At 36.0% G+C, this 144,179-nt stretch overlaps 1 protein-coding gene and 1 long non-coding RNA gene across 2 annotated transcripts; both read left to right on the top strand.

Annotated features, from left to right (window-relative positions):
• Positions 1-15,442: 15,442 nt before the first annotated feature.
• Positions 15,443-19,111, top strand: LOC131508410 (uncharacterized). The gene is made up of 3 exons (XR_009260003.1): positions 15,443-15,535; positions 16,192-16,262; positions 18,925-19,111. It is a non-coding gene; the product is annotated as an uncharacterized LOC131508410 (long non-coding RNA).
• A 17,660-nt stretch (positions 19,112-36,771) lies between these two features.
• ITGB8 (integrin subunit beta 8) lies at positions 36,772-121,063 on the top strand. The gene is made up of 14 exons (XM_058724867.1): positions 36,772-37,795; positions 62,493-62,578; positions 68,402-68,573; positions 83,264-83,510; positions 84,844-85,009; positions 85,604-85,762; positions 96,248-96,343; positions 99,601-99,690; positions 103,833-103,967; positions 106,524-106,929; positions 109,373-109,598; positions 112,274-112,380; positions 115,330-115,493; positions 115,590-121,063. Exons 1-14 carry the CDS (start codon positions 37,669-37,671, stop codon positions 115,710-115,712), a joined length of 2,304 nt encoding a protein of 767 aa, XP_058580850.1. The 5' UTR covers positions 36,772-37,668; the 3' UTR covers positions 115,713-121,063.
• Positions 121,064-144,179: the final 23,116 nt, after the last annotated feature.

Genomic DNA, 144,179 nt, shown 5'->3' with positions numbered 1-144,179 from the left:
CATGTCAGGCTCTGTGTTGACAGTGTGGAGACTTCTTGGTATTCTCTCTCTCTCTCTCTCTCTCTCTCTCTCTCTCTCTCTCTCCCTCTGCCCCCTCCTTTGTCATGCATGCACTCTCTAAAAAATAAATAAATAAACTTTTAAAAAAATATTAAAAATTTAAGAGGAGAGTATCTCCTTTTAAACTGAGAATAAGGGGTACCTGGGTGGCTCAGTCGGTTGAGTGCTTGAGAGCTTGATTTCAGCTCAGGTCATGATCCAAGCATCGTGGGATTGAGCCCTGCATTGGGCTCCATGTCCAGCTCCATGCTGAGTATGGAGCCTGCTTGAGATTCTTTCTTTCCCTTTGCCCCTCTTCCCTGCTAGTGCACTTTCTCTCTCTCTCTAAAATAAAAATAAAAAATAAAAATAAAATAAATAATGGAAAAGATTGTCTTTAAAAAAATAAAAATAAAAAAATAAACTGAGAATTAATTTCAGTACTGCTCTTATTGGTTAACAAAAACCACATTTATGCTTGTGACACAAGCTCCTTACATTATTCTAGTCTAAAAAGAAAACATCTCAGAAAATTTCATCAGAATATCATTTTAGAAATGATGAGAACATTAGTATCACTTAAGAAAAACAAACTCAAGAATGTTATTATATCGCTCCATCTGACCCAACTGGAATTCTAACAATAAAAAAGGCATTTCCAAAATAATGGTCAAGTCTATAAGTGAGTAGGTGGTATATGCAGAATGTCTTCCACTTTCCCCTTCCCATCCCTTATCCATTCTCTCTGTTCTTTGAGAAGCTCTTTGGCCAAAAGAGGGAGAGAGGAAAGCAAAAGAAGTTGAACTACCTTTCCATAGAAATAACCTGTGTGATGGTTAATTTTATGTGTCAACTTGGCTGGGCCACAGTGCCCAAATATATGATTAAACATTATCTGGATATTTCTGTGAGATGATTTTTATTTTTATTTATTTATTTAATTATTATTTTTTTAAATATAATTCATTGTCAAGGTGGCTAACATACAGTGTATACAGTGTGCTCTTGGTTTTGGGGGTGGATTCCTGTGACTCATCACTTACATACAATACCCAGTGCTCTGTGAGATGATGTTTAGATGAGATTAACATTTAAATTGGCGAACTTTGAGTAAAGCAGATTGCTCTCCAAAATGTCAATCAATTGAAGGCCTTTACAGAACAAAAACATTGCCCTCCCCAAATAAAAGGTAGTTCTGTCAGTGGACAGCCTTCAGACTTGAAATGCAACATAGGCTTTTTCTGGGTCTCCAGCTTGCAGACCCATCCTGCAGAATTTGGACTTACTGGCCTCCACAATCCTATGAGCCAATCTTTTAAAATAAATGTCTTTCTGTATATATTTACAGAGAGCAAGAAAGATAAATATGTCTGAGTATATATACACCCTGACAAATACACCCTGCTCCAGCACTGAGTGTTTGGAAATAGCTGCGGCCCTGGTAAAATGACCCCTTTCTCCACTTGTCCAGCTCCCACTGGGTCAACCTATTATCTCTTTTGTTACTTGGCTATAAGTGTAGTAATAGTTCTCCCTGTTACTAGTCTCCAATATCTTACCGTCTTTTATTTCTTAACACTGCCCACACTTTTGAAAGCAGTCCTTTCATTAAAGCAGTGGTTCCCACCTCAGGCTGCATCTTAAAAATCAGCTTTGGGAAGCTTTGAAAAATCCCAATGGCCAGGCCACAAACCAGACCAACCAAAACAGAACCTCTGAGAGCAGGATACAGGCATCAGTATTTTTTAAAGCTCCCCAAGTGTTTCCAATGTATAGCCAAGGTTAAGAACTATGGCATCAATGTCTCTTTATCTGAATCATTTGAGATGAATTTAGCTTCCAGCCACAGCACCAACCAGTATGCTGTCATCATCTAATATCCCCTTCAATGAATTCCTCTCAAAGCCTAAAGAAAAAAAATGTTTCTTAAAATCCTATGAGCATTTATTACTTGTATTTTTCATATAATTATTTCCTATGTTGTCAAGAATTATTTCATTTTTAAGACTATTTATTTCTCTCAAAATGTGCCAGTTCATTCATTTGTGCCTACTCAAAAACTTGTCTCCCAGCTACCATTGTCACCCTTTTTAACCTCAACTTCTGGCAAAATAATCTTTCAAAAATGTGCCTGATCATGTTGTCTCATGATGCAAGTTTAAAATTGCAATCAGTCAAAGTCTATGACCTATAAAAGTTGAAGCTTCTTGGTTAGGCATTAAAACTCTTCACACTCATCAGACTGGCGTTAATTCTCAACAGTCTCCCCCATTCTTTGCCCTACCATTCTACATTCTACTTATCACTTGCTGCTTCGGCTCCCCTTGTCCCTTTGTGCCTCCTCTTTGTATTAATTGGGATTATTTCTCCTGCCTGTAATCTCCTTCTGTTCTTCAGAACCTGATCTTTCAGTCCCTCAACACTCAACTCAGATGTTACCTCCCCAATGAAGATAACTCCAGCCCCTCTATAATGCTTAATAATGAGTAGCTATTATTAACTAACTCTCTTGAGGGCTTGGAGAGATTTCCCAAAAGAAGGGAATTGTATACTGCGACTGGAAAAAAAAAAAAAAAAAGAGCAAAGAAGCAAGTGACAGGGAGACAGGGAAAAAGGTTCAGATGGCTTACACAAAACCCAAAGATGTGATAGCATCCAAAGCACACATGATGAACTGCAAATATGTCTGTACGGATAAACAAAGGAGACTGATGCACAATAAACCTTGTAAGGAGGTTTTTTAATGTTTATTTATTTATTTTGAGAGAGAGAGAGAGAGTGAGAGAGAGAGAGAGTAGGGGAAGGGCAGAGAGACAGGGAGACAGAGAATCCCAAGCAGGCTTCGTGCTGTCAGTGCAGAGCACTGAGCAGGGCTTAATCCCACGAACCATGAGATTATGACCTAACCTGAAATCAAGAGTCAGACACTTAACCAACTGAGCCACCCAGGTGCTCTAAGGAGTTTTTGTTATAATCTTAATAGCAAAGGAGTGTAAACTTTACAGACATCATTCACAAAGTCACAGAGAATATATTAGAGAACAGAAATATTTGAGACAGAGAGGCCACCAGGAGACTGTAACAGAAACCCAGAAGTTCCTCACTGAAGCTAGGTCAGTGGCAGTGAAAAAGAAAGAACATGCCATTTTCTGCATTATCTTTATGTATAAAAATTGTGTGGCTTTTGCCAAATAGGTCTGTTAAAATTCAGAAAAAGAATTCAACACTTCACACATTCTTTTGGCTGATTTAAATATTATATGAAAATGTACATTCCTTTGGGGCACCTGGGTGGCTCAGTTGTTAAGCGTCTGACTTCGGCTCAGGTCACGATCTCACAGTTCATGAGTTCGAGCCCCGTGTCGGGCTCTGTGATGATAACTCAGAGCCTGAAATCTGCTTCAGGTTCTGTCTCCCTCTCTCTCTGCCCCTCCCCCGCTTACATTCTGTCTCTCACTCTCTCAAAAATAAATAAACATTAAAAAATATTTTAGAAAATGTACATTCCTTTAAAAATTTAAAGAGTCCAGTATCTTTAATGACATGTATATAAACAAATCAACTACAATTGGCTATGACATTGAAAGTTAATCATTCTTTCATCCAAAAGTCACCCTTTGCAACAACTTTTTCTCATTCCACTACTATTTTTTTTCTTTCCATTTGATAGCTTTTTTGGTCATTTCAATATGTGTGTCTTTACAGGTATATAAGTAGGTCTTAAAAAATGTTTTGTCAGTGTATAGAAGACTTTTCATGAATAAAGCAAAAAAATAAACATTAGTAAAATGTTGGTAACAGGAACAAGTATGGGAAGTCCATTACTAGGTCTGTTTGTTGTCATGTAGGAGAATATAATTTCAATGAACAGTGTAACTTCGAGTTAGAACTCTATCAGAGAGTTTTGCTTTATATCTGGAAAATACATTTATTACAAAAAAAACTAAGAACTTCACATTTCTAGTTCAAATTGAGTGATGATATTACATCACAGAATGTCATACATGCAGTAACATAAACCATAATATTCTATGTATTCATTGCTGAAATGTCATGTGTTCACGTATAAAGCAAAGGTCACCAGAGTTTCTCACACAGACACCCAAATGACTCTCATTCACACCATTAGTTTGAATTCAATGCTTCAAATTCTCCATGTAACAGTTATTATTATTCTGTAAATTTCTTAGGGTCTACATTTTTTACTTTTCTGGTATCTGCAAAAACCCACTCATAGCAAGCATTTTGTTAGTCTAGTAACTTCAGTGTTCATGAGAAAAGTAATGTTATTCATAGAAAAGCTTTATTCCATCTCCTATTGCCTCTGCTTTGTTCCTATTCATATCCCTCCTATCTCTTAATTCTGTCCTCTGCTCCATTGTATAGAATCTTATCTTTATATCACACACATGATCCATGAACCTTTAGTAAGGCCAACATCATACCTGCAAAAACTTACCTCATCCAAAAACTTACCAAGAGCTTTGCAAATAAATTGTGTTCTCCATCTACTAAGCAGTTAAAAATTGCTCCATCTTATCATGTGTATAATACATTGTGAATGCAGAAGACATCTTGCCTAATGGGGTCTGATATTTTACCCAGATCATAATCTGTTTAGTATTTGCCATTATCCAGCATTTTCTCTTACTACCTACCACTCATCTTAGATTTTATCACATTATCTTCCATCAAGAAATGGATGACATGGAGGAGAAAATATTTTCTGTTTCTTCCACGGAAGGAAAGGGGGATGAAATAGAGAGTTTGGGGTAAAACAAAAACCCAACTATACACTAGGTGACATCTGAGGCATTTTATAAATATTACCACATTCAATAAACTTCTTAATTGAATCTTCACAATAAATAAAGAAGGTATTATAATTCCTCTTTGTTCAGATGGGAATCCTAAGGCTGAGTAACTTTCTCAAGGTCTCAATAGCTAGTAAGTAGAATGGGTGAAGTCCACATTTATTCTGCTAAAATGCTGAATTACAGATTGGAATAGATGTGTAAGTTTTCTTTAACATCCTTTTTGTTATAGCTATATCACTCTTCCACTGAAATTCTTATCCTATTGACCAAAAATGACCAAAAATTACACAAAGAAGATGGGCCTTAGGAAAAATTTAGGTTCATTACAGTCCCGTGGAAAAGAATTTCAGAAACTCAAGGTGTGGGATATCAACTGTTTCTACTAGAGATAGTAACAGGAGAAAAAGTTAAATTTTTACCTACTAAATCAGTCATTCCTTCATTGCTTTATCTGAATAAGCTCCTCACCTGATTTCAAAGTCAAGTTGAAATTTGAAACTGAACTTGGATCCTGTACTCTAACAAATGTGTGAGGCCTTAACATATTTTCCCAGATTTTTACCACTCACAGTCATGCCCCAGACAGAGGAAATGACTCATCTTTTTTAAAAACTGGAAGTGTAAAAGTTAACATAAAATATGCCAAGACAAATTTTTAAAAATATATGTTATAGGAAGTAAGTATTTGTGTTTTTATAAGTCTAATCCATTTGCATACCTTTGGTTCTTGGGTATCTATGTAAAATTCAGTCAAAGGAAACCCATAATTGAAAACTGGAATAATAGAAGAAATGGGTCCCTATTCTTGAGTTTAATTATATTTAATTATACCTATAAATTTCATATGAAATTTTAAAATTGTACTTATTTAAAAACATGCATGTATTACTATACCTCCAAATGTAACAAAATTTCCAAAAATGTTGAAAAATCATGAGAAACCATGAAGTACTTTATTTGACTACAAATAATGCATGATGAATTGAAAATATGATGGTGCTAATTTTTCACTTAAAGACAAGTTTATTTAAGACTCAGTTTGAAAAGTCCATTGATTAAAAGGCAGACTGTCTTCACAATGGACATTCAGCAGGGACAATCCATCAAGGACGTGTACCTAGCACATGGTATATATTTTTGATATGATAAAGCACAGCATCTCAGAAGATAAAGAGAACAGCTTGAGGCGCATGCCTCAAAGAGAAACTCAAAAGGAAAAGAAATCCATTTCAAAAGGAAGAAACAAAAATTTGACATCTTGTTCCAAAAGAGAGATTTTGCTTTAAACTATTCCAAAAAAAAAAAAAAAAAAAAAAAAAAAAAGGAAAATGGCTGCCTGATATCTGAAGGTGAAGAAAACTTTGTCATTCTTGACCTTGGAAACCTTAATGCACGATACACATATATCACAAAGTCCCAATTCTAAGCCCCCATTCAAGAGGGAGGGATCATCCTGTGAAGGAGATGGTACATACATAAGACAACCTTTTACTGGAGGGGTGTTGGTACCAGCATCTGAGACACAGGGGTCCAAAGTTCGGCTAGATAGAATATTCCAGAAGTGCTCACAGGTTAAAGCAGTTATATAAAGACCAAAGAAAATCCTGATGTTATGGCTAAGACCAAAGTATAGTAGGAACCAAAGGCATAACCTAGAATTAATGCCTGGCAGAACGAAGAGTAACCTAAGCACACTGTAGATGAAGCAAAGCAGTGAGAAGGCAAGCTTTGCAAATGAGGTTGTTTTTATGGCTTGCTTTTATTGGCTGTACAGTAGAGAATGTGAAGGTGTGTTGGGTACGACCTCAAAGTAAAGGGATATTGGAAGACAATAGGGTCTAAATAAACTTTGCTGGGCATTCAATAATAACAGACAAGGCACTTATTCTTGGTTTTTATTTTCCTTTGCTTTGCTCTGGCTATTTTCCTGTAACTCCTGTTTTGGTTAATAACACCCCACTCCCCTCTTTGAGCAACCCAAAAGCAAGGGAATCATCTTGATTCTTCTTCCTGATACTATACTTATGATTTGTCTTTAAATAGACTCAGCATTCATTTAACTTAAATGTATTTAAAAGGAAATCACATTATTAATTAAAAACTGCTAGTTACTAAAAGTTACTAAAACCATTGATTTCTAAAAAAGAAATATATTTTTGAAAATTCGATGAAAAATTTTAAATGTCATTGAATTTTAGCAGAAATCTACTCCTTCTTTGTTAAAAGGACTGATTAGCAAATACCATTTAACACACAGATTGGTATGAATGTAAGACTTTCTCCTTAAATTAAAGAGATTAAAATATAACTGAAAATAAAAGTATTTTTTATTGTGTGATTTAATTATGATTTATGCTGCATCCTTGTACCAACAAAATGTCATCTATAGGCAAATCCCACACTTTGGGAAGCAATGAACTATGGGATAGAATCCAAACTCAATAGCCTGGTATGATCTCACTCCTGAATACCTTTCAAGCTCATTTCCTGCCACTGCACAAGCTACATATCCTGACTATATTTGGCTTCATTAACTTCCCCATTGTATCTGCTTGAAATACTCTTACGCCTCCTTCAAGAGTTTCAATTGTGAACTCTTGAGAGACTTCCCAGGTCCATTTCTCCTTAGCACTGACAAGGATTCTTCCTTGACCAAACTCTAGTGGGTTCTTCTAAGTCCTCTTCTTAGCTATGCTTCCACCTATGAAGACTTAAATAAGCACTAATATAGTTTCTAACAGCTCAAGGCTGCATCTCTAGGATAACCCTAGCCTCCTTAAAGTCTGCATAAGAAAACTCGTGGCAGCCAAAAGAATTCACTGTTTGTTCCAGTCAACTTGAAAACATAGGGCTCCTGTCTCCCAGTCTCTTTGGGAGAGAAGGAGTCTAACTTTGATAAGTGCCAGTTAGCAAACTCAGATGGATTTTACATGGACTAAATCCTTCCTTCCCACTTTTTGTAATTTTTACTTCCCTGAAAAACTGTATTGAGCCCTTGCTTGCTTTCTCTACTGCCTCATTGTCTCTTTAAACACCCATCACCCATGTGGAAATCAAAGTTGAATTCCACTCATGCTGGACTCATTTCCCTATTGCAATAGTTTTTACTGATTAAAATCCATCTCCACCCTTTTAACTAGTGTCTGCCTTTATTTTTATTTATTTATTTTTTTTTTAATTTTTTTTGTTTAACGTTCATTTTTGGGGCAGAAAGAGACAGAGCATGAATGGGGGAGGGGCAGAGAGAGGGAGACACAGAACGGGAAGCAGGCTCCAGGTTCTGAGCCATCAGCCCAGAGCCTGACGCGGGGCTCGAACTCACAGACCGTGGGATCATGACCTGAGCTGAAGTCGGACGCTTAACCGACTGAGCCACCCAGGTGCCCCGTGTCTGCCTTTATTTTTGACAGCACTTCGTATCTGCCTCTAATTCTCTGTTATTAGTACTGAACTATCCCTCTTTCTTACTATGTTGTACTCATGTGTGTACTCCAAGTGCCCAAATCAGTACTGTACAGCGTCTCCCACATTAGACATGGCAAACCTTTTTTTACACAAGGTTAGTCAAGTAAAATGGTTAAACAACGTTTTGTCAGAGTTTTGCATTGTATGTGTATTACATATGAAACAACTAAATGATATCTTGTCACATAGATACTCAACCACCACTGTGGTGGTAATTTCGTGAGAGCAATCTTTAGACTTTAATAATTGTGTATACAGAACAAGGGTACCAAGTTATCCAACTAGTGTGAACAGGACCACGTGGAGATCTAATATATTGCTTTAGTTTTTGTTCCAACTTATAAACCATAAGAGGGACATCAACACTGCATTCAGTTTAGTTTAAAAATAGTTTAGGGCCCCTGGGTGGCTCACTTGGTAAGTGTAAAACTCTTGATTGCAGCTCATGGTCATGGGATCAAGCCCCGAGTTGGGCTCCATGCTAAGGGTGGAGCCTGCTTGGGATTCTTTCTCTCCCTCCCTCTCAGCCCCTCCCCCGCTCATGCTCTTTATCTTTCTCTCTCAAAATAAATAAATAAACATTTAAAAATAATTTAAAAATCTTTTTCAGCTTATTTTCCTTCTTTCTCAGCTTTGTCAGTACCATTTTGTATTCCATCATTTTCTATAACCTCCCATCTTTCTCTTTTGGATGTCTGAAAGGGCGGACCTATGCCGGCCAACTCCATCTTGTTCTGTGTCCTCCACCTTGACCACGCCTCCTCCCCTTGAGTAACCTCCCGCTCACCTGTTCAAACTTCCCGATCAAAACATGCCCGGTGACCTGCGTAACAGGACTCCAACCCTTCCCCAGCCAATCGGCCGGGCCACGACCTTTCCCCAGCCAATCGGCTGAGGCCACAGCCATTACCTCACCAACTGCCCCTAGACCCCAATAAAATCTTTGTGCTTTTGAAACTCGGTCTTTCTCCCCGGCATCTCACTGCTGCGTCGGTGCAGGTAGGGGACTGAGCTCGAGCTAGCTCGAATAAAGGCTCTTTGCTTTCTCATCGGACTCGGCTCCCTGGTGGTCTTTGGGGATCACGAATTCTGGGCATAACATGTCCACTTCCCTCTTAAAATATCAATTGCCTATTATCACTCCTATCTTTTGTTTTATATTAGTAATAGCACTTCTATAGCTATAGCACTGGGAATTTACATGCAAGCTACAGCAGACACTGGGCTTTTACTTCAAAATTAGTTTTGTTTTATTTGCTTCTTACAGGTGAAAATGCTACTTTACAAAGAAGCCTATTTTATTTCATAAAATTAAATGAACCAAAACCCCAAAGTGCAATGAGACATACACACCATGACCACACTATTTCAGAAAGCTGAAGGGTTGCCAGTCCATTGATCTCAGACTTCATGAACCACAGTGCAGCTCAAATTGGTTCTCTGCAGAAGCTTTGAGTTTCTGCCAAAACAGCCAGTGCAGAACTCTGAAAACCACAAGGTACGGAGATGGCATCTAGGCACATTTTTTAAAACTGTTAACTCTTTCATTGAAGTTTACTTTGTTACTTTACTAAAGGGGCTAGTGTCACATCAGACATTTTTCTTGCTTAAAGGCAATATGCAGTAATTGTTAGGATAACATATTACTGAAAACATGAAACTATATGTGGGGCCTGTGTAAGCTTCCTTCTTTTGCCAATGGATTACAAATGCTTCTTCCTGTATACAATAGTGCCAACATTAAACAATAAATGTAGAATTCCTATTGTGGGTTGATTTGGGGCATATCAAGTCTCTTTTTTTGTTTCCAATTGCTACCTGTAGCAGCATCACCCAGTAGCCTAAAACCATTCAGTCAACGCCCCACCCAGCCTCAGAGTCAATCCTAATGTAACCAGGCAATTTATGAAGAGCTCCATCCACAATCATTAAATGGAACCTGAAATTAACTGCACATTCCTGGGTCCAGAATCCAGAACGAAGTGTCCTATGCATTCATACACGCAGTCAACTGCAGCCCCTCTCCCATCCAACAATTCTGTTGCCCAATCTTCACTGCTGGATGTCTGTCCTTAAAGACAGCCTCCACTCCTGGGTTGTAACTGATATCCTAAGCTAAACTACCACTGGTTTAACAGGGGCTCTGCCCCCTCACTAAAATCTGGGCTGACACCTCTCATCCTGTTCCTAGAACTGGTTGGAGCTTTGCTTCTAACTCAATGAGCTCTTTCCTTCCCTTATCTGGAGTGAAAACACTAGCACTGCCAGAAATGCCTTTTGCCATATCCTCCCCTAACTTGATTCTAACTCCTTGTAAATCATTCCTGGCTCAGGAGTTCACACCCCTTACTCTCAATAATGCGACTGGAAACACTGGTCACTCACTTACTTTAGAACCTTGGTCCCAGCTCCGTTTTTCTTGCTTCCTTCTCTTTTCTTAACCTGAGGCCCAGAACATCTCATAGTAGGTGTATTACATGGAATAAGACAGTGTCAGTGTGTAAAAAGTACTTATTATATAAAGGATATCTTGAAGGCATCTTTTTTATTCAATGCAAATAACCACCACAATCATTCTTTTTGGTGGTTTCTGATTTTTTTTTAATGAAAAATAAACCTTTACATTTTCCTAAACGAGAAAACAGTACAGTTGCCTTATATTCCAAAATCTGATAAAACACGGGATCAAGTTATTCTTTTTGAGATGCTGTTAATGTTAGGTGTTGGAGAGCCCAACTAGTACCTGCATTAAGTAGTTAACTTTGTGTTTGAGCTTGATTCTTTCTATAAAGGTTTCCGTACTATCTACATTTTGTGCTACCCAGTTTCCATGGCAACATGTTTGTTCCCATGGAGAAACAAAAGTGAACACCTTAACAGAGTTGAAGATATAAAACCTCACTCAGTGGATAGTTTGCTCAGAGGTTATTCCAGAACAAAACAAAAAGATAGAAAAGCAGAAAATATATCCAGGTTTCAAATTCCAGCTCAAAACTAAGAAAATACTTCTGATTTTTTTTGACCTGCCAAGTAACAAATCATTTTGGTGTCCTTAACAGCAACTTCTTTTTTTAATATAATTTATTGTCAAGTTAGCTAACATACATTGCATACATTGTGCTCTTGGTTTCGGGGGTAGTGTCCCGTGATTCATCACTTACATACAACACTTAGAGCTCATCCCAACAAATGCCCTCAAGGCGCATCACCCATTTTTCTCCTCTCCTCCACCCCCTCCATCAACCTTCAGCTTGTTCTCTGTATTTGAGTCTCTTATAGGTTTGTCTCCTTCTCTGTTTGAAACTATTTTTTCCCCTTCCCTTCCCCCATGGTCTTCTGTTAAGTTTCTCAAGTTCCACATGAGTGAAAACATATAATACCTGTCTTTCTCTGACTGACTTACTTCACTTAGCATAATACCCTCCAGTTCCATCCATTTTATTGCAAATGGCAGGATTTCATTCTTTCTCATTGCCAAGTAGTATTCCATTGTATGTATGGCTTAATAGCAACTTTAAACTGATTGTTTTTTCCCCAAAAGCACTTTTTAAAACTCACTACTTAGACAAAGAGCCTTTTTAATGGTGATTTGATGGTTTGTTTTATTTTGGCAATTTGGTTCTCATAGTAGCAATTTGCATTTACATATTTCAAGAATTTTTGAATTTTCATGAAACTCCCTAAATTTAAACCAACCTGATTGAAACAAAACAAAACAAAACAAAACAAAACAAAACAAAACAACTATACACTAAGGCAATGACATTCTGAGCAAATGATTACAAGGTTACTTTTTAATAAAAACAAATTCTTTTTGTTTTTTCTTTAATGTCCGTAACTTTCCTAGTGTATCTATTTGTCTGTATATGTCATTTCAATAGAGCCCGCAGACTGCAATGGGTGGGAATTTGGCTGCTTTGATTGAATATGAAGGGAAGTTGGTAGCCTTAGTTAGGCTGCTACTATTATGCCAAATTCCTAACACCCTTACAGCAGGACTTTGGATGATACTAGTAAAATAATTCACACCCATTTGCAAGCTCCATTCAAGTGGCATAAACTTTACTTGTAAAAGACAAAGCAAAATTACTTGGCTCCAGTGGCTCTTTGCTGTGTCACCTCCCTGTCTCCTGCCTGCCTACTTTCCCTCCCACTTATAATCCAGACACTGCTCCCTTTCCATTTCTATCCCACGTCTTTGTCTGCTGTTCCCCCTTTGTGCTTTTTTTTTTTTTTAATCTTTAAGCCTTGACCTCCTTTTCCCCTCTGTTCTGCTATTTCTACCCTACAATGTCATCACTTTTTCTGGCTTCACTCTTGTTTCTTATACCTTGCCCTCTTCAATCTTTAACTTTTTTGGGGGGGGGGGGGATTATCCTTATTTGCAGTCTTCTCTCCTGCTTTTAGTTTACTTTTCATTCTTGACACCTTTTCTTACTCTTTGTACTCCCTCTTCTAGAAGTTTGCACAAGTTGCTCTTTTAAAATTTTTAGGGATTGTACCCTGGCGATTTTTTTTCTCCCCTTCCATGTATTTTTTTTTTTCCTGATTACTTGAATCCCAGTCCCACGGACTTTGTGCAAAATATTACAACTGAAACAATTAAAATATTTCTTTCACATAATAAAAGTTAGAAGACAATCCTTAGAAATTAGCATCTTAAACAGTAGACTGCTTTTGTTTTTTCTCTTTGTCCCCTCTGTAAATTCACAGTGAATAGAATCAATGAGACTTGTCATCTACTAGATTTGTCTAGATCAGGCATTATTCACTTGAATCAAGTAGGAAAGAGCAGGACTCTGAAATCAGCTAGTCCAGCATGCTGAATTGTTGCCACTCAAGATAAAATAACTTTTGTACATTATGTGGTCGACTGACAAGGAGCAGAAAAAAGACGTGGCTCAGGATTAATTATAGTTTTTACGGCAATAGTTATAAGAAACAAGAACCAAAGGTTTTTCTCCTACTTATTTTCATATGGTATGGGGGTAAATGCACTTGGGCACTTCCATCATTTTATACTGTTTATTCCATATGGCAGATAAAATAATAAAAATTTCTTGAGTATAGAGATTTCTTCTGCTTCCCTATCATCAAATGAGCATACAGTTTGAGTTATTTTTTTGTTTGTTTTGGGAATTGGATGTTCATCTTTCTTTTATAGACTTTCACCTAATTTCCAAAAGTATGCAATAGTGTATTGCATGTAAAGATAAGTGGTCCATTCAGGTTTAAATGCATTGCTTTATTTATTTTATTTTTTAATTTTTTTTTAACGTTTATTTATTTTTGAGACAGAGAGAGACAGAGCATGAATGGGGGAGGGTCAGAGAGAGAGGGAGACACAGAATCTGAAACAGGCTCCAGGCTCTGAGCTGTCAGCACAGAGCCCGACGCGGGGCTCGAACTCACTGACCGCGAGATCATGACCTGAGCCGAAGTCGGCCGCTTAACAGACTGAGCCACCCAGGCACCCCTAAATGCATTGCTTTAAACTAAGGAGATATATATCTTAATATCTGAATTATTCATGACCATATAGTTACATAAATTATATGAGATATACATATATAACTAAATCCATTAGCATAGTGGCAGATTCTTTATGCTTTCGCAAACTTGTAATTAAAAATTATATAAAAATTTTATTACAGAGGAATTTTCCACATCTTCTTTTCTTCACTATTGATATAATTATAGCACCAACACATAGTCATGCATGTTGAGCATTGCACAATGTTAGGGGGCCATTCTTGACCTACGTGTGGGGTCCTATATACAGTGGATTCATTTTGCAATCCTCACTGAAACTATGCTGTGCTTTTACTTGTTAGATGAACAAAATTTTCTATATCAATAATGTTGAATTATATTTGGTTTTACTCTCTAAAAATCCTGAAAAAAAATGTAACATTTTATAGCTAAGAGGAAATGTACAGACCATTCACTTTTTCTCTTTCATGTTCTAAAGAAGAAAAATGTTTCCAGAGAAGTGATGTATCCTGACTATAATTTTATTACCATATATACCATCAGAATCATGTTAGAGCCAGCTCTCCTAATTCCTATCCTCAGGAATATCATTTTGAATATTCATGGTGACAAGAAAAATATATGTTTACCACATTAATCCCATAGGTCCAACTTTCTAGATTTTTAGCCTAACTTTACTCATAGACAATTTTACATTGTAAACTGCTAGAGGAATGAAGTTTGCTACGTAATCAAACAACATACGAAATGTTTTTTTGAGAGGGGATGTCACCTTGCCATTGACTAACATAGTTGAGAATATTTAGAATAAGAACAATTCAATGCTACTGTTACATCTATATTACTACACTACAGTTTTGGAATATGAACATTCAGTAATTGAAATAGAGTTTCTTTGGGATTAAAATGATTCCCTTCCCAATAATGCACTGGGAAATCACCAATTTACTTATCTTCTCTATAGAGCTTTTCTTTATTAATATCAACCCACACTTTTCCTTCTTTTTTTTATTGCTCAACAGTAACGTGTGGTTTTTGCTATAGTATTTTAATTTGTTTCTGCACTCTTATTGCATCTTGAAACCTGTCAACTCCATGTGTTCTAAGTTTGTCTTTTACTTGTTCTCCCTCCTCCATGATCTTGAGTGTGCATATATTGATGTTAAATGTGCTATTTAAGGGGACAAGAATTGAACTAGAGATACGTCATCACAGAAGTCCTGATTAATTGGAAACAAATATCCAAATTTAGTCTATCTTGCCAAAAGTGTTGTTGTCAACGTGTACATCATGAATCTAAATGCTAACAGATGAATCATTAATAATAACTTTAAGTGAAAATTACTACCAAGAAATTTCTAATAATGATGCTTAAATTTGTTTCCTCTGGTAGATTAAAGCATATTGATAAAAAGAACAAACAGAGAGGAAAACCTAGTGCATACCATCAAAAAATCATAACACTTTAAAATTATTTTTATTTCCCCCCTTTTTTCCTAGAATTCAAAGAGGTATATGATGGATTTGATCATCAACTTTCATTTGAGAGAGTAATGCAAGAGAAAAAGAACACAGTACTCCAAGAAGCCATAGCTTCTGGCAGATGTTGCAAGAATGAGTTAGATCATTGACCTTTTTTTCTGGGGCATTGTGTCAATTTTGAGTGGAGTTTCCAATTGCACAATAGCATCTGGACAGTTTTGACATCTTTATTACACTCTGTGAGTTCTTAAAATGCTACCATTTTGTTTTAAAGATGATTTGTTTCAAAATTAAAATAATTATTTAACTGCCAAGAGTAATTAATCCCATGACTGAATTCCAATAAAATTCTCTTCCCAGATCTGGCTTCTTAACGAATATTCATAATCAGAATACCCATTGTTTAATCAAAATCAGGATTTGATTAATGATATTAACACTCAAATCCATTTCTTTGAAGACCTAATTTTGTTTCTTGTATTTGCTTTGCACTCAATTACTGTGGTTTAAATAGTCTGTTTAACATGACCACTTTCAAACAAGATCATAAATTCTCATAAAAGCAGCCTAAGGAATTCATAATCATAGCTCTTGGCCGCCACCTAAAGGTTTCTTTTTTATTATTTTACATAAGACCTACTGTGCATTCCTTTAATAATAAAATTGTTGCCTGTATCATCACATATTTCTACATAAGTGTAAAGAGATCTATTTCAGCATGTTTGTTCACTTTTGCGTATTTGCATTAGAAGCCTACATTATTATATCTGCTTCTCAATCTATTTGGTACACAAAAGTAATTTAAACTAGATCCCCTAGGTGGTCTGAAATATTTCCATTCCTTCAAAAAATATAATTTATTTCTGTTTTTATTGTGTACCACCTCCATTCCTAGGCCCATCTTGAAAATGGAAAAAAAATTAAGTCATGGTATCCGGCTTCAAGAAGCATGCACCACTTTTGAATGTAAGAAACCAACATCTTTTTTGTCATAATCTATATTAAAATTATCATTAATTGGATGCCATGGAGTAAATCTAGAAGCCTGAACAAAGATAAATGTATCTCATTTCCAACTTTACAAGGTAAATTCAATTAAACTCATGTTTATTGAACCATTACTGAATATAATGTATATGCTAAACTCTGCAAATTCCATAGAGAACATTCATGACAGGTGTAATCTCTTAATTGTGCTTGAGGGTAAATGGGATACAGAATTAATAATTCCCAGCTTTGTATCTCCATATCCATAACCTCACTCCTTTTATTCTCCTCTGAAGAAACACTTGATTGAATCAGGCCAAACATTTCTAACACCCTACTTGTATTATGAAAAAGTCATGTTTGGAGAAGGGAATCAATACAATCTATAATATCACAGTGAGAAATTAGTTATGAACTCTACAAACTTCTCATCTCAAAATCCATATTGATAGAACATCTATGAATCACCTCAATTTTTCTTAAAGATGCAGAAAAGTTTATTAGCATACTCACCTGCCATTATAAATTCCAAGCATTTAGCTCTTGATTTATTTATAGGCCACTATTCACTTATTTATTATTTCAAAAAATATTTATTACACACCTACTATGTGCCAGGTATTCGCCATTATCAATGTTTAATAAAACAGACTGGTATTTGCCATCATGAGGCTTGTGAGGGAAACAAAATAAATACGTAAACAAAATGCATTATGATACAAACTACAAAAGAACTTAAACACACTGTACTGTAATAAAGAATAACGGTGAGGAAAGACAGACCTGCATTAGGTAGCATAATCAAGAAAGGCCTCTTGGAGGGGGCAATACTCAAACTGACACCTGAGGAATAAGGAGCCAGCTCTGCCAAGAATATAGAGAAAAGGCATAAGGAATTGTCTATACAAAGGCCAAAACACTTAGTGAGGGCCAAAGGATCTAGAGCAGAGTGAGCAAAGGGGACTTTCGTGAGATGTGGAGAAGTAAGACGAAAGTCCATCATTCAGGATGGTGAAGGAGAAGCTAAGGGCTTTAGTTTTATTTGAAATAGAATGGAAACTCACAGTAATAGACTGGAAAAGGAACTGATTTGATCTGATGGCTGCATGGAGAAGGGATTGGGGGCAGCCAAGAGAAATGGGAGAAAGAAGCCTATTGAGGAAACGTAGGTGGGAGAAATGATGTGACATGGACAAGGCTGGTGGCAGTGGAGTCAGAGAAGTGAATATATCTGAAAGGAATTCTGGAACAAAATTCAATAGGACTTGGTGGTAGATTAGATGACTCCTTTGGTTCTTGTGTTGCTTCCCAGCTTATTAGCATTTGCTGATATGAATATAACTCTGAAATGTTGATACAGTTTATTAGATTTAGAGTGCCATATTACATTTTATGTCACACCTAAGCTTTTATTTTTGTAAAAAAAATTAAGAAAAATCTTAATAGAATGAATTATTTGCATGTCAATAAGGAAACACTTATTATCTAGCACCTTCTACAAATGAGGCAATCTACAAAAAATAATTTTATACATAATGGAAGTTCATCTACTAAATCACCAAAGCTTATTTAATTTTAATCACTTAGAAGAAATTTTTTTCTCAAATTGTTAAATATTTTCCTGATCTCTTAAACAGAATATATTTAATATCAGTTAAGCTTTTCAAAAAATCGGACTTACTATGATGAAAAAATAGTTGCTGGACCTCTGTACTAGAATGGTGCCCTTAAAAAGAGTGAGATATAAAAGTGGGTTTCTTTTTTTTTTTTTTTTTTTTTAATTTTTTCAACGTTTTTTATTTATTTTTGGGACAGAGAGAGACAGAGCATGAACGGGGGAGGGGCAGAGAGAGAGGGAGACACAGAATCGGAAACAGGCTCCAGGCTCCGAGCCATCAGCCCAGAGCCTGACGCGGGGCTCGAACTCACGGACCGCGAGATCGTGACCTGGCTGAAGTCGGACGCTTAACCGACTGCGCCACCCAGGCGCCCCAAAAGTGGGTTTCCTATACTCTGAAAAACTACTCTGCTTTGAAATAATTAAATTTTTGTTGTTGCCTCAGTTCTACTTCTCATTGTGCCAGATTGTAGTCATTCACTTCTGACGCATTCTAACGTGATGTTTTTCCTTTGCTGTAAGGTGGGAACCTTGCTATCAGACTTTCATGCAAGTTAATAGCATGTAAACCAAGTAAAGTATAAACTTTTGTATTCTATTTTGATTGCACAGAGGCTTTTTTTACATGCTGCTTTCTCAAGTATATTTTAGGTCATTGAAGTTGCTTGATCAGCAAAGTTCAGGGAAATGTCTTCTACTAGCATTTATTTCCCACATATTTCATGAGGTTCCTTGAAAATGGAATTCCCATCACCATATACATTATCATGTCAAGTTTCTACAAAGAATCCTTCCTTATGACACAAGTTCAACTACATCATTATAAATGTTGCTTTTTCTTTTGATGCCTAACATAAAAGCATATAAAATTTGATCATAAAACTAGACTTAAAAAAAAAACAGATTTCTTGATTGTGACTATAATGTAATCTCTTTCCTTTTTTTTTTTTTTTCCATTTTGACATGTGTGGAAACTAAAATCAAATGTCCACAAAACTCCAATCAACAACACTACTTTCAAAGTGTCTCTTGACAAGTAACATGTGCATATTACAAACCCAAAGGCATGTCTGAAGTGATTCTTCTGGAGACTTACATTCCTCAAAGCTCTCTCTCTCCTCAAAGCATCACCACTTTGTTTCAGAGAAGAAAATGTGTAAATGTGTAATGGAAATGTGTAAATGATTAAAGCATCTGTATAAACAAAGAACATTCTTAACACGCATAAGAATTATTTTGAGGACTTCTCGAAAAACCAGACACCAGATGCCTAAATCTGATCTGCCAAATGAGAATCCTTGAGAGAGAGGTCCAGATATTGGCATTTAAAACAATTAGTAACCAGCTTATTGATATATGTGGTCCTTAGGAAAATCCTTAGATAACAGTGTCATAGACTCCAGATAACCAATTCTAAATGATTTGCCATTTCAAATTTGTGGCAGTTTGTATTTTCCAAAGATGACTATGGCAATACATACCGTCTTATGTGCTCTTCCTATAAAGTGACATGGACATCTCTTCGCCAAAAAATGGGGTTTATGTTTCCTCTTCTTGAATCTGGGCAGACTTTTGACCACAATGGAAGTGATGTTATGTGACTTCCAAGACCAACTCATAAAATGCAAAACAGCTTCTGCGTGGTTCTCTCGAGACACTTGCCCTTGGAATCCAGCCACCATGCTGTGAGAAAGCCAAGCAGCCACATGAAAAGGCCACGTGTAGGTCTTTCAGCCATAGCTCCTGCTGAAGGCCCTGTTGACAGCCAGCCATCAGCCAGCAGAGTTGTGAGTGAGTTTTCAGATGATTCTAGCCCCCAGTTTTTGTGCCACCCCAGTAGAGCAAAAACCACCTCTCTCCTTTAGCCCTGGCAAAATTGCAGATTTATGAATAAAATTAATGTTGTCACTATTCTAAGCCACTATTCTTTACATTTTTTTTTTTAATGCAGCAACAGATAACCAGAAAAAATCCCAAATAGTTCTGTGACTTCTTTGGATAAGAAGTAAAGCCCCAGATAAGCCTTTATGCATTCCAGTTTGCATTTAAGGATATCTAATTCTATCCAGCTAGATCCATCCCTGAATCATTGCTAGGTCCTGCTTTAGTTTATTGCCTAGATCTGTGGTTCTCAGCCAGAAGTGATTTTGCCCGCTAGGGGACACTTGGCAATGTCTGGAGACATTTAATGGTAGGCCCAGTTTGTGAGGGGGGTGGGGGGGAGGAGGTTGGAAAGAAATGCAATTGGCTTCTAGTGGGTAGAAGCTAGGGATGATAGTCAACAGCCTACAATGTACATCACCGCCCCACTCCCCAACAATAGTTACCAAACCTAAATAGTGCAAAGGTTGAGAAACTCAGACCTAGATCTGCTTCAGCAGTGGGGTATTCCATTCTTACCCATGATTCTCTTCATCATCATATAAATCTGATGTTCTCAATCATGAGAAAATGGTGCATGTGTTGAGGGCAGGAGGAGTGCAATGAGTTAGAATATCAGGATTTTCAACCTATACAAGTGAGCCTGTGATGTTCAACTCTGGAAACAAATTAGAATAATTTGCCAAATTTTTACTTTTTGTTTTGAAATACTAACTCTGTTTAAATACCAGCTCAATCCCCAACTTTAAGGATTCTAGTTCAAAAAATACTCAATGCCAGTAGTTTTTAAAAGTATTTTAGGTGATTCTAATGTGCAGCTAAGCATGAGAACCAGAGACACTGGCCCTTTTACCTGGAGACTGTGACTCTTAACTTGGAGAGAAATGTTTGTAGAGTCTAGAGAGTAAAATTAGAAAATTTCAGTAGGTGAATTCTGTTGGTACCCCTCTGCCCCTTCCTCCACTGAAAACCTTTGGCCACCATGCATACCTGAACTTAGCCTGCCAGGTTCAGCAAGAAAAAGGACCTATGCCAGACTCTCATTTCATTCTTCTGCACTTATCTGGAAGGGAAGCAAACCCTAAGGCTTCATTAATTCTTGTTAAGCCAGTAAACAGCACCATTTAGTAAATGCTGAACAGCCAATTCAGATTGAATGGGCTCGGTCTGCTATGTACCCCTCCACTGATAAAATCAGTTCTATTTACTGGATTTTCCATTAATTCCCTAAGGTGTATATAAAGACATCAGTCAATATTCTTAGAATTTTACTACTGGAGTGTCAAGCTAAATCAAATAATTTATATCAAATCAAAAATAATATGTATGATTTACATAGTTCAAGATAACTAAAGTTCTTGATAAGTTTTGAACTTGCCTTGCTACCCCACCCCCCAAAAAACAACCAGTTACGCAAATACATTGCCATCTGCCTCAGATGCTAAGCAGATGAAAGTCTGCTTATTAAAAAAAAAATGACTTGGGTGGAGGAGGGAAAAATGTGAAATAGCCTATTATTATAATAATTACCTTGGAAAAAATGTGTTATTTCATCATGGACAATAAGCTTTTCCAAACATGTTATTATTACATTACATTTGTGGTAAAAAGAAAAAATCAAAATTATGTTTTTCTTTTCAAAATCTATTTGTTGAAGGAAAACACCAATTTATTAATTCAATTTCTCAATTATTGCATTGTAACTTTTCTGTTTTTAACTCTTTCCTCATTAAAGCCAAAACCAGAGTCTTTAATGCCATACGTATGATCCTTATCTATAAAACAAAAAGCTGAATGTCTCTAACAGTTTCAAGTAATAATTATACAGTGTGCCTACATCTGGTAGAAGATGGTCATGATTAAAAGCATTTCCCTCTTAGTTAGATCACCTAGGTTTAAATGCTAACTCCACCATTTACAAAGTGATCTTGGACATTATTTTAGCTCTTGTGACTAAGTTTCCTCTTCTCCAAAATGTAATAATAAAAGTATTGAGGTAATAACTGCCTTTGAAGATTAAAAGATAAAATGAATAGAAAGTGTTTAGCATAGTCCCTGGCACATAAGATGCACTAAATGAATGAGAATCAAATTTAGCTGTGAAATATAACTAATGCTGGTTTATGTTACTTATTCATTGAGCAATTTTGATTAAATCACATTACCCTTCTACTACCCAATTTTTCATTCATATTACAAAAGGCTTAATTCCTAAAATTCAATTCAACAATTACCCAGTGTGCCAGGTTCCTTCTAGCTCTTTATGTCTAAGAATCTGGCCTCTAAAGCAGATCTTTACCTATTTTCCCTATATCAGAGTGTCAAACTTACACAAATATGTTTTATTTTGTCTGTTATTTTAATGATTGTACTGCAAATTCTGTTTCTATAGCTTCCATTTCTTATATCAAGTATGTCTTGAAATACAGGGGTGTTTGAATTTCCCTATCAAGTGTTATATATATTACTTATTTCCTCTTAGACTGAAATCTGAAATGTCAATTCCTACCCCCAGGAAGGCTGACAACAGATAAACTGTTCTACAGACATGGCTTATGTTGTGATACAAAACAAAAGTTTCCATATTGATTTTATAAAAATATGAATATGGCAGCATATGTAAAGATTCTTTGAGAAATGCAGAAGTTCCTGTCAGGTTATTCTGTTCTCTTTCATCCTCTTCTCATGTCAGTATCTCAAAAGATGTCTCCAACTTGCTCATGTAGTACAGTTTGGCTTCTAACTCACCCTTCACAGAGGATGCTCTCCCTGACAACAGTAGTGATCTCCTGGGTTCCAATCAAGTAGGGCATTTGAAGCCCTTATGAGAATTGACTTTTCTATAGCATTTGGCCTTCTAATCACTGCTTCCTTTTAGAAATGTTGCAGCTTTTCTTGGTTTCTATCAATGAATCTCTACTATCTTTGTTTTCCTGCCTCACTGACCACCTTGTCTCAGCCTTCAAGTGCTATTTCCGACTCCTCTTCTTGGCCATAAACTGTAATCCTTCTAAATATTTCCCCAAAGAATGTCCATGACTTCATATATCACCTAGAATATTTTTACTTTCAAATCTATAATAACAGTATATACTTCTCTTTTAAGCTTCAAACCTATATTCCCAACTTCCTCCTGGATATCTCCATCTGAAATTCCTACAGGCCATTTCTAAATTATCTTCCCCAGTATATCTTAGTTTTCCTCTTATATTCCTTAACTAATCACAAAATTTATCATAAATATCTCTTTTTTTAACCTCCTAAATATCTCTCAAATCTATTACCTCCTCTCCATCACCAAATATCACTTTCTTGGTCCAGGTCCTTTGCACATGTCACCTAATCCTGCTCCATTCTCATCCTCTGAAATTCACTCCCCACACTAACCAGAGTGATAAATCCAAAATGCCAGTCTGACCAAACCATCTGCCTGCTTAGAACTTTGCAATGATTCCCCATCATCTTAGGAGAAAGCCTAAGCTCCTTGGCCAATGGGGTGTTCCATGGTCTATTTCTACACACCTCTCTAGTCTCATTATTGGCTACTTCCTCCCACCATCAAACTGGAACCCACTACAAAACTTAATAGCTCTGGGCCCTTGCACATTCTGTTCCATCCACTTCATTACTCCAGTATCCATTCCTCATTCTTCAAAACCCTTCCCAGACTTCTCTCATGTAAAGCCATTCCCAATTCTCCGATGGAGTAAACTTTTCACTTCCCTATACTACTCTATATATTCCAAACATATTGCTTTTATAATCAATATAGGATTATATTGTAGTTATATTTTAATTTTTTAAGTTTATCTATTTACTTTGAGAGAGACGGTGGACAGGAGGGGCAGAGAGAGAGAGAGAGACAGACAGGGAGAATCCCAAGCTGATGGCACAGAGCTCAATGTGGGGCTCAAACTCACAACCCTGAGGTCATGATATGAGCTGAAATCAAGAGTTGGAGGCTTATCTGACTGAGCCACCCAGGTGCCCCTGTAGTTATATTTTAAATGACTATCACCCTCAGTGTACCATGAAGTCCTAGGACATAAATACTATGTCTTATTCATTATTGTATCCTAGAATTTAGAAGAAAGATAGATGTACACCAGAGCTCTATAATGTTTCTTGATTTAGTAATAGAATAAAGATATAAATTGGTTCACTAATGATTTACTCGGTATAAAATAATTTACTCGGTATAATAATAAAAACCTAAGGTAAATATTGTATTAAGGTTAAAATCTTACTTGCGAAAAAAATTTCAGCTTCACTGAGTTAATTGGCATACAAAATTATAACATATTTAAAGTGTACATCATGGTGATCTGATGTAGGTATACATTGTGAAAGAATTCCCCCCATCTAGGTAATTAACACATCAATCACCTCACATATTCATCTTTTTGTATGAGAATATTTTTCTACCCTCTTAGCAAATTTCAGTTATACAATACAGTGTTATCAATTACAGTTACCATGTTTTACATTAGACTCTCAGACCTTATCCATTTTCCCAAAGCTCTTACTTTTAATTTGTCCTTAAACTTTTCATGCATACCTGGCTTTTTATCTCTTACCTGCACTGAGGTACCACCTCTAATCTTCCTGACCCTGTTCACTCAACTGCTCTAGGTTCTTTTCCATCTCAGGATGACTGAGCCTTGAGAGAACTTCTTATGTTATGCTGAAAGGGCTTTAGTCACTTACTTAATCTAATATGTCCTACCAAGAAGTTTATCTCTTTGAATCCTTCTTAGTCTTAAGAATCTGGTTCCCTGTCAGCAAAAATTATTTTCCACCTTCCTCAAAACATAAAGATATATGTTTTCCAACATGTCTCTGAATCTTCTGTACTGGGGTCTAAAATAGATAAGAGAAAATGAAGACAGAGTAAGGTTGTTGGACTGATTTTTCAAGCTCTGTTGATCTTCTCAAGTAAAGTCATGTGGCCGTTGTGCCTCCAGTTGTTATTTCTCTTCCTTCTTTAGACACAGATTGTTTGCTATTAGGGTAAAATATTTAAAATAAATCTTTAAGTTCTTCAAACTCTTGTTATCTTTTAACCTTCCTAATGATCTAAGGAGCGTTGACAAATAGTTCTAGGGCTAAAGTCCTACTAAATATTTTATGCAAATAACAAAACATGATACTGTTCAGTTGTATGTATACCTCTGCTTGAGCATCGCTCCAATAGCATCTTCAGTGTCCATAATGAAGAGTCATACTATTATTTAGTTTCAGGACTTAAAACCATCTGAGAAGTGTCTAATTTCACAAAAATAAATCTGTTTTAATGAGAGAAAAGCTATTATAATTCCATCCAACTTCCTGCAGGTCAGGTAAAACTCAGAGAGAAGAAGCATAATGGAAAGTGGTGAGGTCGAGGACACACAGCAGGTAACAGGCAATCACTATTTGGTAAAAGGAATTGTGGAAACATTGCCAGTAATTTTACTTATGCCACATTCCACTGGTGATAATGTAGTTCCTGCTGCATTGAGATTAAATGGACATTTGATCCTAAGAAAATAAAGAACCGGAGGCTGAAATGGTCATTTGATCCTAAGAAAATAAAGAAATAGGAGGCTGGGTACTGCCTCCTTTGTCCATGAGTCACTAGTGCAGGGACCGCAAACTCCAATGACTATACGACTTGGGCATGGAACATATACGAACAAACCCAGCCCAGGTATATGAGAAGCAGTAACATGATCACGTTGCAAAATGATAACTGACTATCATAAACAGAGCAGGAGTGGTGAGGACTGTGGCAAAGTGAAGCGCCTGGCAGCTCCTTCTTAGGTGGTAGCAGATATACAGCTCCAGCTCAGTGCCTTGGAGAAATGTAGGTCCAGTTGTGTTCAATAGTCTGACTGGTCAAGAGAAGCTAAAAGTAGGATTTTTTGAGATCTCCTGGCTTTATAGCATCGGCAAAAAAAAATTTTAAACAATTAAATCACTCTATAGGCAGATAGTATGAGGGCCAAACAAAACATGTGTTCACATTTGATTCTGAAACTGTGTTTCACAGTGAATCAAGAAGATCCAGTGAACTCAAACAAATAATTAGGGGTATATCTAAGAGGAAATTGACTTTTTCTAGCAGCCATAAAAACACTTAATAATTAGGCAGAGATGTGAAATGTAAAGGGCAATTCTCATGTTTGTTTTGCTAATCTTGCCAAGATAGTTTATGGCAATCTTAATAAAGCCAATCTCCTTTCCTTTGGCCATTTGATTGCCTTTGAATTAAACACATTGGATATTTTCCATTTACCTATCCAGTTCCCTCTCTACCCTCTTTGTCTCCCAGGAAACTGGCCAGTGTAGATTGCATTAAAGGGCTACTTTAATTCTGGTTTTCATTGGGTTTGGTCCCTCTGAGGCACGGTCAGGAGTTTGGACAGTAGGAATTGATATCAAGGTCTTTATTTGCCCTTCTTTTGCCCTGCTGGTTTACTAACTGGTTGGTTCCTTTCTTCCAGTCTGGAGGCTTTCTTTATACAGTTCCTTCATGCCCTTTGTGTGTGTTCCTTGAAATAACACCTCTTCTTAACCCTACAAGCCAAAGGTGCTAAAAATTCCTCACTGCTATCAGCCCCAGAAGACCACACTATTACTTGTTCCCTTCCATAAAACCTGCCTTTAGGCTTCAATTATCCAGCTTAACTGTGCTTTCCATTTCCTGCTGGGAGCCTCCCTTAAGATGCCATTTCCAAAGACACAATGATTTCCCAGGGTTGGGCTCTTCACTGGGCAAAACTTCTCAAGTCCTTTCATTCTTATTCTTCTGGGTCCTTTGGAAAAGCAAAGCTATTCGGCAGGAAGTATCAAGAGCCTCAAGAATGTATCTAATCTTTGACGCAGTAACCTTCACCTTGAATTTTCCTAAGAAAAGAATCTTTAAATATTTAATAATTTAAATAAATATTTATGCAAGTATGTTTATTATTAAAATGGTCAAAAACCATAAACGACCTACATCCCATCCTAAGGGTATGCCAGGTATCTTTTGCTTGCCCCACCAGCTTTCCACTCCACTATGTTGTCTGCCATAAGGGGCCAGCCTGCCTGGACTCTGGCTATGGCTCCACTATCCTCTTCTATCCTTCTATCCTAAGGGATAGGCTTCGCCCATGGTATGTCTTATAGGACACCGGAGAAGAGAAAAAGAATGAAGTGGGGGCAATTATTCTTCCTGTCCCTTCTATGGAGATGACCTCAGGCTGGCTGTGACTCTTGAATGAAGGTGCCAGAACTTATCACGTGATATCCAGACACTCAATACCTCTGGGGTTTAGTAATTCACCCTTCTTTTACTCTTTGAATCCTAAGGATAGTGATGCATCTCCTCACTGTTTCTAACTCAAGAATACAGCATTGTCACTGACCCTCTATCCCCATGTTTATAAATAGTCCCTTTATTAACAAATTCTCCTCAAATTATCCAGTTTGAGTAAGCTATCTGTTTCCCTGCCAAGAATCTGGTAGAATCAAGGAGCATATTTAAGTAAACTGAATAACAAACTCACTAGGGAATAATATATAACATAGAAAGATATTCATGAAGAATGCATATTAAAAACAAAAATGGTAGATCCAGTATGAACAAAGCCACATAAAAAAAAGCAAATAAAATTCACCATGAAAATGCAATATATTCTTCAAATTTTCTAAAATAAAAACATGCTACTTTTTTAATGAAAATTTTTTTACAGATTACTAAAAACGAAAGATATTGTAGATTATGCCAAGAGAAATTCTGAAAGATTTTGTAGAAGTGGCATTAGAAATGATTCTCAACAATTAAGTTAAGGTCTCTTTCATGTCTTAGAGAAAGGATGGGGAATAGCATAAGATGAACCATAGAAAGGTTTAAGAAAATAATAACAAGTTTAGATTCGTATTTCAGAAGGAAAACTCCTATGGCATTGTGGGGATGAGAAGGCTGGGTGTTCAAGAGAAGGATTAGGAAAGCCTGAGCTGAGGCAGCAGTAAAAGCATTAAATAGGAAGGAAAAGATTATGGACATTTCACTAAAGTGAGATTAATATAATTTGTTAACTAATGAAAGACAGGTGTTATGTAGCATACATCTCTGAGAGAGAACAATAATACCTAGGGCACACTGAAAAACTTGATAATCTTCTCATTAATTTAGCTTGAAAAGGGTTCACATGGCCAAAAATATCATTTGCATTTTTTGTTGTTATTGTAGATTATACTGAAATGTGCATCTTTATAAACAATTTTCCTATATTTCTGCATATTTGCAGGACTAACTTCCCAGACATGAAATTAGTGTTGCACATATATCTATAGTAAACTAAATATTTTCTTATTGATTTGTATGAACACATGCTATGGTGTATGTTTTTTACCCTTTTATAAAGTAAGTATAAACACTTAGGTTTTAAAGAAATCATCATCAAATTTGTTGATTTGCTCTTTCGAAATTAGATAAACAATCTTTACAGTTTAGAAAGAAATTTTATTGTCAATATCAGAAAAAAAAGAAATATATAGTCTTGTAGTTTTACACTAAGCCCTTTAATCCATCCTGAATTTATTCTGGTATAAAGTAAGTTTCTAAATTAATATTGTTTTTTCCCAAATAGCAAAAATGATCCTGATACCATTTATTAAATTATTTATTCCTTCTCCATCAATTTTCAAAGGATATTTTGCGTTGTATTAAGTTTTTATTGATGTTAAGGTCTACTTCTGACCTATCCTATTTACCAACTCAGTCACCTTTTTTTATTATTACATATTATTTCCAAATCAGATTAAATAATATCTTTGAGAAAATGATAGGATCTATCACTTTACACATAGCAAATGTTCAATAAATATTTACATATTTATGAAATGAATGTTGAAATTGAATATCCTGTGCCTAATTTACAAAGAATTTCCTTACTATGTGAAAAGGTCACATTCTTCAAGGTGAAGCATGAAGTAATTCTGAAATTGGAGAAGGGGGACAAGAATGGAAGCATTCCAAGTATAAAAATGCCATGTGAATCTGATTAGAATAATTTAAATTTTGTAGTGACTTCATTCTCCAGAGGCTATGTGATCATGAGAAAACACTGAGAGAGAAAATGTTAGTAGTGGGCTTACTCTGAGTTATTGAAGTTCAGAAAGGCCTTTAGCTGTGTAATGATGTGCAGATCAGTCCACATACCATCAAGGCTCAACAGATGAACAATGTCAGGGGTGACATGTTGTCTTTTTAATATCTGCTGATACCTTTATTTGGGAAAACCAGCTGTGGATCCTTAACATTGCTATACATTTAGAGTACTGAGCAATAAAGCAATAACATTTAAAATATACTACATATACATATTACCCTCCTGACCACATATAAGTTTAAACATGTTGGATTTTAAATAAAAGGCCGTATTAAGTATATTGCCCCTGTCATGTACAAATGAATGAAGCTTTCATATAGTCTTATGTCAAACTGCACAAGGATGACTTCAGGCTGAAAGACTGCAGAACAATTTTGTTTGATTAAGGAGACTTAAAATGAGACCATCATATGGGGCGCCTGGGTGGCTCAGTCGGTTAAACGTCCAACTTCGGCTCAGGTCATGATCTCGTGGTTTGTGAGTTCGAGCCCCGCATCGGGCTCTGTGCTGACAGCTTGGAGCCTGGAGCCTGCTTCAGATTCTGTGTCTCTCTCTCTGGCCCTTCCCCTCTCGAGCTCTGTCTCTCTCTCTCTCTATCTCTCTCTCTCTCTCAAAAATAAATAAACATTAAAAAAATTAAAAAAAAAAAACTAGACCATCGTAAAGAATGCTAGGAATACAGGTGTCTGTATAAAAACATGCTCACTACATCCACTGATGTACATAAAGAATTGTATAGTTACCAGAAAAGAGTTATGTATTCAGCAAAATCAAAATTTTGGGTGATATTTTTATGATAAGATCCAAGTCTTGAGTATGTATGTATTTTCAATGTTGTTTATATTGTGAAGTTTAAATAATCTAAATTGCTACTGCAAAAACCCTTGAGATAATATATGGTGAATTCTAACATGTTTCATTCGTGACCTCTCCTTTGATTCTCATAATAATCTTATTTGGCAGGTGTGTGTGTGTGTGTGCGCGCGCGCGCTATATAAACTTGAGTATTTTTAGTTTCACTGCAAAAATGAATGGAAAATACAGAGGGTTCCCATATGCCTCTTAGCTTCCTGATACACACAGCCTTCCCCACTGTCAAAATCCCGTATCACAGCGGTACACTTGAAACGATGGCTGAACTATACTGACACATCATTATCACCCAAAGTCCATAGTTAACATTAGGATTCACTCTTGATGTTGTATATGCTACAGGTTTTGACAAACGTACTATGACATATATCCACCATTGTAGTATTATATGGAATAGGTCCACTGCCATAAAAATACCCTGTGTGCGATCGATTTATCCTTCCCTTCCCCCTTACCCTAGCAACCATCTTTCTACTATTTCTACACTTTTGCCTTTCCAGAATGTCATATAGTTAAAAGTCAGACATTATGTAGACTTTTCACATTGGCTTACTTCATTTAGCAATATGCATTTAAGGTTCCTTCATATCTATTCATGGCTTGATAGCTCATTTCTTTTTAGCACTGAATAATATTCTGTTGTTTGGATATAACCAGTTTATTTACCCATTCATCTATGGAAGAGCATCTTGATTGCTTGCAAGTTTTGGCTATTATGAATAGAACTGCAATATACATCCATGTGCAGGTTTTTGTGTAGACATAAATTTTCAACTTCTTTGGGTAAATACCAAGGAGTGCAATTGCTGAATTATATGGTAAGAGGTGTCTTAGTTTTGTAAGAAATCATGAAACTCTCTCAAAGTGGCTCTACCATTTTGCATGTCATGCCAACAACGAATGAGGGTTCCTATTGCCCCATATCTTTGCCAGTTGTCAGTGTTCTGGATTTTAGACATTCCACTAGAAGTACAGTGGGGTCTCATTGTTTTAATTTGATATTCTTGTAGTTATCTTAATTTCGTTGTGCATAAGTGAATAAATCAAGGCTCAGAGAAGGTAAATTAATTAATTAATTGCTCATGATTCCACAGCTACTAAGTAACAGATTCAAATTTAGATTTTTCAGACCTCAAAGCTCCTGTACTTTTTCTTCTGTGGGTCGCCTTATAGCTAGACAAGAATAAAATTCAAATTCATACATGGAGGAGTCCAGAGAGTGGTTTTTCAGGCTCATTTATTATTTTTCTTAGTTTAGGTTCCTCCAGAAGAGGACCCTGAGACAAGGAAATACTAGGGAACAGTGGAGAAATGAGGGAGGAAAAAGTGGCCAATGAAGAATTTGTCTGAATACAGTTATCTCTGTGGACATCAGTGGCTTACTTCTATAGGGGAACCTGGGAAAATGGTGCTCAATATTGCTCAGAATGTGGTGTGTGATGGTACCAATGTCTGCACCTTCCCAGACTGCTTCAGGATAAAACACGTATAAAAAATAAAAGTTTGTATTGAGGAACTTTTATAAAAATTTGACATTTGGGTGGCATCCATTTTTCTAGTAATTCATTATGTTTTATTGTTTAAAGTACTAATCAATAATGGATTGAAAATTTCAAAACTGGTCCAAAACTAGTGTGAGAAGCACTAGTATAGAACACAAGTCCCAAAGTGATTCCATACAAAGAGCAAGGAAGCTAGAGTATTTATTTCTCTATTCCTATTAGGTCAGTCCTTGGTTGAGACAGGGGCCATGAGTGTTCAGTCCCCAGCACTTCTGGCCATGTGGAATGAAGTAGTGTGGCTGGAAGGACACAGAAAGGTCAACAATAGGATCTGCTATAGACTTGACCAATAAAGAATTTCACACAGCTCAAAAATTAATTCAAACATCATCATATCTCTATAACGATTCTGAGGAGTTAAAGGCTGAATAAGCATTAGTTTGCTGCATATGCTAAAGAAAGATAACAGAAAGCTAGGATTAGACTGTGCACATATAAAATGTTTCATTCACAAGTACTCATGAAGGTAACTAATACCACTAACCAAAGCATTAGTTAGTAGGCAAGGTAGTTAAATTAAAGCTGCATCATTACCCAAAATCCATCTGTAATGCAAAGCAGTTGCCTGTGGAAGCCAGGATATGTGAGTGATGAGCGTTTGTCACTTTACAGGGCTCCCTTCATCAACCTAAGGCGGCTTCATGTCATTTTGATGGGAAATGGTATTATATTTTCCACTGAGGAAGCCAAAGGCCAAATATCCTCCCCACTGCCCTCTACCCCCAGAAGGCCAGGGGACTGGCATGTGACTAAAATTCTGAAAATTAGACATTCCCAACCAGGATTCTGAATGTGCAAGTTGTATAAAGATGAAGGACTGCTTAGAAAAGCATTCTTGTTTGCTGGACCCTTACTGCCATTGCTTATGCCTCCCTTGGTTTTTGACCTTGTTCAGTCCTGGTCACTCAGCCTCCTGCTGATTCTGTGAGCTCTCAAATTCCTTCCAATAACTTCCCTTTTCACTTATGGCAGTCACAGTCTGAGTCTGTTACTTGAAACAAAAAGTAATCACTGATATGAGGTGGTGGACAAGACCCAGGGCTCTGATTATGTCTGCTCAATAATTCTCTTCAAGAAGGTCGGTCTCCTCACCAATATGGTTCTTAGTTTCCACATTTATAAGATAGGATTCATTCAGCAGTGTGCTTTATGGAAAATTAGTCTGTGAAATGTTCTCTGAATAAAGTGTTCTTCTTTTGAATAATCCAGTTGCATTTTAGCCTGTATAAGTTCCCGGAAAATCCTCCCATAAAGGATTTAACTTTAACTCAGCATTTCCCAAACGTAGTCATGTAAGTCTGTTTCTGAAAACACTAACATCTCATAGAGTTAATCATCCATAGGATACCTTGAGAAGAGTCATTGGCGCCAGAAATTCTTGTGTCTTTGGCTTTGCCTCTGACACTGGAGTTTGTCTATAAGCACACGTGAGACCTTTGAGGAGTTTCTGTATTAATGCATTATGGCAGAGGTTCTTAAACCTCATTGCATGAAAAATCATTTGAGGATCTTATAATAATAAATACTGCTGGATACCACACCAGATCTGTGAATTCAGAATCTCCTGGAATAGAACTAAAGAATCACTTGGTAGGTAATCATGTTGTAGGCAGTCTTCAGTTCTCAGTATGAGTAACACTACCTTATGGAATATTTCAGTGAAAACTATCTTGCAGTAGCTTATGTTCTTTATCATTGGAAGACGCTAGAAGACATGGTTACAACAATACATCCCACTTACTGGATCATTCATCATCTCCTAAGAGCTGTAGATGAAGCAAGCTCATAGATAATTTGTGAACTTCTGCTTAGAACATACTGAACATCTGATCCTAACTTCAGAAAGATATAATATTAAAATATGTATATGGTTTAACTGTAACCATGAGGTCAATAACTTGGACAAAATCTAGTCAAAGGTGGAACACATGACAAAAGAATCAGTCTCTCTTAGGTCTCTCGCTGTTGCTATCCATCCATAGCCTATTCGTTGCTAGAAATCAAAGGAGCAGGAAAAAAACTGAATTCATCTAATTTTATGATTTTTAGCAACTAAAAGAATCTGATGATAGGAAGACTGGAGTGAATAGCTAAAATGATATTTTTAGACTATCTGTGAATTTCATTTGCTCTCATTACCACAAATGATGAAAAATTAGCCGTCATAAATTTCAAAGCAGGACAGCAGAACATGCTAGAAACAGGAATTAATCAACTATCTTCTGGAACTTTTTTTCCTCTGTTAGAAGCCTTCAGGTAACATGATAAAGATAACAATACTCTACTTCTTCACAGTATCTTGTATATTTTATTATAGAAAAAAAAAGGATTAAGTTGTGGTTGACCAATGGTACTTATTGGAAATAAGCAAAATTTGCGCCTGGGTCCTAATTATTCTTATTGAAAGAAAACCCTACAGATGATTTGCAGGACTCAGGAGAATTCACTTATATATGTATAGCCCAGAATGTACATTTAACTTGTTTGTAAATAACCTGCTAGGATCCCCGTCTCAGCTGGGATACTGTTTTATTTTATTTTGATAACCAGAATTATAACCTCTTTACAAATAGGAAGTGTTGATAAATGGCACTGATATTACTCTTCAACAACTCCATAAAACTGGCATCCTGATATATATTTGCATGGGTTTCATATAACAAAACATGGAAGTCTTTCTTTTTAAATGACTTCAAAATCTCCTGCAACAAACTTACAAACTTTATTTTGTTCCTCTTGCTACACAGTTCTTTTGGCCTAGCATATAAAATATCTAGACATCTAACAATACCGGCAGTCCCTGACTTAACGATGGTTTGACTTAAAATTTTCTGGCCTTACAACAGTGCAAAAGTGATATGAGTTCAGTAGAAACCATATTCAGATCTTTTCCCAGGCTAGTGACATGTGGTAGGATACCTACCTCTCATGCTGGCAGCACCAGCGGGCTGCTGTTCCCAGTCAGCCACACAACCACAACGGTAAACAGCCAATATACCTACCACCATTCTGTACCCATACGACCATTCTTCTCACTCTCAATACAGTATTCAATAGATTGGATGAGATGTTCCATACTTTATTATAAAACAGGCTTTGTGTAACATGGTATCACACAACTGCAGGCGAATGTACAAGTTCTGAGCATGTTTAATTAAGGTAGGCTAGGCCAAGCTGTGACATTCAGGTTAGGTGTATTGATGCATTTCCAACTCACAGTAGTTTCAACTTATTATGGATTTATGAACATGTAACCCCACCATACATTAAAGAAGATACAGAGAGAAAGTTAAAACTTAGTGCATACCTCTTTAATGTCACAAAACTATACCCATTATTTACATACATTTATATTTCATTTAATATTCTAATTTCCATTTACATTTCCAACACGAAGAATTAGATTATTAAATATGTCATATAACGCTGATGTGATAGTCACTTTACAATGTAGAGTGCACCTATACACACTTCCTTACAGGGGTTACGAACTGACTTTTTCTCGTCATTGTAGCACTACACGGTCTCAATGGTGGCTACATTCCTTGGGACTGTGAAATACTCTCTGGAAAATATACATGCTCCCCCACTGAAGAATTATTAACGGGAGTTAGAATATGCTCCTTTTAGGTTCAAATTTAACGTCTTCACACCATCCCAGCCAGTTTCCAGGCCTTTCCTTTAAGATCACCTAAAGCAAAACTAGAGCTGTTCAAACTTGTAACTAAAGAAAGAAAATAAGTTATGAAGCTGGGCTAGATTTAACTCTATCTATTTAGAGTACATTGCCTATGGTGAATTGTGTTTATAAGGATCATTTTTTCAGGTTCAGATCATTCATTCATTTGGTCTCTCAAAAGGACCCTCTTTGTAGATCTAGGGCAATTTTAATTTTCCAGCTGGGTTCTGGGTTTGCTTAGCTAATTCTGTGGGTCCCAATGTGCAGTCCACACCTGAAAAGGGGGAGTTTTCAATGCTGTGGCTTATTAACCAGGTACTTTCCATTCACTGGGTTAACAATTAGAAAACAGAAAAAAAAAAAAAAAGAGAGAAAGAGAGAAAGCCTCCTACTTGTTTTTTTACTCCAAATATGGAGATGGAAACTATTAAACAAATAAGAAGGAGGGGAAACTCCCACATATTTCACCTTGACCTGGCTAGACTGGTCTGATGTCTGTACGAGGTGGGTGCTCTATGAAAGACGTCGCGCAGGCTGCTAGTGGAAAAATGAGAGGTCAGACTTTACCACAGGGAACCACTCCTGCCCCTAGAGGAAAAAGAAAACCATCACTCTGTGTCTCAGAATACGAACAGTGCCTTGTTTTCAATCCGGGGGGACTGGGTTCCCTCCCTCGGTCTAGAGTGGTAGTGACAAGATCCGAGGAGGCGCGCGGCTTCTCTGACAGTTGCCCAGCTTAATACCCGCTCCCTTTTTGCACCTAAATTTCTGAACTTCAAGCAGGCAGAAATGCCCTCTCTCACCATCTCCTTAGCTTCTCTCTCCTGCTTCGTTCGCCGCACTTCATAACTTCTTTGTTCCGTTTATTTGAAAGGTGACGCTTAAGGTCAAAAGACTCACTGTAACTAGCAAAAACCCAGAGCCACCACCAGACCCTGGGAAGAGCAAGGCTGGACAGCTAAGGACTGAGGCTCCGCGAGAAGGAGCGAGAAATTTCAGCTAGCAGCTCCGGGTACAGCCTCTGCGGACTGGCCCAATTCGAAGTGTTGGGAAGATGCCGGATGGTCTTGGGGTGGGGTGAATAGTGAGCTCCTAAATCTGCAAGCGAAGTTGGCAGTGCGCACCCGCGGAACAGAGGGTGTTGGGGGCGGGGAGAGGCCCCTGTGTTCCACTTGGTACGCTGCAGCTGCCGGGCAGTGAGTATTTCGGAACAAAGAAGCGCAGAGTGCCCGGGAGAGACGCTGGGATCTGCGCGCAGCTGCCATTAGTACTTATCAAGTCTCCACGCCGGCTAGGGGAGCGTTGGGGTGTAGGCATTCGGCGAGGAGGGGGAGAGGAAACAGGGCCAGCGATTCCCGTTGCGCAGCTACGCATCAGGAGCTCTGGTGAACGATGGGAATGGCAACTATCAGAGCCAAGGGGGAGAAAAAGAGCTGGAGTGAGCAAAACAAAGAGCGAGTGTGGGCCGCGGTGACTTCATGCCTCACCAATGTCCCGCCCACGCTGCTCGGAGCTGTTGCTGCTGCTGCCGCCGGAGCCGCCGCTGCGCCTGCAGGCGGCCGGGGCGAGGCGCCGGGTAGCGTGGGGCGGTTTCCTAGCAACTCGCGGCCCCGAGCGCGCCCAGCTATCAGCACTTCGGGAGCCCCCCCAACCCGGGGGCCGGAGCGGGACCACTGCTCCCCCGCCCCTCGCCAGCCTCGCTTCCCTCGCCTGCTCGCGGGGTGTACCCCGGAGTGCGCCAGCTGCCCGGGTTCTGGACGGTGGGACGCCTGAACCGCACACCGGGGCCAGAAGGACGAGGGTACGAAGCTCCCGCCCCGCAAGGCTAGGCTACTGCACCCTCGCGGAACCTCCTCTCCTGTGCTAGAGGCCGTGCGCTCCACTCCCGGCGAAGCGGGGAGCTGCTATGCCTCGCTCTGTGTCCGCGGGCGCCGGCGGGGGCTTCTAGGGTGCTGCCGGAGCCGGCTCCCCCAGCTACCGGCACCCCGAGCTTCCTCCCTCGCCAGCCCGGACGCTGCCGTTCTGACTTTGCCCGCCGCTCAGCTGACGAGGCTGCAAAGCTGTAACTAAGTGGAGTTGGCCTCCCTGCCCACCTGTGGAAGAAGCTCGCGCTGATTGATGCGCCATCGACTTTTTTCCCCCTCGGCCTCGCCGGCGTCCCCTCCCACAGATGCAGCATCACCCAGTGATAGTACTTTAGGCTGGTTTTTCCCCCCAGGCTTCGGGCTTTGTTTGGGTTTGATTCTGTTTGGCTGTTCACTAAGCTGATTTATGCAGCAGAAGCCCCATCGGCTGGAGAGAAACAAAAGCTCTTTTCTTTGTCCCAGAGCGGGCTGCGGAGCCTTCGCTCGCGTCGCCGCCCCGGGCCACTGACCGTCAGAGGAGGTGCTTCTCGCGGAGATCGCGGGACCGCGGAGCAGAGCTGGCAGGGCCGGGGGGGCCCTGAGATGCCAAGCGGTGCCGGGGCCAGCATACCTGCACCGCTTGCTACGAGCCGCGGGGTCCGCCTGCTGGGCCTTCGGGAAACGTCTTAGCGACACTTGGCCGGCGGGCCCCGAGGTGCGCCCGTGAGTCGCCAGCGCGCATCCGGATAGCAGCCGGGCGGCGGGCGCTGTGCGGACTGCTTTGCATTATGTGCCGCTCCGCCCTGGCTTTCTTTACTGCCGCATTTGTCTGCCTGCAAAACTGCCGGCCAGGTCCTGCCCCATTCCTTCGGGCGGCCTGGGTGTTTTTAGTTGTTCTTGGACTGGGCCAGAGTGGTAAGTTGTTTTGTTTTCTTTTGTTTTCTTCTCTTTCCCAAAGGTCTTGGGCTGTGACGAAGCATATCCCGGCCAGGTAAGTGGCCCAGTGTCAGCCTCCTTGCCCTAAGAACTTCAGAAGGGCGGGTGCGTGGCAGCGTCCTCCCTTCAGGCGGCCTGAGGGAGGCCAGGTGTGAAGTGTTTCCGCCCCGGAGTGACAGCAATAGTAACTAATTACACGAGGAGACTCTGTGTGTTGCTCCCAGTTTGGGGCAAGCAGTAATAGAATGTAAGTTTGGACGAGTGGAAGGCCATATTTACATAAGTCACTTTAGGGGTTCTGCTCCATCCTTGAAGGCATTCTTCTTTAAGTCATCTTTGAAGATGCCCCCCATATTTCTGCATGTGGATCCACTAACCACTAACTTGCATTTGATTCAAGGCTGAGGATACATTGGTATAATGGGAGTGAGTTTTCTGGCTTTGAGTCCATGAGAAGATGGCTGCATACAAGTTGCTTCTATCATAGTGCTCAGCCTGAATGAATTAAATACACTACCAATATTCTTTAAGTCACCATTTTTTTTTCAGCTTAAACAACAACAACAACAAAAAAGTCCTAGCTGATTGATCCCTCAGTGAGATCAGCCCCTGAGACTGAAACACAGAGACAGAAATTTAAACCAGGATTGACACCATTTAATCCAGGCAAGCCACCTCTATCAGAATTGTCTTGATTTGGAAAGGATACTTCTTTATAAAGTATATTGTCCTTATTTTACAAGTGAGGACAGTACCTCCCTCCCTAAATCACAAGGAATGCTCAAGTCGAATAGTGTATGAAAAGGTGTGGCACTTTTGAATTACATGCAAATTTAAGGTGGCTGTACTGGATTGTTGGCAAACAGTAAAACATACAGTAAGTAATAGTACTAATCAATTTGGGATGAGTTCTTCTTGGTTTTAAATATAGGCCAAACACTTTTGGTCATCAAGCCTTTAAATTCTGTTAGAGCCTTTCTCTGACCTCTGCTGTTAAAGTAGGGTTGTAATTGTTTTGTAGACTAAAATTTTCTTTTATACTTTGAATTGATGTGCCATGTTTCCACCTGAAGCTTATAAAAACGATCAAGTCATAACCTTATACGTTAGAGTTTATAATGGAAACATACAGCTAGTTTCACTCATTTGTTGCACATATCATTGTCCAATATTTGTTTCAAAAAGAGATTTACCCAGTTATGTGAATGAGAGTAATTAGAGTAAATTTTTATCTTGTAGTTATATTTTGGTTAATATGTTTATTTCAAAATAAGTGAAATTTAAAGCAAAGGAAATAGTAACATTGTCAATTATCTCTTCAGTGGAACATCCATTAACTGCAACAGATTTTCCACCAAGTATAATTCCATCTTCTGTTAATAAGTGACAAAGTATTTTTCTAGATTTAGTAAACACACACACACACACACACACACACACTCAATAGTAAAATGACCAAGACTGTGTCAACAGAGTATATTTTGTCCCAAATACACTGACAAAGAAAAAAGTGCTACTTGCCTCTAGAATTTACTACTAATAACAATACTTTAAAAATATTCATGGGCGCCTGGGTAGCTCGGTCGGCTAAGTGTCCACCTTCAACTCAGGTCATGATCTCATGGTTCCTGGGTTCGAGCCTCGCATCTGCCTCTGTGCTGACAGCTCAAAGCCTGGAGTTTTCTTCAGATTCTTTGTCCCTCTCTCTCTCTGCTCTTCCCCCGCTTGCACTCTGTCTCTCAAAAATGAATAAACATTAACTTTTTTTTCATGTGCTTGTAAAGATCAGTCAAGTTCTCATGTAATAGCATTGTATTTTCATCCAGTGCCTATAACTGGTTTGAAGCAAATGCTATGAATGGGCTCCCTTGCACCTGCAGTTGTGAAAAGGGAATGCTTATCTGAAATCAGAACAAGACATCCTTTTCCCAGTCTCTGTCAATATACAAAGGTTTCTGATGTATACTGGTTGGCATTGCAGTTAAAATCATGCAAAAAATTTAAATTATAGCCAGTACAACTCAGAAAATTAGAGATCAGCGTAAACTATTGTACTCCCATGATAGAGATACAAGTCTCAAATTATATGTCTTCACAGTGCAAATTAGATGCTTAAAGCAGAATAGAAATTTAGGTATCAGTTACAAAAGAAATCTTGTTCCCTTGTTCAGTAGTTTACACCAAGGAAATGTTTAGGGCAATAAAGGCATACACTAGGAACCATAAACTGCACAACAACATAACTCTGGGTTTAATTTTTGAAGTAGGGCTTATAGGTCCCATATACATAGTGGACTTTTAATAATGACTATATGGTGAGCAAGGGGATGTTGTTATAAAACCTGACCATTTTTCTAATCTACAAAAATGTTTTTCAACTTTCCCTGGTGGAAATCACCGACAATTGGAGAAACAATAACAGAATAAAATGGTTAATGAGTAACTGGAAAACACTAAAGAATACTTAGTAGTTAATATTTGAAGAGTTAATGTAGCAACACTGTTGTTTCTACATTTGCTCACTTTGCAAGGTTAAAAATCTATTTTGCCTAAATTTTTATACGGCAATATGAGTGACAAATTTCAGAAAGTATTTTCTTTTAAAAAAAAAAAGGAGTTAACTATTTTTGCAATGAAATTTTACCTTCGGTGCATAATCAACTATTCTTTTAAATAGCAATCAACTGGATTAGCATTATTTTGTAACTGTAATATTATTTTACCTTAGAACATATTTCATATCACAGGTGTTCTTAAATTTCTTTATACTTACCTAAAGTAAGAGGATATTTAAGATTGTTGCACTATATGCTAATTTGGATGTAAATTTAACAAAACACAAAAAATAAAATTAAAATAAATAAATAAAATAAAATAGAAACAAAAAGAGAGAATCAAGGCTTCATTTTTAAAAGTCTAGTCTTCCAAATTATTTGCACAATAAACATCCAAATTAATTCTATCTTAATGCAACTAAGACACTTCCTGAGAAAAAAAAAAGCTTGTGCTGTCTATGAAAAGTTTTTATGCTGTATAAGAAACAAACAAACAAAAAAGCCTGATTATGACTTGGGAAAATTCCTGTGCCCCCAAATGGCTCCATCACCTGTTAACGAATGATCTAAAATTTCACCATTGTAATGGATTTCTTTGGATTAAGTGCAGTACTGACAGTAGGTTTCTTTTCACATTTCATATTTGGAAATTTTCAAACACATACAGAAGCAGAGAGAATGGTATAAGGAATGCCCATATGCCTATCACCAGGCTTCATCAACTATCAATGCAGGGCCAGCTTCCTTCTTTCATCTCTTCTCCTACTCAGTTCATCTCCTTCCCCCAATAAGATTATTTTGAAGCAAACTTCATATCATTTTATCCCAAAATATTTCAGTAAATCAAAGTACTACTGGAGCAGAAACACTATCATTTGTTTCACAGCATGATTTTTTTAGCTGAAATTTCGGGCTATGGAAATGTTTACTATGTTTAAGGGAAGAAATGCAGAAGTGAGGGAAGAAGCAAAGATAAAGAGAGTTTGAACCATTTACTTTTCAGTGAGTCTGTTATGGCTGCATTAAAAATAGTTCTCTTAAAACTATGCCTATGTAACAGCTTTTTGGTATGCATGTATATGAAAAAGAAAAAAAAAAAAACAGCATGAGTACACCTACTTCCCCAGACAAACATCAATTATTTTATCACAGTGGAATCACAAGTGAGGAGTATTGCAGACAGAAAGAATGGACAACTCTTACAGGGATTTTTGCTATAAAGGAGAATGAGAAATAGAAGACAAGAGGTATTACAACATGTATGGATATGCACATGCAATGGTCCAGTAGAGAGGAGAAAAACTCTCAGTTGAAGAGACAGGAGGAACAACCCTTAAAACTGAAACTCAAAACAAGTTATACCTGAACTTTCTTTTCTATATATATATACTGGACTAATGCAGTCTTGGGTCTTAAATACCACTTGTATGCTAACAATTGCAGTCCTGACCTCTTCCCTGATCTCCGGAGAACATAGCAAACTGCCTCTTTGGCGTATCCACTGTATGTTTAAAGGCAAAACCCTAATGTATTCAAAACCAAATGTCCACTTTTGTCCCTCAAACTTGCTTCTTTAATACTCTTCCTCATCTCACTTTGTGATCAGCCATACTTCCAGTAGTCCAGGGTCACACTTTGGTGGCATCCTTGATTTCTGTTTCTCTCACATTCCACAAGTCAGTTTACCACCTCCACTGCCATGGAGTGGTCCATGCCATTTTTTGCTTGAACACTTGAATGGCTCTTAAACTGGCTTCTCTACCTCAAAGTGTAGCCAGGCTCACTTTTTAAAAATGTGCCTCGGGTTCTATCACTCCTCCCCTCAGAACTCTACATGTTTTTCATCTATCTCAAATTGAAGGCCACATCTTTACTTTACATGGCTTCCAAGATTCTGATGACTTCCTGACTTTACCTCCTAATCCTCTTTTCCTCTCTCACTTTGTTACAATAACGCTTGCTTGCTTCTTGCTATAGCTTGGATGTACCAAACATGATCCTACCTCCAATCCTGAACTCATTGTCCTGTGCCTGGAATGTGCTTCCATGAGATATATTTCTGATTCCCTCTCTCTCAGTTCTTTCAGATGTCTATTCAAATATCATCTTAAAAAGACCTTCCCTGCCCTCCTTATCAACACCATTTGGTTCCTTACCCTGCATCTTTTTTCTTTTATATATTTTAGCACCCTGATATATTATGTCTTTGTTTGTTTTACTGTCTTTTAAAGCTTATGAGGAAGGTACTTTGTTCTTATTTTACTTATGGAAATGCCAGCTACGTACAGGGGGCTAGGTACATATTTGTTGAGTGAATGAAAGAATGAATAAGTAAATTCTTCTTAATTTTTTCATCAGATTGATTATCTTGTTCACTCTAAGACAAGGCTTCATTTTTTTCCTATCAATCTCTAATCTTTGCAAAAAACAGATGAACTGAATAATCAAGTTCTACCACATTTACAAGACAATAACAGAATCTTCTTCCAGAAGAAAAATAAAGGTACTTCTATGTTTAGTATAAACATGAAAAAATTGCCCAATGAGCCAATTTGGCTGTGATTTTTTTGTGTGTCCATTCACATTTGATAAAGTTGACTTAATATTGTAACCTCTTTTTGTTTGTTTGTTTGAAGTATACCATATCTTCAAGTAGAACCATTTATATAGGACTCTAAAAAATAGGACTGACCATGTATAAAAAAATTATCTCAGAATAATTCTGCCAGCTGATAATTTTTCCCAATGTATGTTTAAGGTTTAAAGGTAAATTATTTATTCATGAACATATACAACTGGTAAGCTAATTAAGCCTTGATTAGACTGAAAAAATTAGTTAATAATTTTAATGAATTCTTAAGGGGAGTCAGGAGATATTTTAATGAATTATTTGGGAATTATTTTAATTTTAATAAAGTATTAAGGGGAATCAGGAGATATTATTTAGGCAAGTAAGGGATATATTTGAATAGGTTTTAATATAGGTAATAACAAGATAAATATGATAATCAGTTTTCATTCCACTTTGATTTTTTTATGAGGCATGAGAAATATCATGATATAGCAACACCATATTGCCTTTTCAATTTTCCTGTTCACCATTTTGAAAGAACCTTCCTCAAAGCAAATAAAGTATTTGAGATAACCCAGTCTTTGTTGTTCAACAGTTTAGAGCCTTTTCTGCCCACCTGTGAAATAGCTGGGTGTTAAATTCCTCATTTTGTTCATCAGCACCAGCTCCCCGCAGTCATTTTACTGTTCACCAGCTGGGTGTCAGAGGGTATTGTTTTGATCTCAGCTTCTTTAGATGTTAATAAATAGGAGCCAATCCTTGGACTATCAGTTTTTTTTTTAAAAGTAATAAACTGTTTGCCTTGTTATGTAGTCTTTCGCTTGTTTGTATTTAATAAGTTCAGATGCTCAAAGTATCCCCCCTTGATAATACCTATTGTATAGCATTCTGTCATTTAAATGATGTCTTTGTGCTGGTTTCGTAAGTCTCATTGAGTAACTGGTATAAAAATGGTATTACTTATGATATTATTGAATCTTACCTTATCTGACCTAAGGAAATAGTCTGTTTACATGTTCCTCAAATAACCTAACAACATCCATAACCAACTGTGTACTGTATATGATTAGTCCTTCTTGGTCCTCAATATTGGTCCCTGTTGCAGCCCAAGTCTATAAATTTAGAGTTTTGCCAGCATGAAAATGCTGAGCTCTATGTATCTTCTCTAATTATAGATGAAATATATTCTGTAAGCTGTATATTGATTATAAAAGAAGCCATAGGAAAAAATATTTTCTGATGATTCATTTTGCATTTTATTAAATTGAACAATTAAATACTGAGCTTAAGTAGGTGACCTAATCGTTAATCTCTAAAAATGTCACTTTCCCAATTATATCCTAAAGAATTCATGTAAGTGTGGCTTCTATATGTAGTGGAAAGAACTCACATAATTTAACAAACTGTTGGGTAGCTCTTACTCTATATCATGCACTCATCTAAATGATTCACCATATTATTTTAATCTTCATACTAATACTATGAGAGAGGTAGAATTATTATCCTTGTTTTAGAAATGAGGAAACTGAAGCACAATGGAGATAAATAATTTGCTCCAAATCACTTAGCTAGTAAGTAGAAGAGATGAGATTTGAACTCTGTTATGTCGCTTCATACCTTCTTCAAAAGCTTCTGGATGTTGCTCTAAGTTATACATTCAGTGTGACTATCACATGAAAGAGGACTTTCACATACTCCTTCTATGGGGATTCCTGGGTCCTGCCCTGTAACAATGTTCTAGCACAGAGTAACTACAGATGAGAGGATACTGATTTGCGAACTGGGGCAGGGTCAAAGCATACCTCCTGTGGAAGCCCCCAAACACTCTCAAGGCATCTTAAATATACCTTACAATGGTTAGTTTCTTATCATAGTGAGAATGAAGAGAAGAATGTGGCTTTATGAGAGTAACCTGGAATGTAACTCTGCCTTCTACAGGATCTCCAATGTGTTACAGATGTGTATGACTTGTGGTTATGAGAGAGAACGAAAAAGAGACTAATCTACTAAATAGCTGGTTACCTGTTCAGCCAAAAGTGTTCAAAGGGACAAAATCATGGTATATGAGTCAGACTGTTGATTATCATAGGGCTTTGACATTCCTAGCTGCTTGGAGCTACTCTATTATAGCTTGATGCTCTATATTGTTTAATATATTCATATGACTTTTTCCCCATGAATTTTTACTGAAGTAAGTAGGCCTTCAGCTGTTAAATATCTGCGATGATTAGCCATGTCTAGCAGTATTGGTTAATGAGAGGATTTCCAATATATACTAGGCTAAAGGTATATAATAATATGCTTTCTTCAGGCAGAAGTTTTTGCTGTTGTTTTGTTTTGTTTTGTTTTGTTTATTGCAGTTTTATGACTTTGACAATCAGCAGTTAGTTTTCATCCATATTTACTGTCTATAGATTTTTGAAAGCTGTGACAGGTATATAGATGTACTAGAGCGCTTGCTTAGTGAATCTTCATCCTCATGTGTTCTGGACAACCAAATACAGATACTCTGTAGGACATTCCTTATTCCTTTGACCGAGAAAGCTCTGTTGAACCTGGTGTCGTTGCACACATCTGGAGTTCCCTTCTCCTTGATGGCAAATTTCCAGGCACTCTTTTGAGTGCCTGAGGGGCATGGTTCTTAAAGCCCACTCCATGGATGCACTTGTGAATGCCCTTGGCAAATCTTTAGCAAAGATCAAAATAGAGACTTGGTATTTTTTAATCTACTTTTTACAAAGTTGTTTTCCTTTTGAATTTCTGTGATAATTATTTTCACTGCTGATAATTAAGTCTAAAAAGTAATCCTGATCCTTTATCCTCAGTGTGTATTTTAAAACTGATTTCTATTTAGATTATACAAACTGGAATTTATAATCATTTAACCAAATACCAAAAAAGATTTGAAGGGGGACTGTTCTAGTCCATTTAATCATTATTCATTCAGATTTTCTTAAGGCATCTACAACTTTGTGTCAGGTACGGTTCTGGGTTCTAAAGTTAAAATAATAACAACAGTTAACATTTGTGAAGTATTTTCTGTATGCCAGATACCCTTCTGTACATACAGAATAAAAATATGTCCTTGGGGCACCTGGGTGACTCAGTTGGTTAAGTGTCCAACTCTTGATTTCGGCCTAAGTAATGATCCCATGGTTTGTGGGATCAAGCCCTGCTTTGGGCTCTGCACTGACAATGCAGAGCCTGCTTAGATTCTCTGGCTCCCCCTCTCTCTGCCTCCCCTCCCTCCTCTCAAAAATAAATAAACATAAAAAAAACCCACAACATATCCTTTAATGTTCACAGTCCTCTGAGGTATGTACACTGATCATTCCCATTTTATACTTAAACAAATTAAAGAGATATTGAATAACTTCTTCAAGATCTCTTAACTAATAAATAAGTAATGGAACCAGAATTCACACCTGAGTGGACTGACTCTATACTCTGGATCATCATTACAGACTATCTTCCAGGAGGTGAGAAGAGTCCCTCTTCTGGCCCTCCCCAAAGGCAAGTTATCCAGGCTATATGACTATTCAGTCTTCAATCCCCTTTTAGATCATCTCCAGAATTCTCTGCCCAAACAGCCCCAAATTACTTTCAGGGCCATCCTGTGGGTAGACTGTATTCCAAACTCCAGGAGAGGGGGAGCAAACAGAGCTTGGAAATGTATGTTGGGAGTGTCCATGTTGGTAAGTGATAGGCTACTTGGCAATGTAGAATAAAACTAGGAGTAAGAGAGAAGAGGAGCAGATCAAGGGCTGGAGGGGACAACACTTTACACACTGCCAGTTCCCAAACAGAAATCTAAAGAGTCAGAATTTCTAAATTCAGATCCAGCCTTGTAGAGCATTATCAATGCATATTTATCAAGATAGGAAAATAGAATTTAACTTTACTTGATGATTTCTTAGTCTGGGTTGTAACTGTTATTTGGTCATGTTATGCCCACCACTATTTTTCACTCTTGCTTTTCACGCTAATGAAGTTAAGGACAGACTTGTCTAGTAATTTATATATTACTATAGGAAAAGTAACAAACAAACAAACAATGAAAACACCAGTGATTACTGCATAAGGAAAACTAACTCATGACAAGGTGCTTTTCTTTGTTAGTAACTAAATGCCTTTTGGTAAACTCAAAGATGTGAAGAGATTACACTGAATTCTATTTTCTTGCCAAGAGCATTATAGTAAGAGTCAAGTGTATGCATGTTTTTAGTTTTACTTTTTATTTCCCCTTATTAATTTAAAATATGTCACAGAAAAGAACATTTTACTGACACGAATTAGCCAAACTTTGTTGAATTAGTCAGCTGGCATATATTTAATATCTGTAAGTGAATGAATAGGTAAAATAAACATTTCCATACTACTTTCATGGACTAAAAGAACTATTTTTCATTTTAAAAATAAGTCTTGGGGCACCTGGGTGGCTCGGTCAGTTAAGTGTCTGACTTCGGCTCAGGTCATGATCTCGCGGTCTGTGAGTTTGAGCCCCGCGTAGGGCTCTGTGCTGACAGCTCAGAGCCTGGAGCCTGTTTCGGATTCTCTGTCTCCCTCTCTCTCTGCCCCTCCCCTGTTCACGCTCTGTCTCTCTCTGTCTCAAAAATAAATAAACGTTAAAAAAAAAAATTAAAAAAAAAATAAGTCTTAATGTGACCTCCTTTCTGTTTTCAGAGTAAGTTAGCTTAATTTACATATCAGAGAAAAATGTAATGAAAGTCAAAATGGTTTCCATTGGGATTTTATAATTGAATTAACAAAAGTACTGGGATCAATTCTTGCTCCAAAACTACTAATATTAAACAGATTTATCAGAATTGCCTTCCCTAACTTCTTTTTAAAAGCTCCCAATTAAAAATTAGTTTAGGAGATAAGAATATGATCATTAAGTTAGAATTGTAGTGTTAAATTATAAGTGACATTACTGGATATATACTCAAGATGATTTTTAAAAATGTTTTTGAGTGCAGTTATTCAAAGTAATAAATGTTCATATTTTAAAACAGCTTATGCGGTCTTAAAAAGTGTCCTTTTCATGATAACCTTACCCATGAGCCAACCATCATTATCATAATGGTTTGGAGATATGTTCTCTCTCATTCCTAGGTATTTTTGTTATTTTGTTTTACTTTGTTTTGTTTTAATCAGCAAACACTGGTACATTTGTCCCAGACAGAGTCTGTTGCCATTCCAGATCAGCACTGGTGCAGTTTCATTTAGAGAACTGCCCCCACCCCCCCAAATCACAGTCCCCAGGTTGTATGGAGTAAGGAATCAGAGTAGCTGCCAAGGACTAGTTCAAATCAAAGTTGATGGGAGAAACCAAGTTTAGAAATGGAGGGAAAGTCTAGTAATGAAGACAGGAGGATAAAAGACAAGAAATGTCAGCTCTAAAGAAATGGACCAAAGATGTCTTATTAGGTGTGTGATATGGGCAGTGGCTTTTGGCCCAAGATATTTTGATGTTTTGCATGGTTTAGGGTCCACTTCCTTTTACAATGGAAAAAGTTGGTATTTCAAGATATGCCAGTGGTAAAATGCAGCTACAGTTGAGATACTGTTTGTTCCACATATACATATGGTACCAGGGTCCTATCCTAGGAATTGAACACAAACATTTTCCCAGATACAAGCCCTTTTCCTGCTCCCCAGGAGCATATATTTAGTACAATTCCCTAGTAACTGTTATAGATACTGAGTAGAGCAAGAAACTGGGTGGAAAGCTTCATCCTTATGGAATGAGGGATTATTGCTATGCTCCAAAACAGATTTAGAATATTTTGAGGCTGAACAAAGAAAAAAAATTAAAAGAAAATTTCAAAATTCTACAAGATTAGGCTGACAGAAGGTGCCTTAGGTAATGCCAAACTAGGAAATGTCTTTCCTTATTGCCAGCTTGCTAGGAGGCTGGACTGGCTATGTGGAGTGGTTGGTGTAAGGTATTATTTGACTGCAGTAGAACAAAGAATGCAAGCAAGTTTTGAGATGTGTAGGGATTGCTGTAGAACTGGCTGTTCTAGTTGGAAACAAAGAACTCATTATAGCAGAACTGTATTATTGGCCAAAAAAAAAAAAAAAAAAAAGGAAAAAATGACCTAGCTGGTCTCTTTTTTAGTATAAGGCATACCTCCCAAGGTGTTGCTGTATTGTCTTTTTGTGCATTTTGGTTTGAACTTTTATTGAATTTATTGAGTTGAAGAAGAGTGGATTGTAATTGGCAAAAGAAACTCTCTAGAAATGATAGATGGGGCTCAAGTTCCAAGGGAATTCATTTGGAAGATAGTAACACGGATAAAAACACTCAAGAAGAGAGAAAGTTTCAGGCATTCTGAATTTTGATTAAAAAGATCCCTTTTGGTGAGTGTTTCAACCAAAACTATCTAGAACCAGAGCCTTAATGTGAGGGCCAATGTAATATAACCACATTGCCTAACCTCTGAGGTTGGTAATGGAAACACAAGGACTAAATGATTATTAGTACCAGTTTCTAGTTTAGAGGATGTAGTTTGTTTGATGCCTCTTGAAGAATCCAAAGGCGCACAATGCGTGATGACATTTCATGGGACTATGATAGGATGAGAGAGGGGAGTGGGTTCCTCAGCATGTCCTGTGCCCTGCTGAAGGAAGCATGGCCCAGCTGGAGAATGAGGCCTAGTGTTCTCTGTCAGGGTGCACATGGTATTGGTCCAGGACCAATGGTTGGCTACTCTCGGAGGTCAGCAGAGCATTGATGCCAGAGTTCAATGCTTTCTGAGAACAGGGCCACAGACTAGATTATCTGGTGATAGACATGTGGGGCAGAAATTGACTTCCAGGTGTTATGAAAAGTCAGATATTACTTTCATGATTTCATGATCCAATGGCCTCTCATGAGAATATACCTCATGAGAATTCCTTGCCACGGTCCCTGGCCCCAGGGATCACTAATGGTTCTGCCCAAAGTAGAGGTAGTGAGATATGTGGGTGATTTGGGTGATTACATGGGATCAGATGAGGCCAAAACCCAAAAGCAAGGGGTTGAATACATTGTAAAATTTAGGAAAGCATCTGGTAATAACAAAGATGAGGAGAGTCATATTGAATAAGAGCTCTGGACTTCGAAAGAATAGAGGTTGATATTTTTGGGAGATGAGGAGGTAGGGAGTTAGGGGAGAGCCCTATAAGCAGGCAGTGAAAATGAGAACGTTAAAGCATTGGTTGAAGATTTACCCAAAGAAAGATGAACTCTGATAAAGCAGAGTTTTGATGAGGGAGAAGTAATAGCTGGGCCATTTGGGTACATATGGAGAATATGGAACAAGAATTTCATAGGACAATACAGACAATAAATTAGTTAGTTATATAGTATCACTATTAAATGTCCTGAATTCACCACCCTATGGTGGTTTTTATGGGGTGCCTGGGTGGTTCAGTTGATTAAGCATCCAGCTCTTGATTTTGGCTCAGGTCATGATCTCATAGTTTGTGGCTTTGAGCCCGGCATCGGGCTCTGCGGTGATGGTACAGAGCCTGTGTGGGATTCTCTCTCTCTTTCTCTCTCTGCCCCTCCCCTGCTTGTGGTGTCTCTCTCCCAAAATAAATAAGCAAACTTAAAAAAAAGAAGTATACACAAAAACTATGAGGTAAAGCCTTGTCATTTGACATACATGTATAAAGATGTACTTAGTCAACTTCCAGGAAATGAAGTTAAACTAGGCAATTATTAATTGAAATAGTTTAAGGTAATTGAAGTATTATAGAAGATTAAATTTCTATTCTATAGGGCAGGTGAAAATTTTCTCATTATAATTCAGAATTTTCTTTATGTGAGCCCAAAAGTAAGATGAATTTTATAAAAGACACTCAAGTATTGAGGATCATCTTTGGCACTGAGCACAGAAGAAACTTTACTGTAGAGAACAGAATATAAAATATATTATTAGGGGTGTCTGGGTGGCCCTGGGTGAAATTAACTCTTGATTTCAGTTCAGGTCATGATCTCAAGGTTTGTGAGTTCGAGCCCCACAGTGGGCGCTGTGCTGACAGTGTGGAGCCTGCTTGGGATCCTGTCTCTCTCCCTCTCTCTCTGCCCCTCCTCTGCTCTATCAAAAATAAATAAATAAACTTAAAAAAAAATATATTAATGTGTACTTCATGCTGTATTAGTATTATTAGCGATAATAGTATGAATTACTAAGATACTTAATTTTACATTTGGTATTAATACATACTCGTTTCAGTTTTTCATACTGATGAGGACTTATAAGAAGTTCCCAGTAGAATATAAAAACTCATTTTTGAATTGGAAAAATAATTTTGTCATCCGACAACTGGGATCAGTCCATTTGAAAGAATATTAAAATAATATACCCCTTGATCTGAATAAAAATCATGCAAATCAGATAAGTACAGTAGGGATAAATGACTTTAGTTACCCACTAATGGACCTGTAAGTATCTGTAAGTCAAAGGATTTATGTAATATGTCATTGGCTTACTTTTTAAAAACCACATAATTTCCTATTTTTGTATATACTATCAGGAAAGGAATATATTTCCTCACTGTGCACTGGTTGTCCTTTAGCTAACAAAAAATACTCTGTCAAAGTTAATTTACAGTGCTAATTTTAAATACGATGTATTGGCATAATTTACATCAATAAGCTGCATTTCTTTAAAGTGTCAGTGAGTTTTGACAGATGTATAGGCCTGTGGAACTACTGCTACAATCTGCATAAGGAACATTTCTATCCTTCAAGAAGTTTGCATGTGCCTGTGTTCAAAGTGGTGAATGATTCTCTATTACCAGATTACTGATGGGCAACTGGATATACCTAACATACAGGGTTTGGGTGGCTTTTTTAAAATAAATCTTCCAGGAGTACCTGGGTGGCTCAGGTGGTTGAGCATCTGACTTCAGCTCAGGTCATGATCTCGTGGTCCATGAGTTCGAGCCCTGCGTCGGGCTCTGTGCTGACAGCTCAGAGCCTGGAGCCTGCTTCAGATCCTGTGTCTCCCTCTCTCTCTGCCCCTCCCCCACTCACACTATGTCTCTCAAAAATGAGTAAATGTTAAAAAATTTTTAAATAAGTCTTCCCATATTATAAATTGTATCTTAAAATATTCCCATAAATTAACAGGACTGTGCATGTTATAAAGCAAATGTCCTCTATCCAATCATGTCATTTTAACCCAGACTCTACATTTTGAAGTGTTTTTAGAGCACATAAAAAGGAGGAGGATTTTTTCTACTTCATCAGCAAGGAAGCAAAACCCCAGCAAAGTTAAATTATCAAGCCAAGGTCAGAGAATAGGCAGTTAGGACAAGAACAAGTTGCCGGCTTCCCTGTTCCAGATTTGGCTTCCAGGGCAGAACTGGAAATTCACAAATGGAAATAGCAACTGCAAACACCATCTCAAGTGCTTCTGCCTAATTAGCATGCAGCCCAGAGCTGTCCCCTGGCAAGAGGTTGGGGAAACACGGTTGTAAAAGAAGTTCTCCCTTGTGCTGAAAAAGTGCCAACCAATCTAATTTAGGCACTCAGCACTCAGTGAGATGTTCAGGCTGGAGCTTTGGTATTAAAACTCAAAGTCTCCTTGTGCGTGGAAATAAAATGAACTTTGAAAAGAGCACTGTAGTATTTAGGGAGGTCTTTGGTACTGAGGACAGAAAATAATCCTGCTGGGGGAATCTAACATCCTCATCCTGAGAGTGGGAATAATAATAGGAAAAATAATGACATACTACTTCTATGAAAGAACCATCTTGAGGTACATAGGAATTATTACTGAGTCATCACTTAAGGACTAATAATAGTTCAATTAGTGAGAGTTTTAAGTCATACTTTGGTATAACTGTCTTTATGTTATTCTCTATTCCATATACGACATTATTTAAGAGAAAAGCCTCTATAATCAGAACAGGGTTCAAACTTGGTCTGTGTACTCACTAACTGTGTGACTTTAGGATGAGATTTTTCCCTAAGTTATAGTTCCCCATCTGTAAAATAGGCATATTAATGATTTCCTCATAGGATTTTTCTAAAGTTTCAATGAAATCATACACCTATTTTTGGTATTGTTACGTACAAGAACACCAACTGGTAGAGGACCTAAAACAGTAATCACTTAATAAATATTTATTCTTTTTTTTATTTTCCCTAATTTATACAGTTGCATATATAGGTTTGCCTTTTTAAGTGACAGAGTAAAATATAAATACCTTTTTGGTCTTTGAAATGTAATTGCAGGAAAACCAAATGCTAAATGAACTAAATTTCACTTTGGGCTTTATTTATTTTTTTTTATTTAGAACAAAATTGTTCATGATATGAAGTGTTTCTTTGCTGTTCTAATCAAGTGCATACCTGCAATGTGACTTCAGGTTAAAAAAAATAAGGTATAAAATGCATTCCTACTATCCTTGGGCATTCCTTTTACACACTTGAGTATGGCATTTGAGGTTTTGATGTGAATAGCAGTGTGATTTTTTTTTTTAAGTGGGAGAAAGGAAATTCATACCTTGGAGAGGAAAATAGGAAGAGCCCCTGGAACTCTAGTGTGTTAGATTAAAAACATTATTTAGAGGAACAGAGTGGGAAACCGGTGAATATTTTGGCTTTTATAAAAAGGGAGTGTGCCTCATAAACAGGACAGTTGGAATGTATGGAAAAGTTCCAGTTAAAACAAGGCACAAAGCACATGACTAATATTGCTTTTCCAAGTTAGACAAATGCAGCTTTAACCAGAATATGCCTCAGAGGGGCCTCTGGAGCCCTCCCTGAATCTTGAGATTTTTGATCCTTGCTCAAGTTCCAAGTCTGAAGAAGGAAAACTATACTGAGAGATGCTGTGCCCTGACCCCTATCTTTCTTGTTGACTGAGTGTCTCTTACTTCCTTGCAAATTTCCCCCAGATGAATAAGTGTCAGAAGACAAACTGATGTACTCAGGTAAGAGAGCGATTGCAAAAGTGAATTTGATCCTCTTCAGGAAAAATTCTTGTTACACATTGAAAACCTGCTTGGACCACCAAGAGAAACTTCCTGTCAAGAAAATAATATGAACTGCAAAGTCATTTTCAAGTGCAAACAAGTATTCTTCATATTCTTTCATCTCTTTCCCACATCTAAGAATATGTCAAAATACATGAAATATAAAATATAAACATATATGTTTATATACACATAAGCATATAAACGTGTGTATGTGTACACACAATCTAAAAACAATCACAAATTTCAACAAGATTGCTGCATTGCACCTGTCTGGTCCTCCTTAATGTGAAGAGATTACTTCATCACTAACTCATGGCATTCTCTTTCTCCTGACATTTTCTGTCACCTTAGCATGGATTTCCTTGTATATTGTTTTTATTTCTTGTTCTGCACCACCAAACTCAAGTACATTTAGGATGACCTTAGACTTCAGCTTACCTGAGAAGTTCCAATTTATACCCGTTGCACCAGTGTACTTAATAGTGGCCTATTTTGTGTTAAAAAGTGTTCTGATGTAGAGCATAATTTATACAATCACCCACTGTAAGCTGCAATAATTTTTTCAAAGCTAAGTTGACTGAAGTGTGTGTATATGAATCACAATGAAACATCAGTGATATGACCTCACCAGACCACCCTTCTTGTGATGGCCCATTTCAACACAAATGAGTGTCATCAGTGGCTTCATGATGGTTCTTCTTGTAAATTCCATCATGAACTAGCATTTTCATTTATGCCATCCCAGCCCACTTTAAATTCTGACTCATGATGGGATTGCCCCAAACAGGGCAGGGCAGACAAATGGAATGTGTAGTATTGCCCTAACATTTCTTAACCTGCCTGGCATTGAACATGGCTTTCTCCCCACTTTTGTTCTCCAAAAGTCTTTATGCTAGCATAAAACCCTATTGAGGTCACATGAATTTTTCCTGTGTAATGAGGGAGGTTGAAACTTGTCCTTGAAACATAAAGATTACAATAAAAACCTAATAAACCTGGTTAACAAGAAGAAAAGATTAGTGCTATTTCATAACATTGGCATTACAAGGAAATTCTGCTCAGTAAAAAAAATACTCAACTTTACAGGGGCAAAGAACATTTGCCTAATTGAAACTTGATTTAGATCTGAGCCATAATGAAACATCAAGCGAATCTGGTGGTTTTGCATCTGATAATGGTAGCAATAAAAATGTGACTTCAATTCAGTATCATTCCCTTGACATATTCAGAATTCTTTTAGAAACTACCCTTGCTTTAACATAAATTAGCAGAACTGTACATTATCAGAAAATTAGATGTAAAAAATTTGCCCCTATATGTAGGTTCATTTTTTTTCACATTTGAAAACATCAAGATGAGTTCATCCAGATATGTATCATTAAGTATAATTATATTGCCTTTTATAATAAATAGGTTTTAGAATGAAGATTTCTTTAATGTAAATAATCAAGAGCTATAAAAGCCTCAGAAATTAAACTACCAGATCAACCTCCACTTAGACTAGCATTTATTCATCACACATTTACTGAGTGTGTATCAGATGCTATACTTGGATTTTGGGGATAGAAAGAAAATATATATAAGCACCTGCCCTCTACAGTCTAGTGGTCTTACTTTTCCAAGGGAAAACAAAATGTATCTCTTCAGAGTGGATGGTCTATGTCATGTAAAGTAATGTTATGCCTAATATTTCTAAAAAAGCATTTACATTAATCCTGCTCAAGTCTTTCTTCTATTATCTTTCAAACCCAGGCGAATTTTCCTCTTACTTCAGAAACAGCTCTGAGAGACAACCCAGAATGGGGGCAGCAACTCCATGGTGCTGTGAGGGGCTGGACCCTTTTTACCTTTGCGATTTAAAAAAATTTTTTAAATTATTTTAATGTTTTTTTTAAATTTATTTTTGAGAGAGACAGAGCACGAGTCGGGGAGGGGCAGAGAAAGAGGGAGAGACAGAATCTGAAGCAGGCTCCAGGTTTCGAGCTGCCAGCACAGAGCCTGACACAGGGCTCAAACTCATGAATCATGAGATCACTACCTGAGCCAAAGTGACTGAGCCACCCAGACGCCCCTACCTTTGCCTTTCTTACCCTTGGCTTCCATTAGAAGGGTTCCCTCAAGGCTCAAGATGGCTGCTGCTAGTCTAGACATCCTTTTATAAGACTGGGGCACCATGCCCAGCTGCTCTGAGTTCTGGCCTGTTAACAGTTCACAGTTGCCACGTTGGTGGAAAATTGGCTTCCCTCCATCAAAGAGAGCCACATCCCAGCAATGTGTAAAGGTTAAGCCACCCCAAGTCTCAGCCCTCTCTGGACTGACATCAGTCAATGACTGACTTATGGGAGGGTATAAAAGCCAGACCCACTCCTTACCTCAAAGTGGGACAACTTTGGGGTATCATTTGTGCTCCAAGTTCTGGGTGGAATCAGGCTAAGACCAGAATTTGACTGCAGCAATATCTTTGTGCCTGGCCTTCCTGACCTGACCTTACTTCCCTTCTCAATAAATCACTTTCCAAGAATCTCTAGCTCAGGTTCTTTCTTTGGGGAGCTAAGACAATTATTTTTCTCTTATAATGTCCTCATTTCCTCACCTTTTCTCTTGAGTCACAACATACATATTGAACATTATGGAACATATTGAACATACCACGACCTTTTCCTCCAAATATATTTTGAGACTATCAAACCTAATCACTGGAACAGCTAACAGTGAAGTCAAGAAAGAAAGGAATCCAAGCTGATTTTCACCAAATAAAAATATGGGTATATTTTTTAATTGCAAGTAGAAGCAAAATTATTTAGACAAAATGGTTTTTCCCATAAAGATACTCATTTTCATTTCCATGGCTTGAATGCTTGTTTGCTACAAGTTTGAAACAAACAATATGGTAAAGGCAAAGGGGAGAGAAAAATGCTCTAGGTTGGGTATTATTGCTGCTAGACATTAGTAGTATTTTCTGAATATATAATTTAGTACCAAATTACAAAGGTTAAAGTGAATTTTTCTACCAATTGTATATGAGTACAGAACTATGAACTATGCATTTGTTGCATAAAAATTATTGTAGTAAGCTGAAGTTCTGGCACAGATGCATTATTTTAATTTTTAATTATATCTGGTTCTTTGTCTATTCAACAGTAAAGTTATGTTTCATATAGCCTAAATGCTAAGTTAAAGAACAAATGCAAAATGTTAATAAATAATGTGGTTTTGTATTATGTTTATATGAAATCCAAGGGAAAAAAAACAAAAAGAAAAATACAAGTACTTGTACTATTTCCTTGCTCCCTCTGTTTTGCAATACTCCCTTAGTCACTAGCTTCCTCATGATACATCTCTAGCTCTTCAGAGCTTCCTTACTCAGATCTACCAAGAGCTTCCCATGCTTCTGCCTTTTCTTCCATGCCCCTTTACCTAATCCTTAAAATTAAACTGACTTTGGTTTTGTTTCCTGTGCCTGATTTTCAAAAAGTAGTCTTAACCACCTCTTCCCTCCCTATATTTTTGTAGGGTCATTTAAGAAACAGCACCTCAGTCAAAACTTGGAATAACTAGGTAACAGCAAGTGATTCAAACACTCATCTATTGCTTCATTTTTATTTTTACATCAAATGATAGCGTGCTAAATTTCTGTGCAAAAGAGAACTTTCAATAATCGGGTAATATATTTTGAAGACATCTGTAACAATTACATGGCCATGATATATATCTAGAATAAGCAAACTCCAAAGTTCTATTCCAAACTTTATTCTATGTGTGCTCAATTTGTCTGGTTTTGACTGCTATCAAAGTAGAGTATGTATTCATTGTAACAGTGTTTATTTTTTTTAAGGAAGTAGCTTTAAATAATTATCCAAGTTTAATTTAATTTGTATAGTAAATGCAATTAAGAAAAGGATACTGCCTGGAAAAAAATGCATTTCTACATTCTTCACAAATCATTCTGTCTATTCCTAATAGGAAAATCTAGAATAATTGATTCTGAATTTAAAATACTAAAATCTGTATCAGTTTTAATTGTTGGTTCTTCCAGATAACTTTGGGCATCCTTTAAATTTTGTTGAAATTTTGTGGTGTAGACTGTAGAGCAGAAAAACATTAGAAATGTTTCCTAAAACTTTCACTTTCTCTGATCACTTGACTTACGGAAAGATCCCAATGTAAACATTGAACCTTATGTTCTTTTTTAGTTACTTTTTTGGTCCATTTCCCTTCTCTTCTTACTTCTATAGATTAAACATTCTCAAAATAATATGAATAAACGTATCATCCAAAACAAAGAATACTTAAGTGACAGTCACAAATATGTAGTTTCCTGATTTTTGTGTACTTTATCCTGTTGTTGATGGATATTTATTACACTTTATGACAGACTGTTATAAAGGTCATTTCACATGCGTCAGAAACATTTAATTCTGGGAAATAATTAGAAAAATATTCAGATTAAGTCAAGGTACCCTTTGAAGAATGTGAACAAAATGAAGGTGTTGTAAGAGATTTTCAGTAACCCAGTATAGTTATGCCAAAATTGTATTTGTAACAGATTGGATTGATGTGTGTATATTTGACTAAATTGTCTTTTAAGAATCATCTTAAATAACTAAAATAAAAGCAGTAGCTTTTTAATTTTATATATTAGCTATATTTTTAAAACTGTTAAAGGGGCACCTGGGTGACTCAGTCAGATAAGCATCTGCCTTCGGCTCAGGTCATGATCTCATGGTTTGTGGGTTTGAGCCCCACATTGGGTTCTGTGCTGACAGCTCAGAGTCTGGAGCCTGCTTCGGATTCTGTGTTTCACTCTCTTTCTCTCTATGCCCCTCCCCTGCTCATGCTCTGTCTCTCTCTCTCTCTCGAAAATAAACACTAAGAAAAATTTAAAAATAAGTAAATAAAAATGTGTTCATGACCCAAAGGACTTTCATTTGAAAGATGATTAATTACATTTATGACAAATTTAAAGACATATAACACCTCCCTTTTCTTTGAAGCTGGATCTAAATATGCATACAATATATGTATACACATATAATAACTTACACATGTAAGTTATTATAACACTAATTATAATAACATTGCAATAAGCCCTTTGCTGAGTGTCTATTATATCCTACACACTATGTGTGGCATGCTTATGCTTGCTCATTTCATCTCATATCAGTATTTTGATATAGGTATAATTAGCTCTACATTACAGTGGAGGAAATGGAAACCTCAGAATTTAGGTAACTAGCCTAAGAACACATCGCTGTTGAGTCACAGTGCTATGGAAATTGGGAACTTTATTTCTAGTGACTATTTAGCAATGGTACCTCATCACATCTGTTACCTCTAGTTGTAACATGAGTAAAAGTAAGACTCTCAGCCTATGCTCAGAGATCAAGGAATAGAAATTTTCAGAATGTACACACTTACATGACATTAAATTCTTTACTAATTTCTGTTTTGGTAGCACACTTTTTAATTACACGGGGTTTGTGAGGCAGTTAGGAATAAAGCAAATGAGCACAAAAGAGGGTTCTGAAGATACATGGTATAAAATATGATTCTGCTTCTATTGTCTTTCCTAATTTCCATTAGGATCCACAAAAAAAGTGTCTTTAATAAAAACACAATGCTAAAGAATACAGTGCTATGCCACATCACTGGATGGGCAGCTACCACTCTCATAGAGTGGGAAGAAGAACCACTCAAGCACACCCTCTAATAAGGTGTCAGTGCTGAGGACTGCTAGGAAACCTCCACTGGAAAGCAGCCTCCTGTGATGTTGCATCTGTAATGGGGCAGCGAATGGACTGAGTAGACCTAGAGGCTGATGACAAACTGCTTATGTCTGTAAACAGCACTCATGCATTGATGTGTGTTCAGTGTAATATTTCTACTTACATGAAAGTGCCTGGCAGACACGCAGACACACACACACACACACACACACACACATCCCTTTAGCACACATTGACTAACTGCCTCCCTAGTAGCATGTCCATTCAGTGTAAAGAACTGCTTTAACTGGTGTGATATTTGCATGTTAGGTATTCCCTTAATGTGTATTTAAAATTAAAAGGAAAAATCCTTAAGATTCTGCTTAGCAGAGTGTGTCTGGTTTGTCTTCTCTAAAGTCTCACCATGACACTTTCCGGCAGTTAACATTTGACATTATTCCCATGGAGTTCGATTTATGGCCTTCCTCCAGTTCTGCAGAATCATAAGGCCTATGCCATACATATCCATTTATGGGATCATTTTACCTATAATTATGTAGACTGAGAAATGTCAGCCCTGGAACCTGAGAAGTATTGACAGGACCAAAGTTTGTAGCCCTGTTGGTCATCATTCTTAGGTATCTGAAGTTTGAGAACAGAAGTTGGCACTAGAACTTTTTTAAACAAATGGTCAGAAGGCAGACTGTAAAGAAAACAGATTTTTGCTTGTAAACTCGTTATTTACAACTTGTGTCTTGGAAGTAGGAGACTGACCTGACCTTGAATCTGGGTTAACTTAGGACACAGTCTAACAACTATTAGAAACAAAGACTATAGTCATAGAAGCTTCAGCTTCCCTTCCAACAGAGTGCAATCTTAACTGCCAACGTCCTACCTATTGAGTGAAAGAGCTAGTCAAGTCTGAACTGAAATAGACTTAATTCCACATTCCAGTCAGGTCAAGTTTAAGAGTTAGTGAAGGCTAAGTTAGGTCTGCAAATGTGCTTGATTTCTTTCTGAGAACAAAACTAAGAAGGTTACTTTCTCCTCTGAATACTTCAGAAATAAGCACCTTTTATAGGTTGGCAGGCTAAGCCAGATGGAAGGATTTTAGGCTATGGAGTTTTCATAGTTAGGTGGCCACCCTAGTAGTAAAGGCAGCCCAAACATCAGTTATTTTAGCTAGGCCAGGCTGGGACAGATCAGTAAAGAAGTTCTAGATAATGTTTATTAAAAGCTGGTATAAAGCCAAGGACAAAGGCTGCAAGGGGACACAGAGAGGAGATAATGGAACTGCCGTTAAGTGTTCAGGAAGGACAGTTTGGCTTAACCTGTTGGTTGTCTGGGGAAATACAGAGGAAGGGTGCTCGCTATTACCCCATTTAGTACCTCTCTGCTATATTTACTCTCTTGGAGTTTCTCTTTTTATCTTCCCACTGCCAAAGCCCACCACATGCCACCTCTAGGTCACAGCAGCTTTAATCCTGTATTGTAGAATGTTGGGGCAAGTTGAGAGAGAAGAAAAAGAAAAACTGATTGGATGGGGACAACCAGAAATTTTGTGGGTTCCATCCCTTTTCAAACTACCACATCCCTGTGTGATTGTATATACACACACAAACACACATGGCCCTCTTTCGTTACATTTTTTAAAAAGATAAACACAGATTAGAAGAAAAAAAGTGAAATGTCAAAGAGACATACTAGATATCACTGCCTTTATGGAGTCATCCTTAAACATACCCTCTCCCCCCAACCCCTATCCTTCCCTCCAGAGCAGAGAAGCCCCTAACTGTGTGCCCATAGTGCCTTGGTGATATCTCTCGTTGTGCTTATCACATTGTATTTTACTGTTTGCCTATATAGTTATCTCCTCACCCAGACTGTGAACTACTTACAGCTAGAATGTCTGTGTTATTTACTGTATGCCTGTGGGTGAGATGAATAAAATGCTGTGATTTCCAGTGTCCAGTGATTTCATAGTAAAGGCTGGACTGTAGGAAGTATGTGATTATTCCACTAAAAACTCACGGTAAAATAATTTATGACTCATGCTATATTATATTTTATGTGTTTAAGCTCATAATGATGAGCCTCCTTATAATGATACAAGTAGTTAGTGGCTAGGGGTAAAGGTAAATAGTTTCCAGGCACAGCCACGTTACTAAAATGTCACAGCCAAGTGGGAATCTATGGACAAGTGAATTGGTCACAATCTGGAAGTGATCTAGTAAGAAAAATTACATTGGGTAAACTAAACTCATTCAGTTACTTTGTATCTAAAATGCTGAGTCATGCTGCTACATTTGGTTCTGATATCCATCAAGCCAAAATAATCAATATTAACACAATCAGAATCCCTATTTATTCTATATGTCATCATTTCTCAAGAAATCAAGATCATTTTTCAGAAAGTTAATTCACTATAACCCAACATGGATTGACATGTTCAGATTGGGGTCAGTGTATGACTATTTTTACAGGGAAAAATTCTAGTTCCAAAAATGCCTCATTAGTTCAGATAATATGAAATATAGTGAAATTTTAGCACACTAAAAAAATGTGGATCGTCTTTTACTATTGTAGTAGAATTCAAGCCAAACCCCAAACCTACCTAAATTACATTTTAATCACCCTACTTTTTTCCAACCTTATAAAACCAAATAGTAACTATCCAGGAAATGTATCTGTTAATTGTTATGCAGTTAACCTTACCCCTTCCCAAAGAAATTATGTATTTTTTAGTGTCATGTACTTAAAACTATTGGTCAGCTTATTTCGGTTTTCAAAATACATTTTGGTTTAGAATTGTATATACTTCTCAATATGAGAGTAACACCTCATTTTATCCTCCATTACAGAAGACAATAGATGTACATCCTCGAATGCAGCTTCCTGCACCAAGTGCCTTGCTCTGGGTCCGGAATGTGGATGGTGTGCTCAAGAGGTGTGCCTTTTTCTTTCTTATTTTCTTTCTTCTTTCTTCCTTTCTCTTCTCTTCTCTTTTCTCTTCTTTTCTCTTTCCCTGTTCTTCACAGTTGACTTCTCTAGGCATGATTTTATTGCCCTAATATTTTGTGCTTTGAAGGTGCATCAGGAAAAAGAAAGACACTGCTGAGCATCAGGAAAATTTTATTTGGTTGTATGCTTAGAAACAGCATATCTGACTAACTATAAAATAACCTTTTCATTAGGAAAATTATGGTAATTTTGAAATGAAGTGCAAGCCATTTTATGTTTTCGATCTGTCCTATAGAGAGAATTGGCAAACACAGTGACTTTTGATAGGTCAGTAGGTTTTGTGTGAAATTCTTGCTACAGCTTGGGGCATTAGGTTATATATCCTAGTTGGATTGTAGTCTTGTACTTGCTTATTAAAGAAAAGCAAGTTAGTTTATAGGGCTGTTTCATTTGTTTTTATTTGAAATACTTAAAGATAAGTTATTTACTCCATTTCATAACATTGTATATCAATTCATTAGTTACTTATGAAAAATGGGATGCTTTTCCTTTGACATGTGACCCTATTTGTGTGATACTGTGTACATTTAAATTCTGTGGAATGGAGAATAAATCAGAAATCTTTTATTGTTCAAAATTAGTGTTTTTATATTCTAACAAGAGAAATGTACCCCAATAACAAACTTCTTAGTAAAACAAATATAATGCATTCCTTCTTTCCTGGCTGTGAAGTTGTTTTGTGAATTTTTTCTTTTGTTGATATTCTTCCATCAGAACTACTTTACATAATAAGTTGCAATGAAGAAGCCATCTATAATCTGGGGTTCTTTTGTGAAATTACAGAGATAACTTTACATTTGTTTAGGTAGCTCTTGGGAATCGGAACAAAGAGATATTTAATGACCTTTTGCTTGCTATGAAGATCTCTAGCTTTTGCCTTCTCTGATTTTGCTCAAAAACTGCACCTACCATCATCTTTCCAACCTCTCCTGTTACTACTTGCCTATAACTTATGCATCTCCCAGAAGGAAAAAGAAAGCTGAAAAGTAGCAAAGGATGGTGGACATTACTTTCTTCTAAAGCAAGTCAGTAAAGAGACAGAGGAGGGGTTCACAAAGTAGTCTTAGCCATGTCTGAAAGTGTCTCCTACTGACAACCCAAAGGCTTCTTGGATATACTCTAGCCTTTACCAGTGAGGAATCAGATGTCACTCGAAACTAGGCAGTGGTTCACCAGAACCCATGGAGTGTGGCAATGTCAGAGAGAGGACAATTCCAGAATTTCTATGACAAGTCCCATCACCTCCTATGAGCCAAATGACCAGACAGAACTCACTCTATTCTCTGAGACTACCTTTCCTCATTTCTATAACCCTGAGTTTGGAATTTACTTCTAGGTTTTTCTGTCAAGAGTGTTTCATGGCTTTATATTTCCTGACCCTAGGCCAATACTCCATTTTAGATTTTCACTAAGGAAGCCATGAAGTTTGTGTCAACTTGATGTCAGCTGCTCAGAACTTTAGTAAGTGTAGCTTAGAGGAACTCTCAAAAGATGATTAAGAAACCCAGCTGTCAGCCAAATGTAACATGCCAGCCATATAAAATTCCAAGTTCCAGAGAGACCCCTTTATCTGATATCGCCGCTGGCACAGAAAATCTGGAGAGGCTCAGTTATGGGAATAGCAAATGTCAGTCCTGACACAAAAGGAAAGATTTTGAGTATTCAGAGAAATTGGTGGCCAAATGTCAAGAGGTAATCCAAGGAGAAATGTGAGGTGGCTGCCAGAGCACAGGAGGCAAACCCATGTCTGCTGTTGATCAAATATTTCAGAAGAGGATCTCAGAAAACATTTGGAAATCACTTGGCTGTTTGTGTTCCAGAATATCCTTCTGTGTAGTACAGGGTCATCTAATTCATGTGTTGAAAATGCAGGCTCTGAAATGAGGTCAACTTGGGTTCAAATCCCAGGACCATCAGTTTCTAACCATATAAACTTGCATACATTACTCTAACTACTCTGAACCTCAGTTTTCCTTAGCTCTAAAATGGAAATAAAAATTGTACCTATGACATACTATTGTGAGGATTAAATGAAACAGTATGTGACAAGCATTTGTCACAGGCATTGCTTAAGAAATGGAGTTGTTACTAAAAGAACTTGAGTGAGACTCCAAAGCAACTCATTCAGGTTTAGGAAACCAAGAGGACTGTGTTAAGAACACAACTTAGGGGGAAGCAACCAGTGTTAGGACTCAGCTACTAGCCACATCATTAACAGAAGGAGCTGTCCACTCCCTGCAGGCTGACCTGACATCCTTGAGAAGAAGAATACAATGATTAATTTTGAAAGATTACCCACCATTAGACACATATGCAACTGATGTCTTTTATTTCTTAACCAACGAGAGTGGAGGTACGGGGAAAGAATAGGCTTTTGTTTTGTTTTGTTTTTTTTCTGTGTTCATGATCAGAATAGTTAAAACTAACAAATTAAGCTTGGTTTGTATAATTTTCAAGGCTGGTCAAAAGTAAAAGATCACTAGAAAATTTGGACAGGGTATATTCAATTTGCCTACATTCTTGTATAGCATGTTAACCTGATGTTCTAGATGTTTTGCCTGCTCTTTCTCTCCATGTTACATAAAAATAATTGTAAAATAATTAGGATGGAAAAGACCTTATCAGTATTGCCTAGTTTAACGCATCAAGCTCCTTTTTAACATATGTAAAAGACTTGATGAGTTTTGAAGAATTCTCTTCTTCTTCTGCATGCTATGTCATACACAGATTGTGATCACATAGTCAGAAGTTCAGAGGGCAGCCTTCGAACATAATTATACTAAAATGCAACACAAAGGTATTCACCGTCAAAAGGAACATGATAGAGTTCTTTCATTTCCGTGCAGACTGCCATGTTTGGAAATCAGAAAGACTCAGAAATAAGAAGAAAAAACTTTTCTTATTTTTTCCACAAATAATTATATTGAATGGATAAAAGTAACAAATGATGAAAAGCTACCTGAGGTAACTTCAAACCTGGGCTTTCATTTACAAATGGGACTTAGATGCAGAAGGAGTATGGTTTTGCTTGTGTATTTCGTGTAGAAAAAATAAAACACAAGCATTAGAAGAAATTAAAATGACACAAAACACCACAAATTAAAAGGGTGTGGTTTCAAATTCTTTTCTTTTATACAAAGTGGAAAGTAGGCCGCAGTGGGCAGGGGCAGCATTCCATTCTTTATTTTGATGTCACGGTCTTTTCTTCCCTTCTCAAACCTAATTGTCAAATTGGCAGTGCTTTTCTAACTCAGTTTTTACAGCAGAGTAAAAACAGCCATGCTGATTCAGACATTGCAAAATAATTGAGACTATTTTGCCTATTTCAGCAAAATGATTTGACATTTAAAGGTCAAATGGCATAGCGTGATGTATAGTTGCAGTGAATTAACCGTACTCCCTTCTTTTCCATTTCTGTGTACACAAATAACAGAATCCCTAGATGAAAAGAAAAATCAGAATTACTTGTATTTTATTTCTTTTCTTGATTTGAAGTCTTGGTGTTTTTACATCTATTAAATGCATGTAGCCCTTTGTCTGTGGCCTGTCATGAACATAGAGGTACCAAGTCTTAAGTACCCTCAATATTGCTCAAACTCTAGGACAGGAAGGATCCTCTCATCTATCTTGGAGCTTTCTGAAGGAAAGTGATACATATGATAGCAATATATGCCATCGTTCTTTGAGCTTAATCTTTTTTTTTTTTATATATTTTTTTAAATTTTTTTTTCAACGTTTTTTATTTATTTTGGGACAGAGAGAGACAGAGCATGAACGGGGGAGGGGCAGAGAGAGAGGGAGACACAGAATCGGAAACAGGCTCCAGGCTCCGAGCCATCAGCCCAGAGCCTGACGCGGGGCTCGAACTCACGGACCGCGAGATCGTGACCTGGCTGAAGTCGGACGCTTAACCGACTGCACCACCCAGGCGCCCCAACTTTGAGCTTAATCTTATATTGAGTACCTCTAAGTTTTATCAATGGACAGAATAAATTTGGATACAAGAAATTAAGGCTTTGGAGATTTTTAAACATCATGATAAAAATCTGGGTGTATGGTCAATAGCAAAGCAAATTGAATTTTTCTATTCCCATGAAGTCATTTACCAAATGACAGCTGGAAATCTTGATTGAAAAGAATATATCCTCTTAATATATCCTCTTAATATCTCTTAATATACTTATATTACAAGGGTGCTTCACACTCTAATTCAGGATCAGTACTGTAAATATCAGTACAGTAAATATTTTTTAAGTTTTATGGGCCACATACTGTTTCTCTTGTACATTTTTTAATTACTTAACAGCATTTTTAAAAGGTAGAATGCATTTTTTTACCACTCAAGGAATACAAAAACAGGGCATGGATTATTGTATTTGTACCACCATGCCTAGTTTTTGAACCCCTGTTCTAAATTAAGAGAGGAATTAAAATCTTTGTGTGAATGTTTTTATATTGCCTATCACCATCCCATCTAATACCAGTGCCACGGATGTTACTATTCATAATTAGTGATCTAATATTCAACTAATAGTGAACTTGATAATTTCCTTCTTCCATAACCCTTTGAAATTCTATGCTTCCCCTAAATCTAATGCCTATAATAATTACATTTACTTGTTTAATGGCTGGATTCATCAATGGCCTATTGACTCTTTGACAAGGTCTCTGTCTTCTTCCATTCTGTATCCTTAGCACCTAAAAACTACTGACCCTGTGTAAGTATTCAATCTGTATTCTTTGATTGAATGATTAATTGGAAACCCAATTCCCTGGATCAGCTGAACTAAAGGAGGAATGACTGAATGTCAGATCATAATAGCCACTGCCAGTAAAATCACTGAGCAAATAATCTAGCTACTGTGTAAGCAAATGTTCCAAATAATTCAGGCCAACATTATATATAATAAAATATATTTCTATACTTTTTAATACATTTCCTGTTCTTAGGGGAAAACATGAATGGTTACATGAAAAATAAAAATATCAAATTTTTTCTCAGGATAAGTTAAATTTTAAGCTTGTTCCACTAATTCCAAGTTTCTTGGATGGCTATTGAATAAAGATCAACTAACCAATGCTGAATGGTAATAAAAGTTCTAGATTCACTTGCAAATCCAGTATAATTTTAGCTCCAATTTTCTATCTTCCAGCCTCCTTATGAACATCTTTCTTGGTTTATTAAATTATTTATAGGCTAGTGTGTGTCTAAGATGGGGGATTTCGTGGTCTAAGAAATATACATCTCCAGTTCATCCTTTTGTGAATTTTCAGTACCTTATATTGGGCATGTGACTCCTGAGGACCCTCTCTCATATTCCGAACATAAAAATTTATAATGCATACACCAATTGGGTTATTTGAGAACTGAGACTTACATTTGGAATGAATGAATGGTCTATTTTGGATAAATTTTCTTTTGAAGCAGTCTTTCCAATGTAAAATATTTAGAAAGAATTAAGTTGGAATGATTTTACAGTGATCAGTTAACAATATTTAAAGTACTTGGTTTAAATCTCCTCTTTAATATTCATTTTCTTCTTTTTAGATAAGATTTAGGAATTAAAGCTTTATTTAAGACAAATTTTTTTAGTATTCTTTTTGGAAACAAGCAGATATTTTGAATAGTTGCATAAGTTTTGTGACATTGGAAGATGGCTTCTTTACAATATTTGCTGTGTGGTTTTCTTTGGTTATAATTGAGATGGTATGCACTAAAAACATCAGTGATTTTCCTTCTTTTAAACAGGATTTCATTTCAGGTGGATCAAGAAGTGAACGTTGTGATATTATTTCCAATTTAATAAGCAAAGGCTGCTCAATTGATTTGATAGAATACCCATCTGTGCATGTAATACCAAGTGAAAATGAAATGAATACTCAGGTGACACCAGGAGAAGTGTTGATCCAGCTGCGTCCAGGTTTGGTGATTTTCAAATAAATCTTGATGATTCAGACTTTAAATTACATTTAGCCTTATTTGCTTATATTTAATATTTTGTGAAAGGCAATATTATTGTAGTAGAAATAACAGTGGGCTCAGAATAAAGAAATCAGAATTCTGATCTTTTTTTGTGCCTACAGCTAGCTAGCTGTGTGGCCTCGGACACTCTGCAAACCTGACCACATTATATTATAATTATGTGTTTCCAGACTTGATCACATTGTAGTGTAATTGTGTTCCAATTCCATTGCCAGCTCTTGAAGAAAGAGAACATGTTTTATTCCCCTTTTTCTCCAAAGCCTCACAGAGTGCTGGCTTTTAGTAAGCACTCTGTAAGTATATGTTGACTTGATTAGTTGATTAATTAATTAGTAAGAGATGTAAATTAAGCTAAGTCCTTAGAGCCTTTGCGATAAACTTTTAAACACAAAACTACAATTCATAATTATCATAATTGAGCTGCTTTGTGATGGCTCCTGAGAGTAACACATCGTTCTCCTATACCTCTCTTATACTTGCCATTTCATCACATTGTATTACACAGTTTGGCACATGTAGTAGGCCACCGGAAATTATTCATTTTCTTCCACTGCTAGAAAATCCCAGTGTACAAGCTACATATGACAAAGTAATTTCAGGTACATAGGTATGCATCAGTCAATTAGATGCATTTAGATTTAAGCAGTATGCAATTGCCTTTAAGTCTTCATTATTTCATTCTGGGTGGTCTTGTCCTGGCATTAAATTTTTAAATAACCATTATTGATACATGACCTCCCTTTTCCAAAGCTGAGCTATTTCTCCAGATTCTTCAATTACCAGAAAAACAAAGTCTATTTCTTTCTTGGCGTCAGGCATATTCCCAGCTTCCAATTAAAACTATGCTCTTCACCATATAAAACAATTATACAGCCCAGTATGGACATATACAAGCAACAGTTGGAAAGGGATACACAAAAATGAAGGTAATTAGGTTGGTAAGATTATGCCATTCACCATCTTCTATTGCTACCATAACAAAATTGTGTACACTAGGGGACGTAAACGACAGAAATTTATTTTCTCACAGTCCTGGAAGTTAGAAAGTACAAGAGCAAGGTACTGGCTGATTTCGTTCCTGGGGAGGGAGAAAAAGAGACACACAGAGAGAAGAAGATGGAGATGAAGGTCTCTGGTGTCTCTTCCCATAAGGGCACTAATCTCATTACGAGGGCCCCACCCTCATTACCTCATCTAAACCTAATTATCTCCAAAGGCTCCATCTCCAAACAATATCACATTATGGTTTAGGGATTCAACATGTAAATTTGGAGGGAACACAAATTGGTCCATAGCTCTTGATATATAAAATAACATTTTCAAAGGCCATGGAGTAATTTTAGATATTAGTCATATTTTAGGCAAGAATATTTAATTCCAAAAAGCGAAAAATATTTTTATAGGTCAATATGTGTGTACATTGTGCTATAATATTTGAAGTCAGTATAAGAGAATAAACAAATATTAAATAACAAAGAAAAGTTTCTCCTAAATAAAGTCTGTCTCCAAGAATAAATCAAAACTCTAGTCATAGACCATTTAATAATAACAATAACAACAACTGACATCAAAATACATGGGATGTTGGGCACCTAGGTGGCTCAGTTGGTTAAGCATCCAACTTCGGCTCAGGTCATGATCTCACAGTTTGAGTTCGAGCCCCACGTCGGGCTCTATGCCGTCAGCTCAGAGCCTGGAGCCTGCTTCCAATTCTGTGTCTCCTTCTCTCTCTGCCCCTCCCCCACTTGTGCTCTGTCTCTCTCTGTCTCTCAAAAATAAATGTAAAAAAAAAATTAAAAAAAATACATGGGATGTGAATGAAGTTGCTCCCAGAAAAATTAAGATCTTTAAATACTTTTATTATTAAAGAAGAATGAACAAAAATTAACTAAGCATCCAAATTAAGATACAGGAGTAAAAAAAGGCCATAAGGAAAACAAGGGGAAGAAATTAATAAGTTAAGAAAAAAAATTAACAAAATGAAAAAGAGAAATAAAAAAAGAAAATGAATGTATAAATCCAAGAGCTAGTTCTTTTTAAAGTCCAATAAATAGACAAATTGCTGGCATAGCTAATTAAGAAATAAAGAAAAGAAGTAAATAACCCAGTTATATAGATCATAGCCAGAGAAACAAATATTAAGGGAAAAAAGCCATTAAGAAAAAATTAATCACAAAAATCTGTGGTAAAATGTATAAATCTTAATAATATAGGTAATTTTAAGGAACATATGCATGACTAATATTGACTCAAGAAGGAGAGAGCCCTAAGAAACCTAATAAAAGATCAAAGAAATTAATAACATTATAAAATTATAAAATACTCACATTAGGTCTAAATGTTTTCTTCAGAATAAATGATTTAATGTTCACCCAAACATTAGGAAATGCATTATCCCTGTACTACATAAACTCTTCCATTAGTTTTAGAAAAGCCCTAGAAGCTATTCAGTTTGTACAAGGTTAGCATAACCCTAGTATTAAACCCTTAACATATTAGGAAATCACATTAAACCATATGTGATAAGAAAAACAATGCCAAAAGGAAAAAATACATGTTTTGTTATCTCAACAGATGCTGAAAAATTATACAATAAAATTTAGTGTCTATTCTGCCAAAATAAAAATTTAAGAAGAGTTCCTTAATATATATTAAAATCCTTCTGGAAGTTTTATGTAAAAGCAGTTAGACAAGAAAACCAAATACGAGTTATAAATATTTTTAGAAGATAAAGCAAAATTATCATCATATGTCTATCTCATAAATCCAAGCAAATCAACCAAAAATAATTTTTAAAATAGAAAACAAAAAATAGGGGCACCTAGCTGGCTCAGTCCACAAAGCATTCAACTCTTGATCAGGGCCATGAGTTTGAGCTCCACCTTGGACCTAGAGTTTACTTAAAAAAAAAAATGAATAAAAAAACCTCAGCCTTTGTTATATAAATAAGGTATGCATATTAAAATAAATATATAAATATGCACATTAATTAATTAATTAAATGGCAGGTTTTTTAAAATATTCAAATCAATGGATTTCTTACATAATATTAAATATAATTTAAAAAAGGATAAATTCCTAGCAGCAACCTAAAACGCAAACTGTCTAGGGATAAACTTTAAAAAGAAAATGTATAAGATCCACTGTGCTACCTAGAAGATATGAATGAATGCAGAAGAATTTTATGTTGCTGATTAGGAAGACAATATTATGGCAGAAAGAGTTAAGATGCCAGAGTAGTAAGGGGATCCTGGGCTTCTCTCTTCTCTTGAACACAGCTAGATCAACATCAAACCATTTTGGATACCTAGGAAATTGATCTGAGGATTAACAGAACAATCTTCGTAATTTGAGAGAAAGAACGTGGCAGCTTCTCTTAACAAGCAAACCAAAACACACCTAGGATCTAGGACCTAAGGAATTATTTTTAATTTTTTAATTTTTATTTCATTCTATTATTACTGTTGTTGTTTCTTCCTCCAAAATGACAAGATGGAGGAATTCCCCTCAAAAGAAAGAACAGGAAGAAATTATGACCAGAGATTTAATCAATGCAGATGTAAGTAAGGTGTCGGAACTAGAATTTAAAACAATGATTTTAAGGATAGTAGCTGGGGTTGAAAAAAGCATAGAAGACACCAGAGAGTCCCTTCCTGCAGAGATAAAAGAACTAAAATCTAGTCAGGCCAAAATTAAAAATACTATAACCAAGATGCAAACCCAAATGGAGGCCATAAAAATGAGGATGGATAAGGCAGAGGAGTGAAAGAACAATACAGAAGATAAAATTATGCAAAGTAATGAAGCTGAAACAAGAGGGAAGCAAAGATCAGGGATCATGAAGACAGACTTAGGAAACTCAGTGATTTATTAAAATGTAATAACATTTGTATCACAGGAATCCCAGAAGACAAAAAGAGAGAAAAAGGGGCAAAAGTTTATGTGAGTAAATTATTGCTGAAACCTTCTGTAATTTGGGGAGGGTGACAGACATCAAAAGTCAAGAAGCACAGAGAACTCTCATTAAATGCAACAAAAGCTCATTATCTCTAATACATATCATAGTCAAATTCACAAAATACACAGACAAGGAAAGAATCCTGAAAGCAGCAAGGGGAAAAAAAAAAAAGCCCTTAACCTACAGGGGAAGACAGATCAGGTTTGCAACAGATCTGTCCACAGAAACATGGCAGGCCAGAAAGGAGTTGCAAAAGATATTCAGTGTGCAGAATGTGAAAAAATATGCAGCCAAGAACACTCTATCCAGCAAGGCCATCATTCAGAATAGGAGAAATAAAAAGGTCCCAGACAAACAAAAACTAAAAGAGTTTGTGACCACTAAACCAGAACTACGATAAATTTTAAGGGGAACTCTGAGTGGAGGAAAAAAAAAAGCAACAAAGACTAGAAAGGACCATAGAGCATCACCAGAAATATCAACTCCATAGGTAACACAATGGTACTAAATTCATATATTTCAATACTTACTCTGAATGAAAATGGATTAAATGCTCCAATCAAAAGACATGGGGTATCAGAATAGTTAAAAAAAGAAGATCTGTCTTTATGCTGCCTGTAAGAGACTCATTTTAGACCTAAAGACACCTGCAGATTCAAAGTGAGGGGATGGAGAACCATCTGTCATGCTAATGGACATCAATAGAAAGCTGGAGTAGCCATACTTATATCTGACAAACTAGATTTTAAAACAAAAGACTGTAACAAGAGATGAAGAAAGGCATTATATTGTAATTCACGGTCTATCCATCAAGAAGATCTAACAGTTGTAAATATTTATGCCCCCAACTTGAAGGAAACCAAATATATAAACCAATTAATAACAAACATAAACACACTGATAATAATCCAATAATAGTGTGGGACTTTAACACCCCACTCACAGCAATGGATAGAACATTGAAGTAGAAAATCAACAAGGAAGCAATGGCTTTGAATAACACACTGGACTTAACGAATGGGCTTAACAAATATATTCAGAACATTTCATCTAAAGCAGAATACACATTCTTCTTGAGTGCACATGGAACATTCTCCAGAATAGATCGCACACTGTGTCGTAAATCAACCCTCAACAAGTACAAAAAGACAGAGATCATACCATGCATGTTTTCAGATCACAGCACTATAAAATTTGAAGTCGACCACCAGAAAAATTTGGAAAGCCCTCAAATATATGAGGTTAAAGAACATCTACTAAAGAATGAATGGGTTAACCAGGAAATTAAAGAAGAAATAAAAAAAAAATACATGGAAGCCAATGAAAATGAAAATACGACAGTCTAAACCCTTTGGAATGCAGCAAAGGCAGTCCTAAGAGGGAAGTATATTGCAATTCAGATGACATGATACTCTATGTAGAAAACCTGAAACCAAAATTTTCCAGAAATGTCCCAAATACATAGCCTAACCTTAGGCTATGTAAAACTAGAAAAACAGACAAAAATAAAAACAAAAAACTATCAAATAAAGTCGAAAGCCAGCAGAGGAAGGGGAATAATAAAGATCAGAGCAGAAATAAATGATATAGAAGGAAAAAAAAAACCAAAACAGATCAATGAAACTAAGAGCTGGTTCTTTGAAAAAATAAACAAAATTAATAAGGCCCTGGAAAGACTTATCAAAATGAAAGAGAAAGAACCCAAATAGATAAAATCACAAATGAAAGAGGAGAGATCACAACCAACACCACAGAAATACAATTAGAATACTTTGAAAAATTATATGCCAACAAACTGGAAAATGTAGAAGAAATGGACAAATTCCCAAATACTCACAAACTACCAAAAATGAAAACTGGAAGAAATAGAAAAACTTGAACAGAACCATAACTAAAAAATGAGAATGATTCAGTAATAAAAAAATCTCTCAACAAACAAGAGTCCAGGGCCAAATGGCTTCCCAAGGGAATTCTACCAGACTTTTAAAGAAGAGTTAATACCTATTCTTCTCATGTTTCAAAAGATAGAAATAGAAAGGAAACCTCCAAACCCATTCTATGAAGCCACCATTACCTTGATTCCAAAACCAGACAAAGACTCCACTAAAAAGGAGACTTACAGGCCAAAATGAATAAGGATGCAAAAATTCTCAACAAGATACTAGCAAATTGAATTCAACAGTACATTAAAAAAATTATTCACCATGATCAAGAGGGATTTATTCCTGGGCTGCAGGACTAGTTCAATATTCACAAATCAGTCAAGGTGATACATCACATTAATAAAAGAAAGGATAAGAACCATATGATCCTGTCAATAGATGCAGAAAAAGTATTTGACAAAATATAGTAAGTGTTCTTGATATAAACCCTAAACAAAGTAGGGATAGATGAAACATACCTCAACATCATAAAGGCCATATACTAAAGACCCACAGCTAATATCATCCACAATGGGAAAAACAGATCCTTTCCCCTATGGTCAGGAACAAGACAGGGATGTCCACTCTCACCACTACTATTTAATACAGTACTGGAAGTTGTAGCCTTTGCAATCAGACAACAAAAAGAAATAAAAGTATCCAAATCCACCAGGGAAAAGTCAAACTTTCACTATTTGCAGATGACATGATAACTCTATGTAGAAAACCTGAAACCAAAAATTTGCTAGAACTAATACATGAATTGAGCAAAGCTGCAGGATATAAAATCAACATGCAGAAACCTGTTGCATTTCTATACACCAATAAAGAAGCAGCAGAAAAAGAAATCAAGGAATAGATCCCATTTGCAAATGTACCAAAAACAATAAGATACCCAGAAATAAACCTAGCTAAAAAGATAAAAGATTTGTACTCTGAAAACTATAAGAACACTTATGAAAGAAATTGAAGAGTACATAAAGAAATGGAAAGCATTTCATGCTCATGGATTGGAAGAACAAACATTGTTAAAATGTCTGTACTACTCAAATCAGTCTATACATTAAATACAATCACTATCAAAATACTAGCAGCATTTTTCACAGAGCTAGAACAAACAATCCTAAAATTTGTATGGAACCACAAAAGACCCTGAATAACCAAAGCAATCCTAAAAAAGAAAAACAAAACTGGAGGCATCACTATTCCAGATTTCAAGCTATAATACAAAGTAATAGTCATCAAAACAGTATAGTACTGGCACAAAAACAGATACATAGATCAATGGAGCAAAGAAGAAAACCCAGAAGTGGACCCACAACTACATGGTCAACTCATCTTCAACAAAGCAGGAAAGAATATCCAATGGAAAAAAGAGTCTCTTCAACAAATGGTGTTGGCAAAACTAGAGGGCAACATGCAGAAGAATGAAATTGGATCACTTTCTTACACCATACTCAAAAATTAAATCGATGAAAGACTTAAATGTGAGACAAGAAGCCATCAAAATCTTATAGGAGAACACAGCCAGCAACCACTTTGACATCAGCCAGAGCTACTTCTTATTAGACATGTTGCTGAAGGCAAGGGAAACAAAAGCAAACATGAACTATTGGGACTTCAGCAAGAAAAAAAAATTCTGCACAGCGAAGGAAACAGTGAACAAAACTAAAAGGAAGCCTATTGAACGGGAGAAGATATTTGCAAATGATATGTCTGAAAAAGGGTTCGCATCCAAAATCTATAAAGAACTTAACAAACTCAACACCCAAAAAACAAATAATCCAGTTAAGAACTGTGCAAAAGACATGAATAGACACTTTTCCAAAGAAATGGCCAACAGATACATGAAAAGATGCTTAACATCACTCATCATCAGAGAAATACAAATCAAAATCACAATGAGATACTATCTACACCTTTCAGAAAGGCTAAAATTAACAACACAAGAAACAACAGGTGTTGGTGAGGATGTGGAGAAAGGGGAACCCTCTTACACTGTTGGTAGGAATGCAAAGTGGTACAGCCACTCTGGAGAGCAGTATGGAGGTTCCTCAAAAAACCACATATAGAACAACCTTACAGTCTAGCAATTGCACTATTAGGTATTTACCCAAAAAATACAAAAATATAGATTTGAAGCAGTACTCAAACCCCAATGTTTATAGCAACATTATCAACAATAACCAAACTATGGAGAAAACCCAAATGTCTATTGACTGATGAATGGATAAAGAAGATGTGGTGGTAAATATATATATAGAGAGAGAGAGGGAGAGAGAGGGAGGAATATTACTCAGCCATCAAAAAGAATAAAATCTTCCCATTTGCAAGGATGTGGATAGAGCTAGAATGTGTTACGCTAAACGAAATAAGTCAATCAAGAAGGACAAATTCCATATGATTTCATCCTATGTGGAATTTAAGAAACAAACAGATGAACATATGGGGGGCAGAGAGAATAGAGGGAAACAAACCACAAGAGACTCCTAATGATAGAGAACAAACTGTGGTTTCATGGAGGGAAGTGGCTGGGAGATGGGCTAGATGGGTGATGGCTACTAAGGAGGGCACTTGTGATGAGCACTGGGTGCACTGCATTCTACTTCTCAAACTAATATTGCCCTGTAAGTTAACTAAAATTTAAATTAAAAAAAAAAGGAAGACAATATTACAGCAATGGCAGTTTTCTATAAACATACTCTATAAATGTAACAAATCCAAATGAATCAATAAATAAGACAATCCCAATCCAATTTGAATGAAGGTTTTTAAAGCAAATCTTCAGTGATACTCATTATGCATGTATCTTTGTATAAAATAGAATATTCATATAGGATAAATTCTTATAAATAGATTTACCTAAATTTATTTAGGTTCCCAATGTATATTATCAGGTTATTTATAAGAAAAATGGATGTCCAGTTAAGGCTTTCAGAGTCAACCTTGCCTTTTCATTCTTTTTAATCTCTTAAATTTTTACATGTAACTCGTCTGTTAGCTGTTTTCTTTTCCCTTTATCCTAGAATTAAAAAGCTGCAACATTTTTCCTAAGCTTATTTTAACCATCTTTAGTTCTTTTTGTGTGTGTGTGATTCGCCTTTCATACACATTTTCCTGTTTTTCTAACTGAACATTAATTTTCAGTAGCTTATACATGAAGCTTATCATATATTATTTGCCTCAAATAAATATGACTATATCCTCTCAAAATGTCTTTCTCTGTTTTAAATACTCGGGATTTGAAAATTATAAGGTGAATTTTTTTTCTATTATTGTGTTACACTTAAATATATACATTTAAATGAATTTAAATTTAGTTTGTTCCTTTTTGTATATATAATGGTGGTTGATTCTTCCTGAGACTAAAAATTAACAGTTCAGAAGGTGGGTAACAGTTTCAGTGCTATAGATAAACAATGATAGTAATGGTGATGAGGCAGGAGAAAAATGGACAGGCATGAGAGATAATGTCTCTCATTAGCATGCCCAGGGGTTGGTGATTGATGAGCAAGGAGACACTGGAGCTGTGGCTTAAGTAACAAGGTGAGAGGTATGGCTGCCTTCTGTGGAAGGTTGGTACTGAGTTCAAACTGAGACATCTTAATTTGAGGTAGTGACTTACTGTATTTGAAGCTGAAGTTCAGCAGGAGGTACAGGTTGGATAAAGATGTGGGAGACCTCAACGTGAGTTCTTAACTAAGGTCACTGAAGGCAGTATGGGGAGTAGAAGAGTGAAAAGAGACATGCTTAATGTCTATGTCAATCACTATGGGGCTTGATTCTGTTTAGTTTCCCACTACTATTTGGATTTCTGTATGCAAATTAGTGTAATTGTCTAATGGGTGTAAGCCATCTTTCCAACATAGCTATGACAGAACTCTGTATTATAATATACATATACAACAAGTAGTTATTAAATTACATTTAATAAGTTCATCTAAAAAATGCATATGATGGGGCACCTGGGTGCTTTAGTCAGTTAAACATCAGACTCTTGATTTCAGCTTAGGTCATGATCTCACAGTTCATGAGATTGAGTCCCACATTGGGCTCTGTGCTGAAAGTGCAGAAATAACCTTTAAAATAAATGCACATGGCACCAGTTGTTTTGTTTTGTTTTGTTTTAAGTTCATTTATTTATTTTGGGAGAGAGCTCAGGGGAGAAGCAGAGGGAGTGGGAAAGAGAATCCCAAGCAGGCTCTGTGCTGTCAGCGCAGACCCAACTCAGGGCTCAATCCCATGTCTCTGGGATCATGACCTGAGCCAAAATCAAGAGCTGGATGCTTAACTGACTGAGCCACCCATGCACCCTGACATGCCAGCTTTGAAGCATAACATATAAAGCTACTCTTTACCAACTCCAGATATATAGAAACATCACTCCTCATGATATGAAAGTCCTCTCTACCATGACACATATAATGCATACCTAAGTGTAAAATGAATTTATCCCCTAATATTGATATTGATTTGATTTATTTATAATCACTTATTCTTATCTTATAAAATTCATTATGTTCAATGTAGCATCTATTAAGAATCTAAAATTTTTTTCATGAATACTTCTATTATATCATATACTAACTAAATTTTTAAACAATGTTAGGATTCTATTGTATATTTAATATATGTAATATATATTATTGAATCTTTAAAATTTTAAAAATTTAAAAGTGACACTTTCTTTTACTTTTTACTTCTTAAACTATACTTTTTTTCTTATTTTTACCTATCAATCTTATGGAAAAATAGTAACAGAAGCTACTGATCCTACTTGATGTTCCCTAAGAACACTGAAATGAAATCTTTAGGAAGGTAGGAGAGAGAAAGAAATCCTCTAATTCTACTTCAGAAGTAACATAATGTATATGATAAGGATAAGTATAATCTATACCTCACTAACTTAAGAAAATGTTTCAACATTAATTTATTTTTGTATTGTAAAAAAAATCCCTTTAATTTAGTGTAGCTTAATTTAAAATATAAGATTTTTCAGGTATTCTTCTTAAATTAAAAAAAAATTAACCATAAAAAATATAAAAGCCATTCATTCTTTTCCCCTCTACCCCTTGGCACAATCCCTTATTTTATCCCCCACAGAAATTCAGAAACGTGCTGGAGTCTTGATGTTTCAAACCCATCTCATTCTGGGGCCTTCTTCCCCCACCCAAGTACAAGAAATTGGCTCTTCTTTCTTCCTGCTAGTTTTCCACATTTTCTTATAGTTTTTCAATTTCATCTTAATGTAGAACGTTTTTAGTTATCTTTTCTTAATGTCCCATCATGGTTGTTTCAGCCAAATCTTCCGAGATGTTAACACCATTATTTGAGTGATTTAAAACTCATTCTCACTATTTTTCATTCTTTGAGCTATTAACACCAGTACTGACAATAGCTCTAAGTAGGTCTCAGCTTTCCCCCAAGGCCTATTTCTTATTCTATGTCACAGACTCACTTCTTCCCTTTGAAGTTAATTGACAGAAGAAAGGATCTGAGCTTTTAGAATCTCAAAAGGTATAAGAATGAAACTTTCTTGGAAATAATATAAGTAGTAGCATAAACATTTGGGGCCAGATGATATTCTTTCCTCTGTGGGAAAGAAGTCATAGATATTAGCATCTCAGGAAGGTAAATATGTGGACCTTTTGAAATGCTGTATCAAAATGTGCTTCAGTGTAGTTTAGTTAAACACATCTATGAGTGCCTATGCATGTACCAAATCCAGAGGCTTCAGAGATAAATGAATAGTTTTTACCCTAATGAGGCTGATAATTTAGTAATAGTAATAATGATAATTACTAATGTGTGTGTGTGTATGTGTATATATATATATATATATATATATATATATATTTACATTGTACCAAATACTGCAGTAAATATTTTATGTAGATTATGTTACTTAGTAGCTCTTAGCCACTAAAAGAACCCACCTCTCTCAGAGTGGCATTTATGACATTACTGCCTACATTGATAACCTCAAAGCAATGATGATCACAGATACCAAATCTTATTTTTACATGTGTTTCTTTCTCATCCATTATATTCAAAATTTCTAATGTCATCTGTCTTTTGAGCCCTGTGTTGGTGGCACCCCAGTATGAACTGAGTGGAGATTTTATATGGGGACACAGTATTCATGTCCCCATGAAAAGGTATTTGTACTACCTCCAAGAGAATGTTTCTTCCTCCTATATAAATGAAGCCAAAACCCAGCTAGAAAGCATATATGGAAATATCTCAAGCTCATGGGAAAAACAATAATCCAAGCCTGGCCCCTTCAGTCTCCTCCTTAACAAGCAAAGTGGAGTTTGGGATTAGTCTATCTAGGGCTGCCTACTTGAGCTGACAACTAGAACCTTACAGGAACCTCAAATGCCTTGCAGTTTAAAAGGGGTAATGTTTGTTTTCTCCAGCAATGACTAAAAAGCCTGTGCGTGGGAAGAGTCTCTTTTCCCCTTTATTAGAAACTTGTCTTACTGAGGCCTCAGCCCAAGCTGAGGTCTATATACTTCAAAATCAAGCTAGAGCAGCCTAAACCCTCCAGCCCTGACCATTTGGCAAGGCTTCTATACAGCCATCTTCTCTGAGGCCAGTGAGACCACGATTTGCTTGCAAGGCTAAGAGCAGCTACTGTATGCTGAGAGCTCTTGTATGGCTAACATTTGGTTGGACCTCCCCTGATATCTTAGTCCCCTAAGGAACTATGCCTTTGCAGATTCTGTTGGCTAAGATAACGAACCAACTTTATAACAACCTGCACAATACACTAAATATCTAGGGCATTATTCAATAACTCCATGAAAACACACAGACTTTCATCTTTAGACAGAGACACAATAAACTGTAATGATCACCAAGATGAAAATACCATGTGGTCAGTGCCTAAGGTCTTCAGCTTATACCCAAGTCAACAGTTACAAAACAATTACACAACTGGTAAAAAATAAAAAAAAAAAAAGGAAGAAGCTGATCCACACATTAAACCACATGAACCACACTCCCCAATTATGTTCCATTTCTATTTCTTATCAACTTGGCTCTGTCTAGATTTCTGACATTCTCCTGAATTGATCCTCTCCATCCAAAGAGCAAGACATTTCCACAGGGACAGGCATTCTCGCTAGACACTGGGAAAGCAGAGCTGAATATACGCTCTTTGGAGGCAGCCCAGCTCCTAAAGGGAAGGAGTGAGGGAGTGGGATGGGTGGCCTTCACATGCCAAATTCTCCTCCCAAAAGCTTGGACCCAAAATAAGAGTGTTACAGTAAAGGGATTTCCAGCATATGCAGGCAAATTAGTAATGAGTAATTTCTCCCATCATTATTATTACATGCCAGAAAAACCTTATTATTTTGAATACATTCTGTAACTGACTTGAAAACATCTGACTTATAAAATAATTTGCAAGAAATTATTGCTACTTCTGAAAATATGATTTGATAAATTAGAGGATTCTTTTGATAGGTAGATCAGGCTACCTATTGTATTTACAAATTGGTGTTTATTAAAAAAAATTTTCTGCTCAAATTATTCTCCACTGATACTTAATGACTTACAAAGCACTTACTTTATTGTTTAAAAATGTAAATTCACAAATTACCTGTATTTAAATTGACGACTTTTTACCATATACTTACAGGCTTCCAATTATGGGATGAATAAGTCATGGGAATAAAAGGCACAGCATAAGGAATACAGTCAATACTGTAATAACAATGTAACAGTACAGATGGTAGCTACACAGCATAACATAAAAACTTGACAAATCACTAAGTTGTACACCTAAAACTAATGTAACATTGTGTGTCAACTATACTCAAATAAAATAAGTAAATAATAAATAAAAATAAGTTAAAAATAATTACAGAACTACCAACTCCATAGAGTACTATATCCTTATATACAATGATACAGGTCCTTGTAGCAAATGATAATGGTTAGAGAATTAAATAAAATTGCACTGCAGACAGTTGTTGGGAAGCTCCCACATTTCTCCTCATGGTGACCCTCTCCTCTCATCTAGTTCCTTGGCCTCCATGATCCCTCCTCAACATATGTTTATCAAGTATCCACTATGCATTAGACAAATTGTGTTCCCTACATTGCCCAGGTGCCCAGTGGGGCACTGCTGGGTACCATTCTTTAGATCACTGTCTCATTCCTTCTCACGATTAACTGTCGGGAAGAATCACATTATCTAATTCATAATGACATACTACTTATTTTGAATAGGTTAACATACTGCTAAGTACTAGAGTTTTCACATCTCATATGTAAATATGCCTTAACCCAAAGGGATAAATTTGCATCTGCATACAGTGAGAGGTAACTTTTCTTAAGATGCCTTTCTAGTTTTCCTCAAACCAAAAGCCACTTTCAAACCAATACAGCCACCTAACTCTTGAGATAGAATGCTACTTGCTATACTGTGCTATGCTTTCCTAGATACTAAGGGAAACACAGGTTCATGTGGCAATATATTTCCTATTGCATTTATACTGGCCCATATGTTTTTATCTCTGCACTACAGAATTGTGACAAATCCATTGTAGAAGCTAGAAACAAATAAGTTGATGAGGTTTTCAAACTGTTTTAAAATTATTCCAGGATGTTCCTAACTTCATTCATTATGTACAAATTTGTGGTAGTTGTTCTGTATATAAAATATAACTGATTCATTGAGAGCTTATCCTGAAGTGTTTAAAATGAATATTATATGACGTTTGTGTTTCTTTGAACTAGAAGCGGAAGCTAATTTTATGCTGAAAATTCATCCTCTGAAGAAATACCCTGTGGATCTTTATTACCTGGTTGATGTCTCAGCATCAATGCATAATAATATTGAAAAATTAAATTCCGTTGGAAATGATTTATCTAGAAAAATGTCATATTTCTCCCGTGACTTCCGCCTTGGATTTGGCTCATATGTTGATAAAACAGTTTCACCATACATTAGCATCCACCCAGAAAGGATTCATAATCAATGCAGGTATCTAGAGGTTGATGTGAATTTCACAATGCCAAATTAATTTTTTTCTTAGAAAATCTATTTGTTTTTATATAAATGACTTACTAAATTTTATATTTGTTTTATTAAGTGAGACATGAAAATATTTGGAGAGGAAGTATGTTTTTATCCGAAAACTTATGAGCTTATAACTTGGGACTTCTTGTTTTATGTTTTTTCAAATATGATTCAGTTTTATCACAAAAAAAAACCCCTACAAATAATATTAGTAATTTTAGACAAAACCCCAATATTCAGGCTACTATGTATAGCAATACCTGTTTGAGAATTCTGTTTTTGTCCTTTTTGATTGCTCCAAATTTGTTAAATGAAGGTTGGTCAAATTTAAAGTGCTTATATTGCCAGTACTGCCACTGTCTTTCCTTTACTGTGTTGTGACTAGGTTTGTAATTTTGTTGTTTAAGATGTGACTTCAAAGAAAGCTCTGCTGAAAGAGACTCTTTTCTTATCATTTTGAAACTCTGATTCTAAATAGCATATGCTCCACTATGAAACAAGAACTAACCTTAAAAATAAAAGTTTCTCACACAGTATCCTAATTATCCTGTCGAGTGCTGAGAGAGAAATGTGTTCAGTTCTTTGTTAATATAACATTTCATTTTAACATCTTTCCTATTTCCATAATCTGCCCAGATCACTTTAGAGTGTACACTCTAATCTGCCCAAACAACTCTGCTAACTGTTGTAATGGATGCATCTCCTCATGGAGCTGTGTGCACCTTCTCCTGAACGTGCATGTGCCTGAGAAATTGTTCGCACTTTGGGGGACATCATGGGATTCTCAAAACAATTTTAATAAACTTTCATGATTCATTGATACTTTCACCCCAATTATCACTTTAAAAACTAGCATAATATTTTAAATATCAAACAATGGTATAATGTTTTCACTAAGTTCCTAAAAACACATTTCCCAAAAAGTGTTTTTCAACTATTCCATGGTCAAATATGATAGGAAAGCACTGCAAATTCTTATCTCCTCTTAAAAACCAGCCATGCATATTAGCATAACAAAAGCTCTGTAGGTGTCCTATATTGAACACGTTTAGTCTTTAGTTTTTGGATACCAAACCATTATATTCCTATTTCCTACTTGCAAAGAAACATCCAACAGTATTGGACTTTTCTGTGATTTTATAAAGTACTGCTTTTCTCTAATAAAAGTTCCTTGGCAAAAAAATTATTCTATGTTCTTTTTTTACACCAAACCACACAATTTTACTGTGAGTAGTATTTTGGATCTTTGAATGAAGCATAGCAAAATAGAATTTGCATTTCTTCTTTTTTTACACAGCGACTACAATTTAGACTGTATGCCTCCCCATGGATACATCCATGTACTATCTTTGACAGAGAACATTACTGAGTTTGAAAAAGCAGTTCACAGACAAAAGATCTCCGGAAATATAGATACACCTGAAGGAGGTTTTGATGCCATGCTTCAGGCAGCTGTCTGTGAGGTAAGAAGTTTCATATCATTTTGCTCAGATACAAAATTCCCCAAGAATTTAATATTTTTTTTCCTCTTTGGTGTATAGAGTCAGAACATAATATAGAAGAATACATTCTTCTGACTCTTACTTGTCACCAGTGTTATTCATTTTGGTATGTGTTCAGGACAGAGGGGCTAAATTGGGAGAGGGAATAATAGGGAATAAATAGGAAAATATAAAAGGGAAAGAATAACTTACACACTTGGAAAATCCTTTCCAAAAGGGCTACTCTTTTTCACTTACCACTTTCCAAAGAGCCCGAAATAGCCTGTTTTCCTACTTACATTGTGTTGGTGCTCTGCACTTTGTAGCCCTGGCTTGTTCTTCCTCTGGGGGAGTGCCAGAAATCTCTAGCTGTGAGATGTGCAGTCAAATGGCTATGGTAAAATAGAGGGTATACAAATAAAAGTTAGTGCTATTTAGGAAACAGCATTGTATTTACACACATCGTTCTAGCCTGACTTAATGTTTGTTAAATTCCCAACTTTACATTTCTTGAGATCGAGACCACAGTACAGATCTATGGTATGGTACAAGATCTAATTACATGTTTATTTTAAGAGTCATATTGGATGGCGAAAAGAAGCTAAAAGATTGCTGCTGGTGATGACAGATCAGACATCTCATCTTGCTCTTGATAGCAAATTGGCAGGCATAGTGGTGCCAAATGACGGAAACTGCCATCTGAAAAACAACATCTACGTCAGATCTACAAGCATGGTAACACAGCAATAGATTCTTAGTAGTTATGATTCTTTTGGCCAAGATATAGGTTTAAATTGACAATTCACCTGTTCTTGTACCAAGAAATTACCTGAATGGGCATGATCCAGAGTTAGGATACACCATGAGAGAAAAGTTATGTAATAATGCAATCGGTAAATGCTGATTGATATATTAAGACTAAAACACTTTAACAACATCTAGTAGCTGAGTCTCTGATATGCTAAAATGAAAGTGATATAGGAGCTTACTGTGTATGGAATTAAATAACATTAAAAGGAAACATGTGTGTATATGTATGTGTGTGTGTGTGTGTGTATATGTGTGTGTGTGTGTGTGTGTGTATAATATATATGTATACACTTTTTGCTTTATATTAAAAACAACTGGATCTGCATAGTGGGTATCTAAAAACAATATTAAGGATTGGTAAGAAAAGTGAATTTGGCCTGAAGAATCCTCACAGTATAATAGGGAGAACTAAATACAGACTAAGAAAAAAAGGAATAAAACAAGGTTGGCTTTCAATATTCTGGACCTCACACCTTCCCTCTGAAGCTTATCTATATTTAGGGGATCTTTTTTTAAATCAGTGGATAACTGGATTGCTTCCTGAGGATTAGCTTCAGCTCTGAATCATATACTTAATACAATCTCCTAGAACCACATCTTTCCCAGCATTAGCTACTCTACATGTGGAAAATCAACTGTATGAAGCATCATTTATTTCTGATGCAAACTTATTTATACACAATGTTAGAACAAAGCTTCCAACTTATTCAGATCTTGGTATCCCAGTGTCTACATATTTTTTTCCTCTGGTTTTATAGGAAAAAAAATCCGACAGTTCTGTTCATTAAGTAGTTAGATCCAAAAAACTTAACTATTTATGTCCTAAGAACATAGTAGCCAATTAAAAATAATATACATGAATCATCAAAAAATACATGTGTGTATATTTATGTCATTCGTAGTAATGAACTTAAGAATAGAAATCTGCCAAGCCTCAGAATCAGACTAGACATCACCACCCTCATTTCCTGTTCCACATTGATTTTCATGCTGCCCAGTTTTGAAAGATATGATATCATCTAAAGGAACAAAGCCAAATGTAATCTTAAAAACACAAACTACCTCCAGCTAGTAGTTCATGGCTACCTGACAGATGTCAAATTATCACCTTGAAATTTAAAGATATTCCAAGGCGCTCTGGTAAGTGTACCGTAGTGCTCCAAGGCACCTCATCCTCAAACACACTTTGGGAATTTCAATATTAGAAGCATATAAGTTATGTAGAAATTTGTGTGGTTCCCATGAGTCAAATTTAAATAGTTTAAATTTAGTTAATCTGGAGCATCTTACCAGACTTACTAAATATCTAGAGGAGCAAATATTACTGCATAGAATAAGTTCATCCCTTGGTTGGTTTAGCCCTCGATAGCAGCCTCAAAATTTAAAGATTTTAAAAGGTAACTAGAGTTTGAATTTTAAAATTGGGGATTTGGAATTATTCCAATAATGTCTTTCCCTTTTCTAATTCTCTTCTATTCAGTCACATTTCACTTTGGTAGACCCACCCATTTTAATTTAGTCATTTCTTATCTTTCCTTCCTTCTATTTAACCTTTTAAATCTGAGATAGAGTTCTAATTATTTACCAGGGAGTGGAGGAGGAGACAAGAGTAACTATTCTATTGTGAGCCAAGGAGAAGCATTTTTTTAAAGAAAAAATAATAATCACATTATTCTCAAATTGCATTGCATTATCCTTTTGAATTTTTGCCAAGTCACTGAATTCATGTCTTTATAATTATATTTAGAGGGTGCTGCTGTCCATCTTGGAAAGATTCCTTAAGGCAAAGAAATGCTCTCATAATTTTAGACATATACCATGCCATATAACCTTATGGAAATTAATTATAATTCTGGTGGAATTTTGCACCGTGTTTGGGCTCTTATGACATCAGGAATTTGGATAATCTGTCATCAACTGCATTTGCCTTCTTGAACTTTGTTCCACCTACTTAACAGAATGAAACTTCCACATGTCACTGATGTATATTGAGTAAACCAAGGAGCAGTGTGTTTGTTAATACCTTAGAAGAATATATTTATCTCATTTATCCCAGGTCTTTGTTTTAAGGGATCTTCTTCCTAAGAATTCTCATTCCCTTCATTTCCAGGGACACTGCCCTAAAACAAAAGAAGTTGAAGCATATTGATTGATCCCTCGACTATGCATTTATATCTGCAAGATGTGCTACTGCTCTGAACCTTCCTATATCCAAAGCTACCCTGAACCTGACTCTAAGCAGATTTACCTGCTTATTTTAAAATGATCTCCATCTCTCTCCTATTTGGCCATTATAGAGGAAATTAAAAAGGTATAAGTTAGATAAGCAATTAAACACTTCACTTACTGGCTCTACCTCCTGCGGCCAACACCAGCAATGTTGAATGGTATCTGGGCTTCTTGGTCTAAGACTCTGGTTGTTTTATTTATAAAAGGAAATAACTGATAAAAGACCTTTTATATGACTAAATAACATGGGCCAGAGTTCTGCTACTTGTACACATAGCTATTTCATGAGGGTCAATGTGACTTCCAAAATAACAACAACTACCATGTTTGGGGTATTTATTAACTGAAACCACTATAGCAAACACTGCATACAGCATTGAATTTATCTTTACAGCAACTGTAGAGTAGTCATAATTAGCCTTTTTTTTTTTTTTAACAAACAGAAAAACTGAGGGTAGAAGTACTTAAGTAAGTTGACTAAGGACAGACAGCTAAGAAGTTTTAATAAGTAGCAGAGGTGGGGCTCAAGTAGCTCAGTCCAGTTCAATCTTAAATTAAAATCTGTATTCTTTGCCACAGTGTCTCAAGGGAAAAGTACAAGAAATACAGCAGTGAAGTCCTTGGTGTAATTTCTGATCTAATTTCCTGGTTGCAGTCTTACTTATGAAAGACATAAAGCACATAATTTGGCTTACATGAATAAAGAAGACAGAATTAAAAATAGTTTCTATTTACACATTATTAAAATTAGTATATGGATATTGGAAAATAATATTATACTATTGAATAAATTACATTTTCCACTGCTTTTTCTCTAATTCCAGAATGAAAACTTGAGTAATATAGTTTTATAATTTATCCAGTAATAATGGCTGTTTAAAATATGGCATTCTTTCTAAAATAGTAGGTATTAGTATAAAAATCATTAATGGTATAGAAGAAAGTTATTAATACTGGGTCTAGAATCTCAACCTGTTTCTCCACCCAGCTCCTCCAGGATGATTCTCAGCCTCCCTCAGAGACTTCCTTACAGTATTCACCCCATGCTTGGCAGTGGCCAAGAATAACACCAAGGTCTACAGTAACAGTGAAAGGGAGCTGAGGAGCAAAAGTTGGAAGAGGCACACCAGCCATGCAATGAACCCTTCCTTATTCGTGGATTTTTAAAGGTTGTTATGACTGTCTGTTCTGGATGGAGATATGCAAATTGGCAAAAATCCTACCATAGTCCTAAATGTATTTAGTAGCTTAGATTTGGTGTTTCTTTTTCTATCCAGCCTTTTTTTTTTTTCTTTTTTTGTCTCATCATATTATGGTTCAGGGATTCTTCATCTTTCCTATCACATAACTCCTCAGAATCCCCTTGCTTCGGGATTCATAGTTCATTCCCTCCCCTAAAGCCCCAATTGGATATACTCACTGCTGAACTGGTCACCATCTTAGAGGACAGAAGCTGAACTGCAGAAGGCATATTAGGCATTACTAAAGAGTTTTGCTTCTTTATGGGTGAAAACGGTCGATATTCTGCTTGTGATTTCTCATGTAACTTTATTTAACATGTTATTCACTTATAGTAAGCCAGTTAGGAAGGCTTTTTTTTTCCTCCATGTATCTCAACTACTTGGAATTATATTCAGTTTTTCCAGAGCTGCTGCTGAAGATAGGGAGCCTGACAAGATGTTTGACTAATTTAATCTATAACTTTGTTGAGTTAACAAAAGTTAAAGTTATTATATTTATTTGTGTTCCTATTTTTCTGACAGGGCTATTTCTGACATTTTCAAATGTCTGAGAGCGTCATTTATAATTAATGCTATTATATAGCATTCCATGTAAGGAGACAATATTAATCTTTTAGTAAAGAGACTTTTTACTTATTTTTGCTGCTCTGTGACTAAGAAGTAACTTAGAAATAACCTCAGAAAGTGTTAAATGTTTCCCTTTTTCTGCTTCTCATCTTCTTTGTCTCAGACACATATCAATAAAAATGCTAATTCATTGAGCACTTATTTTATGCTGGCACATTGTTGAGCATATTGTTTATGCTATCTCATTCATATCTCTTCAACCCATTTTATAAACAAGGAAGCTGAAACTTAGAGACCTCAAGTTAATTTATGCAAGGTCACTGAGGTACTACAAATATCAGTCAAGATCCACACCTATGTTGTCTAATAGCAGAATCCATTGCTGTGCTTATGCTGACTGCCTCCATTTATTACCCCCAACCCTAAGCTCTATGATCTATCTGCTGGACCCTCCACATATCTTAGCTCATTAAATCTCCGAATCAACCCAACAGAGTAAGCATCATATACCCATCCACAATGAAGTGGAGAGGGAGGGCAAATATCTTGCTCTGGGTACTTGATTCTCAGATCTCTAGCTTGCCCCCTATACCATAGTCTTCATACTGAGTACTGACTGCTTTTCAGAAGACCAATGAATGTGAGTAATTTTGGTGACACTGAAAGAAACCTAAATTAGGAGTCATTTAAAAAATAGTTTTAAGCATATTCAACCCTGAAGTCTTCCCAAAATAATTATTCTAAATGTTTTGAACACCTAAAAATATACTTTCCAAGCCTAAGTTTATACAATAGTCCTGATTTTGCATGATACTGAATGCTGTTTCTAATGAAAAATAAATCTAGAATAACCCCTAATCTTCTACCTTTTGTCACAGACTGAGGCATAACAGCACAATAACTATTTAAAGTAAAATGGAGAGACTGTCTAAACCAAAACCATCCTTTTAAGAGCATTAGTATCTATTTAGTCGCAGGGAAATTACCGATTTGTAATTATGGGAATAATAATAACAGTAATTCTAATATGGCTCCATTAAAGCATGTAATAATACTTTTCACCTTATTTCTTACTTTTTTCTCTCTGTTTAAAACTACCTAAAACTATAACTTCTAAAATCAATTAAAGAGATAAGACCAGTTTAAAGTTTTTTAGCACCTTTGGGCTTTATGAATATGCAAAATCAGGAAAGTAAAGGAAATGTCACCTGGGCAGAATGCACCTAGAAAATTTTATATCCTGTTTTAAGTCCATGTGCAGTTGAGTTTTTTTAAAATAGTGTTAAAACTTTTAAAACTAACAAAATGCCTCTGTTCAGCTTACTGCTCTCTTAACTTTTAAATTATAAATGCCATAAGAACAATAATGACTTCAATAATAACTTTAGAATAGATCTAATCTGAATGTTTCTCATGCTCAAAGAAAAACAGCCAGAGAATGATCTCTGCAAACAATATTTAGTTTTTTTTTTTTCTTTTAAATTGAAAGCAAAGGCTGCACACAGAAACACCTGGGTTAGGCTTAGAGTAGTCTGGCACTGCTTTTATAATGGCTTTGAAAATGAGCTCTGAAAAATATAATGGTTTGCAAAAGTGGCACAATAAACATAAAATGTGATGAAAATATTTATGAAATAGAATGTTCCAATTAAATTATATGTTTCAGTTCAATCATATTTAAGCAGAAAATTTTTATTACCACTCTTCATTGAAAAGCTTACAAAAGTTATCAGTCCATCCCCCTCCTTCAGTAACTGGGATAGCATGATTACAATGATAGTGTGTTTGCCAGGAGCCACAAATTCAAACATTTGAGGGGCCAGGTACAAAGGCAAAACCAATGAAGCAAATGAAGCATAGCTTATCCAAGCATAGCCCACTATCTAACCTTTAGTAATGTCCTCCAAATGGCTTTTACTAAGCAGTATTTTCTTGAAAGCTATCTTTTATTAAGTCCTATGGTACTTGTCACATTACGTTATATAACATCACCCAACATCATAGTGAGATAGATATTGCTAGTGCCTCCATTTTATAAATAAGAAAATGGGGGCACTATAGGGATCAGGAATTAGTCTGTGGTCACACAGCCTTATATATAGTAGTGCCTACAGTAAATGCCATGAAGTGTCACATCAGGACATGAGTTCCTATTCACCATTAATCTGAATTTAATAATTACAGAATGGTGAGTAAAAGCCTTTATACATATTAACTCACGTAATCCCCACTGTAACTATGAAGGGTAGGTACTAATATTCATACCTGTTTCATAGATATGGAAACTGGATCACAGAAAAGTTACAACAGTTATCCAGCATCACATAGCTAGTAAATGCAGAACCAGGAATTAAAGCCCAGGTGGTCTGTTTCCAGAGCCCCTGCTCTTGGTACGGTTCTCAACTGGAGTGATTTTGCCCTCCAGAGGACATGTCAATCTCCAGAGACATTTTGGTTGTTACAAACAACTGGGGAAGGCAGGAGATACTGACATCTAGTAGGTAGAGGCCAGGGATGTTGCTAAATACCCACAGTACACAGGACACCAGTACACCCACAACACGGAATACATAGCCCAAAATGTCAATAGAGCCACTGATAAGAAACCCTGGTCTATGTGATTACTACTGTGCAACTATGCAAATGGAAAATAGGCTATTGCCAGAGATGGAGATTGACAACACATAATTTAAAGTCTTTATCTCTAAATAAATCTCTGCTATCAGAGTACTTTCATTTTATCTCTTTCTTCTAAAACGTGAACTGTAGGGGCGCCTGGGTGGCTCGGTCGGTTAAGCGTCCGACTTCGGCTCAAGTCATGATCTCACGGTCCGTGAGTTCGAGCCCCGCGTCGGGCTCTGTGCTGACCGCTCAGAGCCTGGAGCCTGTTTCAGATTCTGTGTCTCCCTCTCTCTCTGCCCTTCCCCTGTTCATGCTCTGTCTCTGTCTCAAAAATAAATAAACGTTAAAAAAAAAAAAATTAAAAAAAAATAAAACGTGAACTGTAAAAATATAATCCAGATAATTGCGTACTTTGTTTAACAAGACATTGGTCTTTTTTCATCTTATGATGATATTCACTACTGCAAATTCTCTATTAGCTTATAAATATTTTTACCATCAAGTTCAGTTTTATGAAAAGAGTCTTAAACACTTCTCTTTTTCGTCACTATTTATGCACATTATTAAAATTCTCCCATACACTTCTACACAACTATCTCTTTAACTGGAATTGCTCCCAATGAATCTTTCTTACCTCCTCTTTCCTTCTGACATTTATAAGTTATTTCCCACAAGTCACAGCGAAGGTGTTGGTGAAGAAGAAAAATGTGAAAGGAATCCTTTTGCCCTTAATTACTTAGCAGCTGTCTTGGCACATTGCTTTCCCTTTTCCCTTTTGCCCCTGAAATGCCTGTTATCTCTATTAATTATTTTCAGAGTTTAGAGAAACAATATGTAATGGGTTGGACAGAGGGGGAGTTAGAGATGAGGAGCACTGACGTCACCAGAATTGGACAGCTGGCTGAGAGGGAGTGTTCTGTTAGTGAAATACAAGACAGAAAAGATAAAATATTTAAAAGATAATATGCTTCAAGGAGGAAAGGGGAAGGGGCTTCAAAAGCGGCCATTAATCCACAGTTCTCCTGTCAACAGTGGTTTATTTAAACATCTGTTAAACATTTGTAATTTTAACAAATCTACCTCGAAGTAGCTGGAATTTTCTTTTAAAACAGATTTCTTTGTAGGGTTCAAAAAAATGTGTCTTTTAAACTTAAAATCCAACTGACCTCTTAATGAGCTTCTGACCAAGCTAGAACCTTCTAGATTTAAATTTTGTGTACTTTTGGTCAATGTGACTTCCTGTTTTTGAAAAGGGAAAAAAGATTAAGAAGGCTCCAAAAGCTGCTTACATTTGGAACTGTTCTTTAAATATTGATTTTATGTGAGTTAAGTATAAACTGGTTAAAAACATATGGATTAAATTATCCTTAAAATATGAATGGTTTCAAAAATTAAGGGGGAATGCTTGGCAAACTGGTTATTTTTTGTCAAAGTGAAACTATTTCAAAAGTAGTTGTTACCATTAAAAAATATATTCCCAATACAAATAGATTTGTTGTTTCCTTCCTGGACTTGTTCTCTTTAATTCACTAGCATTATGGAAATTGTCAGAAATGTATTTTAAGAGTATACATAGTATCAACAAGGCATAAGAATTTATCTAGCAGAACTTATATTTTGGGAATTGTTTTTCTATTAGTTTACAATTATATTCTTAAGAATTTCTCTGGGAAGAATTTTTTCTGATGCAAATCCATGTGGTAATACTTCTTAAACCTCTTCATAAATTAGTTTCATATCACATTTAAATGAAGTTCATGTAAATTTGATTTGTTTTTTTACCACAATAATAGGTTATATAGAAATGAGATGTATTTGTTATGGTTATTATCTTAGTCCATTCTGTCTTCTGTAACAAAACACCATAAACTGGGTGACTTGTAAACAATAAAAATTTATTCCTCACAGTTCTAGAAGGTTGGGATCTAAGATCAAGGCACTGGCAGATTCTGGGATCTGGTGAGAGACCCTTTCCTAGTTCATACATGACACCTTCTAGCTGTAATGTTTTCACCACCTCACATGGTGGAAGGGTCTCCACTGACCCTCTTTTTCTTTTTCTTTTTCTTTTTTTTTTTAAGTTTATTTATTTTGAGAGAGAGGGCACATGTGTGAGCTGGGGAGGGGTAGAGGGGAACAAAGAGAATCCTAAGCGAGTGCCACGCTCTATCTCACAACCATGAGATCATGACCTGAGCCAAAATCAAGAGTCAGATGCCCAAAAGACTGAGTCCCCCAGGCATCCTATGGCCCTCTTTTATAATAGCACTAATCCCATTCGTGAGGACTCCACCACCTTCATGATCCAATCATCTCCCAAAGGCCCACTTCTTAACACTATCACCTTAGGGGTTAGGATTTCAATGTATGAATTTGGAGAGGAGGACACAAATATTCAGATCATAGCATGTTAGTGATAGTATTTTTAACAACAAGGCTGTTATCTTATATCTATGTATGTAAGTTTAATATGTGGGTATCAGCTTAGGCTATAAGAGAAACTGGTCAAATTAATTCTTTTACTAAGTTCACATAGTTTGCCAAAACACAGAAATGTTAACCAAGATGGTTTAGCAAAATCTCCTCTTAAAGAAAACACAATTAGCATTGGAAGGTGAAAGGAGGAGTAAAAACTAGAGAGGAATTTGAACTTGAATCACATGATATGTATTAGGTTCAGCCACATGATCCTTAGTTGCAACTTAGCTAATGCAACTAAGTACCAACGAACAGGTGAAGACCACTGCAGGTGAAGTTTGACATCATCCCTCTGAGAACTGTCTAGTTATGAAGTTGTTATTTGAGATCATCACTCTAATTTCTGGAAGACCATTTATATAAAGAAAAAATAAAGTACTATGTCTAACTATATAACTTTAGATACCATTCGATAGTTGGCAGATTTCTCATATTTACTAAATTGTATACCCTTTCTCCTACTCTTCCCCAGCTTTCTCACTAACACAAGAATAAGTATAGCTCAGCACAAGTTTTATTTATCAAAGTAAAATAGATTTATCATATATCACATGACGAAAAGGTTAAGTGTACTGATAAGCTGAGAGATCTGAATACCTCTTGTACGAGCTGCTGGAAATAAAAATCATAACTGCTATTAGTTTTGAGTACCTATCATATGTAAGAAGCTGAACTAAATAGATCACATGCAATTGGTATCTTTTTAATCTTGCTTGCAATCATGGAAGGCAGAAACCACTGACATGTTACAGAGGATGGACTTGAGATAGAATTTGTACCATAAAGTGACAACCTGGGATTTGAGTGCAAGGTTTTCTGCTTTTGTACTATATCATGTTATATATCAATTATAGATGTATTTATGTTTATACATGCATATATTTGTATTTCAGCACTTGTTACTAAATTTCAGAATGTGACTGTCACTAATGTGTCTCTATTTCTGAATAGTACATTATCTTTTAGTGATAACACTGTGAGACCAAAGTTAATCTAAAGAGGTGCTGAACACACTTTGCATAATGTTGATTTAACCTTCTTCATTTTTCTGACTTACAGGTTTATATAGGGCTTTTATCTAGAAAATACCCTTAATATGTTGATATTGATCTTATTTTTTTTAATTTAAACGTCTCTAATAAAATCTTAATCCTTCCCAACACAATATATTTTTATGTCAGTCATATGGTTTTCCTCATAATAGATGTTTGGGTATGTATGGGATTGAGCTAATAAATTTCAATCCCTTCTTTTTTTCATTATCTTTTTTCAGGAACATCCCTCACTAGGCCAACTTTCTGAGAAGTTAATAGACAACAACATTAATGTCATCTTTGCCGTTCAAGGAAAACAGTTTCATTGGTATAAGGTGCGTGAATTCCAAAATATAAAAACTAAAATGTTTGCATTGATAGTTAGAATACTTCTTGGGTCCCCAGGTAAGGAGTCTGGAGTTATTATACTTTTTACTATCTGAATTTTATAAAGTAGTAGCTAATGTATACTACACAGTGTCTTAAGTAAACATTTATGTATAAATTCTTTGTTTACAACACTTAGAACCAAGTGTGGGCACTGATACTTAGTGTGGTACTGTGACATTAATGGAGAAGACTTTTATCAGGTAAAAAGTGGTTCACATTCCAACTGCACCTTTCATGTATGGATTTCTTCTTCTATTCAATCCCTGGGCATATTCTTATAATAGATTAGGTTGGGGAACATCAGCTTAGTTTTCACTGGTAACAACATACCTAGATTTGGTCTAGGCCTCCAACAAAGGAACAAGAGGAGTCACTGAAGGGGCTGATCCAGTTAGAGCTTTCCTATGGAAGAAGAATCTTGGTTTTGTCCACAATCCTTCAGGCCAGATCAGACCCACAAACAGAACAGATGTTTGGCAAAACCATGTCACTCTGGCAGCATTGTGGGACCCACCCCCAACAAAAAATTGCTTCTGTGACCCTGCTGTCATATTCTTTTCACAGTCTTTTAGGTTCTTTTTTTCCAGAAAACTCTCTTTTCTTCATTTTCATGATGTGACTCCTTGATTTTCATTGCACGTGTCTGTTCACTGGATCTCCATCTCCTTTGTTATCTCTGCCTCTTCTTTCCACTCTCACTGTCCTTTACTTATTTCTTTTGTAAAAAAAATTTAATGTTTAGTTTTTTTGAGAGAGAGCATGAGTGGGGGAAGGGCAGAGAGAGAGGGAGAAACAGAATCCAAAGCAGGCTCCAGGCTCTGAGCTGGCAGCACAGAGCCCAACGTGGGGCTCGAACTCACGGACCACAAGATCATGACCTGAGCCAAAGTCGGACGCTCAACTGACTGAGCCACCCAGGCACCCCTACTTATTTCTTTCAATACTTCAGAAAAACTAAATATCCTTCGGTTTCAATAAATGCTTGAATCAATTTGCATTAGCCACAAAGCTGGTATTCCCTCCACCAATTTCCCCAATAACTGACCACTTCTATGTATCATCTGAAAGCACTACTTTAATCATGCCACTTCTTCCCTTAGAAATCTACAGTGAAACTTTAATCAATTCCCTGTTTTCCCAAGCTGATACACCATGGAACCCCTTTTGAATGTGACAATTATTAACAGTCACAGAGGTAGGGCTCTACTCCAAATTAAATGCCCAAACTACTTTATTAACAATAGTAACAGATTCCACTTACTGAGTTCTTACTATGGTATGGCACTGAGTTTATTAACATGAATTCATATAATACTCATAACAACGAGGGAAGTATTACTAATTTAAAGCCCACTTTAAAGTTGAGGAAACACATTCAGAGAGGTTACATACTTGCCCAAACTTTCCTAACAGCTTAAATCCTGTGTTCTTAACCTCTAAGTTTAATAGTTGAATTTCAAATTATCGTGTAGCTTGTTACTGCTCTAGCCTCTTCCTGCTTTGCTACGGATTACTTAATACTTGCTGCTCTTATTGGCTTTAGCAGTTTCTCCCTACTCCTTTAAACAGATTTTCATTGACTGATAAAACCATAAAACCAGGTTTATTATTAATTGAATTCTGTGCAAAGTAGGATCTGTGCAAAGTAGGAATCAACAGGCTCCAGAAGCCAGATGAGTCCTGTGAGGAGGCCTGTGTCTACCCTTGGAGTCACCTACTTTGGCTGCCCAGACATATTTTTATCAGTCACCTCCATCTGGGTTGTAACAGCCTCCTAATCCATGTCCCACATTCATCCTCCACTTGGCTGCAGAATGATCTATTAAATCACAATTGTGACCACAGTTCTCCCTACAGCAAAATATTCCAGTGGTTCATTCTGATTTAAAGGATCAAGTCTTTAATGTGGCATATGAGCTCATCTCGTTCCTGCTTGCCTCTGTGCACATACACTCACCCACTCACCAGGCTCTTTCTTTCCTTTGTGCCTTTGTTCTTGTTATGTATCCCCCATGCCTGGAAGTCTCTTTCCCTCATTACTTGGCTCACTCTTAGTCATCCTTTAAGATACAGCTCATGAGTCACCGCCTCCAGGTAACAATCCCTGACAACTTTTGCAGCCCTCAAATACTTGCTGGGTATCCCTCTCCTTCAGGTCTCTGCATATCTCTATTACTTCATGTGTACATTGTTTTTTGAAGTTGTCATTTATATACCTATGAAATCCTTAAGGATGGAAACTCCAAAGTGGTACATAATAGGTATACAATAAAGGTTAAATGATTGGCTTTTAAAAATCTATAAGTGATAAATTTTCCCTATTACCTAAGATAACAAATTGTTAATGTCCAAGTAGTGGCTGGCATATGGCAGGAACTTAATGATATTTGTGAATGGTAAAATGCGTGTATAAATGGATTTCAAGTCTTTCTATAATCTGATTCCTTATAAATATGCAGCCTTCACTCCAGTCAGACTGGTTTCTTCTCTTTTCTTACTTCATCTAAACCAGTAAACCTTTAAGCCTTCACTAATTCTCACTTTCTCACTAGGAATACCTAGAGTTTTCTCCATAATTGTTAAATGCCATCCATCAAGAATACCCACTCCATGAAGGCTCCACTTGCGACAATGATTTTTTCTCCAGTCTGGGACAACATGTCCTATAGGTCACTCCACAAAATAGTAGTTCTGCAAAATATTTATATATGTTACATGAGAAAAACTTTTGTGACTTAAAAATGTTGGAAATGCTGCAACAAATGCTGCTAAATTATTTCCAAATTGCAGGACTTCTCTGAACCTTTACTTTGCAGTGTGCATTTTGAGTACTTAAAGGGAAGAAACCATATGAAGAACTTTCCAAACTTACTTGCCCTCAGAACCCTTTTGATAACTATGTTTCATGGAACATGAGAAATAATTTGGGAAATGCTGGTCTGTATTTGATCGGGTTTTTAGATCAACATGTAATTTGTGCATGCATACAGTCTCATGCATATACACATACACACACTCCCATTTCAGATGTATGTGTTTTGGCTGCCCTACTTGGTTGCTCACATTTTTCTTGTATCTTATATTTTGTTTCATTCATGTAATGGCTCAACTTCCACTAATAACTATAAAAATGTTTAATATTTGTTGATTGCTGAAACACCATATACCACTGTCATGTAAATGCTATTGGTATGTTTTCTAGGACCTTCTACCCCTCTTGCCTGGCACCATTGCTGGTGAAATAGAATCAAAGGCTGCAAACCTCAATAATTTGGTAGTAGAAGCCTATCAGGTACGTATATATTAAACACTATTTTTTTTCATGTAAACTCTTAACCCCAATTTCTGTGGCAGGATACAAATTAAGGCCTTATCATCTTGAGAGGAATGGTGGACAGAAAATTAGGTTAAAAGTTAGGAATTTTAATTTAGCCCTGGCTCTACTACTAACTAGTCATGAAACCTTGGGAAAGTCAGTTCAGCTTTCTGTACCTCACTGTCTCATTGACAGTAAACGCGGGTCAGGCTAGAGCCTATCTAAATTTCCTTCCAAATCAAATGTTAAGTAAGTCACTAAATCACGGCTATAGAATATACTTGATTACCATAAATGTCACAATTTCCTATGTTGTAAAGGTCAAGAAATCCACACTATTTAAAGCAGCAACCTGTCAGGTTGAATAATCTGGGATATAGAGATGACTGAGAGGACTCTGTTGGGGTTTCCTAGGTCAGTCACTTGATTGTTTAATCAGTTATTTTAGCAGTTTTATCAAACTAATTTGATTAAAAGAATCACCTTAAGAGGTATACTATTTTATTGAATTACAGTTGTATGCTCTTCCCAGTCTAACCAAGAGTGAGTACCAAATGTAAAGTTTTACAGAAACATCTGCTCTCAACACAGGTCATTACTGGATACAATAATCATTGTTAAGATGTTGTAATAATTTTGATTGTTACTTTAATACCACTGAGAATCAGATACTTTCCATACATGACCTCATTTAATCCAGACAACTGATCCATAAGCGAGATGTTATACTCCCATTATGTATTTATAGAACCTCAAAGAAGGGAAGCAAGCTAACCAAAGGTGAAACAAGCAGGAGAAGCAGGATCAGAACCCAGGTCTTCCTTAATTCTAGTTGCCAGGTGCTTCCTTCTGTGTGATACCACCTGTTTTTCTTCCTTCCTTCCTTCCTTCCTTCCTTCCTTCCTTCCTTCCTTCCTTCCTCCCTCCCTCCCTCCCTCCCTCTCTTTTCTTTTCCTTTCTTTTTTTTCTTTTCTTTTTTCTTTCCTCTTCTCTTTTCTTTCTTTCTTTCTTTCTTTCTTTCTTTCTTTCTTTCTTTCTTTCTTTCTTTCTTTCTTTCTTTCTCTTTTTTTCCAAACTATCCAAAGATAGGCTTATTCTATCTTGGATTTATGGGCCATTGATAAAGTCTCACTTCCCAAATTCTCTGATTCTCTTCCTGACACATAGAGATGAATAATGTTAATAGTAGCTCAAGCATTATAAGAAATCTCAGGCTTCTCATTTTCTCCATGAAGCATCTGTCTTCAACTTGAGCACAAAAGGTAAAGTCAGGAAGCAGGCACATGATAGAAAATGACTGGTTTAAACTTTTTTCTTTTAAAAATGTTTTTAAATGTTTATTTTTGTGAGAGAGGAGAGACAGAGAGAGAGAGAAAGCACACGAGCAGGGAGGGGCAGAGAAAGGGAGACAGAGGATCCAAACTGGGCTCCTCACTGACAGCAGAGAGCCCAACGCAAGGCTCAAACCCACAAACCATGAGGTCATGACCTGAGCCCAAGTCAGATTCTTAACTGACTGAGCCACCCATGTGACCCTCAACTTTATTCTTTTAAAAGAAAAATAGGTGTGCCTGGGTTGCTCAGTCGGTTAAGCGGCGGACTTTGGCTCAGGTCATGATCTTGTGGTCCGTGAGTTTGACCCCACGTCAGGCTCTGTGCTGGCAGCTCAGAGCCTGGAGCCTGTTTCAGATTCTGTGTCTCCCTCTCTCTGACCCTCCCCCGTTCATGCTTTGTCTCTCTCTGTCTCAAAAATAAATAAACGTTAAAAAAATTTTTTTTAATTAAAAAAAAGAAGAAAAATAAATCTTGTAAGACTTTTTTTTTTTTTTTTTTTTTTTTTTTTTTGCCAAGGAATTGTTCTATGCCTCAAAAATACATTGGATGAAATAAGGAAGACCATCTTTAATTATTTTTATTTCTCACTATTACAAAAGAACATTAAGTCTGGGGAAACTTCTCATCAAGGAATATCAAACATATACAATTCATTCCCATCTGCAGTTTGTTCCCAGGAATAATCAAAATAAGGAAGGGATTTACAGTGTTAGAAATCACCCCAGTTTTTATAGTATGAACACATTTGCTAGTCCAAACAAGAAATATAAATTGACAAACTTGCCTGTGTGTCAGACTATGCCAATAGAAAGGGAAACAGCAGCATTTGGTTTTATATTCTTTATTTACCAAGGTTAGGTATCCAATGCCTTAGCAAACTGCAGTTCTGACTGACCTTAAACAATGGGAAAATACTAGCAAATCCAACGAGACTCACTCTGGCTAACTAATCTCCTTTATGTTAGGATTCTATTATTATTTTATACATTTTTATAATTTTCAAAATTCTTCTGAAGTTTTATTTTGTCTTCACAGTCCAACAGAAATAATTCACAATGCATTGAAGAATAAAAATACTTCACTCTAACCTTTAAGTTTTTGCATTTCCTTTGTAAGAATTTTATAAAATTTACATACAAATTTAGTGTATGGTGAATGTGACCACATTTTAATTTTATCCTTTACAATAGCACTGCCATTAGAGTTAAGATTAAATAAAAATCATGACTATAATAACTTAAACTGAAATTAAGATATTAAAAATAAGTTATATTTAATACAAACAGAATTAAATATTGAAAAATAAATTCTGCCTCTGTATCTATTAGATATTAAAAAGAATCTTGATATTGTGTTTGGAACCTAATTTCTAAATCTCAAAACCGGGCAAAATTTTAGATATTTGTCTTCACACCTTGCTTAAGTGAAAAACATTAGCGTAACAAGCTTAACTTTTTAACAGAAAGAATTTCAGAAGAGCAAACTGAGAACACTCATTATATTAGGAATGTCCTTCTGATCTGTCAAACCATCACCATATCAACACCATTTGTATACCATTAGAAGTCTCAGTTAGTTTGCTAAGCATGTCCAAGTAAGTGATTACAATGGATGAGCTCTCTGGGAGATTTAAAAATTTGGCTGACACAGTCTTCTCTAATCCAAATAAAATTTACTAATTTGAAAAAGTATCTTGTTCTAGATTTACCACTGTGGTCAATTATTAGTAAGTATACATCTCTTTATTGATTATACAGTTGAAAATTAAAATTTACTCAAGTAAAAAATTAGAAGCCTTTGGAAAAATTGTCTGTCTTCATATCTTGCTATTCATCTTTCCTTAGGTATATATTTCATCTTTTCTCCTTCCTTTTGTTTACAAGTATAAGTTAAGGACTTTTTCATGTGGTAGACTGTTTTATGAGATCAAATACACACAGATCTTCAGTACTTATTTAAGGCAGCTAGAAATGTTTGTAACCAAAGATTTGTGATGGAAGAAATTAGTGTGTGCTTGATACATGATAAGCATTACATAAACATTTTTGAATAATTATATAAATGAGTGAATAAATGAATGAATGGTTTTCCTGTCTAGTAAACGTCCCCACTGTCCCACTTCAGTATCAAGGATTAGAACAAATTTGATTAACACAAGTAAGCCCCAGGGACTTGGCAAAATTCCTAGGGCATGCTTGGAAAATTTACAGGACATATCTGGCAGGTAATTCTTAGGCCTACAGTACAGAAATGCTCTCCCCAAAATTTACCTTTGAATTCTGTATCAGTAAGGTGTTTTAGGTTTCATGATAGCCTAAAGTGTTTGAAACTGAAATATTTATTTATATATACCATAAATGTCAGGAGTGTGTTTCAGATTTTAAGCTGTTAAGATTTACCTTCTGTGATGATATATGTGTTCTCAATGTTTTATTCAAATTTTGTCACAAAATATAAACATTATTGGATTTAAAATGATTATTTCTGTAACACAGGCTGAACGAGAAATATCTCCAAAGTGATCGAAATGCATAGTCATGGAAATATGTGAAAAAAATAGAACAATTTAAATGCATATGGTCTAATCCTTCAGTATTTCTTATGTATATCAAATATAATTGGGTCATTATGTGGAAACAGTATATTTATTCATCCTTTCATAGGGAGAGACTCTTTGATTTAGTTAAAAATTAAATCTAGAATCATTTAATAAGCTTGACTCTGTTTAGTTGTTTACATTTGAAATTTCTATGATATACAATTAAAAAATGATGTCTCTGCAGAAACTCATTTCAGAAGTGAAAGTTCAGGTGGAAAACCAGGTAAAAGGCGTCTATTTTAATATTACTGCCATCTGTCCAGATGGGACCCGAAAAGCAGGCACAGACGGATGTGGAAATGTGACAAGCAATGATGAAGTATGTGGGTGTGCATTTTTCCCATTTTAAAATAAACTAAGTTGTTTGGCAAGTTTTCTCACAGAAAAATCAAACCATTCTGGAAAACTTTATTTACTACTGACTCCAAGGATCATATTTATATAGTTCAAAGTAATTTTTATTGTCTCTTTATAAAGTTCCTACTTGTTTTAACTCCATTTATTTGTCTTAAACTCTCAAATTAAGTAAATATATATTATATTAAATACTTATTTAATGATAATAACTTTAAACTTCTGTGTCACAGCCAGTATATATCAGTAAAGCACATCTTTTCAAACAAGTAGTGTTTACACTTATGATGATGGTGATACCTACCTTTTTGGTTGCAAATCTCAGAATAAATTTGACATTGAAGGTAATAAGCCACAAAAAGAATGAGAGTGATGGAGCAACTGATAAAGGCTATGAATTCCAAAATCTTTCACTGTGCTATTGTCCCAGTACTCATAATGATCTAGGATGAAGTGGGGACATTTATTAAGAACAGTAAAAAAGAAGTGTCATTTAATTAAAAAGGGATAACCTGGAAAACAGAGGGTCCAGATTATTGCAGTGTTAAGAAATAGGACCAGGGGTGATAGGAATTCTCCCAGTATCAGCACAGTAGAGGGTAAACACACAGAAATATGCTCTTCAAGGGAATTCTTGTTAGATGAAGTGATTTTCAGTGAGCCACCTTGAGGCATCAGTTGCCTAATTTTTAAATGAACAGATTACAAAATTTAGAATCCCTTTTCCTTTCATCTCTAAAGTTCTATGGTGTTGTTATTTTAGTGTCATGCTGTAGTTCAGAAGTATGGTAGTATGGTTGCTCCAACAAGCTAGCTATTTGAAATCAATTATGGCTAGTTTCTAATTCTGTAGGTCCCTGCATAATCACTTTTTGGATTTTGTTAAAAAGACATTATATAAAAAATATATATTTGGTTTATAAAATATACAATTATAACATATAATTTTCATATAATATATAAATATATATTTGATTTCCATTAAATATAGAAAAACTTTGTGCTAGCAAAAGTTTCTGAGAAAGGGTTAGCCTTTTAGAAGTAGTTCTTTCTTTCAAAATCAGTTTTGGCAGAAAGGTTTTCCTTCTTACATTTTTTTTTCTTTTACTTTGTCTATAATCCCTTTTTCACCCTCACTTTCAACTAAGTAGTATAAACAGTTTGACTCTCAGAAAGAGTCATATGACCTCTTAATTATATAAACCCCAAATTTTGCTTTATTAATATTGGCAATGGCCACATTATCCTACACATCTGTTAATCCTTAACATTCTTTAAGACAAAAAAACATTTCAAGTAAAATACCAACTGCATTAATTTTAATATTATGAAACTGATGTTAATTTCTGATGCATATATGTAATATAAAAGCCTAAACTTAGATCTTTCATACCTTGTGTGTGTGTGTGTGTGTGTGTGTGTGTGTGTGTGTGTATTTGTGCTAGGCTTTTTGGTCAGAGTGAATTTATATATATGGATATATCCCCACCCACATATATTCATCCCAACAAAAAAGGCTACCACAAATTTTTTTAAGTTGTAATGGATCTTAATCTAAGATGGAAAAAAAAAACATACAAGCTTATTTGCCAAAGTACCTGAAAATTATAAGGTAGGCTAACAAATCCAAAAAAGGCACATTAAACCAATCATGTTGTGCAAAAAGAAAAAAATAGAGAGAAAGGAAAAACTTGGCAGGATCTGTTGTTTCACAAGGGAAACAAACTCCTGCCAACCCATAGATCTTTAGTTGTATGCTCATGTCTCCAGAGACAAATGTAGTACCCTGTATTGAGATCTTAAGATCTGAGAGAGTCCTAAATCTTATTCCCTTAAGTAGCATCAGAGAAAGCCTCATGTTTTCCTTCATTAACACCATGTATAAACTAAAATTTAACCCTGAATCTTTACTTGGGGTTTATATATATTATATATTATTATAAGTAAAAATAATTTATTATAAATAAATTTATTTATGCATTATGTATTGTTTATATATTAATATTTATATGTCACATATTTATATATTTATATATTATAAATAAAAATTGTTCATCTGAACATCCTAATTCAAGGTTTAAACCAGTAGAGCAGTAGTCCTTTAGTTTATTTGATCTCTCCCTTGTGCCAAATATTCGTTAACCCCACATTTTAAGGACTTAATTCAGAAAATGGTCTATTCTCTCTCAAATTTGCTAAGAAATCAATTGAGAACATCAGTTAGTCATTGGAAGTGGAGTAGACGTTTCAAATAGACTTAAACCCATGTCCATTTAATGGTACAATATAGACAAGTAGCAGTCATTGCTTCTTTTGACTCTCTGGTTCATTAATTAGGAAATAAATGAAATGGAAAAGGGATGCTACATCTATATATGAAAGAGTGCCTGTGTAATTTACAAGTGTTATAAATTTCTATAAGATGGTATATTATTGATTCAAAAAATCATTCACTCATAAAGAGTGGTGATAAAAATAATCAAGACATATAAATATATTTTCTTTCTCTCCCTCCATTTAGGTTCTTTTCAATGTCACAGTTACAATGAAAAAATGTGATGTCACAGGAGGAAAAAGCTATGCAATCATCAAACCTATTGGTTTCAATGAAACCACTAAAATTCATATACACAGAAACTGCAGCTGTCAGTGTGAGGACAGCAGAGGACCTAAACGAAAGTGTATAGATGAAATTTTTCTAGACGCCAAATGTTTCCAATGTAATGAGAATAAATGTCATTTTGATGAAGATCAGTTTCCTTCTGAGAGTTGCAAGTCACATAAAGATCAACCTGTTTGCAGTGGCCGAGGAGTTTGTATTTGTGGGAAATGTTTATGTCACAAAATTAAGCTTGGGAAAGTGTATGGAAAATATTGTGAAAAGGATGACTTTTCTTGTCCATATCACCATGGAAATCTGTGTGCTGGTAAGTATAAGTAAATGTATACATGTAGTTTTTACTAGTTACTATTAAACTAGCATATATATCAAAGTCTCTTTAAGTCACATCTTTATAATTACCAACCCTGAATCTGAATTTAATATTCAAAATTTCAAAGTCTATGAAATTAGGCCATGGCAATGCATTTATGGCACATGATTCTGCTATTTATATTTTAAATTATTTTTGTACAGAAAATAATTGAAAATAAAAACCAAATTAAGTGTTATTCTCAACCATGCCTTGATTTTATAAAGATAAATATCAGAAAAGGAAATTTCTGATGTCTGGCAGGTTGTCTATAATCAGAGTATTCTTCTAGAAAAGACTTGATTCATTCTCATAAGTAGTCACTCCCTCTAGCTTTCTCAAAGGATAGTGAGCTTTAAAAACACAGTTTCCATTCATTGGAAAATTCTTAATGCATTATTATAGATGGTATTATAAATTTGTAATAATTTAAACCTATCCAGTTTATTTTTGGAACAATGCAAGCAACAGAATTATCAGAGGACAGCATTCTTCAAGAGAATACGGGTTTTGTAAGTAATCTAGAAGATTAGTACCAGAGGCCACACACAGACCACGTTTAAAAATGAAATAATTTAAAATAAAAATATCAAAAGTACTTTTTGGCTAATTCAGTTTACTGCCACCTAGAGGTTAGATTCTAGAAAATCTATGCAACATTTGAAATTTAATACAAAATACTGTTTTCAAATGAATTAATTTTTTCTATGACAGTGTGCTAAATCCACTTACTGTTACACCATTTTAAAAATGTTTGCATTTTGGTAAGCAAATATTAATTAAATTATTAATGAACTAAAATATTTCATTATCATAACCATATGGAAAAATAACAAGCCTATACAAAATGAATTTTCTATTCTTGTGTCAGCTATAAATTTGCCATATATCACATAAATATGCAATGAAAAATTGACTTTTTATTCTGTTATATACACAAAATATTTTATATGCCAAACATGTATCCTGCTATATCTTGTATCATTGGTAGAATAGATTATAGATAAGAACAAGCCAGCAATTATCTTCTAATATTTAGAACTAATCCTATTTGGAACAGGGAAGAGGAAGAATTCTGATATCCCACAGATATTGGGATAGCAGCTTGAAATACATTGGGAATCTCAGTCTCTATAGTAAACTATTAAAAATCAATATACTAGCTCTTCTGTATGACTATTCTACCAGCCCACAGGCAGTTGAAAATCTGCTTTGAATTATTTGTGTGTAAGTTATAAGTGCAAAATGTAGCTGACAAACATTTTCTTCACTAGTTTCCTTTGAGAATAAAAACATATGTTCACAGGTCAGCTGGCTAGGATTGGGTGTGCAGCCTACATATAGGGAACAGGGTCTGGCAGGCATTTGTTTGGCCTGGACCTCATTAGTTTTACATTTAGCAATTGAGTTGATCCAACAGTAGACTCTATGGAGCAGTTACCCTGTGAGGTGCTTGCAATAAGGGGAGAGAGGGAAGGAGGGAGGAAGGAAGCCAGGAAGCAAAAGAAGGAAGGAAAGAAGACTCTGTAGCCAAATAAGCTTGAGAAACACTGCGTAACCCTGTAATATATACTCCTTCTTGAGGATTTCTAATCCACATGGGCATATTAAATTTTGGATGCTTCCTGAAGTCTAAAACCCATTTAACTACATATAACCAATGTTTCTCCTCAACTTACTTGTCTACATGCATGCCCCCAACCCAACACACATGCACACACACACACACACACACACACACATACATACATACATACACCCACACTCCACCTTGCTTTCTCTCATTTACCACCTAATAACAACTCACAGCATACTTTAGGACATGCCTCTCTAACCTGCTAAATAATGTCTTCAAGATGTGAAGAGATCAGTTCAACTCTGCCAGAGATCTTATCTTTAAACATGGCACTAACAGAACTGAAGCACTAGAAGGGTTTGCCTTAACAGACCTTCAAAAGTATCCCAGGCCCTTAGCAATAATGAGAAACTAAGAGAATGATTATGGAAGCTATTAATCAAATACCCCTGGTTTTTGGATTTCAAGACTGACAATTAACATTACTTCAGCCTTTGTAGCTTTTTTATATTTGTGTGTTTTTAATTTAAAACTGAATGCACAGCGACCTTCAGGTAGTCAGGCAGCCACTGCAGTGGGGCATATGTCACAACTGTCAGCACAAGAGATTAGTATCATGGGGTTTATCTACAACAGAACAGCTTCGAAAATAGACGCTCCTAAAACCTCTCGTTGTTTATGTCAGACGAATAGAAAACGATGCTGTTTCCATTCAGTTGACTGTCAGTGTGTTTCCATGGATATGGGAGGGGAATTTATGTTTGGAAACACTGCACAAAGTCAGTGGCTCCAATAACTTAGGTCCTGGAGTGTCTGTTGCAGGGCATGGAGAGTGTGAAGCGGGCAGATGCCAGTGCTTCAGTGGCTGGGAAGGAGATCGGTGCCAGTGCCCATCAGCATCAGCCCAGCACTGTGTCAATCCAAAGGGCCAAGTGTGTAGTGGAAGAGGCACATGTGTATGTGGCAAGTGTCAGTGCACTGATCCCAGGAGCATCGGCCGCTTCTGTGAACACTGCCCCACGTGTCACACAGCCTGCAGCGAAAACTGGTATGTGTTCTCCAACTCCAAACATACATGAAGCAGTCCTTCACCATAGCTATGTTCATCCTTTTATTTTGCCTTCCTTAATCTTAGAAGTTGCTGGATCTTCTTTACCAGATAAATTTGTTATCATCATGCTAAAAAGGAACTGAATAGGGACTTTAGGAACAAGAAAACTTAGATTCTAACTTTTGGCCACTAGATAGCTGTGAAAGCATTGGAATTGATCTAGGCACATTCACTGCTTTACTCTTTTGTTTTTTAACGTTTATTTATTTATTTTCGCAGAGGGAGAGAGAGAGAGAGAGAGAGAGAGAGAGAGAGAGAGAGAGCACATAAGCAGGGGGAGGGGCAGAGAATCCCAAGCAGGCTCCACGCTATCCCCAACATGGGGATATCCCCTTCCCCAACATGGGGCTCCACATCCCAACATGGGGCTTGATCTCATGAAACGTGAGATCATGACCTGAGCCAAAACCAAGAGTCTGAGGCTTAACCGACTGAGCCACCTAGGTGCCCCTGCTTTAGCTTTGTTGAAACAGGTTTGTTGTTTTGAAGAATAAGATTTGGTGTTCATAAGGACTCACTGTTTTTTACCCAGCTTTCATGAGATATAACTGACATATAGCCTTGTTTACACAAGGCTTAAGGTATACAACATGATGATAATTGATGGCAGTTTACCATCAATTAGCTGTTTGATCTAGGGTATGTTGTCGAAATTCTCTGTGCCTCAGTTTCTTGATATTGAAAGTGATGATTATAATAATAATACTTTGCTATATAGTTCTGTGACAGAATTAAGTTAGATGATTCATGTGAAAAAAACCCCAACATTTTTTACTTGGTGCATAATAATCCTAGAATAAATATTAGCTATTATTACTGGGTTTTTAAATTTTTTTTATTTTTGAGTTTTTTTAATTATTTTAAAAATAAAGAAAGATACTGGCTATGAAGCACCCCTGGAAAAAAGTGATGTATAAGTAATAGGTGATATGTTAAGTGAAGATGGCATTATTGTTTTGTGACAGTAACTAATTTTCCAGTAACAATTTGAGCCTGCTCAAGACCACTACTCTAAACATCATTGTGCCTTCTAATTTGTTTTATTCAAAAATTTTAAGACATTCACTTTCTCAGATTGGTAGCTCAAGTAATATACATGGTAATTTATGTAACTCTCTTGGAAGTGCAGTACTTAAACATAATGATGGAGTTATTTCTAATGAACCCAAGTGAAACTTGAATTGTGTATTCACTGCTAAATTTTTCTAGTAGTATAACATTTATCTTCTAAAATATTTTTGCTAATTTTATTTGTAATAAAAGTTTCTTATGTATTTCTTGGGTATTTTCTTCTCAATACAAAAAAAAAATCATTATTTTGACTGTACACATTATTAAAATAGTTTTAGTGATTAGAATATAATTTTGCATGGTATTAAATTCAGCCAGTATTACAAAAAAATATTTTGGCTTTCTTTCCCAGTTTTACAAGACTACTATCCTAAAACAGTACTCTATTTTGATATTTTATGTCTTGCAAAAAATACTATGGGCTTACAACTGCCGGAGTCCAGCTCCAGCAGGTCCAGGGGTTCCAGAAGGATGAACAGCGTCGGAGAAAAAGTGAAAATAAAACAAAACTAAAACAAAAATAAAAATAAAAAACTGAAATAAAAAGCTAAAATAAAAAACTAAAATAAAAATGGACACAGACAACAGCAGTGTGTTGAACTGGCCGATTTATTGCAGTAAACGTGGCATTATATATAGTAGTGATTTCCTTGTAGCATACGTCAACTATGTTTTTCTAACATTACCTAATTTTGAAAATGTTCCTATGTATAAACGACCTTTAAGAAATAACGTGGTGATTTTCCCCTAACTTTCCCGCGTACACTTTGATTATAGATTAATTTCTTACATTATTCCATTATGCACCTGCGTTTATCTATAATCTACAAAGCATTTGCTTTGCTGTTCTCGTGAAAGGCCCTCCATTTCTCAACACCTCAAGTGGAACAGTTACAGGGACATGACCTCCTAACCACTTGAAGCAATGTGTTTGCCTCAGTCTGAGGTGCCAGAAAGGGGCTGAAAAAGCCTTAGAAACCCATGCCTCATACATTCTCAGAGAGACAATGCACTTAGGAACCAATGAACCATTCTGTAGTTTAACAGACTAGGTTCAGTCATCATCATCTGGAATGCCTCCAGGGGGCCAGGTGGGCCTAGGGGTTGAAGTCACCTGTGTCGAGAGATACACTCGTTAGTTGCCAGAGTGAGGCTTTCAAATCCATATGTCTCTCCTTTACAGGCCCTCTTTGCTGGCAAAGGTATGAGGCTATCCTTCCTGTAAGTAGAGGAGTCTCCATAGGGGATGGCAAGGGCTAAACCTAAGGCTGCACAATTTCTTGGGGAACCTTATTTTCTTCCCTAATGGTTCTTTTCCCAGGGGGCCTGCCAAGGGCAATTCCCCAACAGACAACACCCCAGGTGGTTTTAAGGCCAAATTACGTAAAAGCGGGAGGACAAGAAGCTTCACTGTCAGTAGGCTGCCTTGCAGTCACCAATCCGTCCACAGCCTGGGCCCTGCCACTCAGGCTGGGGTAGCTCGGCTTGCAGCATACAAACTATTCAAAGATTAAATGTTTCGTTTCTGTTTGTCTTTATAGGAATTGTGTGCAATGTCTTCACCCTCATAATCTATCTCAAGCTATACTTGATCATTGTAAAACTTCATGTGCTCTCACAGAACAGCATTATATGGACCAAACATCAGGTAAACCAAAGCTTACTAATGAAAGCACTGGAGAGTATCTGTAGAGAATCATATTCCCCCAAAGAGCCCACAATCAATCATCCTAAAGAAAGGAAAAACTGCTTCAGTGTTTTCAGTCTTCCAGAGATGGTACTTTATAAAAAGCAGCTGAGTATATTTGCCATAGTTCAGCTGAATGAGTAGATCTCCTGTCTCAGTTATCCAGCTAAATGTCCATGCTGGGCCCCGCTATGGAAGCACACCAAGCAGTGTCTACAGAGGCCTCAGTGAGCCAAGAATGGAAATTTCCTATGTACAGTCCGTTTCACCCTTAGACATAAACTCTATGGAGACATTCTTCTCTTTCATAACCCAGCTTCCTTCCAGTTACAACCTTCCTCATGTAAAACCAAAACTCTCCTTTATGTTTCAGGTGAACCAAAAATTCTAAGTAGCAATTACATGCTTTTGCAAAATATATGTCCTAAAAAGGGCCATCCCTTTCTGGTGTTTTTCATTCTGAAATAAATATAATTTATGGGTAAGTGATTATAAAGGCAGCCTAATGGAAAGGGCATGAAAACTTTTAAGCTTAAAGCATGTTCCTTGACACCAATAAGAAATACCAGCCCTCTTACAAAATTTCCCTGAGCCTCAGTTTCCTCATCTGTAATGGAGATGATAATACCAACCTCAAAGCTTGTATGACAGCAAATGAGCCAGTGAACATGACATAAATATTTAAATTAAAAGATGACACAGAAATGGGAGAAATATGTGAAAGCTGTGTTCAAAGACCACTTTAAGACAAAACTTCATTAGAACTCAAAAGCCAGTATCCGACTTTGCTCAGGTGTTAAGGTGTTGAAGTACACATGAATTAGAACCTAAGCTTTAAATTATGTCTTCTTTGAAAGAATTTCTACTGCTACTATTATTTCTAGTCTCTCCTCCAACCTATGAAAATAATTCCAGCTCTTACAGAGCCTGCACAGAAGAATAAAGTTTCTCCAGTTTTGTTTCCTTCTTCTCTTGCATCCACACTGATCTTAGTCCATAATAAATTTGGCTTTGAAAACAGCCCATGTGCTGCCAGCTGGGGCTGCAGCAATCACTCCAGAAAGCCAAGTGCCTTTTCTAATAAATAGAGCCCTTCCTGTCAACATGTCATTTATTATGTTAAGTAAACAAACCTACTCTGACCTAAGTGTGGTTACAAAAAGTATTCCCTTAAAGGTCCTTAGGAAAAGCCCTTGCTTGACCTAAACCAAGATGAGAGTCATGGCCAAGGCTAAATGTTTGGCTATCCAAAATGATATTCTAACATTTTAAAATGCATGCAGACTTGAGCCTTGAAAATGTCCTCTATCCTAACCCATTAGAAATATTTGTAAAATGTAACAGTAGCTAGGGGGCTCCCCTCCCTTTCACAAGTATGGTAGAAGGAGAGGAAAAGGACATTTGTTAGCCACCCCTATTATCTATCCACTCAATCACACTTAAAGGGTGTTTTGGTCTTCTGGCTAAGCTCCTCCTAGGCAAGAAGCCAAAAAGTGGGATCAAGCCACGTGTCCCCTTTAAGGATCTGCTTTAGCCTGATGGACTAGTTCTAAGACAGCCAGAGGAAATGACAGTCTGTCAGGATGAAAGGCATGCATGTCATAGACCTGAAGGTCACTCTGGAAGACTCCAAGGGCACCACTTTTGAATAGAGCATCTTGGATTGTCTCTGTGTGTGAGAACAGTAACAAAGGGAGACTTGTACTCTCATTTGGTGTTTCTATTCCAATTAGTAGCCCTCCGGACTCCCTTTACCCTTTCTTTCAAGGACCCTTGTCATTAACCAAAAGAAAACTGGCTCGAAGTGTTCTCACTTGGTGCGGAGCCCTTACATTGTTCCTGAGCTCTTGGTTTATTCAAAAGCATGCTTGGTCATCCCTTGGGAATTCAGACAGAAATTACCCATGTTTGGGTAAGGTCTAAGACTTGGAAGGTCCCCTCTCAAAAGGCCCTCTCAGGGAGACCTTCATACATTCAGGTGAAGTCCCCAAAGTCTGGAGAATGGGTAGAAAATACTTGCCTCTTTAAGTCAGGAGGTAATTTTGTGAATCTGGGGCAGCTGGTGAGTTCTGTGGAATACTGACATATTGTGCAATGTTCCCCTTAAAATAGGGTAATACTTCTGGCATCCACAGAGCCTGCAGACTTTCCAACTAGAGTTTGCCAATGGTCTGGTACTAAAACAGAGACCTAGTATGTTCCTCCTCTTAATGCAGCATTTCCTTCGCCAGCTAGTAATTATTTGTTCTTGAAAAAAATACACAGTGAATTTTTAGAAGCAAAACATGACAGATTTGGTTAATGGACAAGTAAAAACCAAATTAATAAAAATTGAGGAAAGAGATTTGCATATTGCCCCGAGTTGGACACTCCTACTCCCTGGAGAAGCTACTTGTAATAATAATGGAAATTTACACTACAGTTTCAAAGGAAATAGCTATTCATCTATTAGAGTAGTACTGCTTTTAGCTTCAGCATTGTTTACTTTACTTTCCATTACTGATGTGCAACAAATGAAGAGCAAGCATAACCAGAGAAACATATGCTAATGCACAGAGCTGTTAAATAATTTTTAAATCCTGTTTCCCACTTAGTGACCAACAGTACACACCACAAAAACTGTCTCTTCTCTGCTACAGGTAAAAATTTATTTGTTTAAGGGATTTGGACACATTCCAGTTAATACAATTAAAGAATGTCTCTTGGAAACATTTTAATAATAAATGTGTAATAAAAAAATTATGGAGTTTATTTTTGAATCAATAGAAATGGCATTCTCCTGTTTTAAAAATGCAGGTTTGAAAATATCTCTGGTCCTATTAATTGAGACGGAGAACATTGTTTGCTTGTTAGAATCCTTTGATTTACTCATTCTAGTTTTAATCCATTTATTTGTTTGCTTCATTACAGAATGTTTCTCTAGCCCAAGCTATTTAAGAATATTTTTCATCATCTTCATAGTTACATTCTTGATTGGGTTGCTTAAAGTCCTTATCATTAGACAGGTGATACTACAATGGAACAGTAATAAAATTAAGTCCTCGGCAGATTACAGGGTGTCAGCCTCAAAAAAGGTCAGTGAATTCTAAAAAAGAATTACTATCAGTATGTCATTGTCCACTTCCAATATTTAGGCTGTTAATTAACGATAGTATTTTTTCTCCATCAAGGACAAGTTGATTCTGCAAAGCGTTTGCACAAGAACAGTAACCTACCGACGTGAGAAACCTGAAGAAATAAAAATGGATATCAGCAAATTAAATGCTCATGAAACTTTCAGGTGCAACTTCTAAAGAGATAAAAAGTACTTTATGGGAAACTGGATTTTTAATAATTGCTCCTAGAAAATATACTGTTAGAAGTCACAGGAGGAGACAAACTGTTCTAGATCATGCTGGTTGCTGGTTGTCCACTTGAATGAAGACTGACAAGCATCCTCATCATCATGTGACTCACATCGCTGCTGAATTTTTCAGAGAAAAATGTGTCTTACTACTGTTTGAGACTAGTGTCATTGTAGCACTTTACTGTAATATATAACTTATTTAGATCAGCATAGAATGTAGATCATCTGAAGAGCACTGATTACACTTTACAGGTACCTGCCATTCCTGTGCTTCCCAGAGAGAGACAATGCTGTGAGATAGTTTGGGCACTGTGTCACTACAAGGGTACAGTAATCCCTCCACCGAACATGTGGATGAAAAAAATAACAGGCAGTTATAGTACTGTTGCCAAACACTTCTACAACTGGCAGTGACTAGACAAGAACATCTAGATGAATAAATGGTTAGTGTTTCACTCATTCAAGAGGTTAATAGATAAAACCTTAATCTTGAGGGAAACTTCTTTCGAAACTGTGTAGTGTTATGCATCTGTTTATGTTTTCTGCTTTTTACAAGATACTAATCCCAACATTCTCTCCTCTTTGCCTTCATGTTTTTTCTTTCTTACAGGATAAGTTTATATTATGTCACAGATGACTGGATTAAATAAGTGCTAAGTTACTACTGCCATAAAAACCTAATAATACAATGTCACTTTATTAGAATACTGATGTTTTAAAAGCTGAATGTTTAATAAGGGACACTGTAAAGTCACATCAAAATCAGAACAGCTTTGTTGTGTGCAGACGTGGAGTCTTATATCTTCTTACCTGATAAACTGGATGTTCCACCATTTCATTTGTCTAATCATCAGGTTGAAGTTCACAAGGTATTTAGAAACTCTGCCTCAAGCAAAGTACCACATTTTTTAGTGCGCTCTCTCAGATATTAAATCCAAGTAGATATGAGCATTTTTCAAATTAAAAGCTATAGTAAGCTCTATTCTTTTTTGCATTTCAGTACAGCCTAAGAGATTCTGTCCCTGAATCACCTCAACCCTACTCACCAGAATTTTAAAGGTATACAGTGGGAGGAGGATAGACAATAGCTTAGAAGTAAGCTAATTCATCCTCTTAGTCAGGGAACTGAGGCTCACAAAGTTTAAATGATTTCTTAAAAAACACCCAAGTGATTAAGTGGCAGCATTTGAAGAGAAATTCTATCTTCGGATTGCCAGGCTAGTGTTCGTTGCACAATATCATGCTACCTCTTGAATCTTTAAAATATTTGATTGGCAAGTATTTTTAAATGTGATTTACTGAAGTCTTAAGTATATGAGCATGAGAAAATTTCAAAGGAAAGCAGAAAAGAGTAATTCAAACTGAATTCCACGACTGGCTTGTAATCTTTCTTGCTAATCAGCTTCTAAGAGAATTCAGCATGGCCTAAGTACAGGGAAGTCCATTCAAACGACAGCCTGTGAGTTGTGTAGTGCTCAGCCTGAGAGCTTGATATAGAGGCCATCAGCTTTTGTCTTCCCCAGTGGAAACTTCTTCACAATTACCATATCCCTACAGACTCATTTGGTCTGATTTTATTGGCTAGAAGTCCAATTGTCCTGTATGTAGTACAGAGCTTTGCCTATGAGAACAAAGGAATTTATTTAAAATGCTTTCTTATAATTAACTTCCCAAATTTGCTGTCTTCAAGCACTGGAAGAAATGCCAGGATATTTGCATTTTAATGAGACTAACTCCCACCCCTTATTTTACCACAAAGAGGATTTAAAAACATATAAGTGTTCTGGAGCAAACACAGCAGTCCCATTAAATGTCCCCTCCAGCCACACAATTATGATGCTAAGTTGAACTGTATTTCCTTCCCCAAATGAAATTGGGGACATTGACATAATTCAGTACTGTGACTCACTTGTGTAAGATACCTTTGATCACCAAGGATAACATAAAAATCGTATTTTGCAGCCTGCCTGTCACACATAGCATCCATTTTAAAAAGAAAAAATATGGATACACTATAGCTCCCCAAAAGGAAAAAGTGGAAATTATCCATTTATTAAAATGCCAACAATTTTAAAAATTAACATTATAATGTTCATAAACTAATCTCCATGTAGAATGAGTTATCCAAAGGAGCATAATAAAATGAAACCCTTAAAAACCGAGGGTTTCTGTTTTTATGCTGTCACTAGTTTGCACTAATATAATGGACCAACGCTGTTATAGGAAAAGACAGACTTCCTCATAGGCAGTTCAAGGCTTGATGATGATTGTAGTTATGCTTGTGATGTCTTGTGCTTTCTTTTTTTACTTAAAGACCTAATTCTTAAAGATTTTAGAGCTTATATTTTACTTGAATAATGGATATTTTCCTATAAAATGGCTTTGAGAAGAGAATTAATATTTGACTAGTTAGAATTAATTAAAAGGTAAGGGAAAACAGGGTATGCTTAGATTAAATAATTTATGTAAATAGAGCCTATTTTCAACTAATATGACCATAGGAGCCTTTTGAGATTCATAATATTAAACAAGTAATGAAATTTTAAATAATTAACAAAGAACTTGAACACTTTTGGTACGATAGCATTTTTGTGCCCTAAAGTATGTAATGATTTAGACATGTGCCATATATACACTACAATATAACTGTATGCATTTTGTTTCTCTGGGGACATCTTTACACCACAGTGTACATGGATTTCTAAACATTTGAAACCTTTTTTTGAAACTTGTTAATATGTATGAAGTCATAGACATTCTCTGAAAGACTCAAAAATTCACCAAAAATCTGATTATGTACTGAATGTTCAATACAGCTTTGATTTATAAGGATAAAAAGGAAATCTAAGGTTATCAGAATAGATTTATTTGGAGGCAAATTTTTCAAAACTCAAAATTAGTGGGTGAAAAAGATGCAAAACTTCACAAAAGAATAAATTCCAAATTAAAAAAAACATATACTTAATTCTACTAACGATATTCTTGTATATGACAATAGGTATCCATGAGACACTGAAATATGATCATGATGAACTATGAAAATTTTTCTCCATAGAATTATATTCCTTCTGGTACCTGGTATAGTTAAATTATACTCAATGACTTTTCCTTCCTTTCCTTACTCCTAGTTTTCCTACTCACTTTTCCTAAGAGCTTGCCTAAAACTCCAAGCTCAATAAGGCTAATCATGAAAAATAACTGAATGTAATGATATAATGAAGTTCTTCATTTCCAAAAATCTCTTAATGATTTCAAAATTCATTATGCACCTGAGCCAACACACACCCATTAAAATTAAGAATTTAAAATTTTCACAACCATTTGAGCTTCTTTCAGGTCTAAAGGATTTGAGATCTAGATCTTTTAATATAAGTATCAAGTGAAATATAGCTAGTTGGGAGTTCAATCATGTGCACATTGTATTCTGTTTTATATACTCTTAACATTTAACTTATGATGATCCTTATTTATATTGACCTTATGAACTCCAATTCATGCAATGTAAACTGAGATATATTTTCAGAGAAATATAGAATTAGCATTCTTTCAGATAATTTCCTTTTTCTTTTATAATTACTCTATGGCAATTTTTTTATGGGTAGCTGATTATACATATTCATATTTCATTGATTCTAAGATTTCTACTTTTTCAATTCGCATCTCTAAAATTGCGATTATATCTTGCAATCATTGGCATCTTAGATGCAGTGTTTAAAGTTGTTCTTATATAACATTACACTAATTCATCTTTAAATGTTCATGGGGATAGGGACATTCCTTTTCTTATAAATATTTCAGAACCAATTTATGGTAACATGTGAAGCCAATTTTCAGGACAACTGAATCACATACAACTCATCATGGAGCCTATCTGATTATGAGCTCAGATCCTGCAAACCTTTAGGTTGTAAAAGCTCTTTCATCTTCCTATTTATACTTTATGCTACTGGCTACGATTTCAGCATACCTACCTTAACTAATAAGAATGGGTGGGTTTCTCCCAATTTTGCTAACAAATTTTTAATCTCTCTATGCCTTTCTAAAGAATACTTTCATATGATCATCTCAGTTTTAAACAGAATTAACTGGAAAATACATGAAACCATTGTAATTAGATTTTGTAGTATCTTGTATGTCTGATGTCAATAACAAAAGAAAAATATGATACAACCAATCAGTACTGTAGGAAAAAAACAAACTGTCCCCTCAAGTCCTCCTACAATTTTATTCTTTCTCATTTCTGCTCTTTGGTTTGATTTTTTCCTTGGCTCTGATAAATTTACCTTCAAGCCCATGTAATGACTGTCATTAAACTGCATATTTAAGTTATTTGAATTATGTAAAACAATTGTTCAGCTATCTGGGCAGCTGTTAATGAAACACCTGAGAGTAATAACACTACTCTTTTATCTACCTGCATACTTTCCTGCATAAAATCTATCTTCATAAGCTAACTCTATTATTCAGATTTCCAACCTCTATGGCCTACTTCAGTTAAAATTATTTAACCCAACAATAAAAAAAAAAAACCCTGCAGTTATCAAGGATGGAAAATGTGTGATTTATGTAAAGAACATTTACTAACATTACACTATACCACAGATAAATGTGATTTTGATAGAATTCTCCACAATAACAAAATTTATGGTACATAAATTTTATTAAGAATATTGAATATGAAATATTTTAATTCTAAATTGTAAGAAAATATAAATTTGCACATAATATAGAAACTCATTTTATGTATATTTAATACAACTTTAAAAACTATTTTACATTTACCAGCTACTTCATTAAAGTTTTTTAAAACCTCTGCAAAAATAAAATTTAGAAATGTTTTTAAATTATCAGTAATAAAACCTTATTTGTCTCATTTAACAAATCCCACCTTTGTAAAAAAAAATAATATAGAGTGTATTTTTAAATTAAAATATTTGAATATAAAATAGCTCTTAAGAAAAACAAATTCTCATTAAACAAATTTCTTATTATTTCTGACTTTAAATTATACATAAAGTTAAATTGCCTTAAATGACACAGAAAATTGGGATATATGATAATTTCACAAAATATACTATGAAACTTCATGTAATTCTAATTGACTACTAACTTCTGTTTTATGTATTTATTAAAGAGCTGACACTGTAGTTTGTTGTGAGATGTTTATTTTTCTAACAGAGCTTATAACAGTTATGACAAGGCATTTAATTAATGCATCATTCTGTTTAATATAGATATTAATCAATGTGAAATTTTATGTTTTAAAATAAAAATGTAAAGATCTAAGAAGGCACAAAATGCTTCTTTGTTTACCATTGTGTGTTACATGACCCTTGGAGCTGCCAGACAATAGCATTCTCACATGAGGAAATGTAGTAACATCCATACATTGTCATTGGTAGAGGACATTACATAATTCCAAAAAGCTACTTGAAGAAAGTTGTAAAGCCGATGATACTGAAAGATGTAGGGCCATCCAAATTTCTCTATTCCCTTTTGATAGCTGCTCAGCCAACAGTGGAAGTAGAAAGAATATCCAAATTATAAAGAACTGAAAAATTAGCTAAAAGATGAATCAGGCTTTCTTTACTAGCCAGAGACTTCTACCATCACTTTGATACAAATGTAACATGTTCATAAATTTCAGTCACACATTCTGGAGACCCATATTTAACAACTGAAATTTATGGAATACCCTTGTGTGTTTGTGATTGTGATTGTTGTGTTGTGATCTGAGGGCCGAGAGTAAAGCACATGAGGGGACAAGTTAAAAGTTAAATAAGACATGTAGACAGATTGCCTGTCATTAGGAATTTTAATAGTTTGAAGGAAAATGTATATGTAGCACATCTATAAGTAGAAGTTGCACTAGAAAGATCAGATGGAAGCTATAAGTAGGTCCCACAAGGACTTTATTTTTGAGGATACATCCCAGTTGGGTTTGGGACTAGTCTTTCAGTCTCAGAATCATGATTTTGTTATCAGTGCCATTTGGCCCCATTTTTTCCCTTCTATCTCCGATAGTAGGACCTGAGTTTCAGTAGAGCACACAGCTAAGACTGAACTACCTAGACTCCTTTGCAGCTAAATGTGTTACAGGACTAAATGATGCCAGTGAAACGTGCAACTCTGGATCTCACTTCCTCTTTCCCTCTTTTTGTTGTCTGGATCTCACTTCCTCTTTTCCTCTTTTTGTTGTGTGAAACAACTCGGGCAGCTGTCTTGGCAAAGGAAGCCCTATACTTAAATTGTCAGAGCGGCCCCTTCAATCATCTGCTCACCTCAAGACTGACACCTGGTGGGGAAAAAATCTTTATAGCTAAACCACTGTATTAGATGTTCTAGCAGATAATCTGCACTATAACAATGTATGCTTTATATAATTGTTTCACTGATTATTCAGCAATACTAATACCACTTCCCTCAATTTTTCAAATAAGAAAAACAAGGCACGGAGATATTAAGGACTTTGTATACATACACACAGCCAGCAAGTTACCAAGGCAGAATTCATACCCAGATCTGTTTTACGCTCCATAAATGACTGATCATGTTTTGTGAGGACACATTTTACTAGTTTAATTAGCTTTACTAATTTATTTCTCCATACCACTCCCAAATGTGCAATAAATTAAGTTGGAGAGTTAATGTATGTACAAAAGTACTACACACGAAGGAGTGAATAGGCTTTAAAAACGAAAAAAAAAATTTTTTGGTAATGTACTCAGATGCTGGAGCTAAACTGGAGCAGGTCTATAGAAGAGAGCATTTGGCCTAGACCTTGAAGAAAAGATGAGTGTGGACATGCAGAAAGGCAATGTCACGGAGAGTTAGGGGAATGGTAAAGCAGACAAGACTGGGAATTCCATGTAATACCACTGAAATCTTGTTGAGATACAACATTAGATAATGAAAGGCAGTAGCCTACAGGTGCTAAGTTATGGAGAACTTGATTCCCAGTGTTAGAAGTTTGAATTTGGGGTAGGGAAAAGCAAGCTCTAAAGCTTTAGAAGAGTGATGTTGTCGGAACTATATATAGCTTGGCATATACTTATATAAAACAAATATATTTTTTAAATCAAGCATTAATTTCATATCCTTTAATACTAAATGTCAATATTCAATTCTATTAATGTTGAATCACTATGTTGTACACCTGAAACTAATGTAACATGTGTCAACTATACTCAATTAAAAGTTTCTTTTTAAGTATTATTAAGTATTAATGGTATTAAGTGCTTTTTATACCAAATTTAAATATTATTTAGTACTAATATAAAAAATTGGAAGTATACAAAATCAGGAAAAAAATATTAATTCTAACTTCCTAACATCAATCACTTTCACATCTAAGCATATTTTCATTTCATTTTTCTCTGTACTTTTATCACTTCTATTGTGCAGATAATGCATATTTATTATAAAACATCCAAAAACACCTAGACACTACAACTTAAATAAATATTTCTCTGGTCTGACCACCCAGCATTAAACATTGCCATATATTTTCCAGACAGATATACCTGTTTGTACCTAAGACAGAAATATGCTACGGATAGTCTAGTATAAAAATACTTTTGTTCAAAGCATTTCAAGTATTTTTCCATGTCAATATTTCAACAATCATTTTAATAAGTGTATGTTATCCCATCCATAAATGTGCCACTATCTCTTATATTCACTGAGTAAAGAATGAGCAGAATATAATACCAAGTGTAAAATCTTGGTTAAAAACTTCAGTATCCAACAAGAGGAGATTGGTTAAATAAGTTGCTTTTGAATGGGTGAGATCTACATATTTATAATGGCAGAGAAGAAGGAACCAATGTAGAGAGAAATGTTTATGTTGGGAAGGTTTGAATTGGTCTAGGGTATAATAGGGAAGCATTTCAAACTGTGACAGAGAGGAGTCAGTGAAACGAGCTTAAAAATTTTTTAAGAAGTAAAAATCTAGAGAAAAGTACAAAGGGAGTTGAATATGAGCTACTATTGCAAAGAATATTTGAGAGAATTTGGAGACTGGCTAGATAATCAGTGATAAGAAAAGAAGTTAGTCGAAGAGAATTCCAATGCCAACTCTGAAAGTCACTACAGACTTCTATCCAAATTGGATAAACCTTCCAATCTGGTCTCACAGACCACATTGTTCTTGCCAATTCATGACTTTTAGACTAAATTCTAACTTCATCAAAATATTTGGCCAGACAAAACTAAAGCTGTGAATATTTAAACCATGTCAATGATCATGTTTTCAAAATCATCAAAATAGGCCTAACTGCAAGATAGACAGGATTTCCTTAAAGCAGTTGTTTGTATATGAAAAATTTGATCAGAATTAGAAGTAATGGTAGGCTGCACAAGAAAAATAAATGATACCTTGGCTTTCAACTTGGCAGTCCTTTAGCTCTTATTTGGACTGGTGCATTATTTAGTGCTTAGGACCTGGTACTGTTTAGACTTCTTCCAGTGAATTGCTTTAAGCTTCAAAAAAAATCCTCAGACTATAGTAGTGAGAGGAAAACACTTACTTCCTTTATTGGGCTTTGTCATATTCTGTGCTGTTTTTTTCATTGTTATGACTACAAACTACACTCTCACCATCATTAAGGTCATGAAAGATCATTATCCACATATGAAAACCTTAATTTGACATTAGCAACAATTATTTTTTACATTTCCCCCTATTAATTATAATCTATAAGTCCATGGTTCTCAAAGGGCAGTCCCCAGACCAGCAGCATCAATGTCACATGAAAACTTACTAGAAACTCCAAATATTCTGAACCAGAAACTTGGAATGGGGCCCACTGATCTGTGTTTTAATCTACTCTCTAACTAATTCTAATGTGTGCCAAAGTTTAAGAACCATTTCCATAAAGAGTGAAAACTAGCATCAAAAGACCATAAGCTATGGGTTATGCTTACTAATCAGTACCTGATAATCAATATTCAGTACAGGCACTCAGTAAATAACTGCTGAGAGAGTCAATGATGTTCTGTTTTCTCTGAGCCCCTGAGACATGTCCCTGAGAAAAACCTGTGCTCAAAATTTCCCTGTCATTTGTTATAGTTAAAATCAAAGTAATAAAATGATTGTCTTGCATGTTATTTTTAAAAATAAGGTTGACTTCAATTACTTTTTATAGGAAACCTAACATCTCCAGTGCATGTAGAGGCCCACATTAAGTATTTTGATTATCTATAGCCAGTTCTCATTTTTCTGTCACTGAAAACCTCTCTGTTTTTTTCCAAAAACTAAATGTATTTATATTTGTGTGCATTGTAAACAGTGGAGGATCTCCATCATTACCCAAATTAACAGGGGAATTCCTAACATGGCCTTTGGAATTCCATCCTGGTCAGAGGACTCAATCAAATCTTCTCTTCACACCCTCATCCCCACCAAAGTATACAACATATCTCCTTCTTTTCTGTTTAGTGACACAAGTATCCAGGTCTATTTGTTGTATTCAGGAAATACAAGGAGGACGGCCACACCAAGGACAGCTAGGCACAGCATCCCTTCTATTCTATTCCCTGGTCATTGGAGTAGAAAATGCTTATGGGGGCGCCTGGGTGGCGCAGTCGGTTAAGCGTCCGACTTCAGCCAGGTCACGATCTCGCGGTCCGTGAGTTCGAGCCCCGCGTCGGGCTCTGGGCTGATGGCTCAGAGCCTGGAGCCTGTTTCCGATTCTGTGTCTCCCTCTCTCTCTGCCCCTCCCCTGTTCATGCTCTGTCTCTGTCTGTCCCAAAAATAAATAAAAAACGTTGAAAAAAAAAAAATTAAAAAAAAAAAAAAAAAAAAAAAAAAAAAAAAGAAAAGAAAATGCTTATGTTCCCTCTTACTTTGAGGAATCACATCTATTTACTCTTCTCTCAGGTCTAATTCACTTCTTTCTCCCTTGCCCTAGACCTAGTGTAGCAGGATTCTCACACAGAGAGTCATGACATTGAGGCTTTTCTTCTAGGAAGCAACTTAATTCATGCAGCACTGCTCAGTTGGGTTTGTACCCGAAAAACAGAGCCTGGAATGTCATGTGACATAGTTTTTTAAACACATTTTCTATTTCTTTGTTTCCCATATACGGTAACACACAAACATGCCATCTGATTAAGTGTCTCTTGTTACAAGGTTGTGAGGGATGTTGTCAAGTACATGTATAGCCAAGTTGCCTTGAGGTTTTTATTTTGTTTTGTTTTTTCTCTCCTTAGGGAGGGAACCCTACCACACTAGGTTTATATTCTCTTGAAAAAAAAGTAGATCTATGGACATGTATCCACATTTGTCTCTAGTCCACTAAATTTTGCACTTGTTTTGGTAGTATTTATGCTTTTGTGTGGGCTTGAAAAGGGGAAAACAATGTTTATATTGCCAATGAATAGCAAAATGGAAAAGAAATACATATGTATGTGTATTAACAGACAGACCCAAAATAAAATAAAAAATGGTACTGAAAATTGGTTCTGGGACTCTGGATCCTTTGAGCCATGGAAAATATAGAGAGGGCAGAGATGGTAGGGATAAAAAGATCAGTTAAAAAGATTTTTTTTTTATAGATCTCTGCTTTGAGTCTCTATTTCACCTCTCTCCAGGGATAGGGTGAAACATATTCCCTTTAACTGCCAGCCTAGTGGGACTTCAAGGGACCCACCAGAGGCTCTGAAATGTGTTCCTGCATCTGGGAGACAGAGAAGTCTGATGTCTGGCTCATGCCAGAAAAAGAGGCTCCATCAGGAACACCAGCGTGGCTTAGTCGGTTCAGCATCCGACTCTTGATTTCAGGTCACATCATGATCTCATAGTTCCTGGGTTTGAGCCCCGCGTTGGGCTCTGCTCTGACAGAGCAGAGCCTGCTTGGGATTCTGTCTCTTCTCTCTCTGCCCTTCCCCCTCTCTCCTGGTCTTTCAAAATAAATAAATATTTTAAAAATTAAAGAAAAAAGAGAGACTTCAACATAGATTGGTGCTGATAACATATAAGGCTATGCTCCAGGTCTTATCTTCTCCTAGGATGGATGGCTAGCACTAGGTATGTCTACCTATTTCTAACTGTCTATTCTTACTCTATAGGTTAGAGTATAACTTGAAACAGAATAAGTAAGTGCCATTTTTCTTCCTTTCAAATATCAAAACAATAATCTCAGACTCTTCTCAAGAATGATTTTGGATATAATTTACAACTCCCTCTCCCTGACCACAGAATCTGAAAACTACAAATAACATGTATTGAAAACTTTTCCCCAAATACTGTTTATTATGTTTTTTAAAAGGAATTAGAGGAGGGTGTCTAAGATGGCAGCATAGAAAGATCCTGAACTTGCCTCCTCCCACAGACACACCAAATCTACAACTATAAATGGATCAATTCCCTCTGAAAAAGATCTCAAAACTAGATGAACTGCTCTGTACAACAAAGAACAAAGGAACACATTGAGAGAGGTAGGCGAGGCAAACACACAGTCTTATTTAAAAACAAAAAACAAAAAACAAAAAACAAAAAACAAAAAAAAACCCACCTACCCCTAATAGAGGGACACACAATAAAAAGGGATCTCACCTGAGAGGAACTTCTCTCAGAGGAGCAAGGGGTTGGTGCCCCACACTGGGGACCCCTACTCCTAGGATCTGCACCAGAGAGACAGCCCCAGGATATCTGGCTTAGAAAACCAATAGGGCTGATATCTGGAAGTCCCAAAGTGCTAAAGGAAACAGAATTCCCCCTCGTGGATGACTCACATTCAGCCTTGCTCATCCTGAGATGCAGTGAAAAAAATAGCAGCTTGAAAAGCACTTAGACTATATGAGAAGGAGATTCACTTCCTGATTTGAGGGCATCAGCTAAAGGGGCTGCTGAATCAGTTGAGACAGTCCCAGAAGGGGGAAACTCTGGTGGGTGCCATTGCTACATTCTCCACACAGCCTGCTAGCACAGATGGGTGAACTTGGATAGAGCACCCTCCTGCCACTTTGCTGGGATAGGTGAGACAAGCAATCATAATATTTGCTGAGGCCAGAGAGTGTGGGTGGTTGCATCACTCCCCTATTCCTAACTAGGGCAGATCAGAGAGTTCTTCTGCTCCCCAGCTAAAGTCTGCAGGTGCAGCCAATTGCAACATTCTCCCTCCCCCTGGCTGGGGCTGGCCAATATGAGAGCTCAGAGCATTCTCTTGCTCTCAGCCTAAAGCTGGTGCATGTAGAATCAAGGCACTTCCCTGCTGCACTGCTGAATCCCACAGAAGGGTGCACTCAAGACATTATTCCCCTGCCTTTCAGAAGCCAGCAAGCCTGCCCACCCCCATCCCCCACTCTCCAGCTGCCTTGCAAAAGCCAGCAGGCACATGCAATCCACACAAGGGATATTCCTTGATTGCCTGGCCCTGGTGGCCAAGGGGGCTGGCATTCCAGAGCTCCATGGGACTGTAACAATTGGAAAGACAGTTCTTGGCAGGCCACCACACCCAGGGCACTGCACAGACAGCAGTCTGAAACACAAGTCCAGTCTTCCTGTAAAAAAAAGGCCCATTTATTTAGCCTGGAGCTTCAGTATGAGGGATAAGCCTCAGGATTTCCACACATCTAGATACTAAGGAGGCACTCACTCCCAGGGAACATAAACAGTGAAAAGCCATCTTTGCATACCCATTGACCTCATTACAGCTCAAGGAGACTTCCCAGAAATAGCCTATACACAACTCACACAGAGGACACCTCCATATCTAGTTTGCAGACCAGTAGAGATTACAATTGTAGCCATACAGAATCGTATATGTGTGCATACTTTAAAAGCTGCTGCTTAAGGGTCTGGCTTCCAATCAGCAATGAAAATAGGTGCTAAATGAGATTCCTTCCTTTGGATCACTAACAAATCTTGGCACACCCTCAACAATGGGGACATATCAGGAATAAATCAGGTGGTTCAGACAAACACAAAGGTTCCAAAGACAACCAAGAGCTAGGGCAAGGTTAAAGAAGGATCATCACCTGCACCAGGCCACTCTTTCAAGACTGAGAGAGGTAGCTCTTTCACCTAATACATAGAAACAAACACAGAGAATCAAATAAAATAAGGAAGCAGAGAAATATGTTCCAAATGAAAGAATAAGACAAATTCTCAGAAAAGGACCTTAATGATATGGAGATAAGTACTCTACCTGATAAAGAATTCAAAGTAATAGTCATAAATATGGTTACTAAACTCAGGAAAAGAATGGATGAACACAAGAGAACATTAACAAAGAGATAGCAAACAGAAGTACTAAACAGAAGTCACAAAGCTGAAGAATACCAACACTGAACTGAAAAATACACTATAGAGAATCAACAGACTGGATGAAGTAAAAAAAAAAAAAATGGATCAGGGGGCTGTAAGATAAAGTACTGGAATTCACCCAGACAAAGAAGAAAACAAAAAGAATTTTTTTAAGATAATTTAAGGGATATCTAGGCTATCAAGAGGAATAACATTCACATTATTGGGGTCCCAGAAGGAGAAGAGAGAGAGAAGAGGGGCAGAAAATTTATTTGAAGAAATAATGGCTGAAAACTTCCCCAACCTAGGAGGAAAAAAAGCAAATATCCAAGTCCAGGAATCCCAAAGAGTTTTAGATAATATGAACCCAAAGGGAGCTACATCAAGACATTATAATTAAAATATCAAAAGTTATGCTAATCTGGTTTGTTTCTTAAATTCCACATATGAGTGAAATCATATGTTATTTATCTTTCACTGATGGACTTATTTTGCTTAGCATAATACTCTCCAACTCTATCCACATTGTAAAAATGTTTCATTCTTTTTTATTGTTGAGTAATATTCCATGTCTTCTTCACGCAGTCATCAGTTGATGGACATTTGGGCTTTTTCCATAATTTAGCTATTGTTGGTAATATTGTTATAAACATTGAGGTTCATGTATCTCTTCGAATCAGGACATTTGTATCCTTTTGCTAAATACCTAGTAGTGCAATTGCTGGATCATAGGTGAACCCAGGGGAAGGGGGGGGGGCAAAGGGGGGAGGAGAGGCAATCCAGGAAACACATTCTTAACTATAGAGAACAAATTGAGGGTTACTGGATGGTAGATGGGCAGGGGGTTAGCTTAAACAGGTGATGGGTTTTAGGAAGGACATTTGTTATGATGATCACTGGGTGTTGATGAGTCACTAAATTCTACCCCTAGAACTAATATTATACTGTATGTCAACTTATTGGAATTTAAATGACAATTTGGGGGAAAAAAAGAAAAAAAAACATGTCAAAAGTTAAAAAAAAAAAAGGTAAACAGAGAATCTGTTTTTTATTTTGTATTTTATAATTTTTTTTTAAGAGAGGGAGAGAGTGTGCATGGGGGAGGAGGGACAGAAGGAGAAAGAGAGAGAATCATAAGCAGGCTCCACACCCAGCATGGAGCCTGACATGGGGCTTGACACAGGATTCAATTTCAGGAACCATGAGATCATGACCTGAGTCAAAATCTAGTGTCAGATGCTTAACCAACTGAGCCACTCAGGCATCCTGCAAGAGAGAATCTTAAAAGCAACAAAAGAAAACCAAATTGTTATGTACAAGGGAAACCCAAAAAGGCTATTACAATATTTCTCAGTAGAAACTTGGCAAGCCAGAAAAGAGTGGCATGTCATATTCAAAGTGCTAAAAAGAAAAAATTTCCAATCAAGAATACTCTACATGGTAAGGAGACCATTCAGGTTTGAAGGAGAGATAGAGTTACCAGATAAGCAAAAGCTAAAGGTATTCACCACTACTAAACTGGCCATACAATAAATATTACAGGGACCTCTTTAACCTGAAAAGAAATGGCATTATTAGTAACAAGAAAATACACAAAGGTAAAAATCTCACTGGAAAAGGTAAATATTTGGTAAAAGCGTGGATTAATCCCTTATAAAGCTACTAAGAACACTAAAAGTCAAAAGTAGTAAAAATTAACTAAAAATATAGTAATTAGCTAATGGATACATAAAATAGAAAAATGTGAAAAGTGACATCAAAAACATAGAATATGGTGGGTGGAGTAAAAATGTAGAGTTTAGGAAAGTGTTCAAATTTAAGTTGTTATCAATTTAAAATATACTGCTATATTCACAGGATGATACATGTGAACTGCATGATAAGCACAGGGCAAAAAATGATGGTAAATACAGAAAAGAAAAAAAACAATCTAAACATAATACTAAAGAAAGTCACCAAATCAGAAAGGAAGAGAGAAAAGAAAAGAAAAAAAAAAGGAATAAAGAGGAACTACAAAAGCAGCCAGAAAACAATTAACAACATGGCAGTAAATACACACCTATCAATCATTACTTTAAATATAAATGTGCTAAATTCTCTCATCAAAAGACATAGAGTGGCTAAATAGATTAAAAACCAAAACCAAAACCAAACACACAAACAAAAACCAAGACACACATATAAACTGACTATAAGAGACTCATTTTATAAGTAAAGACACACATACACACTGAAGGTGAAGGGATGGAAAAACATATTCCATGCAAATTAAAATGAAAAGAAACCTGGTATATTTATATTCAGACAAAATAGACTTTAAAACAAGGAATGAAATAAAAGACAAAGGGAGCACTACATAATGATAACATAGGAACATCAAAATTTATAAAGTAAATATTAACAGATCTAAAGGGACAAATTAACAGCAGTACAATAGTTGGAGATTTTAACACCCCACTTACATCAACAGATAGATCATCCAGATAGAAAATCAACTTAAGCAACATATTAGACCAAATAGACTTATAGATATATACAGAATATTTTATACAAAAGCAGCAAAATAAACATGCTTCTCAAGGAGCATATGGAACATCGTCCAAGACAGATCACATGTTCTACCACAAAAGAAATTTCAGTAAGTTCAAGAAAACTGAAATCATAACAAACATCTTTTCCAACCATAATAATCTAAAACTGAAAATCAATTCTAAGTATAAAACTGTAAAAACTACAAATATGTGGAGATTAAAAAATATGTTACTGAAAACTACTGGGTTATAAAGGAAGCTAAAAAAAAAAACCTAGAGACAAATGAAAACAGAAATATGGCCTACCAAAATCTATGGGATACAGCAAAAGCAATTATAAGAGGGAAGCTCACAGTAATACAGGCCTACCTCAAGAAACAAGAGAAATCTTAAATAAACTTTACACATAAATAATTAGAAAAAGAACAAACAAAACACAAGGTTAGAAGGAAAAATTAGAAAGGTGAAAGCAAAACTAAATGAAATAGAGAGTAGAATAACAGTAGAAAATATCAATTAAACTAAGAGTTGGTTCTTTGAAAGACAAACAAAACTGACAAACCTTCAGCCAGACCCACCAAAAAAAGAGAGAGAGAGAGAGAGCTCAAATAAATAAAATTAGAAATGAAAGATAACAGTTATAACTGATACCATATTAATATAAAGGATCAAATAAGACTACTATGAAAAATTATATTGCCAGTGAACTGAACCACTAGAAAAAAGTGGATACATTCATAGAAATTTAAAATACTCTAAGACTGAATCGTGAAGGGAAAAAAACCATGATTACAAGAATTACTAACAAGGAGATTGAGTCAATAATCAAAACCCTCCCAACAAACAAAAGTCCAGGACCAGACACCTTCATTGGTGTTCTGCCAAATATTCAAAGAAGACTTAATACCGATCCTTATCAAACTCTTCAAAAACGCTCAAGAAAAAAAAGCTTCCAAACTTACTTTATAAAGCCAACTTGGCCTTGATACTGAAACCAGACAAGGACATCACAAAAAAAGAAAATTATAGGCCAAAATCCCTGCTGAACATAGATGCAGAAATTCACAACAAAATGTTAGCAAAAAGAATTTAAAAATACATTTTAAAATAATACCATAATGAAGTAGGATTTATTCTGGGGATGCAAGGATGGTTCAACATGTCTAAATGAATCAACATGACATACTACATTTTAAAAAGACCAAAGCAACAAAGACTAGAAAGTACCAGAGAATATCACCAGAAACACCAACTCTATAGGTAACACAATGGCACTAAATTCGTATCTTACAAAAATCACTCTGAATGGAAATGGACTAAAAGCTCCAATCAAAAGACAAAAGGTATCAGAATGGTTTAAAAAAAAGATCCATCTATATGCTGACTACAAGAGACTCACTTTAGACCTAAAGACACATTCAGATTGAAAGTGAAGGGATGGAGGGGTGCCTGGGTGGTTCAGTCGGATGAGCATCTGACTTCGGCTCAGGTCATGATCTCACGGGTCTGTGAGTTTGAGCCCCGTGTCGGGCTCTGTGCTGACAGCTCAGAGCTTGGAGCCTGTTTCAGATTCTGTGTCTTCCTCTTTCTCTCTCCTCCCCCGCTCATGCTCTGTCTCTCTCTTCTCAAAAATAAATAAACGTTAAAAAAAAATTTTTTTAAAGAAAGTGAGGGGATGGAGAACCATCTATCATGTTAATGGATGTCAAAAGAAAGCTAGATATAAGATATAAGATAGCCATACTTATATCAGACAAACTAGATTTTAAAACAAAGATTATAATAAGAGATAAAGAAGGACATTATATCATAGTTCAGGGGTCTATCTGTCAAGAAGATCTAACAGTTGTAAATATTTATGCTCCCAACTTGTGAGAACCCAAATATATAAATCAATTAATAACAAACATAAACTCACTGATAATAATACAATAATAGTAGAGGACTTTAACATCCCACTTAGGGCAACAGACAGATCATCTAAGCAGAAAATCAACAGGGAAACAAAAACAAAGGATATGGCTTTGAATGACACACTGGACTGGGTGGAGTTAACACATATATTCAGAACATTTCATCCTAAAGCAGCAGAATACACATTATTCTCAAGTGCACATGGAACATTCTCCAGAACAGATCACATACTGAGTCACAAATCAGCCCTCAACAAAGTACAAAAAGATCAAGAACATACTACATATTTTCTAACCACAACCCTATGAAACTTGAAGTCAGCCACAAGAAAAATTTGGAAAGCCCTGAAATACGTGGATGTTAAAGAACATCCTACTAAATAATGAATGGGTTAACCAGGAAATTAAAGAAGAAATAAAAGAAAATAATGAAGCCAATCAAAATGAAAACACAACAGTCCAAACACTTTGGGATGAAGCAAAGGCAACCCTAAGAGGGAAGTATATTGCAATTCAGACCTATCTCAAGAATCAAGAAAGGTCCCAAACATGCAATCTAATCTTGCCCCTAAAAATGAAAGATAAAAATGATACGGTCATCTCAATAAATGTAGAAAAATCATTTGACAAAATTCAACATTCAATTATGATAAAAACTCTCAACAAAGTGGTTATAAAAAGAACATAGCTCAACCTAATAAAAGCCACATATAACAAACCCACAGAAAATCATACTCAGCAGAGAAAACCTTCAAGCTTTTTCTCTAAGAGAAAACCTTCAAGCTTTTTCTCTAAGATTAGGAACAAGGCAAGGATGCCCACTATTCCCAGTTTTATTCAACATAGTATTGGAAGTCCTAGCCACAGCCATTAGGTAAGAAAAAGAAATAAAAGACATACAAATCAAAAAGAAAGTAAAACTGTCACTACTTGCAAATGATGTGATAAAACCCTCAATACTACACACACACACACACACACACACACACACACACACACACACACACACAATCTGTTAGAATAAGTGAATTCAGTAAAGTTACAGGATATAAAATTAATACACAGAAATCTGTGGCATTTCTATACATTAATAATTGACTATCAGAAAGATAAATCAAGAAAACAATCTCATGTACATTCACATCAAAAAGATTAATATGGGAATGCAAGCTGGTGCAGCCACTCTGGAAAACAGTATGGAGGTTCCTCAAAAAACTAAATATAGAACTACCCTACGACCCAGCAATTGCACTACTAGGCACTCATCCAAGGGATACAGGTGTGCTGTTTTGAAGGGACACATGCACCCCCATGTTTATAGCAGCACTATCAACAATGGCCAAAGTGTGGAAAGAGCCCAAATGTCCATCAATAGATGAATGGATAAAGAAGATGTGGTGTATATATATACAATGGAGTATTACTTGGCAATCAAAAAGAATGAAATCTTGCCATTTGCAACTACATGGATGGAGTTGGGAGGTATTATGCTAAGTGAAATTAGTCAGAGAAAGACAAAAATCGTATGACTTAACTCATATGAGGACTTTAAGAGACAAAACAGATGACCATAAGGGAAGGGAAACAAAAATAATATAAAAACAGGGAGGGGGACAAAACAGAAGAGACCCATAAATATGGTGAACAAACTGAGGGTTACAGGAGGGGTTGTGGGAGGGGGATGGGCTAAATGGGTAAGGGGCACTAAGGAATCTACTCCTGAAATCATTGTTGCACCATATGCTAACTAATCTGGATGTAAATTAAAAAAAAAAGTATATACATTGGACGCATGAAAAAAAAATTCCCATCTCAGGAAAGCACTCAATGATTCATTCAAGTTAACAGACATTTTATTAAACTTTATGAATTTGCATTTTAACATAGGACAACATCTAATTTTGCTGACACCAATAAATAAAATTCAAATTAGGCAAAATTGGAGTAGATAAATTTGGAGGAAATTTAAACTTACCATTGAGCTCAAAATCACCCAATAAATGACTACTTAATCTAAAAAAAAGAGTAAAATAACTAGGAATTAATTTAACCAAAAACATGAAAAACCTGTACATTGAAAACTATGAGATGTTGATGAATGAAACTGAAGAAGACAAAAATAGAAAGATAGTCCATGCTGATGGAATGGAAAAACATACATTGTCTACACTATTCAAAGCAATTTACAGATTCAATGCAATGTATATCAAACTTCCAATGACATTTTTCACAGAACTAAAACAAATAATTCTAAAATTTGTATGGAACCACATAAGACCCTGGAAAGGCAAAACAATCTTGAGAAAGAGGAATGAACCTGGAGGCAACACACTCCCTGGTTTCAAACTATACTACAAAGCTATTGTATGTTATTAATACAAAAACAGACACATGGATAAATGGAACAGAACAAAGAGCCCAGAAATAAACCCATGAATACATGGTCAATTAATTTATAGCAAAGGAGGCAAGAACATACAGTGGCAAAACAACAGTCTTTTCATTAAAAGGTGTTGGGAAAAATATACAGCTATCTGCAAAAGAATGAAACTGGACCACTATCTTACATCCTACACAAAGATTATCTCAAAATGTATTAAAAACATTAGTGTAAGACCTGAAACATGAAACCCATAAAAGAAAACATAGACGGTAAGCTTCTTGACATTGGTCTTGGCAAAAATAAACAAATGAGACTGCATCAAATTAAGAAGCTTCTGCACAGCAAAGGAAGCCATCAACAAAACAAAAAGGCAACCTACTTAATGGACAAAGTATTTGCAAGGTAAGGAATTAATATCCAAAATATACAAAGAACTCATATGCCTCAATAGCAAAAAGACAAGCAAGCTGATTAAAAAATGGGTAGAGTATCTAAATAGACATTTTCCAACAAAGACATACACATGACCAACAGGCACATGAAAAGGTGCTCAATCTCAGAAATTATTAGGCATATGCAAATTGGAATGACAATGAGATATCACTGTATGCCTGTCAGAATGGCTATTATCAAAAGACAAGAAAAAAACAAATGTTGGTGAGGATGTGGAGAAAAGAGAACCCTCATGCACTGTTGATGAGAACATAAGTTGGTGAAGTCACTATGGAAAATTTTATAGAAGTTCCTCAAAAAATTTAAAAAAGAAGTACCATGTGATCCAGCAATTCCACTACTGGTTATCAAACTGAAGAAAACAAAATACAAATTGGAAAAGATATATGCAACCCAAGTTCATTGCAGCATTATTTACAATAGCCAAGATATGGAAAGAAACTAAGCATGAATGCATGGATAAAATGAATGGATTAAAAAGAAGTGAGATATATATTATATGTCACTGCTATGACATGAATGAACCTTGACAGTATCATGCTAAGTGAAATAAGTCAGACAGAGGAAGACAAGTATCTCATGATTTCACTTATATGTAGAAACTCAAAATCAAAACAAAGAAAACAAAAATGCGGACTCATAGAGACAGAGAACAGATTGGTGATTGCCAGAGGGGAGGGAGGTTGAGGGCAAGAAGTGGGCAAGAAATTTTATAACTTCCAGTTATAAAATATGTAATTACATGGAGATACAATGTACAGCATGGGGAATATAGCCAATGTTTTATTAATACTTCATAAGGTAACAGATGGCAACCAGACTTACCGTGGTAGCCATTTCATAATGTATACAAATGTCAAATAATGATGTTGTACATTTGAAACTAATATAATACTGCATGTCAATTGTACCTCAATAAACTAATTAATTAAAGTTTATATTTCAATGCATTTAAAATATATGAGATTAATTTGCATAAAAATATTAACTTTAATCTGCAGATTGATTTTGCAAGTATTGGTTACTTTTCACTAGGCAATTTCCTAACTTCCTGGTATTTGACGACCATGGTTCTCCCCTTTATCCTTGGATAAATTGTGAAAAGACCAATTATTAAACTTCAAGATTTCATTGCATTGTCTCCTGATTACATGGAGTCTATTTGGGTAAGTATATAAGTCATATATATATATATATATATATATATATATATACACACACACATATATATGTATATATATGTAATATATATGCATACGTGTATGTATGTGTGTGTATATATATATGTGTATATATATATATATATATATATATATACACATATATATATATGTCTTTGAGTCACAATTGGATTTCTAGAATGGTAACTATACGTATCATTTTAAATTTTTTCTATTAATAAAAGATAAATATGCAATTTAAGTTTCTTCCTAGCTCCTTAGTCATTCAGTAAGAATAAGCATACATCTTAACTCTCTATTCTGCTAATGGATAGATAAGGGCCTAATTAGTCAGCAATGATTTGAAAACAGGAGCAGAATAGAAGAAGAAACCTACACACTTCTGAAGAACTGGGGATAAAGTAAATGCATTCTTAAAAATGATGGTGAGTGAAGGAAGGTGTCAGTTGAGTCTTTATGATGGGTGTGGGTGGCTCAAAAATAAAGGAGAGAAATGAAGAACAAAATGTCACAGCAGGAAAAATTTCTATCACTTATCTGGCAGCTCCCCTCACCAACGCACACACACTCTCATATACACATACACACACTCATATACATAAACTCTGTATGAGTATTAACAGTCACAATACAGCTGCCCAAGGCCCCTTTTGGATGTTTTCCTCCTATGTATAATTTACACATAATATAATGCATGGATCTTAAGTTTACAACTTGATGAGTTTTGACAAATGTATACATCTATGGAACCACCAACTCAATGAAGATATAGAACATTTCTCATTTCAGAAAGTTCTTTATTCCCGATATTCGATCAAGCATTTTTCTGGATATTTCTGTGAGGGTGCTTGGGGGTAAAATTTACATTTAAATTAGTGAGCTTTGAGTAAAGCAGATTGTCCTCCATAATGTGACTGGGCCTCATTCAATTAGCTGAAGTGGAAGTTGAATCAGCTTGTTCTATCACTGAATAGAACAAAGGACTGGCCTCCCTCAAGGGAGAGGGAACTCTCCAGCAGGCTGCCTTTGGAGCAAAATCAGCAGTCTGGACTTCATCTGCAAATCAGCACTTCCTGGTTCTCCAGAAGACTGCCGTTAGACTCCAAATGCAACTCTTTCCTGAGACTCAGGCTTGCTGGCCTCCTCCATTAGATTTTGGACTTACTAAGCCTCAAAATTACATGAGCCAATTCCAATAAACAAACAAATGCATGTAAACATAAAATATATATTCATCCTATTGGAGAGAGAAAGTTGTATTTCCATCCTATTGTTTCTGTTCCTATGGAAAATCCAGTACATCCCTTTCATGCAATCACCGATTTCACTTATAGCCAAACAACTTTCTTACTTGCAATTTTCCTCTGAATTAACAGCCCCTCTCCAGACATTTACCCAAACACAATCTTCTCATAGCAATACTAAAGTATGGAAGCTAGCATAATATTTAAATACATTATTTTTGCGTTTTTAAAAGTCAGGTTCATTATAGTATAATTTCCCTATAGAAAAATTTACTGTTTTCAGATGGATCTTAATAAATACATGCATATAGTTGTATAACCACTACAACAAACAAGATACAGAATATTACCATCATGCCCAAAAGTTTCTAATGCGGCTTAATAGTCAATTCTCTCTTCGTATCCCCAGGTCCCAACAACCACTAATGATTCCTAACCCTATAGTTTCCTTTTTCCAGAATGTCATATAAATGGAATTACACCATACAGTAGCCTTTTGTGTATGTTTTTTTTTTTTCACTTAGCATAATGCTTTGAAGATTCAGCCATGTTGACCTGTGTAAGTAATTCCTTTTATTGCTGAATTCCACTGTATGGATGTACCACAATTTGATGATCCATTCATTCATTAGTTTACAAGCCTTTGGACTATTTCCAGGTTTTAGTGATTATAATAACACTGCTGTCTGCATTCTCAAAAAATGTATCATACAGATACATTTTTTATTTCTCATTTAAATACCTAGATAGAGAATTTCTAGGGCAAATGGTAAATGTGTGATTAACTTTATCAGAAACCACCAAACTATTCTGCAAAGTGGCTGTACCATTTTACATTCCCAGCTGCAATACACAAGTGTTCCAGTTGCTCTGTATCCTTGTTAGGACTTTGTAGTGTTAGGTTTCTAAGAGCCATTCTAATAGGTGTGTACTGCTCACTGCTCTATCTTTGTGGTTTTCATTTGTACTTCCTTAATGCCTAAAGATGTGGAGCATCTTTTCATGTGTTTCTTTGCTATCTGTAGTAGTCAGTGTCTACTGATGTCCGCCCCCCAAATAATCCAGAGATATTGATATTCACATCTCTATGTTGCACTCTTCTAAATTTAATAAGGCTGTGTAACAAGTAGTATACTCTGGAACTGATGGTGTGTAACTTCTAAGGCTACATCATGATAGCTATTGCTGCTTCCTCCTTGATGTATCTTGGCTCACTCCCTTTGAGGTAAGCCAGCTGCCAGGTAATGAGGGAATTCAAAAATACCTAGGGAGAGATCCACATGGTGAAGAATTCAGGTCTCCTGATAACAGCCAATATCAACTTGTCAGCCATGTGACTCAACCATATTGAAAGCAGATCTTCTAGCCCTTAGGTAAGGCTTCAGATGACACTCAAACAAACAACCCTAGCTAAGCTGCTTCTTATTTTCTGACCTACAAACACTGTAATAAATGTAATAAATGTTTATTATTTTAAGACAGCAAGTTGTTTAGTAAATTGTTAAGCAGTAATAATTAACACACGATTCATATGTTTTCTTTGGTAAAATGTCTGTCCAAACCTTTAGTCTATTTTTAAAAATGGGTTGTCTTCTTGTTACTGAGTTAAAAGTTCTTCATATACTTTGGCATAAATTGTTTATAAGGTGTTATTCAAGTATTTTCTTCCAGAGTTTGGCTTATTTTTTTTAATTTTCTTAATAGAATCTTTCAAGAGAATAGATTTTATATTTTGATAAGTTAAATTTGAGTGTGTATGAGACAGAGAGAGACAGAGAGGGAGAGATTCATGCTTTTGGAGAGATTCATATCTAAGAAATCTCGACCTAATGAAAAGTCAAAGGATTTTTTTCCCATTTTTCCTTCCAGAAGTTTTATAAATTTAGGTTTTACTTTTAGATATATAATTCATTTTCGATTTAAAAATATGACGAGTTCATTTTTTGAAAGCCTAATTGTTTCAGCACCATTTCTTAAAAAGACCATTCTTTCTCTATAAATAAGCTTGGCACTTTGTAAAACAAATCATTTGATTAGGACTCTATTGAATATATAAATCAATTTAGAGAGAGAATTGACATTTTAATAGTTTTGATTCCTCTGGTGCATGAACAAGATATATTCTCTCCATTTATTGAAATGTTCTTTGATTTCTCTCATTAACAATTCATAACTTTCAACATAAAAATCTTACACATATTTTGTTAGATTTATTCTTATGCATTTTATATTTTGATCCAATATTTATGGCAGTGTTTATTAATTTCAAATTAATTTTCCATTGTCCGTATAGACAAATGTAGTTGATTTTTATGTATTGACCTTTTATCTTGTGACCTTACTTAAACTCACTTATAAATTTTAGTATCTTGGGGTGCCTGGGTGACTCAGTAGGTCAAGTGACTGACTTCAGCTCAGGTTATGATCTTGCTGTTTGTGGGTTCAAGCCCCACATCAGGCTCTGTGCTGACAGCTCAGAGCCTAGAGCCTGCTTTGGATTCTGTGTCTCTCTCCCTCTCTCAAAAATAAATAAACATAAAAAAAATTTTTTTAAATAAGTTTTAGTGGCTTTTGTTGTAGATTTTTAGGGATTTTCTATTTAGACAATTATGTCACCTATAAATCAAGATAATATTATTTCTTCTTTTGTAATCTGTAGGTCATTTATTTATTTTTTTAATTAAAAATTTTTTCAATGTTTATTTATTTTGAGACAGACACAGAGCACGAGTGGGAGGAGGGGCAGAGAGAGAAGGAAACACAAAATCCAAAGCAGGGTCCAGGCTCTGAGCTATCAGCACAGAACCCAACTCGGGACTCCAGCCATGAGATCGTGACCTGAGCCAAAGTTGGACGCTTAACTGACTGAGTCACCCAGGCATTCCTGTATGGCATTTATTTCTTTATCTTACTCCGTTGTACCAGCTAGGACTGCCAGTACAATGTTAAATAAGAATGATGAGAGCAGACACTTTGCATTGTCTCCAATTCTTGGGTGAAGGCATTCACAGTCTTTCATCATTAAGTAAACTACTAGCTGTAGATTTTTATATTTATGCCCTTTATGAAGGTGAGGAAATCTCTTTCTGTGCCTCATTTGCTGAGAGTTCTTTAATGATGGATGTTGAACTTTTCCAAATGTTTTTACTTCATCTACTGACATGATCAATTTTTTTCTTTGTTGATATCACTTACATTTTTTTTTTCAATGCTGAACTAACCCAGCTGCTTTTAAACACCCTACACAGTATAACCTCACATATTCTACCATATTTTGCACATGGTGCAATCACAAAACCTCATCTGTGGTACCTCACTACCTTCTTAACGATGCTCATCCTCTGACCCACAATGCTCTTTTCTCTTCACCTATCTGAATCCCTGCTTTCTTTCAAGGTCAAGTTTAATTTCACCTCCTCCATAATCCTTTCTCCAGTTATCTAAATTCCCTTTCCATGGGCTAATCATTGGATGTAAGCACTCTTCCAATCCATTTTTTATCAGCAAAAGCCATGACCAGAAGAGCAAGAAACCGCTTGGGATCAGGGGATAGAGACAAGAGTCAGTGGAGGAGAGTAATGATGAGGCAAGGTGGCATAATATTTCAGTATCACAATTGGTGTTTTTCTCCTAGTATAATAATACAGGGAATTTCTTGTTCTAGTTATGGGGAGATTCCAGTAATGTTATGCTCATAGATAATCCTCCTCCCACCCTTACTGCTCTTGGAACAATTCTGGAAGACTGTAGTCCTTTATTTATGGTGGAACTGCAAAGATAAAAAGAACCTCCTGTTTCTCTGAAAATCCTTTGTAAAAATATATATAAAAGAATAAGATAAAATGTTACATTTATTCACTCACTAAATCCTCAGCAGTACCTTGTGTGAAACACTGTGTTAAGCTTTGTTGGAGATATAAAAACAAATTCTATTTGACGTATCTAAATTTAAATTACATGTAAAATACTGAATCTACTTATACTTTCTTGTACTGAAATCTCTATTTCTTTGTAATTCCCCACCTCAGACACACACTCAGCTTCCTTCTACCCAAGTAAAAAGGGCTATTTAATACACAAATACTAAAATATATGGTCATATAAATAAATATTATTAACATAAAGTTAACACTATTTTGAATAGTTTTACACAACTAGTTCCACTATCAAACAATTGTGAAATACAATATTCAATTTTTAAAAATCATTTTGAATATTTTCTCATAATCTCTGAATAGAAAACCCATTTGAAATGTAGCCAACTGGTTTTCATTAAAAATTAAAAATGAAAAGCATCATGGTTAAAGCTGGGTTTCAGAATTAAAACCGTATGGGAGCTCTGAACAGTGCAACTTTTGGCACTATCAGGATTTCTTGTGATGAAACTGGCACCTGTTTTCATGGAAGTATTTTGCCACCTATGCATTTGGACATTTTCAGTTTTGGCCTTAATAACAGTATCCAGATGATTATTAAATTACCTAGGTAAGGAATTTCAAGTTGTTAAATATTCCTTTTTAAAATGTATTTGTCTTCGTATAGCAGACATAGTACAGAGTAATTACCTGGGAAAACAGAAATCGCCAAATATTGGACTAGTATCACCCCCACTCAGATCAGAATCTTAAGAGACAAGAGTAAAACTTTGGTGATTTCCATGCTCCAAGATGAAAAACAAAGAAGACAGTCTTATACTGTAAATGACAGTGGGGATTTTTCTCCCTTATATTAGAACTCAGCTAATTAAAATTCAGCTGGAATTTACAGTACTCAATGGTCAAAATCAAATGTATGCCTTGAACTACAAACACAAGTTGAATGCAATAGGAATTACAGAGTAAAATACTGGATGAATCCCAGTTTTATGTTATCCACAGTCAAATTCTGTGCGCAAGTCTTAACTCTACCTTGAATAATTCAGGAGCCATCTGCCTGAAAATGTCTGTGTATCCCCCTTTCTTCTATCCTTTGATATTCTGATTTTTGATATGCTTTTCTAGTTAAGCCTTGTCAGCCTAAAGTAAACAATTTATTAGTTTTAGTAAAGATGTGATGGTAGAAGAATAAACAGCATAAAACAGTTTAAAAAGGAATGTTTTCAATGTATAAAGCTATATAAAGAGTATTCTTCAGTGCCTTTTTATAATCATCCATGAAAAAGTACAGTAGTGCCCCCTCCTTACCCACAGGTCACCAAGCCCTCCAGTGGATGCCTGTAACAGGAGATAGTACTGAACCCTGTACATACACTGTTTTCCCTATACATACATACATACATACATACATACATACATACATAAAATAAGTTTAATTTGAAAATTCTAGCACAGTAATAGATTAACCACAATTATTAATAAAATAGAACAATATATTTTAATAAAAATTATGTGAATGTGGTCTCTGTCTCTCTCTCTCTCTCTCTCAAAATCTCTTATTGTACTGCGCTCACTCTTCTTGTGA

The sequence above is a fragment of the Neofelis nebulosa genome, chromosome 4, assembly GCF_028018385.1.
Source record: "Neofelis nebulosa isolate mNeoNeb1 chromosome 4, mNeoNeb1.pri, whole genome shotgun sequence".
NCBI classification, from domain to species: domain Eukaryota; kingdom Metazoa; phylum Chordata; class Mammalia; order Carnivora; family Felidae; genus Neofelis; species Neofelis nebulosa.
The sequence above is the reverse complement of the archived record's forward strand: the minus strand, read 5'-3'. Positions and strand labels throughout refer to the sequence as shown.

Coding starts and splice junctions, on each gene's coding strand:
- ITGB8 (XM_058724867.1), top strand. CDS start 37,669: ATGTGCCGCTCCGCCCTGGCTTTCTTTACTGCCGCATTTGTCTGCCTG. Junction 83,511..84,843: donor AGGATTCATAATCAATGCAG/GTATCTAGAGGT, acceptor TTTTTTACACAG/CGACTACAATTTAGACTGTA. Junction 115,494..115,589: donor GGGTGTCAGCCTCAAAAAAG/GTCAGTGAATTC, acceptor TTCTCCATCAAG/GACAAGTTGATTCTGCAAAG.